Source organism: Pteronotus mesoamericanus, unplaced genomic scaffold (genome assembly GCF_021234165.1).
Source record: "Pteronotus mesoamericanus isolate MK-2021 breed Mesoamerican mustached bat unplaced genomic scaffold, CSHL_Meso_final contig_1242, whole genome shotgun sequence".
NCBI lineage: Eukaryota > Metazoa > Chordata > Mammalia > Chiroptera > Mormoopidae > Pteronotus > Pteronotus mesoamericanus.
This window is the reverse complement of record NW_026555053.1, coordinates 1,482,775-1,622,715: the sequence shown is the minus strand read 5'-3', so window position 1 is coordinate 1,622,715 and position 139,941 is coordinate 1,482,775. Positions and strand designations below refer to the sequence as shown.

At 55.1% G+C, this 139,941-nt stretch overlaps 3 protein-coding genes across 3 annotated transcripts; 2 read left to right on the top strand and 1 right to left on the bottom strand.

Annotated features, from left to right (window-relative positions):
- Positions 1-37,481: 37,481 nt before the first annotated feature.
- Positions 37,482-62,990, top strand: TMC3 (transmembrane channel like 3). Its single transcript, XM_054588436.1, has 22 exons — positions 37,482-37,560; positions 38,649-38,799; positions 41,979-42,054; positions 43,896-43,977; positions 45,503-45,609; positions 46,391-46,489; positions 46,589-46,731; positions 47,309-47,456; positions 48,086-48,129; positions 48,694-48,841; positions 50,077-50,186; positions 52,650-52,728; positions 53,777-54,022; positions 54,601-54,729; positions 54,963-55,030; positions 55,726-55,854; positions 57,358-57,468; positions 58,030-58,155; positions 58,776-58,854; positions 59,948-59,990; positions 61,164-61,419; positions 62,153-62,990. The coding sequence occupies exons 1-22, from the start codon at positions 37,482-37,484 to the stop codon at positions 62,988-62,990; spliced, it is 3,291 nt and encodes a 1,096-aa protein (XP_054444411.1).
- A 4,725-nt stretch (positions 62,991-67,715) lies between these two features.
- STARD5 (StAR related lipid transfer domain containing 5) lies at positions 67,716-75,852 on the top strand. Its single transcript, XM_054589032.1, has 7 exons — positions 67,716-67,864; positions 68,440-68,489; positions 68,836-68,968; positions 71,425-71,542; positions 72,159-72,252; positions 75,157-75,288; positions 75,467-75,852. Exons 1-7 carry the CDS (start codon positions 67,766-67,768, stop codon positions 75,516-75,518), a joined length of 678 nt encoding a protein of 225 aa, XP_054445007.1. The 5' UTR covers positions 67,716-67,765; the 3' UTR covers positions 75,519-75,852.
- Positions 75,853-75,979: 127 nt separating this feature from the next.
- Positions 75,980-139,667, bottom strand: IL16 (interleukin 16). Its single transcript, XM_054589045.1, has 19 exons — positions 139,523-139,667; positions 120,793-121,166; positions 111,102-111,210; positions 107,916-108,058; positions 106,167-106,277; positions 105,014-105,128; positions 102,607-102,680; positions 101,887-102,103; positions 100,975-101,092; positions 98,175-98,307; positions 93,222-93,309; positions 92,375-92,790; positions 82,522-82,672; positions 80,865-81,915; positions 79,766-79,925; positions 77,951-78,052; positions 76,667-76,925; positions 76,339-76,461; positions 75,980-76,232 (listed from the first exon to the last, which is right to left on the bottom strand). The coding sequence occupies exons 1-19, from the start codon at positions 139,560-139,562 to the stop codon at positions 76,039-76,041; spliced, it is 3,978 nt and encodes a 1,325-aa protein (XP_054445020.1). The 5' UTR covers positions 139,563-139,667; the 3' UTR covers positions 75,980-76,038.
- Between the last annotated feature and the right edge of the window lie 274 nt (positions 139,668-139,941).

Here is a 139,941-nt window from a genome sequence, read left to right as displayed (position 1 = left end):
TTATTCTGGTTCTCTTAGGAATTTCTCAGTCTTGTGCAGTGCCAGTGTGGCCGTCAATTATGATACCAAACTCCAGGGCTAGACATGGGAATGTGCCTTTGACAGTCATTGTACCATGTCCCAATAGATACAGTGATTCTTTCACATATGGGTATGTGACCTTTCCCAGGCCAGAGTTTTCCCTGGAATTTTCAGAGGAATTTGAAGGTCCCCCCCCCCGCCACCCCCATTACCATTATAAGCTAAAAGCATATGGGCCTAGAGCTTACGATGAATATCTTGCCAGGTACTTGAAAAGTATGACTAGAGTAAGAAAGATTGGGGCCATAGTAAATTGCAAAATAGATAACGCTGATGACATCATTTGAGCTTCAGAATGAATCCATGCCTGAAGCTCAATTTATTCCCAGGAATATCCAGTTATGTGAGCCAAACATTCTTTGGGTCAGTCTGTTCTATTGCAGGAAAGCAGGAATACTGATGGTCGCGTCTAATTTGCCTTCGCTCCCTGTTGTGGTCCTCCGCTCAGTGATGTGCTTTCCACTTCCACGCGAGCCCTGCGCCGGCCCAACCTCCTTCCTTCTCTGAGGCTCTGGCTGTAGTTTCCTAAGTGAAACGAGAGGTTTACAAGCATTTTCCATCACATTACAGTCTTTCAAAAACAGAAAATATGTCCCTGAGATATCAGATGGTTCTTTTCTCTTTCACTGAATCTGTTCAGATGTCTGTTCATAAATATGTTTTGTTGTTCATTTAAAAGTATGAGTATTGTGCATGGGGGTTAATACTGGCTTTTTTTTCTCAGAGATCATACACATTCCTGTTTTGTTCTTTTAGGCACAGATGAGAGACACAATGGGCACCATTCAATCGAATGAAACTTTTAGTTTATAGCATTAGAGATCCAGTAACTGATAGAATGAAGGAGAGTTATTACCAAAGGAATCACAGAGGGCAGATTTGGTTATTTTCTCATTTTTACTATAACGTGCTTATTATGGTAGTCCAAAGTCATCCGAGGCACTACTCTAACTTCTCAAGCTATTACAACCCCTGCATAGCAGCCGACTGTTCTGCTTTACTTAGCACGCTGTCTGTACAGAATGTCAGCTGAAATCGGGCGCTGTCAGCACATCCCGATCGCTGTGGATCTGGTGCCAGGGGTCTGCCCTGCGGCCTCTGTCCGCCCGCCCAGACGCTGTCCTCTCTGTCCACCCTGGCTGCCCCGAGAGTGGGCGGCTCTGGGCTGACGGGTGTTCACAGCTCGTCCTGTGCGACTGCAGCTGTCGCTGGTTGGTCCTTTCTGGGTCCGTTCTTGATACCACTGTATTTTGAGGAAATTTTTAGAGTTCCTGAATTGGGCATTGCATCTTTTCCTAGAATTGTATATTATTATAGGTGATTTTCTATTTAATAACAATAATGTTATATTTCAATTTCAATTTTAGAAAACTATAGTAGGTAAATATATTTGCATGATTCCTTTCTTAAGCCTGAGGTGGCATTATCAAATTTCTTTGAGTAGAGTTGCCAAAATTACAAAATACAACAACACAATTTATTTGGTAGATCACTGTGTATTACCTCCCCTTCCCATAATCATAAGGCTTGCATTAAAAAAAAAAAGTGTTCTAGCAGTTTAGATAAAATCACTTTTCTGTCTTCCTTTTTATGATCCTTTCGGAGGCAAGTATTTATGTATTTCTCGTAAGTGCCGTATCACAAAACATGACATAATTGGTGGCTCCTTGAAGACCTGGGATTTTCTCTTGTCTGCACAGTAATAGTTTCTTATAATAAGAAACATATGTGAGGGTTTTTTTTAAACTTATGTCTAGACTTGGGATCTTTCCCAAGAGAGTGTCCAGGTGTTTATCTAAGCATAACAGACCAAATTACTACATTTTAGAGCCTGGGAAATAGGGATGGCGTAACAAAAGTATAAACGTGACCGACAGCCTCATAATTCTAAAACGAATTCGGAAATCGGAGAACCTTGAATGAAATTAGTAGACTGGAACTCTGGGGTTGGATTTAATGTGAATTTCTGTCTGCTGATCTTCAAGAGATGCTGTTGCTCAGAGTTCCTTTTCCACGTTTGGCTCTACTCTGTCACTTAGAAAATATAAATTTCCCTGTCTAACTTAGTGCAAATGCTCATAGTAGGCCTCTGATCTCACATGTTGAGTCACTAGCATTGTACAGTTGCACAGATCCCATGTTAAACTCAAGTTCACAGTACTTACTTAGATCCTGATTCAGAAAAACCCAAATAGTACCCATGCTGATTCACTGTGGAAAGCTTATCCATAAACCTCTCAGTTCCTCCTCAAATCGATAAGCAACATTCTTGAAGATTTTCAAAAGCAAATCTGCTGCGGCAGTCTTGACCGATGTCTGTCACGCAGAACCGCTCCCCTAGGCCACGTCCTGGGCTTCGGGGCCGGGAGTGCGTCTTTGCAGGCGACTTCATGTTCAGTTCTGCCAGTGTGAGGGACGAGGGATAGGGGTGAGCTGCCTCTTTCTTGTCTGCGTGCTGTTCTTGCCGCGGGTGGCCTGACAGCGGCACTTCTCTCCAGCAGCAGGGGTTGTTCCACGCCCCCACCTCTCTCCGTGCTCCCAGAGCCTTGCTTGTCATGGCCTTGCGAGGCGCGGCGCGGCAGCCAGGTCCCCTGCTCACAGGCCTGGGCTCCAGCTCCCTCGGGCCCTGCCTCAAAGGCCTGTGTTCTGATAACCCCAAAGGCTTTCTTCCTTTTGTCTTCCAGTCCTGTGGGTAGTAACTGCTTCTTATATTTATATTTTTATTTTTCTGGGCTTCCTCAGTGTTCCTTTGTTTGTTTGTTTGTCTGTCTGTTTCCAATATACTGACTACTGTGTCACGAGTGCCCTGGGTTAAAGTCCCTCCGTTGAAATACCTATTCTGGTTTTTACTTTGATGACTGTTAGTCTCAGGAAACAGACCTTGCAGGTTGGGCTACTGGTTTGCATCTATTGTTTCTCTAAAATATTTTGCCTCCAGTATCAGTTTTCAAGGACCACCAGAGGTTTGCTTTCAGTTGGCGTCGTTATAGCAGTACATAGTCATGCTTGTGTCTCCCGTTGGTCTGTTGGGCTCAGTCCTCCTGATCGTCAGCATTAATGCAGCCCTCGGGCACCCCGTCCCCCAGCGCCCCACAGACGTCCCTCTGGCCCACTGCTGTCATGGCGTCACGCTGACTGCACCCAGTGAGCGAGAGTCAGCAGCGCTTTAGATGAGCCGATAACGCTGCATGCAGGTCCGGAGGTGGGAGACAAAGCCAGGAACGTGCAGGTGCCCGTCACCTCGGTGAAGTTACCTGAAGACCGCAAGCAAAAATGAGTGCCCTGCGGTGCCTGCAGCGAGCTGTGCTGCGAGGACCGCGACGAAGGCTGTTACTCAGGGACCGGGGCTCTGCGCTCCCTCCCTGGCCGGGCAGCCGGGAACTGGGGGCTGTCGTTCCTGCTCCTCTCCCCCAGAGGGGGGTTCCCCGTATCGTGTCCGTGCTTTCCCACAGCTCAGTGGGCGCGTCCCTTCTGTGCACTCGCAAGAAAGCGCTTGTCACAACTGAGGATGGACGGTCCGCCAAGTCTGCAGTTCCACAGGCTCTCCTTCCAGTGCCTAGTTTTCTTACTCCAAACTTTTCTGGTACTTTTGTAACATTTTCCCTGTTTTTAAATTTTTATGGGTAGTTTAATGGAAACTTTAGGTGAAACTAGAACTGTTTAGATTCAAACTGCCATCTTCTCCAAAGCTACTATGTGTAATTTTTTTTACTGAAATGAAAGCTATATTTTAAAATTGTGATCCATCAGATCTGCCAATGATAATTTTATTAGATTATGTAAAATCACAAGCAATAAGTTACTGAAGACAACTTAGAGAAGTAGTGTCTATTACTGTATGTACTATATATGCACATGTAATCCTATTTATATAATACATGTAATTATATACATATATAGTCATTAGACAATGAGACTACTAAATGACAATTCATAAGTTAAGTTGACTACATCATTAATAAAATTAATATATGCACAAGGATCGAAGCTAGATATGCTGTTTCAGCGGGATGTATATTGGTGCGTGGAGTCAAAATTGTGGACTTAAGAAAGATGCGGGCACACAGTGATACCAACAGGGAACATTTCCACATGTTGTATTATAAGATGACTTTGCCAGAGTTCGAAGATATTTGAAAGTTTGAATATATATCACTGCATTTTTAATTTTCATGTCAAAATGACTATAAATGAACATTTTTTGAAAAGACTTTTAAAATCCTTTTCCAGGAGATTCACTTGTTAAAAGGGACATGACAATTTGTCTTACCACTTGTGAGGTAAGCATGACTCGAGGCAGGAAATGAGACTTAACGACGTATTCAGTGCAGGGACTCCCGGGGCTGCTCAGCCTGTAGTGGCTACTGCTCGGCGAGTACGTCTCCAAGGTGAGGTTCGTGTACAGGGAGCTTCGCTGCAGAGGGTGGGTGATTGGAGCTGCACACCACGCTGCAGTGCTCGATCACGGTCACACATCCTTTTACTGTATTCAGTCGTGTGTTGGTAAATGTGTGTGAATCAGCTCCCTCACAAGAAAGTCTTGATTTGTAGAATTCGCCAGTGTCCCTGGTGTAAATTCTCTAGGTATGGTTGATTTCAAGCTACCAACCTGATGTCACTGGGAAAAGACGTGTGCAGTCAGCTTTCAGGAGCTGGGGTGCGTCAGCTCCAACACACCACTAACCCAAGGTAAACTTCCACACTCTTTAAACTTGAATCTGCCGTATTGCAAACAAAACACAGAATTTTCATGAAATAATGTTCTTGCTCCATAAGCTCAAAATATTTTAAATTAGGTTCGGGTGACATTTCATGTTTAACAAGTATGGAATATTTCTCTAGCTGCAGAAGTCAGTATATGCTTTTACAAAGTTAATATAAAAGACCTTAAACACAGGGAGGGCAACCATGTGTCAATACCACATTCTTCCTCAGCCCCTAGATGAACATCCCAGCAAGTTTGAAGACTTTTGTGCTCATGCTCAGGTAAAATCAAACAAAGAACCAGAACTCGACACTGGAACCAGAATCAGAGCTTCTTGGGCCCCACCCAGCTGCAGCTGACTTGGTGCTGGCCGGTGTGGTGAGGATTGGAGAGAGGTGTCCTCTCCGCTCTTAATTTCAGCTTTTGGCCCAGAGCTGTAGAGCGCCGACCACACCATGCATCCTGGACCCGGTGGGTGGATGGTTACAGCTCGGGGTGCATCTGTAGGTTAATCTGAGATTCTCTCCTGGGCGCCCCCAGTATCGCTCCTGAGTCCTGAGTCCCTCCAGGGGGAGCCATTCCCCCTGGACAGGACTTCAAATGGCGAGTGGCTTCTGCACCATCTGCACCCACATCTCCACAGCTAAGAGCCAGGCATCCTTTGTTCAGAGAAACCCTGGGGCACAGTGGGATCCCAGAGCAGACAGCGGTGCCTGCTGCCTTGGGCCACCTGGGGTGTTTCAGGTATGTATTTACGGTGCATCATCCCCACACCCACCCCAGGCTGCAGAAAGCTCACGATTCCTCTGTCACTGAGGTTTGAGATCAGAAGGAAAGGAGGCTGCACAGCAAGTTACGCGTCACAGGAGGCAGGAGTTCTCTCCAACCCCCCGGTGACACCGCTGTATGTCCTGCATATGGCTGAGTCATGGGGTTGTTTTTCCTACATGTTCTTTTTAGATTCTGCCTGTGGCGTGGGGAGACGGGACGTGCCTCACACTCATGGCGGGAGAAAGGATCTTATTGACGCACAGTTGCCTTACCTGTGTTTAAGGTATTCCGCATTAACTGTTTAAATGACTGTATTGACTTTTGTGTTCAGTGTGTTATGTGAATGCTGTGTTTGGCAGCCATTGCACTCACCTCTGTCAGAACAGGTGGGAGGAACCAACTTCACGCACTTACGGGGCTGGGGAGGAAAATCAGTGTGGATGGAGGAGCCAGGGTGGGGTGGGTGCTGCTTTACGTGCCGTAGTCTCTCTGAGAAGGCGAGGATTCAGTAGACTCTAATGGAAGTGAGGAGACACGTTCTGCGGATGCGTCTGGGAAGAACATTCTAGACAAAGGGAGCCGTAAGTGCGGAGGCCCCGAGGTGGGCGTGCGTGTCCGGAGGGAAGGTGGCTGGAGCCACGTGAGAGGGAGCAAGGGTGGGAGGTGAGTCATCAGCGCAGCAGGGACACAGCTCGTCTGTGGCCCCAGTGTCACGTTTATATTCCTAATTTTATTTGAGGGACAGGAGAGTCCTTACGTCTTGTCTTTAAATGGCAGGAAAACACAAGAAGGGAACTCTGCCACTCCAGTTGAGTACAAAACATAGTAAAATGCAATATTACTTGGACACCATCGGCCTGGGTGATAAAGTCTGTATTTCAGCATTCTTATCAGCACACAAAAGAGACGTACAATGCATTAGGTCTCAGGGATTTGCTCCATGGATTTACTTTTATTAAAAGAAGATCTTGAAGGGAGACTCATAATCCTGATTTTATGTGTTCTCTTCTTAAATGCGGGCTCATGCTGCTCTGTGCCTGGGCCCTCTCCCTGCCCAGAACATCGGACTCCAGGTGGGGGGGGGAGGGACCAAGGCAATTCTGAAGTGCAAATGGAAGTGGCAGAGGGGGTCCGGCGGCCGGAGGACACCTTGGTGCCGCGTGTTGTGGCGGCCTGGGGCAGTCCCAGCCTGGCGTGCGGGGGGCACAGGCCATGTGCTGCCTGGGGCCGATGCTGGTCGGTCACCCTGCCAGCTGGCCCTCCCAGCCTGGCTCTGAAACAGGCAGGCCGCACGCAGTTCAGAGAGGTCTGTCCGCCAGGGCAGCCAGGAAGGCCTGCTGCACCGCAGGGCTGGGTGCTTGTCCCGGTGGGAAGGAGGTGGATTCCAGCTGGGAAATTGCTTCCAAGGCAAGGAGGAGCCCCAGTCCTGCTGAAGTGAGAGGCAGGGAAGGGAGGAGGGTGCTGGCCAGAGTGGCGGCCGGTCACGGAGGTCCACGCATCGACATGAACGTGCACCCTCACCTCAGTCATGCGAGGCGTCAGCTGGTAGCCAAGCCCCAGTCTCTTCTGTGGCTCCTTAGGAGGCAGCTGCGGGGACCGGAGTGACCGGGACTTCCGCACAGGTGTCCCGGGAGCCCTGCCTGCTGGTGCGTGATCCCAGGGACCGGAGCCCCCGACGTCCCTGGTCTGAGGCTGGGATGTTTGGTGGTCCTGCAGCCTGTCTGAGGTGCAGTCAGGGTTGAGATGCATAGCTCTCACCTGACGGCTGATCAGGGCCGGGAGCCTGAGGACACTCGCTCAACCCTCAGGGCCGACTTCCCCCTGAGGCGCAGCATGCACATGCTTATGGCCCACAACCCTTCCAGGGGCCCACAAAAATGTTAACTTTCTCCTTAAATCAGAAGGGGGAAATGAATGTAACTCAGCCTGGTATGTATTCATCTTTATACCTACATTGTTGTAAAATGTGATTTTCAGTATTTTCTCTGTGGAGTCGCAGAAAGCTGTGACGTACCCCCGGCGAGCCTCACCCGGCCCTGTGTAGGTAGTTACTGCGGCCCCCCCACCCCCGCCCCGCTGGCACTGTGGAGACACAGAAGGGCTACTTTCCGTCTCCTTCCTTCTCCGGCAGGGGAGCTTTGCCAAAACTGACTGTACTTAATAGCTGCCCTCTTACACTATCTTCCCTATTATCACCTTGAAGCTTATGAACATCTTTTATGTGTATTTGTGGGAGACGCAGAGCAAATTGCATGTGGAAAAGGCATCCTCAGAGATGTGCGCAGTGCACATGTTCACCCAAGGGGGAGGGGGGCGCGGTTTGAACTGGGCAGGGCAGCTGGGCCTGCGCATCCAGAGATCAGGTCTTCGCAGCGAAGATTTTGTGTTGCTGCAAGTCTGTCGCATGCTGGGAGGGGAAGGTGTGTGAAAGTACATCTTTCTGTGGCCCCCGTATGCCTACGGAGATCACCAGGGAACCTCATCTGCCTGCCCGATCTCCTGAACGGGCACTCGTAAGAGAAAGGCCAGCGCGCGTGCCTGCGCGCCTGCGTGAGCACTAGTCCACAGACGTGTGGAGGAATCAGCCGGGCTGGGGACTTGCTGCTGTTGTGCTAGAAAGTAGAAAGTCTCTCTTTGCATCTTTGGGCCCATGCCTGTTCCTCTCCATGGTGCTTTGCACCCGTAGGCGGGTGCTTAGCAACGGCATCAGTGGGTGTTCTGGCCCACTGGGTGCTGGTTGGGTTTGACCCAGGCAGGCCCTGGCACAGACAGGCAGCGAGGGGGTGGAGAGGTGTCCCCTCTGTCTCAGGCCCCCTTCTACAGCTGTGACTGGAAAACCCTCCCTGCCCCTCGAGGCAGCTGAAGCCCCCGGGCGCGTCACCGTCCCTGGGTTGGTCTCCACGGCCTCCCGGCACCGTGAAAACAGGCCCTTCATTAAATTCAGCACGGTGGCCTCTTCCGGACCGTGCCCCGCTCTCCGGGGGGGCTCTGCGTGCCTCCGTCTTGCAGGGGGCCCCGCAGTCCTCCTGCGGGCATCTGGGGGGCTGCAAACTCAGGTGCAGTACCAACACTTACATTCTGTCACTGCGGTGTGGGCTTAAAAACAAGAAAAACAAAAGCTTTTTTTTCAAATATGACTGTTGTCTGCTCTGCCCCACAGCAGAGGTGGGGTCATGGTATCAGCATGGCTGTAGTTAGGGACGCAGCAGCAGAGCGGGTGGTGAGCCTGCTGGGGGTGGGGGTTGGGGGGCCACGTCCTCCAAGAGCTGGGGTCCAGCATCGTCCTGCGGCCCCGGGGGCCCTGCCCCTCCTCTCTGGGGAATCCCTCACCACCCCAGGGAGCAGGCAGCTCTGCTTTTGCACCAGAGGTTACTGGCCACCAGCTGGCTTGCCGTGGCTTCCAGGCGGACCTTGTCAAGGGCACCCGAGCCCCCTGCACCCTCTGGGGAGGGCTGCATTAACATGGATGGGCTGGTGACTCGGGGGCCGTCAGTTTTCTTCTTGCCCTAAAACAGACAGTATGACCGCATCGGAGGGTGTTTCCCAGGAAAAACTCCGGCTTCCACTTAAGTTTTATGGGGGTCCGTCTCAGTGTCTCCCTGGGAGCGCACACATAGCTTTTCTGGTAGAGTCTGTCCCAGAGAAGCCCAATAGACCAAAGGCCACATAGTGATCTCCTCCAGGTGGGGAGGGGGGCTCTTTTTTAGAGGAAATGACACACTTTTTTCTTTAACTGAGTGTAGGCAAGACCGTAGGGTGAGTGTGCAGCCCTGGAAGTAATTATATGGAATCACTTATAAGCTTGGATGTTGAGAGGAGACCTGGAAAAGAAGATCTTTTTTTATTTTGAGAGAGAAAAATTGGGTATACATCCTACCTTGCTGCCTCTCTTTTGCTATTTCTTTTCTCTGGGCCTCAGTTTCCTTGTTTGAAACCTGAGATATCGATGTCCACTTAAGGAGAAATGAGAAAGATTATGTCGGAATAGAAGATACACTACACAAATGCAAACGCTCTCATACATTTATGACCCTTTGGACCATATGATTTAAAAATACTTTGTCTTGAATTTTGTGTCTTCTATTCAGGTCACTTGTATACATTTGTCTTTTTCTCTGTAAACATGTTATCCCAGGGAACCAGCCTGAGGATGAAGTCAGCCTCTTCGCTCAGTCCAGTCCCTGGGCGGGGGCCGGGGGGGGATGTTGATGGGCAACAGAGCTCACAGATTTGCAAAAAGGCTGCTGGAGTCAGAGCTGGGTGTGAGTCCCAGCTCTGTGACAGCGCGGCACTGACCAGCTCCTTGTTCAAAATACATGAAGATTTTTACGATGATGGCAGCAGGGCATGAAGCCAAGCACAAGCAGGACGCTTCTGAACGTGGGGCCCTGTGTGCCTGCACGTGACCTCGGATGTCGCCGTAGGAGCTCATTGAGTCGCTCTGGGCCTCCCTTTCTCCCCTTTAAATGAAAGCAGAGCAGCTGTCTGTCACAGCTTATGGGCACAGAGAGGCTCAAAAAGCAGAGAACTACTCTGTCACTCAGTTCTTACCATCGTCTGCCTCGTAGATCCTCAGCAGCACCCCCCCCCCCCCCAGTGGCTTCTCCCCTGCGCGACTGACCCCCGCCAGCACCATGGCCAGCGGCTTGGGCCGGCAGAGGGAGCACCAGGTCAGGCCGGGGCAGGGGCGGGGCTGCTGTCACCCGCTGTCACCCGGTGTTGGTTATTGTGAACTGTCATGGTTAGTCCAAAATTAGTAGCAAAATAAAAATCTTTTCACAAAAGGGTGGGGGATAAGGACACTAAACTAACAGAGAAATAAGGTCTAACCCCTTGAAGCGTTCCTAGTGGTAGGCGGCGGTGGGCCAGCAGTGCTCAGGCACCGGCAAACCGGGGCCTGCAGGCGGGATGTGGCCCGCCTCCTGTCTGCAGGGATCAAGTTCCATTAGGATGCAGGCACATCCATGCATGAACGCATTGACCGGGGCTGCTTTCCCACTGCAGTGGTGGGGTTGAGTAGTTGAAACCAAGATCCTTTGACCCTCAGAGACTAAAATACTTAACATCTGGACCTTCACAGGAGTTTGCTGACCCGTCATCAGTAGTGGTTGCAGGGTCGTGGTGTGCATGGAGCAAGGGACAGACAGGAGTGAAAGTGCTGGACGACAGGACCAGTGTCGGTCAGTCCTCAGTAGTGGCCCTCTGTGCTGCTGGGCCTGAAACAGACGAAGTGACACACAGGATGTTGTCGACCCACCAGGGGACCCTTTGTCGGGTGGCAGTTTATGGGCAAAGCACCCTGGTAGCTGACACCCTAGGGATGCAGTTTGGCTTTGCCAGTGCTGCTGGGGGCGAAACAAAGGGAACAGAAAATGAAGGGAAATGTAATGCTCTCTTTGGGGGAGAAAAAATCAAACCTTCTCAGTTTCTTCTTGGAGCCCCTCAGCTATTACATAGTTAAAAATCTCAGCTGTGCTTTTTTGGGGGGATGGGAAATCTTAGTGTTTTGGGAAAGCTGCCAGTCCTCAACACTGGAACCCTGGGGTTGGGGGGTGGCGGTAAAGAGACCCATGTTCCCCTCCATCATGCAGGGTTTCATTTCCAAATAGAACTCTCAGGAGTACACATTCAGGGTTGCCCCTCAGCTGCAGAGGTGCTGGAGCCTTAATAAAGGTGTTTAACGGGGGCTTCGTCAGCCCCCCACGTGCTCCCCGCTGAGATCAGGGTGAATGCTCCTCAGTGCTCACACAAAAGCCAACTGTGCAGCCGCCTGGCTGTGCCTGGCGGGCTTCCAGCCGAGCGAGATTAGGAGGAAGGGCGGCGTGGCTGGGGCGGCCGACTCCCTGCAGGGAGCTGCCGCCCTCGCAGCCCGTGCGGCCCATTCTCCCACCGCCGCGCGCTCGGCTACTGCCCTTCCATCCAGACGCTGCCCCACACCCGTCTGCCACCCCGCCAAAGGCGGGTGACAGGCTCCCGAGCAGCACACCTTCCTCGGAGTGGGGCTTCGAGTTTCCGCTCCGGGCATGGAGCCAGCAGCTGGAACCTCCTTTCACCCTGAGACGAGCTGTGCTGACGGGTGCCCAGTGCTCTCCTCTGGGCCTCTGCCAACTCACAGAGGACACGGTTAAATTCAGTGAGAGCCCCCAACAAACGCATTTGTGAAATATCTTACTTTCTTGTCTCAAGGATGATGGTCTGTTTTATTTAAAAATACCGACCCTCTCTTTGAGACTGTAGGGCTCTGAGGCGGCGAACCCCACTGGTTCCATTTCCGGTTAGTCTACTCTCTCCTCTTGGGAGAGCGGTTCTGACCTCTGTGGACCTCCGTGGAGTCAGCTCTCCGGTAGCGGCTTCATGCCCACCTCACAAGGAGGCCGTGAGAACGTCTGAGGCCGTGTCTCTGAACGCAGCTCTGGACATGAAGCTCAGGGCCTGTGTCGCCTCCCCGTGTTCCCCACGCTCTCCTGACCTCTTTTTCTCCAGTTTTGCTCACAGAATCCCACTCCTGGTGAGGAGAAAGGCCTCTGTGGCAATCTGGGAAGGCCCACCCTCTGCTTAGCTTCCACCCCGAGTCTTTCCTCGGGCCATGTTCATTAGACACCGCAGACGCACAGAAAACGGAGTGTCGTAACCAGCACGCGCACGTTTATGCTGAAATAAGGAATTTTGTTCCTGGAGTGCAGCAAGGCCGTGCATTATTGAAATGTTATATAAGCATAAGATCGAGGCCAGTGCTTCTGCTTCTCTGCAGTCCGTCCCTCTTGTGACACCACTTCCTTTCACAGCCTCTCCAGTGCAGCCAGCTGCGCCTGTGTTCTGCCGAGCCCCGACTCCCTCCTGTGGCCACCGAGCCTCTGTTTCCCTCCTTCCCTGCCACCTCCTCTCCGGAGTCACAGCCGTCTTACCTGTTTTCTTCAGGTTGATCCGTCTGGGGTGCCCTTGATCCTAGCTGGGCCATCACCAAATAAATCCTGCCTGTGTTCCTGGAGAGTCTTGACCTGCCTCTCCCCGCTGAGTCACCCATAGAGCTACACAGGCGCACATGTGTGCAGAGCCACACCTGTGTGCACGGCCACACTGGTATTGAGATCTTCTGGAAATTCACAAAGTTGATTTAGGGAAACAAGGTGCAGATGTATTTAAAAATTGAGGAGGTACAGCGGAGGTTGATAATGCTACTAAATATAAAAATATGTTCTAAAGCTATGCTGATTAAAGTCATATTAATAAGCAACCGCTTAGGCCTCCAAAACTTTCAATAAATTGTGTTGCAGGTATAAAGGATTGAAAAAAATAGAAAAATAATAAACATCTAATGCATGATTTTAGCACTGTTGAGGCATAATCTTGAATAAAATTAGCTCCACATCTCATAGCATACATAATAATTTCCAAATTAAGGAGTTAAATTGTGATAATGAAATTAAAGGAACTGTAGAAAACAAAATATTTTCAAAACTTAAGTCAAATTGACCATCACATTTCTGGAAATGACAGAAAAGGCACAGCTAAAGTTCAATGAATTACATTTATATGAACTAAAATATTTCATGTAAGAAACAATAGAAACTAAAAGAAGATTAAAATAACTGAATAGAAAACACTTGTAACAAATACTAACAAAGAGAATGTTGTACATCTCATTTAAAACATTTCCTTTATGTTTTTCATTTGTAATCTGATTATTTGTCAATGTTATTATATAGGAGCTTTTAAGATATTATGCATATTGAATCACTGCCATATATTTTACAAGTATATTTTTTATTTTTCAGGTGTTTTAAAAATTATTTTTAAATGTTTATGAAATACAAATCTGTCAGTCATTTTGTTTATAATTTCTGGCTTTAGACCCATGATTCCAAAGGCGTCTCCTACCTCATGATTATAGCAATTCACCTGTATGTTATGTTTCTGTCTGTATTTTCTTGAATTTATTGGGGTGACATTGGTTAATAACTAAGTTTCGGGCGCACACTTCTGTAGCACATCCTCTGTGTGTTGTGCTGTGTGCTCGCCACCCCGAGTCCGGGCTCCTTCTGTCACCGTGTGTCCGACCCCCTTCCCGTTCCGTCCTTCCCCACCGCCTCCCCCTCCGGCAGCCGCCATTCTGTTGTCTGTATCTATCCATTTGTTTGTTGTTTCTTGTTTTATATGCCCTATATAAATGAAGTTCTGTTTTTTTTGTCTGCTTATTTTGCTAAGCATGATGCTATCAGGATCCCTCTATGTTGTTGTAAATGCAAGATTTTATTTTTTCTTATGGCCGAGTAGTATTCCATTATATATAATACCACATCTTTTTTATCCGATCGTCCATCAAAAGGACACTTAGATGTTTTCGTGTCATGGCCACCATGCTTTGCCAGTGTTTTCCCATTTTCTGGTAGATTCTTGGAAGAGGGGTTGCTGTGTCATATGGCAGCTCTGTTCTTAATTTTTTGAGAAACCTCCATACTGTTTTCTGTAATGGCTGTACCAGTGTACACTTCACCAGCAGTGTATGTGAGGGTTCCCTTTTCTCTACACCCTCCCTAACACTTGTTATTTCCTGTCTTATTGATAATAGCCGCTGTAACAGTTATGATGTGGTATCTCATTGCTATCGTGGTTTGTGTTCCCTTTATAGCTGTTGAACTTGATCATCTGTTTATATATCTGCTGGCCATCTGTGTGTCTTCCTGGGAACAGTGTTCAGGTCCTCTGTTCATTTTTAATTCAATTTTTGGGGGCTTTTTGTTGTTGTTGAATTGCATGAATTTTTTATATATTTTGGCTCTTAGCCCCTTAACAGAGGTATTATTTGCAAATATCTCTTCTCATTTGGTTGGTTGCATTTTTGTTTTGTTTTCAGTTCCTTTTGCTGTGCAGAAGTTTTTTAGTTTGATATAGCTCCATTTATTTATTTTTGCTTTTACTTCCCTTGCCTTTGAGGCCAAGTTCACAAAAACTTCTCTGAGACCCAGGTCAATAAGTTTAGCACTTGTGTGTTCTTCTATATGTTTTATTGCTTCAGGTCTTATAGTCAAGTCTTTCATCCATTTTGAGTGAGTTTCTATGTATGGTGTCAGATAGCAGTCTAGTTTCATGCTTTTGCATGTGGTTTTCCAATTTTCCCAGCACCCTTTATTGAAGAGGCTTCCCTTTCTCCATTGTATGTTCTTGGCTCCTTTATAAAAAATTAATTGTCCATATATATGTGGGTTTATTTCTGGGCTCTCAATTCTGTATATATTCACTGGCCTGTGCGTCTGTTTTTCTGTGAATACCATACTGTTTTAATGACTGTAGCTTTGTAGTATAATTTAAAGTCAGGGACTGTGATACCTCCAGCTTTTTTTCTTTCTTTCCTCATGATTGTTTTGGATATTCAGGGGAAGGGCTTGTTTTTTGTAGATCCATACAAGTGATTTTTCTTTCTTCTATTTTTTTGTTTTTGTTTTTTTTTGAAAAATGTCACTGGGATTTCGATGGGGATTGCATTAAATCTGTATATTGCTTTAGGTAATATGGCCATTTTAATTATGTTGATTCTTCCAATCCATGAAAACCTGAATTTCACTTTTAATTATTTAATATATTTGTTTTGTTTTAAGATTGGAGAGAGAACTTCCTTAGTTCTTCCTGTACCATTATTGTCCTGACATTAGTTTTTAATTAATCCATCTTTGCCCCACCGATAAGAAATCTTGTCTGTGGCATACGCTAGACTTAGCCAACACGTGTGTGCAGACACACATACATGCACCAGGTTGATTTTCGTTCTGATTAACTGGTTCTAGTGCTGGGGCCAGTTGTTTAAATTGTTTTAAGCCAGGTAGTAAATTTTAACATCCAGCAAAGTAAGTCCTTCCTTGTCCTGAACATTCCTTGCCCATTTACTTGCAAACTCTATGCTTCCTGTGTAAAATTTGTCCAAATATTCCTTTAGAATTTTGAGTGAGATTATGCTAAACCTATAGATTAAATTAAGGGAGAATTGAAGAGAACTGGGCGTGGTTGTATGCCGTCTGGGAATATAGAACTAGCTCCGGCATTTTGGAGGGGACTTCCCTGTCCTTGGTGGTCAGACAAGGAAGGCGGTGTGAGAATGAACTCTCGAGCCAGACTTCCGGGCAGCTCGCCCCTGCCCCCCCCTCGGCGTATGCTCCTGGGCCCCGCAGAGCCCCGCCTCCTCGCCGGCACAGCAGGCTGACCACAACGCTCACCGAAGGGCTGCTCCGCGGATGAGAGGGGCTAGTGTTTGGAAAGCTCTTAGAGTGGTGCCTGAGCACACCTTGTGTGTTGTTGTGTTTGTTAAATAAATGCTCTGTTCTTAAGACTGGCCTAGCTCTTCCTAGGGAATGGAAGTTCATGTTTGCTAGTCCCTCATAAATAACAAAGAGCTGGAGAATTATTTCCCATTAGATAGGATTAAATTAAATTTATCATGCGAAGTACGAAGGACAGACCTAGGACCAAGGGATTGAAATGTGTTCATTCATTTATTATTAAGCAGGTACTTAATAATAAATGTACCAATCTCTTGGGCTGTGATAGTGACAAGGTGCCTTGAAGACATCTTATAGTGGGGTTAGAGTTGGATAGGTAAATACGATACACGTTCTTACTGTGTTAGATGGAGGTAAGTGCAGAGAAGACAAATAAGTCGGGGGGCGAAGAGGGCTGCGAATTGAGGTCAGTGTAGCCGGCAATCAATGGCCGGCTCCAGGAGGCGGGTCTTCAAGTTCAGCTGGTCCTGCACAGCCTTCTGTACAACTCGGACAGTCAGCAATCCTGAAGTCATGTGTGCCTCCTTCCTGTGCCTCTGACCTCAGGTGATGCAAAGCAAATGAGCCTCTCGACTTTCTGCCTGTCCCCAAGCTAAACATTTAACTTGGAAATTCTTCTTAGCACATGGCTGCCAGGCCAGGAAAAGCAAAGAGAATGGACCACATCTACATTTGCTGAGTTCCGTTTTGAAAAGAGATCTGATTTAGAAGCTGCGATGACTGAAAGCTCCCTGCCCAGAGGACAGTTGGCTAAACAATTCCCGAGGAAGTAAAAAGAGAGCCCGAGGAGGTTGCCGATTCCCCATCCGCCAGCTCTCTCCAGGTGGACATCCCAGGGTGCTCAGGAAGGGCTAGCAATTCTACCAGAAGCGCCCTGCCAGAAGGAACACAAGCCTCACATTGTGTGTCTGCTTCTAATACTAACAGCAATCAACCCTGCTGCTAGGATTTGATAGCTTCTGGGTTTGTGTGTCGTTTCTTCTACAAATAACCTCTGTCATTTGTCACGAAGACTAATTGCCTGTGGGAAAGGAGCCTGGCCTCAGATGGAGGGAGTTGAGTAAAGGGCTGGCTGAGGCTGAGCCAGGCACAGAGCTGCCTTCCCAGGTTCTCCGCCTCCGTCAGCGCCCAGGCCTGGGGCGGGCGGGGAGGCGGCAGGGCTCCCTCTGGCGCTGGGCTGGGAAGGCTGGACAGCGAGACCCACGCTGAATGTCTTTCACTTGCACCCACGTTCGTGACCTAATTTTCCTGCATCAAGGCCTGAGGAGGGAAAAGAAAACATTGAGAAAGCACAAAGTTATATTTTTAATTTGAACAGAGTCTGCATTTTATAGGTTGTACCTGTAAAGCAGCCGCTAGTCATTGCTTCCAGCAAGATGTGCCGGCCTCGGGTGAGGACATGTGAGTGTGCCCGAAACAGCCACACCGTGGAAGAGACTCAGGCAGGTTTTTTGAGACCTGCCTCTGTACAGGAACACTCAAATTCTGTTTAATGGAAGAGCACTCGTATTTCTGATTTTTCAGTATAGATACTTCTTCAAACCGGTAACTCCACATTGGAGTCCAACTCTCTCTAGTGGGTCAAGTAAAACAACACCCAGTAGCCGCTGCTCAGAGCCATGACCCTCCATGCCCCCTGCACCCCATTTCCTGAGAAGCTGTTCGAATGAGTCCTTCTGAAACTCTCAGGGAACCGGCAGCCAGCCCCAACATCAGTACACCTGGGCACTGCCCAGGATGGTTACTTTCAAGTGTCAACTCAGCTGAGTCACAGTACCCAGGTATTTGGCCAGGTATCATTTTGCATGTGAAGGTGTTCTTGGGATGAGATCAGCATTTCCATCGATGGACTGCGAGTAAAGCAGATGGCCCTCCCTAAGGGGGGTGGGCCTCATCCAGTCAGTTGAAGGCCCGGATAGAACAAAGGCTGACTTTCCTGAGAAGGAAGGAATTCTGCCAGCAGACAGATGGCTGTTGGGTTTGAACTGCAACTCTTGCCTGGGTCTCCATTCGAGAGAGTTTTTGTCAAAATGACGTGCACATTTGTTGTAAACAATTAACACACTACATAAAATAAAAAGAAAAACGTTGTGCGCATTTGCTAATGGCTTGGTGAGCATCCTTTTAGACAACTTCATGTGAGCATGTATTTCTCATTTGTGCACATGCAGAAACCTTGTAAAAGGTGCCTCTGTGTATCGCTGTTCTGTAATATATCTGCTATATTGAACAATGTTTCATGAGATTCTCAAAATGATACATACTGCTTTTTACTAAATGGTTCCTGTATGCTGTTAGTTATTTGGGTTCTATTTTGAAGGACCTATAGGCTTTTTCTAATTTTTAACTATTGGAAATAATTCTGTGAGGACTGGCTTTTCACCTATGCCTATCACACTTGTGCATTTATCTGCTCAGGCGCAGTCTTTGAAGTAGGATGGCTTGTGTTTTGATGCACCGTGCCGCGCTGCCCAGAAAAAAGATGTGATGGTTCACACGTCCGCAAGCAGCACAGGACAGCGCCCCGTGGCCCCACACTGGCCTCGCTCCACCTCAGGGGCTCAGGAGAACCGAGGGAAGGGCGTGCGTTGGCCAGATGCGGCCGGCATGGGGAGGGGCCTTCTCCCGTCCCTTCCCCTCCTTCACACCTCTGTCCACCCTTGCCCTGTGCTCCAGCCACGGGGTCCTTGTTGACCTGGCCTGACCTGACCTGCTTAGCCTACTTGGTGAGTTTAGTGTCCCCTTCTCCTGCCACTGCCCTGTGGTCATCTCTGTCAAAAGCTGCACCTCTCTTCCAGGTCGAGGAAAGATGTCTCCTCAGACTTGATTTGCTGTCTCCTAGGGCCCCGAACATACTCTCTCTTCACTTACCCATATTTGCCTCCTGGGTGTAGCCTCTTCCTGGAAATGCCATGAGGGCAGAGGCCTGTCCCCCGGAGCTGTGTTCCCTGCAGCAAGTCCTCCCAGGGCCAGGGGACCAGTCACTGGGCAGGCGTCCTGCCAGCTGTCAGGCCGGGAGGCAACAGGAAGCAGGCAGTGGCAGCTTCTCCGCAGCCCTACAGGGAGGGTTTTGGGGCGGAGAGTCGGGAGGTGTAGGCTGTGGAGGATGTGTGCACTTGTTCCTTTGCCAAAGCCCATGACTTTCCACCCAGTTCAGTGCCGTTTAGGGTGGTGTGGAGGGGGAGCCCCGGAGCTTGGCAACACACACTTGGTGCAAGGCAAGAAGTCGCTGCGAGAGAACGCTCCTAACGGGTGGCCGCTCTCCGCCTGCTGTCCGTGCCTTCCGTGAAGTGGGCGCCGAGCAGCGACCTGGCGTCCAGGCCCCGGGAGACGTCCAGCTTGCCTTCCGCAGCCCCGCCGCCTCCGCCACCCCAGGCTAAGCTGCTGTGCACTGCCGGCGGCGGGGCCGCTGGCCGGCGGTCCCTCAGTAGGGCCTGGGTATGCGTGTCCTATAGATTTCACCCAAGTCCCTGGTGTACGATGGCCTTTTCCCTTTTTAAGCACTAATACTGACTTTCTCCTCCTATGTTTATGTTTCCTTGGTCATATCGGCAGAAATTCGGAAGGGAGGGGCTCGACCCAGGTGGACTCGATGGCGTCTCCTGAAATTCAGCCGGGCGTTACCTTTCCCTAATGTCGCCTTAATGTCACTGTAGCGGGGTGAGTGTTTGGAAGTTTCTGAAATTCGAGTGGTGGTACAGACCTTTGGTCATTTTAAGGGGAATGTGTGAGAAAGATACATTTATGAACACATGGCCTCAGATTGTCATTTTTTTTTCCCAGACAATTCAATAGATTTCTGTTAAATTCCAGCTCCAAGTTGTCTGAGTGCACGGAATCTCTGCTCTGGGATTACTTCTGCTGTTTTAGGCATGGCTCATAGATGCTGTTCAGAGAGTTTTGACATTGCCCAAAAGAGAGAGAGGGAGGGGGAGAAAAGACATTCTCTTGTATAATGCTAATGCATACAACTGCCTTCTTAATTTTCTCCAGTGCTGAGAAGGCAGCAAACTAGAATTGTTTTTTCCCTTTGTACTTTATTCAATTTTTAAATTTTCTTTATTGGCACTTTATGTGAAAGAAATCATAGAGCACTATGATTTCTTTTTAGGAGCTTTCAACTCTGCCAAATTTGCTTGCAGATTCTGCTCCCGCTGGACGATACAATGGAACACTCTGACAGTGCCAGTTTCCCTGACTGTAAGATCACTTAGGATATTCCTTTCTGACTCAGCCGGCCCTGAGTTGTTCTCCTTTATGATTTGATGCAGGCCTGGGCCAATTTTTGCTCTTTTCTTCACTTTTAACATACTTCCTTGCAATACACAAATGCCAATATACAGATCATCTAGAATTATTCACATCCTAAAGTAAAGTTCCTTTTCTTTTCCCACGAGGTTTCGAAAGTAACGTTTAGGGAAAGGCAACCAAGCCCAGGCTGATTGTCTGTGTAGTGCTTGGTGTTACAAGCACCGGTTCTGTAGAGGCTCCTGCTAAGTACTCTGGCGACGGGGGCCGGACTCTGTGGTGAGGCGGTGGCCCCAGGCGGGGTGGTCCGAGGAGCCGTTTCAGTGAGGGCAGCGAGAAGGGCGCGAGTGGGGCCTGAGCTGCTTTGAGCGCAGTTGTTGAGGGTGATGCTGCTCGCCCCTGCCCTCAAAAGACCAGGCCTCACAGCAGGCGGGCTCACGCCCTAGGGGGTCGGAGGGGCTGGGGAACAGAGGATCTAAGCCTGGCAGACTGCCCTGTGGGGGTGGGGCAGGCATGAGATGGGGTCCCCACCACAGAGCATTTCAAAATTCGGGGCAGACACAGGAGACTCAAACTTGGAAAAGAACAGCTGAGAGCAAGAGGTCAGAGGTTGTGACCCTCTCTAGGGTCAGCTCTTTTCCCCCCTCCCCAACCCCTTCTTTTCTCAGTCCTGCAGTTTCCAAAATTTATCATAATTTGGTTTATTTGAGAGGCCATTAACTCTTGTTGAGAGCCGACCTTATTCGACCAGTGTGCTTTGTATTTGTGGCCTCATTTGTCCTCACAGCCCCCAGGTGGGGACCAGGATTATCCCCGTTCCCGAACCAGGGAGCTGGGAGGCCATTCACAGCTCGCCAGGCCACACCCCCAGCCGCAGCCCAGCCTTGCTGTTCCCCCTCAGCCTCTTGGTTTGCTCACTGTCGACCCCTGCATTTCTTTCCAGGCGCCTTAATTCGTTCACCTCATTTTAACCTTTTAGGCTTTCAGGATTTTGTAATTCTTTCTTCACGATCACTTAAAATTTGTGTCTATTTGTGCCTTAAATATTTTATACTTTCTATTATTTACCCTTGAATAACTTACCACTGATACAATTTTTATGTCCTTTAATGTCTGAGCTTTAATTTCCGTAGTGAACACTTTTTCTGGCATGCAGAAGGATCCAAATTAATATTTGTTGATTATTGAGTGAGCTCTTATATTTTTGTTAATATGCTTTCTTTCCTTTTAATTATGTATCTTTTAATTTTTATTGTTTGTCCTTTTGTAGTTTAACTTTGATGTAATTAGGTCAGTACAAATTCTGAGCTAGTGGTTTTATCTGTTATGATCGTTTTAATTTTTCCATTGGTTGTTAACAGGTTTTAAACTTTTAATACTACCTTTCAAAGTCCTGAGTTATATATTTTGTTCTTTAATATCCCTTTGTTTAACTTCTAAATTCTTAAATTTCTGTTTTTCTTAAGCTTTTGGTTTCTTTTTCCATGTTAAAATACTGTCTCATCTTCTTATGTTACTTATTTTCTACCAGTCATTTAATTATTTTACTCAGATTATGGCCTGAAGGGTTATGACCTAGGAAAGGATGGAAGATTAAAAATAAGATGTCTTCATGTTCTTTTCCATGGAGTCTTCCATTCCATGGAATTCTATTGGTACAAATTGTCAAAAAAATTGTAAAAGGAAAATAACTAGATAACTAATGTCCATATACTGGAATTACTATTAAGCCTCTTGAACTGTCAGAATAGACTCAGCCACAGGCGCCAACCTGTCAGAGCTGATGCTCTCGGCAGCCTGTCTCCGCGTAAGGGTGGGGGAGCGCCTCTTCTTCCCTCTCCTTCTGAGGAGGATGCACTCTGGGAACTGGGGTTCCTTATTCCTTTACTTTTTCTTCATCATTAACCATGCGCATACGCACTCTCCAGCACCATACTATGTAGTTCTTACACATTAAACACAACTTCCTGTAAGTGGAGTCCTACTCTATGCCTGTCCTCTGAGTCCTTTTCATTGAGCAGGACTGAGAAGCCTCCTGACCGCTGCCTGCAACCGTGGCCTCTGCGTTTTTATTGCGCGTCCCAGTCCGCTGTTCAGATGCACTACGGTGTATTTATCCAGCCTATTCCTGATGTATATTCGGCCCCTCCTCAGTTTGGGGGGTTTGGTAAGATACATGAAAGGTCTGATTCTTGCTTCCTGGCACGCATTTACAAGGGCTTCTTTCTAGATGTCGTGTCTCAGGGGACGTGCACCTTCAACTCTACAGAGAGTGACAGAGTGTGTTCCTAGTGTGCCACACCAGCTCACCCTCCCCCAGCACGGTTGGGGGGAGTCCCTCTTTCTTCATGTCTTTGTCAGCATGTAATTTTGCACATTTGAATATTTTTGCTAATGTGGTATGTGTAAAATGAGATCTCATTGTAGTTTTGCTTGGCCTTTTCTGATTTCTAAATAATATTAGGCATGTTTTCGTAAGATTTGCTATTCATTTATTTCTTCTATATGATGTGTGATCAAGCCTTTTGCTTATTTTTCTATTGAGCCATTTTCTTTTTGCCAATGAATGGGTTAAAATTATGGATTTTGGGTATTACACATTGTCCTTTTACTTTATTTCTAGGCCTTTGTTAAAAATAAATTCTTAATTTAATGTAGTGAAATGTATTTGTCTTGTTCTCTGAAGTGTGCTTTGTGTGTCTTGCTTAAGAATTCCCCTGATATACTAAAGGCAAAAGCACATTCTCCTGTTTTTTTCCTCTAAAAGTTTAATAGATTTGTCTTACACATTGAAGGCCTCATCTATTATAGAACTAACTTTTGGCCTTGTTCATTCCCACTTTTATATGCTTTATTTCTATGTCATTAGTCTCTCCTTTTATTTGGTATAACCATTGATAATCCTAAAGATATTTAAGTAAAAATTAAAATGTACATAAATAGAAAATTTTCAAATTATACAGTACTCATTTGTTCAGAAGATGTAAGAGGGCTTGTTCCCCGTGCACGTGGTTGTTAGATGATACAGTCTCACCTAATTCTTCAGTCTTTGGAGAACTATCCAAACCTCTGAAAGCTTTTAATGGTCAGACCTGCATTACACAACTCTAATAGAGCTTGGTGCGATCATGGGACCTTGAGCTGTGTCATTGGCAGCAGCAGTTCAGGAAGAGGGGTTGGCCAGGCCTTGCTGAGTGTGAGGGATGCAGAAAATGAGTCTGGGGTCAGTGTTGAGTTCAGACTTAGTATGATATGTGGCTGGGGACTCTATTAATCAAGACAGGGATGTTTGTGTCCCTCCAAAACTTGTACTATAGCTTGCCCATCCTGTGGTTTACTGGTTAAGCACACAGTATTTGGTGTCAGAAAACCTAGGTTTGCGTTACTAATGCTTACTAACCATTGGCTGGTTATTTCATTGTATCAGGAAAAAAAGAGGAGATGAAACGCACTCAAAGACATAGGAACTAGTGAAGATCTCAATTAAAAAAGCAGGGATGGAAGGAACCAATCTCCTGGGTTAATAAACAAGCCAAGTAAATCCAAACTTACTCTTTTAAATATAGTTTTGTAAAATAGCACAAACCTTCCAAAGATACAGAGAATAATACAGTGACTTCTCTCTCATGTACCTACACTCAGAGTTGACATGTCAGTGAGTTTCCATATCCTTTTAATAAGCAAAGCATTACTGATGGAGTTGAAGTCCTAATTCTGTTGTCCATCTGTTTTTGTTCCTTGGTAGTAGGAACCTTTCTTCCTTGGTAACAAATTGCTGAATGTCTTGGCCGTCAGGTGAGGGGTAACATGCTCAGGCCCAGGCAAGTATCGATCTGTAACCCACTTAGGGAAATCGCATCGCCATTTTCCAGTAACTGGTATGGAGGCGGCCTTGTGTCCTGATGTGCCCCGTGAGAAATAAGCTGGCATTTGTGGGAGTGGACGCCTTCTGTGGAAGACACGCTGCCCCGAGGAGCCCTGGGGCGAGCGGAGCCGGGCGCGCTAGGCTGCCTGGGGAGCCGGGGCGCTCTGTCTGCGGGTGGGGCTGCCCTGGCACGGCAGTCCCACTTCCTGTCAATGTTTTCCCGGTTGTCAGTGAATTTTTATTTCCTTCGTGCCTTTTGTGGTGCAAAACATTTATGTATTTTTTATGTTTTAATAGGGCTGTATTTTTCTTTAAAGATGTTAAGTGTCCTGCATTAATCGAACGACTTTTCTGACCCCCAGATTGTAGGACGTCGCTGTTCTGTTTGCCGTGTCGTGGGGCACGTTCTCAGAGCAGAGATTGGGGAAAAGTTAAACAGAGTTTCCTCAGAGCAAATTTTCCATCACAGGTGGTTAATTCCGGCACTGTTAGACCTAGCTTTCCCTGGAACCAGCCAAGCTTCCATCCCGTTAATATGTACTTTCAACTTCATTAACTTACCAAACACAGAGTTCAGAAGCAGCACAGTCAGTGGCTTTCCTTTGCTCAGACTCCTGGAGGCTGGTGGAAACGGACCCTGATTAATTATGCTTGTAACACATGGATTTCTCGGGAGCTCAGGCCGGGCTGTGTCAGACGCATCGTGGCTGTGAGGCCGCGTGAGCGCAGGTTCTCGCCTGCACACATCATTTATGCTGGATGACAGACAGCCCCCGTGCCTGTCTGCAGAAGCAAGCAGGTTGAATGGTGTTCCTGGAATAGGTACAGTCGGCATCACGTAGGTGGCATTTTCCTCTTCTGCAGTTTTGTCGCCTGAAACAAGGCACTGCTTAACAGGGACCATAAATGCATGCTACATTGCAGAGATCATTGCTTTTACATTTCGTCTGTTGTTTGCTAGCATCCTCATCTTAATATGTGGATTTGTGCGACCAAATGACTTCCAAGTGAGTACTTAAAGTCCGCACTCACGGGTAGCTGTGAGCTCCCACTTCGGTGCCGCCGGGAGGTACTAGGACAGGGCATTTGGCACCAGCGCTTTTGAAAACTGCCGGGGCTGGGGGGAGAAGTGTTTTTTTATCACTTCAACATTGAATCATTTGGGAAATACAACAAAGGTGAGTTATTGTAAAAATGAAATTTTTAAAAATAAAAAATTTAACTCCAGGGTTTATTTTATTTTATTTTATTTTTTTAAGATTAAACAGACATAAAATGACCGCTCCTGTCAAACTGCTGCAGAAGTTAACACGCACTTTCGGTTGCAATGGTTCTCTCTGCAGACCGGTGGCAGGTACTTCAGGGGGGGCTCTTGTTCACAGACCCTATTTTGAGTAGCGCTGCCCTAGATAGCAATTGATACAGAAAAATATGCCACTTTCAAGTTCGTTCTTTGTTGGGAGATGCTTAGAAACTTAATAAAAGTGGACCCTGTCCTCATCTGAACTAAAGTGATCCTGTGCCCGAGACTCTTTCTGGGCCGAGGCCAGGAACTCATGGGTCAAGGATCTGCTCTCATCGCCTCGGACCAACCTTCTTGCAGGTGTGACCTCGTTAAAGAACCAGCATTTAGGGGGGAGTCTTCTGGGGATGGGCGCTCTCCGAGGGTCAGGAGACCGCCTCTCCGGTCTGCCCACTTCTCCCCACCTGACCGCTGTCACCGGGTCCCGGCCATCGCGCGGTCATCTGAGCCGCTCAGAATCTGCTGCGGTGCCGCTCTGGTTCCCTCCCCACCATCCCTTGCTCCGTCCATTCTGCAGCTTCCCCTCAGCCTCAGGACGGTACCCGGATGGCCGACCATGTCCCAAATGAACTGGTCTCTGTCTCCCCAACTTCTCTGTCACTCTCTCAGCACTCCAGAAACCACTTGCCTGCTCTGTGTCTTTTTGTGTCCTGGACTGTGTCCGTTAATGCCATGTCCTGTTTCTGAGTGTGCCCAGCCTTTGACCCAGGCCCCGCGTTTCCTCCTGGGTCGCTTCAGCACAGCGGGTACCGTCCCTCCGGCTCTGCAGGCCCTGTGCCCTCTGACTGGCCTGGGGGAGGAGGGGACCCGGCCGGTGGCCGCCCCGTTGTAGCCATCCGTGGGGCAGCCCCCCTCACTGCTGGCATCTGGGCCCACCTGGTGGAGCGGGCGCCCTTCTCCGTGCGGGAATAGCCCCGCTTGAGGGTGCACCTCTGGCCCCAGCTGTCGGAGGTTGCCTAAGAGAGAGTCTCCTTGAAAACCGCCCTCCAGGAGCATTGCTGTGGCTTTGGCTCGTTCTGGGATATCATTGCGCAAGCTCCTTGGACCCAGCCCACTATAACAAATGTAAACGAATTAAAGCTTTTATGTAGAAGATGAAACTCCATAGAATTTAAGTACTACACAGGTTTTAGGGGTGAAAATGTTTAAGCCTTTTACTGGAGGACATAAAAGATGTAGGGAAAAAAAGGAAAGATTTTTATATGGGCACGGAAAGACATATCATACACATATGTGAGGAAAGTGAGTGCCTTTAATCAGTTCCTGGTTTTCCTTTGAAATAATCTATCAGTTTAATGTCACTCCAGTCTGAATCCCAGGTGTTACTTTGAAGGGAGGTGGGAATGGAGAAGACTGTAGGGAGGTTGGATGGATACACAAGTTTGTTGTTTTTTTTTTAAACAAAAGAATTATAGTATTTTAACAAGGCAGCTAAAAGATTATAGAAATTAAAGTGTAAAGAACTTGAGAAAGCTGTTACAGGCTTTCTTCTGTGGTAGGGTGTGCATTGCCTTCACTAACAGCAACAGACGGGGTTCTCTTTCTCATGATTGAAACATGTACAGATGTCTGTTATTGCTGAAGTATTTTCGACAGTGGGTGAAATTTCTGCAGGAAGTATAACCCTGAATAGAAGACAGAAATAGCCATATCTAGGTTAGGTGATTATTTCATTTTCAGCACCGCACCCCCCCCGACCCTCCCCCCGCCGCCAAAATCCAGAACAGTGAAAGAATCATGCTGGCCCTTTTTTTTTTCCTTCTTTAAATCTCTGTTCGCCCTTGTGTTGGTCCGCGCATCTGTAGTTATTTCAAGCACTGTTTTCACACATTCACCAATTCTCTTTCTTTTTTTAAGCTTTCCGGAAGCAAAACCCAAGCTGTCTATTGCAGCCATGGAGATAAACAGATCTGAAAGCCATCGCTTTGTAGTCTCCTCTTTTAACTATTCTTAACGGGATGAAGCTCCTGACTACCTGGTGGTTCACCTGGGGAGCTTTTCAAAATCCCCAGCTTCTCAGGTCGCCTCCAGGACCAGTTAGACCTGAACCTTGTGCGTGGTGCACTGGGCATGGCAGAAGTACATGCATTAGCATTGTCTTGGGATCCAGGTTCAGAGATACTTTCTAGGTCATGAAATAAGGCCTTACGTTGGAATAGCTTCCATTTCTTTCACAAATATTATCTCATTTAATGCTTATCACAAGCTGTGTGGTGGGTCTTATTCTTTCTGTTTTACAAATGAGGAGATTAAGGTTCCAATAAACTTGTAGATGTCAGACCAAGTATGTAACTCAGTGACCTGAATCCAAGGAAAAACTAGATGTTCCTGCGCTGGAACCCTCCCCAGTTCCCCAGGACTTGGCTCGCATCGCGGGTCCCCACTGTCCGGGCCTGAGGGGCCCGGGCAGGCGTCCTCGCGCCTCCGACAGAGCCCAGTGGCTTGGAGTGAGGGATTAGCGGTGTGATGAGATTCGTGATTCACACAATCTGTGATCTTTGGAGGAAACACGTGACGAGAACTAATGGGGTGCTAATGACGCTTCATTTTGGGTGTGGGTGGTAATTATCTGGCTGCAAATTCTATGGTAATTCAGTAAGTTGGACATTTATGTAGTGTGCACTATGCTACTGTACACCGTAGTTCACGGTCCTTGCTCTTTTTAATTGACTAGGGGAAAAAATCCATGATTAGATACACACCAGTTTACTTAATCATTCCCAGACTGTTGACATTTCATTGCTTCCAATTTTTCATTATTATTAACAACATTGCAGTTAACATTGTTGAGCAAAAATCTCTTTCCACATTTTTGATTAGGAACTTGGGATAGATTTATGCACATAGGGCTCCAGAGTCAGGGGAGTCGAATATTTTGCAACTGATAATATGAACCATCAGTATAACCTTGTCATGTTCCCTGTGGTTTATTTCAACCCAGTGCTCCATCTTCCGTGGCTTTTCTGAATTCTGATTCTGCCCTTGGGTATGTCAGCCATGCCCTGTCCCTCCAAGGCACTGCCATCTTCCTCCCAGGCGCGTACAGTGAGCTGTATTCGGCTCCCCCGTAGTTGCAGGTGTCAGAGTGTACAGGGCCACCCTGAGACCTGACGGGAAGGAGCCCCGGGGCCCGGGGTGGAGCAGGGGGCTGCCAGGCGACCTCTGCTCTGCAGTGCGCTCTCACTCCCGGAGCGCGGCGCCATCCCACTGCCAGGTGACGTCCGCGACTCACACCCGCAGAGTGACCCTGCGCTGCATGTGTTCTTCTCCGTGATCTGTGAGGAACCAGCAGGGGGAGAATAAAACCAGCTGGTTTAAAGACTCATTCAAGGGATGCAGACTGTTGGGGTGAGTCCAAGGAATGCTGAAATGAATTTTGCCAATAGATATAAAAAGTGTAGAGTGTCCCCACAGGGTGATTTCAGTTCTCACCTGAGGATATGTTGATTGATTTTAGAGAGAGAAACATTGATGTAAGAGAGAAACATTGATTGGTTCCCTCTCATACACGTCCCAACAGGGGACCAAACCTGCAATTTAGGCCTGTGCCCTAACCGGGAATTGAACCCACAACCTTTTGGCATACAGGACAACACCCCATCTGGCCGGGGAAAGCCCCGCCCACTCATATTTAATGAGCACCCACTCTGTCCCCTGCGCTCAGGTTACTTCTTTTCCCTTTCCCCAGGCTAATGCCTTCACCCCCAGCGCCCTGCAGCACACCCGACCTGTGTAAGATTCATCACTGCAGACTCGCCTGTCTCCTTGTCCACCCACCAGCCTCATGGGGGCAGGGACTGGGTCTTGTTCATCCACATTTCCTTACCTCCTAGCACATAGGAGGGCCTCTCGAGTAGAATGAATGAATATCTTTGTGCAGGTCATTGTCCACGTCAAAATCCCCTTCCAAGTGGCTGAACGAGACGTGTCCTGCTGAGGTTGACAAGGTGCGCCTGTGTTTCTCGTGAGAAGCACCGCCCTCCAGGCATCCCCTCTCCGCGGGCAGTGGTATTAGGAAGCGTGATTGCAGCCCTGAATTTAGCCACAAGGTGGAGACTCCGTCCTAGTCCTGGCAAACCTCCCAGCTCCTGGAATTCCTGGACTTACACTTTTAGAGAGAGATACTTTAATTTATTTCAAGCCCAGCCTCTGACCCCATCTATAAAATAGAAAAACTGAGTCCCACAGAGGTCACAGAATCAGTTTTAGCAGATAGGAGGGGAAGATTCTCCTGCTGACCTTAGAGAGTCAGCAGCTGTGGTGCGACCTGACCTGCCTGTGGACAGGGCCACGTGGCAGGGGACCTGCTGGGGCCAGACCGGTTCAGGGTTTAGACTGGGCCGGGAGGAATCCAAATCAGCTGGTTCCTTATGGGACGAAGGTGACTGCACCATTCCATCTCTTTAACAAGGTGGCTCGACACCTCACGGACACCCCCCTCGATAGAATCGAGGACTCAGCAGTAAGGCAGCGCGCAGGAAAAGGCTGGGGACCATCCCTTTTCTCTCTGGCCTTTACGTCTCCAGGTGTCCCTTCTAGCTGCCCATACTCCTTGAGCAGGGCAGCGTCGGGGGCCAGCTGGTGGTCTGAGAGAAGCCCCTCTCCCAGTCGGGGACTGGAAAGGCCAAGGAGGCCGCTCCAGCTTCCGTGTTCTGAGGTCACTTTCCCCACTCGCACTTTGTCAGGGTCTAGGTCAAAGAAAGTCATCGCTTTTATCCTCATTCTGTCACACATAAACCAGAAGGACAAAGAAGTTAGTTCACTTACTCTTTGTTTCAACTTCTCCTTTGAGAGGAGTTACTGTCTTCAAGCTGTAGAATGAAGGAGTAACAAGGAGGTCACGTTGTCAGGACCAGCCCTCTGTCCCAAACCGTCTGATCGTTGAGTTTCTTATGCCGGTGACTGCGTGGCCCATACAGCCAGCCCTCCCATTTTGTGCCACCAACCTGCGACACGGAGGGGCAGGGGGTTACAAGGAGCGGTTGGCTGCGGCTTGCGGACCCACCCGGGGAGTCAGAACGCTGCTCTCTCTGGAAAGGCGCTGGGTTTGGGATGGCTGCAAGTGCACGGGCAGGGCCCTCCCGTGTGGTCGCCGTCCTCCAGGAGCCGACGCTCTCCTTGGAGCCAGGCGCTCCTGCGCGGGCCCCACACTGCAGGGGGCGGGGCGGGGCGGGGCGGGCATTCAGCGAGACGCCCAGCTATTCATCTGCATCAGGCCTGGCGGACACTGTGATTGCATTTGCCTCATTTCCTATCCAGTTTACAGGAAGATCACTGAGCTGCAGGAGAAAGCAGAGGTCATGCGAGAATGACTCTTGATAGGCTTAGGCTGACACTGGGGTTAAAAAGAACCAGCAAGGTCCACCCGAAGGACTCACAGGAGGACGTGAGATGAGGCTGTCATCCGCTCAGTGACTGTCATTCCTTGAGACAATATTCTTCAGGAGACTTTTAATGCAAAACTGACAGGGGCCCTCAGCCGTACCCACGAAGACGGCATGATCACATTGCCGTGATGCGCTCTGCGGCCTGCAGGGGTCAGCGCCGGCGGGGGCATCGGGGAGGGATGCTGTCGTGGCCCACAGGTGCAGGCAGCACACAGGCGGCGCCCGGTGAAGGCTGGCTTTTGTCCCTGTCGTTGCATCAAACATGGAGTTTGCATGAAAGGAATAGTGTAAAAGGAGATACATCTGCAGGTAGCTTAGAGCCTCTTTCCCCTGCACTTGACACTATAATATTTAATTATAAATAACCTTTAATTTTATAGTAGTTTAGCTTTAAAAATATGAAGGTAATGCAGAGTTCCCATAAGCCCCTTACCCAGGTTTCCCTATTATTAATATCTCATATCAGTATTGGTACATTTTCATAACAAATGAACCAATACTGATGAGTTATTCTTAATTAGAATCCATGCTTTATTCAGATTTCTTTCGTTTTTGTCTAATGTCCCTGTGTTCAAGGGCCCCATCGAAGATCCCACGTCACTTTTAGTCACCACTTCTCTCGAGGTCTCGTGGCTGGGAGTTTCTCAGACTTGCTTGTTCTGAGGGTCCACGCGGTTCCAGAGCGTGCCGACGCGCTGTGCTGCAGTGTCCCTCAGCGGGACGTGTCCGGAGTTTGCCCCGTGGCTGGCCTGGGGTTGTGAGTGTGGGGAAGAGACCGCAGATGTGAAGTGTCGTTCTCATCCCTGCGCACCACGGTGCATCGTGCAACGTGTCGTCATTTTTTCTCCCAAGGTCCCTGGTTCTTTCGTTGGTGAAGGGTATTAGGAGCTCAGGGCTGGGTACTAGGAATGGCCGCAGATACTGGGGTATGGTTGCCTCTTGCTCCTTCTCGATGACAGAGCAGAGAAATCCATCTGTGTTCCTTTGTCCGAAACCACTTTGTTGTGTGGATGAGCTTCTGGGCCCTGCTCTGTGTGGTTGGTCTGCGTGTCTGTCTTTTCACTCATGCCACTCTCTCTGGATTACCGTAGCTTTGTAGTTAAGTCTTGATCTTGGGGAATGAGAGGGTACCAGTTTTGTTCTTTAGTATTGTATTGGTTATTCCAGGTCTTTCGCCTCTGTATTTAAATTTGAGAATGGGTTTATTGATGTATACAAAATAGCTTGCTGGGATTTCAGTTGAGATGTTGTTGAATTAGTAGATCAATTTGGTTAGAATATACATCGCAACATTGAGTTTTCCAGTCTGTGTGTGTGTGGTTTCCTGGATTGCCCGAACCTCAGCCTTGCATTCTTGCTTTTTTGGGTCTGTGTCTTCTCAGTGCCCGGTGTCTCATGTCCATACCTCCTGTCCTTTGCTGTGTATTTGTCATTTTTCTCCCTTGAACCTTGGGAGAGACCAGCTGGGGCTGGAAGATAAGACTGTTGGGGCTCTGGTTCAGAACCTGTGTGATTGGAGTAGGGTGGCAGCTCCTACCTGTCCGCAAAGGCCATTGCCACTCACCGGCCCTCCACTGTACTATCCTAATAGTGATTTATCTTTCAGGACCCAAACTAAGCACAACTCCGTCCCTGCTCTCTACCCTCCCGCAGCCCCGCCTCCATGCAAAGGGGCAGTGGCTTCGCTGCCTGTCATTCTGGCTTTGTGTGCCTGTCCTCTCACTCTGCGTTACGTTGCTCCAAGGAGAGGATCGTTTTGTTTTTGTTTTTGATTTTATTTATTTTGTCCCTAAGAAAGTGTGTAGGACCAGGTACCGCCCAGGCCATTTGTAATGCTTGGTGAAAACACATGAAAGAGTGTGCTAATTCATTTCTTACCTCCGTGTCCTGGCCACGTCAGCTCATCCCAGAACAGGCCAGGCCTGAGGGTCCCGCTTTGGCCTTGATACGGTAGGCAAGGCCAGCAGAAAGGCCGTGGGCAGCAGTAGGGAAGGGGGAGCAATTTTTCATGAAGAGGCCAAAGGACACCTGTTACAAGCGGACAGAGGGAGAAAGGCCAAAAAAAGAGTCAACACAGCTTTTCAGAGTAAAAGAATCCTAGATCCTAACAAGCAAAGCCTGGTTTGTTTTTCCTCCCGCATCTCTGTTGACTGCCTTCTCTATTTCATGGCCATTTGGAGATCATTTAAGTCTGTTCCATGATTGTTTTCTTGCTAAGCTTCCTTTATGCAGAAAAATGATAATGCATTTAGGATGCTTTCAGAAGTCTCCAGGGGGAATTAATTTGTTTATAGGATTGTGTATCTTCTGGGTAATCCAGCAGGAAAAACACAGGCCCGCTTTGTCAGCTCTGCTGAGCGAGGCCGTAGGGGGCGCGGTCTGCAGGGCCCCAGCCAGCCCCACCCCGCGCTCCCTGTTTTGAGCTGCGATCAGTCTGGACACACATCATCAGGCCATTTTTTTCAGTGCCGGCTCTCAACTCGTCCGCACTGTGGCGCTGTTCTCAGTAACTCTAGCTCAGCTCTCTGCTCTGGAATTTCGTTACCTCGTGGTACATCTTACCATAGAATTTCTAAATGCCAGCATTCAGTTGTACATTTTGATTCCCTACCCCATAAGCCAAGACTGCATTATCACAGTTTCCAGATAAGCAAGTTAGAAATGTCCTAAGATCCTGTCGTAATTAGTGATAGTCTGTCTTCCTCTTTTAACCTCATGAAAGTGACCACTGACCAAATTCCATCCTTCCTGCAGCTGTGCCAGGGCCGTGTGCTCTGCGACGCAGAGCGGTCTCTCCAGGGTTGGGCTGCTTCCCGGGAGCTCGGGGAAGTCACCCCTGTGTCTCTGGGCCTGGCAGGCTCCTTCCCTCACCCACGGTGACTGCAGTAAACGCAGCCGCCTGGTGAGTTCTGTGTCCGTAACTGGCTGCTGTGCCGGTGTCTGTACTAGATTTCCGTGCTGTTTGGAAGGGGAAGGCACTTCAAGAGTATTTTTTGTAGCGGTGTAAACAGCACACACAGTATATGTCAGGCAGTTAAGTAGATTTGCAGTAGACAGTCTTTGCAGATTCTCTACACGAATTACGTTAGCTCTCAAGAAATAATTTCAGATCCAGCGTTCATGATGAAGTTCAAATAATGTGAATAATGGTACAGCACTGGCCATGGCAGTCGCTCTTAGGAAATCGCTGACCTTGCAGCTGTCTAAGGTGGCGACAGTGTCACGTGACCCGCAGTGGCTCTCTCAGGGTGTCTGCTCAGTTTCAGGCTTACTTGCAGCTGGTGATTTAGGGGGAATCCAACAACAACAACAAAATCATTTGTTCTCAAGTCTGTACAAATGACATTGTTGTTCACATATTTAGAAACAATCTATTCTTGAGCATCTTCCCTGAGTAACATTTTCCAGACCCAAAATGTATTTCAAAACTTCAAACAAAAGCTCTTACTTAGAGCCATTGGAACAACACAACAGACATGTAAATATATCTCAGTAATGGAAAAGTCTTGTCCTAAAAAAATCCAGGGCTAAAAACCTGATAGCTTAGAAAAGGGAGCTTGGCATTGCCGATGGGACTCAGACGGGCTCAGAAGCATCAGTGCCTCGGGACAGGATTCATTTAGTAACAGAAAAAAATTCTCTTAATTGATGACGTAGCGAATGAATGTTTTTGTTCCTGTAAGCTAAGCCATCTGATGGTTTCTGTTAAAACCTCTTGGGATTTATAACGAAATTTTACTTTTTTTTTTTAACCGAGAGGCATTTGTATATTATACAGCTAGATTTTCCCCTGTAACTCCTTTCCCTTCCTTACTGCCTTCTCCCACCACAAAGATCCTCTCAGCAGTTGGTTTAGGGAATGATAGTTTGAGCTCGTTGCGACACGAGACCCTGACTTTTTAAAAATGTCCCAATTGTCAGCATTTGAGGCATTTTTAGTCATTTTATCTATGGACACACACTGGCTTAACGTAAAATCATCCAGCATGTCTAAAGATCTTCAGTGGAATCAGATACGTGTGGTCATTTGTCCCCTTGCGCCCCGCCCCCGCTTCCTCTCTGCGTCCAGGCCCTAGGAGCCAGGAGAGCCTGAGCCAGTGAGAGGAGAGGCAGCGCGGGCAGCCGCGCCTTCACCAGGGCGCCAGGCGGGCTTCACCAACAGTCCACGGATCCGATCGCTTGAAGGGCTCATTTCAGCGAGAATCATGAAAACATGTCATGTCAATATCATGCAAAGAGAGTTGACTTTTCTTGAAAGAACATACTTAATTTTTTTTTAGTGGTAATTTATTCAGTAATTTCATTTCTGGAAAACTAATTCTAAAGAAGTAATGTTTTTTCTAAAAGGAGAAAAAACATCACTGGCAAAAACTGTAGGTCGTAGGTCAAAATGGATGTATAAAAACTGGGGCAAAATTGGCTATCTCATGTTCAGATAGACTCTTCCACTCAGCGGCCCGTTGGTAAAATATGTTTACAGGAAAATTTTTCAAAAGCATGGAGATTGCTTTAGATATAAAATTTATGGGAAAAGTAAGGGAAATGCATGTATACAGGAAAATTGCAAAATATATATGTACAAAGAAAAATAGACCTGGTAAAAAACTGAAAATGCTAACAGTTAATTTCATTAAGTAATACTGTTTGAGGTGGATTTTCCTGTTTCTAATTTTCCTACTTTTTTTAAATTTAATGACTTCACATTATTTTGATAATAAAAAAAATGTTTAGAAGATTATATTTATTTAAAGTGAGCCAAAAAAATGGGATGATCCTATCAAAAGTAGTAATTATTTATACTTAGTCATCCCAGTTAATTTATGACTTAGATATTAAAAATAGTAAAACGTCTTCAGATAAATCCATTTTATCGTACCTATACTATCAAACAGAATTACCTGAGTAATAAATATGAAAAAAAAATGGATTTGCAATAATTTGTTTTAATCACTGTAGTATCTCAGAATTTGCTCTGTCCTCTACTCCCTGAAAACACAGATATATATACAAAGAAGAGACAAAAATGTTCAAAATCATTAATTGCATAAACTTAAAATATTCCAAATTTTGAATAAATATTTCAAAATAAGGCAGGGGGGCCTTTATAAAAAGGATGAAAAAAATCTCTGCAATGTTTAGAAGCAGTCCATGTAAGTAAAGATTTCTAAAAGAATGTCTTCCCAAAGTAGGAATAGCCCTATTATATAGGCCATGTTGTCCATTTGATACGCACAGATTTTATCTAGTGTTTGTTACCAGGCAGGCCAAACGGCCTCAGGCCGATTGTGGACAGGGGCCTGGCCGCACAGGCCCTGGTCACCGGACGGAAGGCCAGCCGTGGCGCCGGGTTCCGCGTGGCCCCCGTTCCTTGAGCCCCTGATCTGAGCACCTCTCGGGCAGCCCCGGGCCCTCAGGGCTCTGCCCCGGGCCCGGCTCAGCTCTGCAGGCAGTGCGTGCGGACAGCGGAGCTGTCCGATGGTTGGTGCATGGGCCCGTGGGGGGGCGAGGGGAGGGTGGCTCCTCCTGAGCCCCACCCCTGGGGCTGCCAGGGTGTCCTCTCTGCCCTGTGGCTGGTGCCCGCCCTGTGCACTGCCTCATCGGCTTGCAGAGTCTCTCATGTGTGCAAGGCAGGTTATTCAACAGAAAAGGCCGTTTCTGTGTGTGCCGCGCCTTGCTATTCAGATACCGTACAAGTAACTTTACTGCAAAGAAACTGCTTCCTGAGTTAGTTAGGACATAAAGGTTTATACGATGAAACTGGGACGGTCCTGGCCTTGGGCATGAATCCCCAGGTGGAGAATGCAGGTGAATGGCGGGTGGTTATGAATGGCTAGAAATGGGGGCCTCTTGGTGACCAGGGCTCTGGGTGGGGAAGGGAGAGGAGCTGCTGGTCTCGCCCAAGGACCAGGACGGCCTGGGCCTCCCATTTTACAGCGGGTGGTTCATTTTCAGAATGTCTGTGTGGCCACCTAATCTCTGCCAAATTCTTAGTTTCCTTCCGTGAAACTCTCGGGGCCTCTTAAACCCTCTTAGCCTCAGCCTCCTCGGATCATTGTTCTGACCGACGTGACCACACTTAGTAAATGTAAACTATAATAAAGCGTTAATTTATTATTAATGTCTTGCTGAAGTAATGTCTTGCTTGATGGCATGTCATTTCTGAAAACTACCTCCAAATGGTGTCAGGGAGGAAGTGTATAGATGGAACCACAGCGAGCGTGGCACAGTGTGAGCAATTGGTGAACCTAGGATAAGCCTGCACGATACTGGTGGCACGGCTCTCCCTCCGTTTTTACAGGTGTGACTCTTTTAGCCAAAAAGAAAAAGCTGATAAAAATACATAAAAACAAAATGTTTTGACCCTTCCTCTCCTGAATGATGCTGTGTGAACGTGGTCAAGAATCTGACTCCTACTAAGCCTCTTTCTTGAGAGGCAAATTGGGAAAAAACGAGCTATGCTCTGCATTCTCCCTAAGTATGTTGTGAACACCAGTGCGGTCACCAGTGTAAAGTGCTTTGCAAAGCACAGGCCGCTACCTGGGCAGAGACGGCCACAGATGCGGTTGCTCAGCGATGCCTGGGCCACCTGGCCAAGCCTGCCGCCTCGGCTGTCCGGGCCCCAGCCAATCGCTGCTGCTGCCGCCACCTAAGCATTCATATTCATGATTGACATTCATATTCATGACTGGCCTTCTGGCTTCTGCCCTGCCCGCACCAGCTGCAGACACAGTCCTGCCTCTCTGAGAGCCGGGGAGGGCAGGGCAGCCTGCAGCTCCGTTCAGAAACCCCCTTCCTGCTTCTTCCCAGCGCCTTGCCCACTACTCGCAACCACTGGAACCCGCTGGCTCCCATGAAACCCTCAAAGGCTTCCCAGCGATATAGAAGCATCCGGAGAAATGCCAGCCAGCTCTACCAGGAGTCCCTGCTGCTCAGGTGAGCTGGCCCTGGCCACCCGCTGTGCAGCCAGGGCAGGCGGTGGGGAAGGGAAGCCTTGCTTGTATCTGACCAGAGGACTAAGTCCCCATCCTGCTTGGCACTCCTTTGGAGTGAACTCAGAAGCTCCTTCTTCCAGGTTCTTGCACACCTGGGGTGGCTACCTCAGCAAGTGCACAGAGGGAGACAGCTCTACCTGCTTCTTATCCAGGGGGTCCAAGTCCAAAAGCCTGCACCCAGCCTGGCTTTTTTGCTGGCCAAACCCATAGACATGCTTGATCTGTTTCTGTTAACTCAATCAGCAGTGTCCAGAGAGAGCAGAGCACGCTCTGTCCTAATAAACACAGTGCCTGCTGGGAGGGCTGCAGGCTGGTTAGAAGTGGGGGGACTCTGTAATTCACCATATATTTATAAAGGTACATTAACTCCTCCATGAATGTAGACAAATTGGACAAAATTCTCCTTTGAATAAGTGAAATAATCTAAATTAGAGAAAAGCAAAAGAACTATTTTTTCTTCTGTTTTCTTTAAAGTGTATCATTGATCAAGATAGAGCAGAATACTCATATGTCTTCCTGGAAAGTTGCATTAAGATTAGCATATTAATAGTTACCAGGAATAAATATTGCCACATGTTGAAAAATTCTCCTAGAGAGTAGCTGTTTCCCCATGTAAATCTGCTTAGTTTGTGTCTTGTTCATAGAAATCAGTCCCTGTTATGTCAGATTTCAAATAAATCAAAGTGGGAATGCAGGGAGGGGGTCTCTGGGAGGCAGAGTTCGGGTTTTAATTTTGCACCTACAGCTTCGGAGCAAGGGGGGTCCTGTGTCCTTCATGTGCCCAAAAAAGGCATTGTTTTACCACCAAAGATGCTGTTTTGAGGAATTGTTATATGCATCCTCTTGTCTCCTCATATGATGTCTTCTGAAAATATCTTTTATCCTGAAAAACTCTTTTTTTCCACGGACTCACCGCTGAAATAGAACCCAGTGATGTGTTCCCATGGGCTGTGAACACGGCCGAATCCTCTCTCCCCCTCTCCAGACCCCTCCCCTCCCGCACATTCCTGTTAATCGGATTTCCTTCTCTTCCCTGGATGACAGCTGTAATGCTGATGAAATGGGGGACAGCAGTGACCCGGAGCAGATCTTCCAGAATATACAGTTCCAGAAAGATCTCATGGCAAACATTCGCTGCCGACCCTGGACCATGGGACAGAAGCTGAGGGCACTGAGGTAAGGCCTCCACAGCGGATACTGGCAACTGCATGTTTGCGTCCACTACACCACCTGCCCCACCCCTGGAAACGGGAGGAGAGACCCATGGGCCAGGCGCTCGTGACCTCAGACACAGCACGGACATGTGGTGGCGTCCTGCTGGGCCAGGCCAGCCTCAAGGTCACTTCCTTGTTGTTTGTCTGGGTTACATGTGTGTGTTGGAGGGGCTTTTTGGTTTTCTGTCTCCTTTTCAAACACTAGATTTTAGCACTGTGTCCAGAGATGAACAAAATAATCAAACCTACTAAAGACAGGTATATAATCCAAATGAGAGTAAATGTTAATTTTACCTGCTTGGTAAAATTTCCCTCTGGCAGGAAAAATCTCCATGGGAAGCCAGATCGCCGTCACAGCAAGAGCCATATTGCGGAGGCTGGTTAGATTATAGTGAGAGCCTGAAGATCGGAAGGCAGGTTGCCTGAACCCACAGTGCTGCTTCCAATCGCTAGCTGTGTGGTATGGGCTAGTTTTCCTAATTTCTCTAAGTTCCAGTTCCTTTCTCCTTACAGTTGAAGTGGTGGGGCTTCCGAGGGCTCAGAAATCCCTGGCGGCCCTCCGATGGGCCGCGCCAGGAGCTCGGGGAGCGGGCCGGCATTCGGAAGGGGCATTCGGGCCAACAAAACCCTTTGCTCACTAAAGCTTGAGATCCCTGATGGCGGTACAGGGCCCCAGCAAGATAAACCACCAGAGCGCTCAGCCTCGTGTCTGATGTCTTGTACATGGTGTCACTCCTGCGAGCAAGTGATGACCGGGGGCTGGGGTCACAGCAAGGGTGTTAGCAGAATGGTCTAAACGACCGGTGTTGTTGCCCTGTGAAGTGGACATTTCTAGAAACAGGCGCTGCACCTGGTCACTGAGCCTGCCTAGATACCGGACAGCCCTGTCTGCCCCGTACCTGCCATGGGGCCAGCCCGTCTTTCCCGTGCAGTCACGCCTCCACCAGGTTTCCACCCCAGGCTCTGTCCTTCCAGTCTGACCGGAAGTGCAGCTGGCCCTCAGGGGGCACAGGAAGCACCCAAGGTCATGTCTATCATTTGCCCTCTCAGAAGTTCTCAGTTACCCCCTGTATTTGTTGCCAGCTCACTTCTCTCTCTCTCTCTCTCTCTCTCTCTCTCTCTCTCTCTCTCTCTCTCTCTGTCTAAGGGAGGCATTTTCAGATGAGAGCACTGAGAGATGCTCATGGTCACCCAGGACACACAGCCTCTGAGAGCTGGACTAGAGGCTCAGGCCTGGGCTTCCTGAGCCTGTCCCCGATGTTCTGTTCTACTGAACTCCACCAAAGTTAACACTTCATCTCTCAAAAAAAACTGTGCTCTATCAGAATTCTAAAAGTCATACAGGAATGCTGATGATTAATGATTATCTGAACGATGGGAGGTTAAGCCTTTTTAATGGGCGGGCAGAGTAGAGCGAACAACTTTTCTGTCAAGGCGCTTGAGAAACAAAAGAACAAAGCAGGCCTTTCCGCGACGGGGCCTGGCCGTGCGCACAGCCAGCCGTCAAGCTCTCAGAGAGCTTCTCGTCCCTGAGCGCCAGCTTTGTCATCCCTTGTCCCACACATCTCCTCTCTGTCACCTTGAGAAGCTACCGGAGCAGCACCTTCCTAATCACACTGGCCAAGGCTCTTCCGGCACCTCCAGAGGGGGACCCAGAGCCCTGACTCCTGGCTGCTGGGGACCGAGGGAGGCTGCCGGCACAGATGAAAGCGGGCGCTTCGCCTCTGAGTGTGGGGCAGCGGCCGCCTGCCTGTGTGGGTGCAGTGCATGTGTCTGCGCCCCGCAGGGAAGCCAGTGGGCAGTGCCGTAGGCGTGAGCACTGGTCTGTGGCTTGCTGGGTTGGGCCAGCCCTCCCTGCTGCCTCAGTCTGACTCACCCCTGAGTCCTAGCTCTGGCCGCACCCACACGCGAGGTTATGGTCACCTCAGGGCTCTTGCTTCCCTGTTGGCTAGTGGGCTCTTCGAGGCCTCCGTAGTCCATCGTGCTTGACCCAAGTACATGTGCAGAAAACGTCTGCAGGAAAGACCTGAGGAACGATCGGTTTACTTCTAAGGCCTCTGTCTTTTAGATGCTGTGTAGGGTAGGCCTTCTGCCTTCACCCTTGCCTGCATCTCCGGTTCTAGCCAGAATGAAGACAGTGCATGGCTGGGCTGTGAGGGCGGGGCAATGGCAGCGTGGGCTTGGTCAGGTCGTGTTTGGAAGAGACCATTCTGTTTGTGGAAAGGGCTCCAGCTCCTTGTCCCTCTCGAGGAAGGACTTGGCGCCAGTGGGCGTTGCTAGGAGGCTGCCTGAGACTCCCGGATGTGCAGGAATTACTTGGCTCGGAAGCTGGAGACTAACCACTTGAATGACTCAGAAGAGCAAACGTCTTGGACACTGAACATGATCACACAGAGGTCATCGCCTCCGATAATAAGAATCGCCTCAGCGCAGTCTCCGATGAGGTCTCCTTGGCAGTCACAGTCAGCTCTAGGGGTCTTTGGTGTCAGTCTGTCCCACGGCACAGATGTGTGTTCTGTAACCCTGTTGTTCATTTCGGTGTGGATTTAACCATCCAGCACAGTGAATTCAGCCCATTTTGAAGGGCCAGTTTGTTTACCCACTATTATTAAGAAATAATTGACATACATCACTGTGTAAGTTTAAGACGTATAATATTATGTATTAAGACATAATAGTTTGACTTACATATATTATGAAATGATTACCACAATCAATAGGTTTGGCTAACATCCATCATCCTCTAGTGATACAAAAAAATCTTTCCTTGTGATGAGAACTCTTGGGACTTACTCTGCTGATGGCTTTCTTGTGCACCATTCAGGAGGTGAACTCCAGTCATTGTGCTGGACCTTGCATCGCAAATACCGACTTTATAATGAAAAGTTTGCACCTTTTGACCACCTTCCTCCAATTCCACCCTCCACCTCTGGTGACCACAGGTCTGATCTCTCTGAAAATACTTTTTAAGGAGATTTTCCATTCTCCCAAAGACCAGGAGATGAGAGATGAGCGTGACTCTCCCTGCTCTGGCATCTGTCCTATGTTGTCAGGCTCCCATTCCTGTTGAATATTCAGACATTTTGCAAAGATTATCAGTGCAGTAAAGCCGTGCTCACTGTAACATCTGTCTTCTCTCAGACGAGCAAAGGAGATCGTGCTGAAGTTTGAAGGGAGGCTGACCAGGACCCGGGGCTACCAGGCAGCAGGGGCAGAGGTAAGGAGCACCCGCCGAGCCTCCCACCCGTGGCCTCAGCAAGTGGTACCTGCCCGTGCACCTGGGTGTGAGCACCTGCGTGTCCCCACACCTGGACTTCAGTCCCAGATGCCGTCACTTACCGGCTATGGGACCCTGGGTGAGCCTGTCCTCAGAAGTGAGTCTCTTCCATTGAGAGACTGACCTTGCCTCTCTCCTGACAATCCCGCCCACGTATGCAGATTTCACTCATCCTCTCTCTTGAGATGAGAAAGGCACAGACATATTCAAATGCTCACTTTATGATACAGTGCTGAGGTTTTTGTGTCTTATTTTTCATAAAAACTAGCTTTATGTAGCTGCATACATTGAAACTATCTGTTCATAAAGACATTCAATAATTTTCATAACTGTCTTAAAAAACAAAAAAATCATGTCTCCTTTTGTAACTGCCTACTTCTCAATTGAGTATCTTTTTAAAAATCTGTTTCAGTCATTGACTATTGAAGATATAATTTCACATCAGACTAACAGGATACAAACATTTTGGCTTCATTTCTCGCGTACCGCCATAATGAGGGTTTTTCTGTGTTGCTGTGTAGCTTTTCTCTCACCGTTGGTAATTCCCTTGCCATGGAAGCTCAGTGTCGGTCGTGAGAGAAGCGCGGTGTTTGTTCCCACTCCTTCCGCAGTCCCGGTCGTCAGCAGATCACGCTTTTCGACCCCTTTGCCTCTAGAAGCTCCGTCAGGCGCAGCCGTGGCGGGCCCTCCCTTGGGGCGCCATGCCAGAGTGGGCGTGGGGGGCGCTGCTCTTCAGACCGAGGGAGGCCCCCGCATCCTCGCACGAGCCCCGAGGCGCGGAGAGGGCCTCACGTCTCTGCCCGCACGCGCTGTGCTGCTTCAGTCTGTTCCATGGTGAAATCCCCCCGCGTTTTATAGTTAAAGCACACTTCTAGCACCACGGACTGAGCTCTGAGTTCTTTTTCTCGCAAAATGAGGAAACCAAATCCCCCCAAAAAGAAAATAACATTTTCCCAGGGGCACAGAATAAGATAGAGGTGGAGCCCAGGCGCTATCTCAGGTCTCTGACCTTCCACCTAAGTGCTTCTTACACTCAGGACTGTGCAGCGGCCCAGAGACGCCAGTGCCCCCGGCCCAGGCCTCCCCAGAGGGTGCGTGAGCACCGGCTCTGGGCGCCCAGGGATGGAAAGGGGGGAAACTCTGGTCTTCTCTCTGTGCCTCAGGAGACAGCACAGGAATGGTGTGAGGCAGTACAGGTGGGGCATGAGCGACGTATGAGAGGGGCTAGAAATGTTTGCTAGGGAGTTGGCAGGCAGCAGAATGTATCTGTGGGGGCCGAGAAGGCGTATGTGGTCGTCACAGGAGCGGCTGCACTGGACTTGGGTCTTGAATCGAGCAGAGGAAGAACTATTCCAGATTCTGATAAAACTCAGATTTTCACTCGCAGGCCCCCTGGCCTCAGCAGACACGCCCAGCTCCCGTGTGGCATCACCACGCGCGTCTGCGTCTGGGTCGGGCCCGTGTGCCATATTGTGACTACATTGTAGCCCTCCTTTCTGCAGTGACATCGTTCGCTTCCAGCACAGACCCAAGACAGTCATGTGCTGACGTGAACAAGCTGCCGGCGCTGTCGGGGGGTGGGGCGGTGTCAGGGCCCACAGGCCGCTTTAGTGTCCTTTGCGGTAACAGCAGATCTTTGGACTTTTAGCAGTTGCGTCTTCTGTGGGAAGCCCTAAGTGAAGGCACGAGACGCATATCTGGGGCCCCGCCACGTAGGGCCCCCGTGCCCAGCCACTGCCGTGATAACGGATGCAGTCACTCTCTCCTGTCCCTTCTCCCAGCTCTGGCGGAAGTTTGCTCGTGTCGCCTGTAACTTTGCAGTGATCTTCATTCCCTGGGAGATGAGGATAAAGAAAATTGAGAGTAAGCTGGCACTTCGCGGAGGGGAAGGAGGGGCTGGTGGCCCGGGCCTCACAGTGCGCAGCCAGGGCACGGGCCCCCGTGGTTGGCCTGGGCTGGGCATGGGGCCGCGGAAGTGGGAGACACGGTGTCTGTCCCTGCCCCCAGGGTGAGACGGTCCACATTCCACCCTGACGCTGCTGGTCTCTGTCAGCTCATTTATTAGTCACAAAGCCAAAACGATCGAGTAAAAATCTGTGTAGATTAATAAGGGAGTAACGTGGGCAATTTCTAAACAAAAATGAAAAAATCTGCATTTCCATAGGTTTCTGTCCCCTTCTGTAGAGGATCCCCCTTGGCCTACATTGTTCCATGTGGTCCCCCAGCCCCACCGGGGCGGCAGCTGGCTGAGGGGTGTTCAGGTCCAACCCTGTGTTCATAGTGGGACCACTTGCCCCTGTGGGTCAGGCTACACAACACTCAACGGGGAGCACCTCCCCGCTTGGTCCTCCCCGCTTCTCCCCCGCCCTCGCTGCTTCCCCCTGAGCGCCCCTCCCGGGCCTGGCGCCTCCTGACTCCCTCGAGCTCTGCTTCCAGGACACCTGCCCTTAGACAGAAGTGGCTGCTACAGAGTTACTTGCCCTGGGACCCCCCCCCCAACCCCCGTCCCGGGAAAAGCTAAACCTCTCCTCCACGCCAGGTAGTGGGGGGTGCATTAAACTTGGGAAGGTTCATTTGAGGAACAGTAAAATTCATTTTATGGAAGGATATTGTTGCATGTGAAAAACTTGTTTGTAGTATGTTGAAAACTTAAGATACCTGCTTAGAGAGATGCCAGGTGCACGAAAAGTGTACTAAAAACTAATTGCAGTAGTGGTTTTAATTTAGTGATACAGGTCATTGGCGGGGGGCGGGGGTTGCAGTGTTTTATGTTTTTCTACTTACCATGGGAAGTATAAACCAGATTTGGGAAAAATTCAAGATGGGGAAAGTCTACCTGCTCCAGAAAGTCATCAAAATATTACCCACATCTCCATAAGACTTTTTCTCTGCTCCCTTGTTTTCTTAATAGAAAGTTGTTTTTATTTTAAAATAAGTTTAGATATATAGAAAAGTTGTAAAGAGACTTTCCATAACTTCTTCATCCAGTTCCCTAATATTAACATTTAGAAAATTATTTATCGTGAAATTAAGGAAAAAGAATCCTTAGGAAAATTTCTTGAGATTCTCAAAACTATATAAAATAAAGATACATGAAATTCTCAAAAGATGCTGATACTTCTGAACATACATGAAATGTAAATTCGATAAAAAGTACTTTAGATGAATATGTCATTATGGAAATTGTGTAATTAGGGATTTTTCCTGTATAAATAACTGGTATTTATTAATGAACATCTTGATCATGTAAATGACCATTTTAGGGGACTCCTTGATTGGTACAGTTACGGCATTTTCAGTAAGAAAACCCGCCGTATTGCTTCATGGAGAACGTCTCGCCCAGTGGGGGTTTTATGTGAACTGTGCTCTTTCTCTCATCCTTCTCCAGGTCACTTTGGATCTGGGGTTGCCTCCTATTTCATCTTCTTGAGGTGGCTGTTTGGAATTAACATTGTGCTCATGGTTATGACAGGGGCCTTTATTGTCATCCCAGAGGTAAGAACTATCTGGAAAGTCATCTGACTTGAAATTAAGAAAAAGAATCCTTAGAAAAATCCTTGACATTCTCAAAAGTATGCCCCCCCCCTAAAAAAAAAAGATACAGGTCATGTATCTTTTTTAGAGAAAAAAGTGCCATTTGTTCAAAAGGCCGTTAGGGCACTACTACCATTACATGGCCGCCCTTGACATCCTGGCCGGGGAGGGTCTTCGTGTGCTGAGCCCGGCGCCCGCTCACCCTGCCAGGCCGCACGTCCCCGGGGCTGTGCAGAGCAGCCGCCGGCAGGAGGCACCTGGCAGGGAGGGTGGGGAGAGTAGGCAGGGGACTGTGTTCCAGCACAGTTTCACTTACAGATTCCGAAATCAGCTCCATGTGATGATGCGAGTCAGAAAATACTGTTCTTCTGATTTTTTTTTTCTCAACCATTTAAAAAAGCAGAACCCATTCTCAGCTCTCGGGCTGTAGATGCTGGGCTGCATTTGGCCTGTGAGCCAGTTTGTGGACACCCTGTTTAAGTAAAACCCATTTCTCAACAAACTTTATCCTCAAAAAGTAGATGGGAAAAAAAAGTGAAGGGGGCCATTTCCCAAGCCTCTGGAGAAACACAGTGACCTCAACAATCCACCATAGAAGCCACGTCCAGCCCAGAGCGGGGACACCCAGGCAGCCCCGATCAGACAAAAAGAAAACCTGGCCCCCGTGACTGATTTTCCATCAGCGAGTATCCAGCAGGGATCCGCCCGGGAGACTCACGTGCCACCCTCTTCTCTCTCCCAGCTCATCGCAGGCCAGCCCTTTGGGACCACAGCCAGCAAGAGCATCCCCAAGGCACAGGTGGCTTCAGCCCAAGACCTGGACACCGTCTGGTCCCTGGGGGTGAGACTGAGCCTGCCACATGTTTGTCTGGAGGGAGGGAAGGACCCGGCCACCGCGCCGGTCCTGGGAGTCGGACCCGACACGAGGCTGTCTCCACAGGGTTACCTCCAGTACTCAGTCCTCTTCTACGGCTACTACGGCCGCGAGCGAAGGATCGGGAGAGCGGGCTACCGGCTGCCCCTGGCGTATTTCCTTGTGGGGATGGCCGTGTTTGCTTACAGCTTCATCATCCTCTTAAAAAGGTACGGCTGGCTCAGTGTCTCAAAATATGTGCCAAGAATGATGTGTGAGATCTGGTTTAATCTTGTCAGTAAACCCATAAAGGCGCAGCTGCACCCACTGTGCAGATGAGACGGAGGCTGAGGGCCTGCGCTTGTGTTAACCAGCGCCCACTGGCTGCTGCTGCGCTGTGCCAGGCTCCAGGCTGGGTGCGGGGAGACCAGAGTCGTGCACTTAGCAGTCCGTGTAGTTGTGGACAGTGGAGGGTAGCATTACCCTCCATGGGTAGAGGCTCCACGAAGACCGACTAGCTCAAAGGAAAGCATTTTATTTCACAGACACAGCTGTACAGGGTGGGCTGTACTGGGTCCCAGGGCCCACACACCTTCAGTGACCTCCTGGCCACCACTGTGGTGGGGTCTCTTGTCAAACGACAACAATCAACAACAGGCCATTTCCGTTTCCACATCGATCAGAGGGGACACGGGCGGGGCTGAACCAGCTGGTGCTCCGATTCATGCAGAGGCTCGGCGGGTGTCCCAGCCTGTTCCTGACGCCGTCCGTCCGTCCGTGACCCTCCATGGGCCCTCTTCTTTGCAGGATGGCTAAGAACTCACGCACGAGCCTCGCCAGTGCCTCCAGTGAAAACTACACCTTCTGCTGGCGGGTGTTTTGCGCCTGGGACTACCTCATCGGGAACCCAGAGGCCGCAGAGAGCAAAGCTGCTGCCATCGTGAACAGCATCAGGGTGAGCTGGGCCTGTGCAGGCCGCCGAGGTGGTGTGGCCTGGAGTCTGGGCTCTCCAGACCATGACCTTGGCTGCAACGTTAGCTCAGACCAGGGCAGCCAAAGCGAGGAGACATGCCCCTGACCTGCCCCTCCATCCAGCCAAGTACAGGAAGAAAATATTGGACCTTCTCTGTATTTTTTAAATTTCAACTTTCTAAAGTTTCAGTTTGTGTACTTTTGAAAATGTGCATCATGGATTGCTACTATATTGCATGTAGAAAACTGGTAAATGAATAAGCACATATGTGAGGGATGTAAGCTTTGCGTGTGAACTTAAAAAGTCAGTGCAGTTAAAGCACTCAGAGCTTGGGGTCTACTGAGCAGGCAGCTAAACAGTGTCCCCTTTTAAGAAAAACATATTTTAGGTCATTTCAAATTTCTAAATAATGCACTCTTCCATCTCCTCTTCCCAATCCTCAGTTTCAGTTTTTATCCATTTATTATTTAAAGCATTGATACCAACAGACTCTTATAGTGAAGTCTAGACTTTGGAGTCGTAATGTAAAATACTGGGTAAATCATTTCTGATCATAAAACACACTTAAAGATTTGCAATTAATGATAATGCCTTATATGTCTCTCCTGAAGGAGGCCATCCTGGAAGAACACGAGAAGAAGAAAAGCAAGAACCTGTGAGTACCAAGGCTCCCTGAGCCGAGCGCGTTGCTGAGCGTTGGTGCAGAAATTGCCAGCCTCGCTCTGTCTTCCTTTCACACCGTCAGGCGTCTCTTCCAGGAGTGCGATGCGTGGGAACCCCATGATTTTCAACACCAGAACTTGGGAGTGGTTCCTCCTTCCCTAGGCCCAGCAACAGGGGAGAGGTTTGAAGCTCACCAGCTTCCTATTCTTTTACACTGATAATAAAAGAGGTATTTTTAGCACCAGGGTCTAGTTTGCTAAATTAAGCAAAGACTAGTTGTATTTAGCAACATTCCTCTAAAGTCATAGGATGCAGATAGTATCCAGTTTTCGTTGACAAGCCTTCCAAGGTGATTTCTCAGGCCTGAAGTTCTACTCTAGGTGTTGAGGGCCACCTTGGTGAGCATGGGGCTGTTCCTCTGGGGGACTGACAACTTGGAAAGACCATTCCCGAGAAGGAGCACCATCTCGCAGGGCAGACGTGTGCTCATCCGACGTCCCCATGTGTCCCTGTCCTCGGGTGCGTGTGCTGTCCTCCCATCTGCCTCTCCCCACAGAGCGGTGACCATCTGCCTGAGGGTCATCGCCAATGTCCTGGTGCTCCTCTCGCTGGCCGGGAGCATCTACCTCATCTACTTCGTGGTGGACCGGTCCCAGAAGCTGGAGCAGTCCAAGAAGGAGCTAACGCTTTGGGAGAAGAATGAGGTACCCGCACCAAGTTGCCGCCCCTCTGCTCCCTTGGCGTTTCTTGGGCGGGTGAGCTAGAGATGCTCCACAGGAAAATCCCGGTCCTTGTTCTAGAACAGGGGCCAGGGTGGCAGCGCCGGGCTTGGCTCACGATTCTGCTGGTCTCAGTCAGAGCCAATTTTAATTCAGAAAGAGCTTTGGGCATTTGCACGTTGTAACCTTTGAATTCTTCACCTATGCTCTGCTTTTCTCGTGCGGCATTTCCTTACTGACACGTTTCCAGAAGTTGACTTCACCACAGACCGGCATTACAGCCACACTGTGGTCCATCCAGTGCGAGGGTCCGCGCTGAGCCAGTTCTGGGGCACACAGGGGGCTTCCCCAGTTCTGCGCACAGACAGAGCTCCACACCAAGACTCCAAAAAAAAAAAAAAAAAAAAAATCTCTTCCTTCCATTAATGTGAAAAAAAAATCACCAAGAAGAAGGCTGTGAACAGCTTTACCCCTCTTAGTGTTTGTGGCAACACTGCTGCCCTGAGGGCGTGGTCCGGTGGGGGGCGGCAAGGCAGAAGCCGCGCGTTGCCTGCGAGGCCGAGGCCGCGGCTCTGCAGAGCGCTCGCCTGGGGGCTTCAAAACCCAGTGTGGCGGTGACGCGGTACCTACGTTCATCCTCAGTGCCTGATACCCGTTCAAAGTCTGAGACCACACTGGGCGATCTCCCTCTTCATCTTGACATTCTGGGTCATTGAAGAGGGTTATGTTGCTGTGGCCGTGTGTGTTGCTAGAGGAACATCTAAAAGAAATACTCAGGACCGTTTCTTTAGCTCACACCACTGCACCAGTGGCATCTCCTCTCTCATTTGCCATAAGCTTAGGAAAACCGGAGTCAGGCCTGATTCTCTGGTAACCAAGCTTCCTCGTACAGGACGAGTATCAGTGACCTCTCAGCTGTTCTTTTTCTCTTTTTGATAGTTGCAGGGAAGTAGGAATAGGAAAACACCGTCCTCAGGAACGGTGGCAGGGATGGTAGTGAACATGCCGTAGTGGCACGCGTGGGTGTGTCCAGGTGAAGGAGAGTCTCTTGACGGAATAAACCCACAACGAAGGGGCCATTTGCAGAAAGCTGCTTAGAGATTTGGGGGAGGGTTCACTTGTAAGAGCTGTGTGACCCAGACGTTAGGCTGAGGGCACTGGGAGCCACCTGAGGCCTGGGTGTGGCACCTGGGGCCTCATGGGTGGCCCTCTCTCGGCAGGTGAGCGTGGTGGTCTCTCTGGTGACCATGCTCGCACCGTCCGCCTTTGACCTCATCGCGGCCTTGGAGATGTACCACCCACGGACCACGCTGCGCTTCCAGCTGGCAAGGTACCGCGCACAGCCTGGGGGACCCTTCCGTGTGGGCTGCCCCGCGGTCCCATTGTGGGAAGCCAGGCTCCGCAAGAGCCAGGGTTTGCGCCATTGGCCCTGAAATTTAGCACAGAACTTCCCCTGTGGGTTCACCAGAGAGAAGCGGGGAGGAGGAAGCAGAGAGACAAAGAGGCGGGGCCATGAGGAAGGAACAGACTATGGAAACAGGCACAAGAAAGAGGACCCAGCCAGCAGAGCAGGTGTCCGGCCCCCTCATACTGAGTTCTCCATGGACTGACTGGGGGAGATAAGCAAAACCCATGTGCTTTTTCCAGGCAGGAGACGGGCATAAAGCTTTGCCGCTTATTTCTGAAGAGGTTCTTGGGGATAAGCCAGGGGTCAGCGCAGACCTGAGCCACGGTGGTCCTGGGATTCACCCCCTAGGGGTCAGAGCAGCTACCGTGGTCCATTTTTAGTGCTGGCTTCATCCTACCTGAAAAACCCCTTCCCTCTGGGGTGGTCTTTTCACCTGCACGTTAAGCCAGGAGGCTCGGGGAGGACTGTCAGGCGGGACGTGGACAGAGCTCCCTGCCAGGGCCCTGCTCACCGGCCCCCGCCCACGGGGCCTGCGTTTGTCTCGTCTTTTGTGTTCCCCCGTGACATGGGGCACGTCCTGCAGAATGAGCCGTGCATGACCACTTAGGGAAGGGCTGCTGCCCCTCAGGAAGTGGCCGGTGCTTTCCGTAGACTTGCCACCCTCCGAAACAGCCTGTGGTTTCAGAGGAAGAGCATGAGTAGAAGGCGCGAGGGCCTGCCGACGCCCCTCCACGCAGGGTTGCTCTGCGGCGATGCGCAGCCCTGCCGGGGCTCCTGGTCGTCCCACCCCGCTCAGCGCTTCCTTGACCTTCCTCGGCTCCTTCCTCAGCAGCAGGCGGTGGGAGAATCAATTCTGTTATTGCATTTGGTCTAATAGCAACCCTATTATAGAGATTGGCCTCGTTATTCATGTTCTAAACTAGAGAAACAGAGGCATAGAGGGACATGCCCCAGACGTGTAATTGTGGTAACGGGCAAGGCATATTATCTTTTTTTAAAAAAATCTTCCCCCAAAGATAAGTTTATTCAGTTTAGAGAAGAAGAGAGGGAATGAGAAAGAGGAACAGCCATGTGCAGAGAGACATTGGTCAGTTTCCTCCCATTCATACCGCGATCAGGGATCGAACCCACAACCTGGTCTGCTGCTCAGGACAGCGCTCCAACCAGCTGAGCCAGCCGGCCAGGGCAAGATGTATTTTCTTAGTGCCATGGACATGCCCGCAGGCCCTGTCACCTTTCAGCCAAGGCACAGGGACCAACGCAGTGGGATACGATACCGCGGGAGGCCCCAGCCTGCAGCTCTTCCCTGAGCCAGTGCTCAGCCGGGTTGCTGAGGGCCTTGCCCTGTGCCAGGTACCGTGACTGCAGAGATAAAGGGGTCCTGGCCTGACACTGGAAGCAGTCCTGTCACAGGGTCACAGGGGACACTGGCGCGGTCGCGGAGTGCCCACGGGCGGCCCTGCCTGCTCTCTGCTCGCCCCTGCGCGCAGGTGTCAGCTCTGCTCCCGAGGAGGGAGGGGCTGCGGCGGGTGGGCCTCCTGGAGGCTGAGTCTGGCGTCCTCTCTGCATGACGAGACGGCCTCCTTCTCTGTGCCCTGAACTGGCACCGGTTTCACGGGGCCCAGCCGCTAACTCCCATCCCTGGGAAGCTGTGTGTGAGGCTGCCGCTTTCCTTCATCGCATTTTCCCAGGCAGGCATCTGGTCAGAGTCAAGGCTGCATCCTGGGGAATTGCATGTGTTTCCCAAACTTTCCGACGTAGAGGGAGCAAGCACCAGGTCTCTGGCCATCGGCTGACGGAGGCTGGCACTGGCGGGTCCCCGGCACTCGGCGCCCACGGCCCTCACAGCCTCGGCCCCGGGGCGCCTCAGGGGCTCGGCCCGTGTCTCAGAACCAGACCGCGTAGACCCTGAGCTTGCATTCCTGCCTCTCTGTGACTGTGAGCCTGAACAGGTCACTTAGCCCTCCCCACGGCTGTTTGCTTGTCCCTAAGTAGGTTTATAACAATGTGAGCCTCACAGGGCTGGAGAATCAAACGCAGTGCCTTGAAAATCTCATTATAAACCAGAAAGCACGACACAGGCACACAGGATTGACACGGCACTTCAGAGCTGCCGTGGGTCTTGCTCTTGCTGCTGCTCTGGTGGCACCACGTGCGGAGCCAAGCACAGGCCGCAGCACAGCCACCTGGGCAGGTGGGAGCTCGGAGCCCCGGGCTCCCCCCCAGGCCGAGGAAGCAGGTGGGCACTGGAATGCGCTGCTTTTTACTGTCCCCAGCGAGGCAGCTACTGGGTTAGTGCCGCGGTGACAGTCACTCCCGCACTGCGGCAGGTCTAGGGCCACAGGCTCTGTGACCTTATCTCTCAGCGGGGCTCGTGCCTTCCAGGGTCCTTGTGCTGTACCTGGGGAACCTCTACAGTCTGATCATCGCACTCCTGGACAAAGTCAACAGCATGAGCACCGAGGTGAGTGCGCTACCTCGGGCAGCAGCCGCCAGCCACTGCCCGCACACAGGCGCACACATGCACACGCAGACACATGCAGAGACGCACACAGGACAGACGCAGAGACAGATGCACGCGCGCGCGCACCAGGGTTCGTCGTCACTGTCGTGATGGCACCCCTTGTATTTGTGCTCCTCGCATCACATCTAAGACTCAGCTCACCCATGGTCTTCTCCAGGTGAGGAGAGAAGAATGAGCCCCTGGATTCTCAAGGTAAAGACGCTGAGGCCAGGGTGCATGGCTAGGAAGTGGCAGTGCGGGCGTGGGAGCTCCCTTGGGCCTTCGACGGCAGCTCTCTTCCCGTCTGCCGTCCCGTTTCCTCGAATTCCACCGGCCGGAGCTGTCGGCAGCCCTGCTGGCGCGGCCAGGAGGGTGGCAGGCCGAGCTGCTGTGAGGGCAGGGGAGGGGCCGCGCGTTCGGTGGGGCAGTCCCTAGCAGCCTCGGTGGTGCCGCCCCGGCCTGGCGGCCTGGGAGCTCATTTTAAACCTGTCCCTCCTGTGAGGGCGCCCTACGTGGTGGGCTGGGGACAGGAAGGAGGAGGAGGTTTCTCAGGGTTGTTTGTCTGCCCGTGCCTCCCCAGCTCCGAATTCCAGGTCGTGTGAGGCAGGAGAGGCAGCAGGAACAGTTCTGTGTCCAGGCTGGGACATTGCAGAGACTGGGCTGTGACCTGCCCCTCGCCAGCCGAGGGACCTCAGAGGCGTGACTTCAGCTCGCTGAGCTTCGTCCCCAGTCATGCTTACCTGGCACTTTGTGAGGATGATGAGACATGATGTGTATTAACCGGAACAGTCCCAGGCAACTACTCAGAGTCACTAAATGCTGTGCATCCCAGCTCTGTGTTACGTGACTGGGGCTGCGTCTAGTCCGGTGGCTTTCTGCCAGGCTGGAGACAGAGGGACAGAGGTCTCAAGAGGGAATATCCCTGAGCAGGGCAGAGACGTCCTTGTACCCATGATGGGCACGAGCATGTGGACAACCTTTTTTCTTCCCTCCCTCCCTCTTTCGACAGGAAGCTGCTACCAAAAATAACACCAGTCACTGGCTGGATTCCACTACCTTCTCCACCACCAGGACAGCCCCTGAAGGAGAGAAGGTGTCCACACCTGGGCCAGGGACGGGGCTCGGGAGAAACAGCACTTGGGCCCCGGCACCGGCTGGCGTCCCGGCTTACACCTCGGCCCTCTCGGAGGCCAACCGGACTGCCGCAGGCAGCCAGGGCCTGCAGGGCCAGTGCTGGGAAACCTACGTCGGGCAGGTGCGCCCTCTCGCTCTGAAGCCTGTTCACGTCCGCGTCTTCCCTCAACCCCAGCAGCCCCCTCAAGTTGCATCGCCCCTCTTCTACAGAAAAGGGAAGTGAGGTTCACGAACAGGTTAGGGTTTTCCTGGTCTCCAAATGAATAATCACCATCAAAGATTCATGTAGTATTGCCTGTGTCCTGGGCCCTGTTCTAAGTGCTTTGTCCACATAAGAATCCTATTATTATCATCTTTATAAGCACAGATGAGGAAACTGAGGCATAAGAGGTTAAATGACTTGTCCGAGGACACAGATAGGACAGGCTCAAGCCAGGCACATGCTCCGAGCTCCGCTCCGACCCGGTCTTCCACACGCAGTCTCAGTCTGCCCTGAGCCCTGAGCCCCTGACACCGAATCGCTGGCCTCAGACCCCCCCTGCTTCCACATAGCGCAGACCGCGGATGCCAAAGTGCCAGTGAGCCCCGGCTCACTGAGCCCCGTTACGTGCCAGAAGAGACTTAGACAGCAGGGCCTCCCGCCCACGGGCAGGGAGGGGGGCGGGGCGGGGGGTGGCAGCGAGGGCGCCTGTGTTTCAGGAGATGTTGAAGCTGTCCATCATCGACATGCTCTTTACCGTGGCCAGCGTCCTGCTCATCGACTTCTTTCGGGGTCTCTTTGTTCGGTACCTGAGTGACTACTGGTGCTGGGACCTGGAGAGCAAGTTTGTGAGTGAGATACTGCGTCCATTGGGGAAGCTCGTGTGGCTGGACCCGTCCTGTCCTGGCGCCTGGGCTGGGGGGCAGACGTGAGGCACGAGGGAGAGGATGGGCAAAGCTGAGTCTCCCATGACTGCTGGCTGCGGTCGCCAGGCAGACGGGGGTCTTCACGTGTCCATCCCTAAGGGCGGGAACTCTGGGCGGGGAGGCTGCAGTGAGCTGCCGGTGTGTTTCCCTTGCAGCCTGAATATGGAGAATTCAAAATCGCAGAGAACGTGCTGCACCTCGTCTACAATCAAGGAATGATCTGGTGGGTGTCAACAGCTTCTCCGTGCCTTTGCTCACATTGCGTGTGGGCAGAGATGTTAACTTCCTTAGGCCGGATGCGACGCGACCGTAATAAATGCGGTTCCCCAGGTAGTCTAGGTCTCGCCGGTCGACCCGGCCGGTCACTCCCAAGAGTATCTCACTTTGGATGATGCAGCGTCATCCAAGGATGACCCAAAGGTCATCTGCCCCTTTATGAGCAATGTGCTTGTGTAGATGCCTTGATTTCCCCAGCCCCACCTTCCATGTGTGTAAACTTGGGGCAGTTACCTCTTCTTCCATGATTGCCAAATATTAAGTGAGCTAAAATGTGTGAGGTCCAGCCAAAGTGACTGCTCCACACATGATTAAAGCTGAAAGTCGGGAATTTATTAATCAGCGCTCACCACGGACAGACAAATGGAGAGCTTGCCCCAACTGTAGCCGTCTGTCATTCACCTCATCACCAGGAGGGGGCCTTCTGTCGCTGAGCATGAAGACAAAGACAAAGGGTATTTTAAAACAGGATCCCTACTCTCCTGCAGAAGCGATTTGCTCTGTCTGCAGAAGGTGGAAGTTCGGGTCTCCGACCTTGGGGGGCTTCCCTGGTTCTTTAAGCGCAGGGCGCACACGCCAGGGTCTCAGAGCCACAGTAGGCTGAAGAGAACGCACGCTCACTGGCTTCCCTCTCGGTTCCAGGATGGGGTCCTTCTTCTCCCCGTGTCTCCCTGCATTCAACGTCCTCAAACTGATTGGGCTCATGTACCTGAGGAGCTGGGCTGTGCTCACCTGCAACGTGCCCCACCAGCAGGTGTTCCGGGCATCCAGGTCGGTCGGACCACACCCGAGCCGCACAGAGAACCGAGCCGCGCAGGCCTGTCCAGGGCGTCCCCAGCCGGGGGCTCCCCCCTCCCTGCCTGTCTCCCAGTTCGCTTCCTCCAGGAAGCGTTTCCAGGGGCCCACCCTCGGAAGTAATCGTTACTCCTCACACGCTCACGACACGTTTTTAACAACTTGTACTGAAGTTCAGTAATCCAGTCCAAAGTGCACTTACACAGAGACCCCGTTCGATGAATATTCCGAAACTGAACACAGAAATGGAAACATTACCCAGATCAAGAAACAACAGGGACGTCCCTGGGAAGCCCCATGTACCGCATCCAGTTACTGCCGGTCCTGGAAGCGCCCTGCGTTCGGCCGGGTACTCCTTTGTGTGGGCGGAGATGCACACGCGCTGCCCCTGGCCTCTGGCCTCTCTGCCTCATGTCACGGAGAACAGGACCCCGACGTCTTTATCTGCGCTGAGGGAGGGCACGCAGGTCGTTCCTGAGCTCTTGGCTGTGGGAGTGATGCGCCCCGAGCCTCCCCCAGGCGCCTTTGCTGGGAGACGCCCAGGCGTGCGACAGCCGGGTCGTGGCCTGCATCTGTTCACCCTTGGCTGACAGCACCGAGCGTTCCCGGGCGGCCACACCCCTGGCGTTCGGCACCGTTATGGGGGGCGGGGCCCGGTTGTCCCACAGCCTAGGCAGCACTGGTTTTGTTCCTGTGTTTTTTTTTATTTTGAGGAATTTTGAACACATTAATTCAAGCTTATCGAGCTCGTTTCTTTTATTTCAATGTGATTATGTGGTTGTCCGTGACTTTTTGACTTTCTGGCCATGACCTAGTTTGATCTGGACAGTATACATATAATGTGCTACAGATAGGGAGGCACAGGGCAGGTGTGGTAGGTACGGGTATGCAGAGTAGGAGGGGAGAGAGGTCTCACACGTTAACAGTCCCCCACTCGCTACATTCTGTGTGCTCTGGTGTTTCTTTTCTGTCCAAACTGATTAAAGACAGAGACAGACAGAGCTAGTGCAGCGTCCCCGCACTGAGGGACTCTCACACCCTCTGCAGGCGTGCACACCCGCTCAGGGCCCAGGGCTTCCTCAGGCAGAGCACGTATCTGAGCAGCCAGGAGCAGGCAGGGCGGGAGGTGAGAGAGTCAAGGAGCCCAGCCACCCTCAGACAAGAGAGGAGTTCAGGCTGGGGACCCAGGCAGATGGAACAGAGGTTCTCGGGGCTTCCCATGAACGAAGCTTATTACGTCATGGCCATGGGTTTACCTCTGCCTTGGCTTGATGCGGGCAGGTGCTGAGCAGATGTGCAGGGGACAGGCCGATTGGGCTGCGTGATAGGTGGCCCTCTGTCAGACCCCTTCCTAGACATGGGGGCGGGCGCCTTTCCTGTTTGCGGAGCCGGGGCTGGTTTTCGTGTCTGTTCTCTGGGCGTAGGTCGCTGGCAACCGGCCACGAGTGGCCTCTGTGCAAGGCTGCCGGTTTCTTGCAGGTCCAACAACTTCTACCTGGCCATGCTCCTGTTCATGCTCTTCCTCTGCATGCTGCCCACCGTGTTTGCTATTGTCCGGTACAAGCCATCTCTGCACTGCGGGCCTTTCAGGCAAGTGCCTTTAGTTCCGTCACTGCCAGCACTGAGCTGGATTCCCCTCCTGCTCACAGAGCAGGTCGGCAGCAGGGACCCCAAGGCAAGCGCCCTCCTCGATAGCAGGCTGCCTGCCGGTGCGACCGTCCCTGCGCCCCTTTTGAAGAGGGGCGGCCCATTGAGAATCGGGAAGGACAGCTGCCTTGCTCGGGCGCTAGAAGGAGCTTCTGCTTGGCTCAGTCTTCCCCTTCCAGAACTCCGGGGCTTAAAGGATCGTCCTTGTCACTCTTGATTGCACGTTTTCTTGTGTCGAGGCAGAAACCCCTCAAGTTACCTCCACTGAGGACCTAATCCATTTTGATATGTTTACGGGACAGTTAGAGTTGGTGTTTGCACTATAAAAAGACACGCACTTGCCGTGATTTCTGACCCACCTTAAAGCTGCGTGTTAACTCGGTGACTCCGTAGGCGGCCACCAGAGGGGTGCTGTCATTGACATTCAGGCGTGCACTCCCGTTTCATAGCTGACTTTGAGGAGGGCACGCTAGCCAACCAGGAGTCATGGTTCTCTCTCTGCAGTGGGCAAGAGAAAATTTATGACATCGTGTCGGAAACGATCGAGAAGGACTTCCCCGCATGGTTCAGCGCTGCGGTCGGGTACGTCAGCAGCCCCGTGGTGATCCTGCCGGCAGTGCTGCTGCTCTTGTGAGTGCCACACACCCTCCCTGCCGGCTCTTGGGGACTCTGCTGGTGGGGCCAGCTAGCGAGCACTCCTCTCCAAACATCACGTAAAATCAGTGAGTTTGTGCAAGTCACTTACAGGGATGGAGGACCTAAGCAGGGACTCCGGACAGGCAGGAGGTGCAGCACGGTCGGTGCACCCGCGGCAGCGGGCACTCACCGAGGCCGCTGAGATGGGGCTGAACGGCATTGCCATCGTCCTGTTCCCGAGAAGTCCAGGCAGCCTCAGAGAGGCGTCTTGCAGTGCAGCCAGGCAGCTCCCGCTCACTGCAGCTTCACGGGTACAGCTCTTGTAGCCCAGTGGGCTGTAAGCGCCTCTCCTGTCTTCACTCCCTCCTTACCACCGTAACCTGCGCCCAATCCCAGGTGGGGGACTGGAGGGGCGGGGCGCTGTGAAAAGCAAGGCAAGGCAAGGCAAGGCAAGGCAAGCACCCCTTTCCCAGTGCTCACGGGTTGAGAACTGCTAAGGCCTTCTGTCCTCAGGAGAGGGAGCAGTGGGTGGCTTTGTTTCCTGCCGCCCAGCTGAGCAGGGAGCAAGGCGGTCGGTTGAGGTGCGCTGAGCCCCCTGTGCTGTTCTGTCCTAGCATGCTCATCTACTACCTGCAGAGCATCGCGCGGTCTCTGAAGCTCAGCAACCACCAGCTCAAAATGCAGATCCAGAATGCAAGTATTGTCTCTTCTTTGCTGTTGTGCCTGTGTGTCGGCTACATGACAGGTCCCACCAGCAGGGGACACTAGTGAGGCCTCACTTTTTCAAATCACAGGACCACTTGGCCACTTGGTGGGGTGCAAGGCCATTCCTCCTCCCTCCCAGGATCTCCCAGAGTCATTTCTAAGAGCCCCCATGGGCAGGGGTGGCTCCCACCCCGCCAGGAGCGAGTCTGCCTATGCTTTTTGGTTCCCTGAACACCTTGGCTCTGCCTGTGGCCATGCCCCGCCCTCCGAGTGTGGGCTTTTCCGTGGGCTGTGCTGGACAGAAGGCGAAGAGAAAGGGCCCCCGGACCATGTCAGCTTGGGCGTCGGAACCCAAAGGCGCTGTTTGGAACCAAAGGCCCGCCTTTCTCCTGTCTTCCATTCTGGTGGTCCTTACCTTCTCTCCCATCTGGGCCCCAGACCTCAGCGGTCAGAACGGTCAGCGGGAGCCTGGCCCTGCCCCGTCCTTCCACACTCCCCCCCCACACCCCGCTGCGCCCCCAGGGCCAGGCACCAGGTGTCCCATTTCAGGAGGCACCAGCTCTCGAGGCCGTGCTGACCCTGCACCCTCACTCCAGCAGCGCACGGCTCGCTGGCCTCAGCCCTGTCGCAGAGCCCCATGCCAGAGTTCTAGTTTTTTTTTCAAAAAACACTTCCCACGAATATCAATTCGTGTAAAGAAATACTAGTTCATTCCATAAATAAGTAAAGAAGAAGGGCATTTGGTAGGAACGGGCATGTTTGTGGAAAGACACGTCTCCCATGTTGCCACTTCACATTTTGTCTTCAGCGTCTCAGGCAAATCGCTGTTGGCAGAACCTAAATGCTCTAACCAGTGATTGAAAATAAAACTCGCTGGGCGTAAAACCCCGGCTCTCAGGGGTCAGCATGTGCGCGCTCAAGGCACAGGTCTGAGTCAGGGCCTGCCGTCCCCGGGGCGCTACCAGTTCAGGCCTGGCCCACGGCGTGAGCAGGGCTGCAGGGGTCGTTTCCCCCAAGGACAGTGTTTGTTAGTGCTGCCTGCTAAATGCAAACAGACTGGTGCTTGTCCTTTATATTTTAGGCAAGATCTGAAGATAAGCGAAAGGTTACCCAAATGATGGAAGGTGAGTGTGAAGAAAAACGTGCGATGATATCTTAGTTGTTGGGCATTTAAAAATAGAGCAGTTTAAGGTACCATCAACGATTCCGGATAGAATCTGGTTTCACCATTACCTCGGCACAGTAAGGTAAGATCTCCGGAGATAGACGTTGGCTTCAGTCTAAGATTTTTTACATTATACCCCGGCCTGTGACTAAAACGTGTCTGAAATCAGAAGGAAACTTTGAAGTAGGAGAGAAAAAAGAAGCAAAACCATCAACTTGGAGAAAACCCATAAGAACGCCTTTGTCTCGTTCACCCTTGCGTACTTCTGTCCACGTCCCGTTTCTCCCCGGCAAGGCCCCTCCTCAGGCCTCGGCCACGGAGCCCAGCCCCTCAGGGGGAGCCCTCCCTGTCCCACGGCTGCAGGGCAGTGCCAGGCAGGCGGGCAGCCCGAGACCAGAGCCCCGAATCAGAAACCCACCCCTGGGCCCGCACCTCCCCCCCTCGTCCCCAGCTGTACCTGAGGCTCAGCGGGGGAAGGAGGCCCTCCTCAGAGACGATTGATTCAGGAGCCGGCCCACTCTCGTCTGCTTTACCTCTGAGCCGGTTGGCAGGGGCTGAGTGGGAGGGGCCGTGCCCCGCGGGAGAAGGCCTAGGAGCTGTGAGGCCGTGGTCTGTGCAGGGACTTCGCTGTAGAAAGAGCCTGCAGCCCGAGCTAGGAAACCCCGCTCCGCTCTGACTGTGCAGTATTAGTTCTCAAGGCAGCATCGCCGACGTCCTTGAGGTAACGGTAGAATTGTCCAGTGTCCACTTTGCAGTCCAAGGCCACATACCTTTTTTTTTGGAATGCTCTGTGACCCGTTTCCAGAAAGTCACCACTGCCATGGAAGCTTCCTCTCCCCACTGCACAGAGGAAGAACCAGAGCCCCCGTGCTGGTGGAGCGCCGCTGTGCCTCCTCGGGCTGCCGGTGGTGTGCCTGCAACGTCCGGGGTGCGCCTGGTCCCTCCTGCACTTACCTTCAGCTCCAGCCTTCTGTGAATTAGGAGACGTTTATTGCCCGTGGGCTAGGTGTATTTGCAAGTACCCTCACTGGTTAGCTGAGCCAGCTGTTGGAAGTCATGCTCTCTTGCAGCTGAACAACCCTGAACATGCCACCCCGAGCTCACCTTCTCACAGCCCTCCCTTTTCCTGCAGCCCGAATCCAAACCCAAGAGGAAAGCACCAAGAGGCTCTCAAAGGACAGTGACCTCGGCAGCCAGCTGTCCCTGACTTGCTCAGTGACACCCCAGAACAATGGCCATGCGGTCAGTTTTGACTCATCGAGCAGCAGGAGTGGCAGGGTAGCGATGGTCACCCAGCCCACGTCCCAGAGCCCCCGGCCAGGGCCCAGCAGCCCCTGCGCGACCCTTCCTGGCATCTCGAGACGGGGGCCAGAGCGCGACGCCGACAGGTGAGCTTGTCTGCAGAGCTGGACACCTGCCTCTTGGAAAGGGCTGTGCTGTCGGCCGGATGTTGTAGGTCTGGGCTGGCCGGGTCGTCTGCAGGACCATGTCTGTTATGTGGGGTCCGTTGTTTGTCTCACTCATACCTGTGAGAGCCACGGATCCCACGTGACACTCTCACCAAACTCGGGGACCATGTAGTCTCCGTGTAACACAGTGAAAGCGTGTAGATACAACACGGGGTGGGAGTGGGGCCTGTTCAGAAACGAAGGCTGAGCCGCAAGGGCCCTGGCAATGCGCTGTGTGAGACGCCGTCTGCACGCCCCAGTGGGGCTTTGACGAGGAGGAGGGATTCCACTCGTCCAGCAGGCTCCGGGGGTGACCGTCTGCGGGGCTGGGCAGCTGTGGGGCAGGGGAGTGAGGAGCTGCTCCTAGCAGCTGCACCAGTGCCGGTCCTGCTGTGTGCTCCTGGGGCGGGTTAGCAAGGCCCTCGGCACCCCCAACCCCCCCGGAACTGCACGGGCTCCGCATCACGCTAAGGGCTCGGGGAGTTCTGGCAGAGAAGAGACCCGTTCAGGCCAGGTCCCCGTGCTCTGGGGGTGCCGTCCACGGACACCCGAGGACACTGTGGAACCAGGTTCTGCGAAAACTCCAGGAGAGCTCTGTTGTCGTCCCCAGTGCTCGGAAGGCGTGGGCTGCGAGGGTGCCAAGGCCACACGCCTGACCACCCCTGTCTTACAGGCACCCACGTGGTCCGTGTGCGGGCACAGGCAACCCTCACAGGAACAGACCCCGCACACCTGTGGCGTTTACAGAGCACCTGGAAGATGTTCGCTCAGAACCTCCTCTCCGAGAAGACTTCGAGGGCATCAGCCCTCGCCCCCATGGGCCAGGGGCCTTGGCTGTGGCGCCACGTGCTCCTAGGCCCCCCGCCCCCAGATGCTGTCTTGGTAACGAGCGTGACTCCCACAAAACCCGGCCAACACTCTGGCCTGAAGGACGCTTCAGAATAGGTGCCTATGGGGAAGCTGTGGAAACGTACCCCGGGAACGTGCGACACTGTGTATCCTGGGCCCCGCAGCGGGCTCGCCCTCCGCAGCGGAGCGAAGAGGAGGAGCCGCGGGGGGGAGAGCTGAGCCGTCGGCCTCCACACCCACACTGCCTGGCAGGCCTGCACGGGGCTCCTCACTTTTTTGTTGGCGGCGGGTCAGGGATCCACGCCCTGGCTCCTGAGCACCAGGGATGGGGGCATCCCAGGCCTTGGAAGGACAGTTTTGACGGTCGCCTTGACAGGCCCATGTACGTGCAGAGGAAGCCACGCTCCCGGCATTCCCAGCACCCACCGCACCCCGGGAGGCCCAGGGGCAAGCCCGCATGCGAGCCCACCCTCACCGAATCTGATTCCTTGTCGGCGGCGTCCAGCAGCGACCAGCAGAGCAGCAGCACAGACCAGTACCTCCAGGTCTCCCACAGACACGACAAGGCCCCGAGGGGCGTGGGCCGCAGCGGCAGGAGGAAGGCTGTGTCGAGGCAGGAGCTGCTCGTGGATCTGAACGCCCTGATCTGTTCACACGTCTAGCAGGTGTTCCTGGCGTTGGGCTCGTAGAGGGGGGCCTCCCACAGGGCCGGGGGGGTGTGACTGAGTGTGGTCCCGGACCCTTCCGCAAGAGAGATGAGTGTGCCAGTGGGTGTTTGAGATGTGGGGCCCCTCCAGGAGCCAGCCGCTCCCCAGCAGCCACACACAAGGGGGCTGCCCGCGGCGGTCTCCTCGATCTAGCGCCTCCCACAGCCCTTTGCCTCAACTCAGGTGACCAGTCACAGGCAAGCCTGACAGCCCGGGCCAGCGGCAGAGGCCCCCGAGAGGTCTGCGCCTGTCCTTAATCCTGTGCGTGCGCTGTCTTCCGGCATGCGGAGCTCGGTCCTCCAGTTAACACCCGGGAGTGAGGAGACATCTCCAGGATTCTGTCTCCTCATCCCTTGGCGCTACTTCTGTTTGCTGACTTGTTTTCTCCTACTCTCAACAGGCTTCCTGCAGGCGATAGGTGGAGCAGGAGTTCCTGGCTACAGGAAGTTCGGGAGTACAGCCCCAGCTAGCGCACCCGGAAAGGACACAGCTGCCCCTCCCGCTCCAGGTTACCTTCCCTCCCAGGGCTGGGGCCCTTTCCGGTGTTGTCATGGGGTCTCGGGCTGCAGTGCGCGATGCGTCAGCACAGCTGGGCAGACAGCAGCCCGCTCCTGTCCCCATGACAACCCATCACTCCAGATTGTGTCTTTGGAGTTCCTAGCTCTTCCTCCTGTGAGCGCCTTGGGGACAGGAATGGTGTTTATATTTGTCACTGACATGTAAAAGACGGCGGAACATCCTTTTCTGATAGAGGTGCCCCTGGGAGTTCATGGTGAGGGTCCCTTCTCCCACATGCTTGGTCAGGGGCTGTGGTGCAGGGCTCTTGGGGACACCGAAACATGCTTGGAAGCCCGGCCCTGTCCCAGCGCCTGCAGGTGCGCCGTCCCGGCCCGGGGTCGCCCTGCACGCCCGGAGTGGCAAGTGCGCATCCCCTTCCAGGGCGCAGCCCGGCTCGCGGGCTCTCAGAGGAACAGAGTGAACTAGAGGACCAGCGCCCATTCCATCAGTAGTAGTAGCAGTAGCAGTAATCGTAGTAACAAAGGAAGCGTGACAGACACAATCAGGGTCCGCTCTAATCCCCACACGTAACGCTGTCCCCTCACGCTCCTACCAAGAGTTTGGCTTGTATCCGTTCAGTCTGTCTGCACGGTTACATGTAAACGTGTGTGTGAATGTATGTGTATAGGCATTTGTAAACAGTGTCAGTGTTTCACCTAAGTGAATGCTGTCGTACTTCCATGTGCTGCACACATTTATATTCCTGGGGTCTGCTGAAGACATCCGTAGATCCAGCTCACTTATTGTAACTGCTGCATAGCATGTCATCATACAAATAAAGTGCGCAACATTGATCCACTTACCGATGGACAACGAAATCGCTCCCACTGCTGTGCCGCTAACAGGAAAGGGGCACTAAGACTTTCCCACGTGGCCTCTGCGCGTGTGCCAGGTCAGGGGAGTGGGGGCTGGTTCTCCCAGAGCAGAACCCCCTGGCTCCCAGGAGGCCACATGTGCAGGCGGCGGGAGGCCCTTCCTTCTCACAGCCTCGCCAGTACTGGATGTTGCCCCACCATGTCATTTCTGTCAGCCAGCGGGGAAAATGTGTTCCAGGGGATCTTTGTGAATTCGCGTTTCTTGGACTGGCTCTGGGCTCCGTGTCCTTTCTGTCCTCAGCAGCCACCAGCACTTGCCCTTATCTAAGTTGCAGCAATGAAAAGATGCACGTCTGGGCTTTCGCAAGGCCCTTGCGTAACTGTGGTTTCACAGCATTCCTCTGGCTTTCAGTCCCGGCAGGGAGGAGGGGGCGGGGAGGCGACTTGGAACCACGGAGGGTGGGGGCCCCACTGTGGGCACTCCTCCTAAAAATACCTGCAGAACAGCCTCATCACAGGTCTCAGCGACCGTCGGAGGTGCCCCATTAGCTATGATGGGTGCGTGCCCTGGATAAGGAGTCTGGCGACCGGCGTGGTGACCTGAGCGTGGCTCCCTTGTCAGTCCTGCTCCAGATCCCCGAATGGCAGCAAGTTCAGGGAGGAGCCTCTCTGCACCTCAGAGACAAACCTCCGGGGCGGAGTGGCAGTCTGTTGCCCGGAGCCTCTGTCTGTGTGTCCTCTGTGTGTCCTCTCTGTGTGTCCATCCTTTTTTATTTTTTTACTCTGCCCATTTCATGGTAAACGCTGTATTTCCTTGGAAGAAGTAAGAGTCAAGAGAGGACATGAGCAGACGCGTGGAATAGAAGGGGTGTGCCCCGGCTCTGCCGCTCCCTACTCCTGTGGCCTCAGCTGCCTCTGTGAGCCTCGGCGTCCTAGCCCGTGAAGTGCGGCGTGCAGTCTCTGTCTGGGAGGGGTGGATGGCACAGTACGGGTCAGGTGCTTACAGGTGACTGGCAAGGAACGTGCTGAGGAACCATTAGCTGTTGCTCAGGGAAGAGTGAGTAAATGCAGACGCGCACGGAGACCCAGCTCCTCCAGCACCTGTGGGAGCTGACTGCGCCAGGGTGCGTGCAGCATCGCCCCCGTGCCTAGGCAGGTCACAAACCCTCCGGGGCAGAGCTTTCTCGACGGGGGCGCTTGGACCCTGGGCCCACCCCCTTGGTGGCCAGACCCCTTCCCGCGTCCGCCCACTTCAGGCTCCTCGGTCTGCTCCAGGCCTCGTGGGAGGGCCCCATCAGCGGAGGCCTCACGGCCCAGGCAGCCCTCCTGGGCCTCTGAGCTGTGGCCAGGGGCAGACCGCAGGACAGAGTGCTGTGCGGCTGTGGGCAGTTCCGTCCGGCCGGCTCCAGCCTGCTGCCCTTCCTGCCCCCGGGCCGCCGGTCACCCTGGCCTCGGCAGTGACGGGTGCGCTTCCTCAGGCGCTTCCCCAGGCGCGTCCCGTGCCGAGAGCATCTCGTTTTCTGGCAAAGGCTCTTACAGTGCTGAGAAAATGTTAAATCCACGCTTAATCCTGCTAAGCATAAAAACGTGTTAAATTCTGATGTCTTCACAAAAGTGACCTTCTCTAACCTGACTTTTCCTCAGGTTCGTTGTCATAGTGTTTTCTCCCCAAATGAAATTCTCATAGGCCCCAGTCGGACAGGATCTAGAGCTGCAGCTTTATAGAAATATCCTACCTTTTTACAGAGGTTTTTTTTTTTTTTTAATTTAAAAACTCCTGCATGTTAGCAATTAAATTAATTAAATGGTACATTTTGATACAAAATGATAGAGAAATGTCCTTTGCCCTACCTTTCTATACTTTTTATTCTATACCTTTCTGGAAGTGAGTGTTCTAAAAATATATATACACACAGACACATACATAAAAACATGAGCACATCTCTAGTTATCTTTCAAGTTACATACATAATATATATGTGATACTACATGTTCATTGTGTGCTAGCAGCATTCTGGTGGCTATTGGTTGAATCCTTCGACCCGTACGCTGACCATACCAGCGAGTGCTGTGATTTGCCTCGTCTCCCACCTGAGGACACTAAGGCCTAGGGGGCAGCTGTTCCTCAGGGTCGCAGCTGGCAGGTGGTGGCGCTGAGCCTCAAGCCAGGCAGCCCGGCGGAGCACTGGCAGCTTCTCTGCATCGCAGAGCGCCTGCGGTTCACGTTTTGCACTTGAGATGGATATTGTGGATAGCGTTCCCTGCCAGCACACATGTAAACATTTGGTTTCTTCAGGAGCATTTAGAAAATGTGGTAATTTTTAAAGTGAGGTTCTGCATACCATTGATTCCATTCGTGGGGAGTAAATGGCTCTTGCTTAGATTAGCCGGCTCCTGCCTGCTGCCGCTGGGAGACGGCCCTGTACTGTGTGGAGCCGCCGCTGTGCCCCCGCTTCCCCTGGCTGCGCCTGTGCAGAGGACGCTCCGCTAAGCGGGTGCCCCGTAAGCCTGTGCAGGCCCTGGACACTCCGTGTGTCCAGGAGCAAGACCAGCCTTACATGCCTCTGTGCAGGAGTTGCTAGGTGAAAAAAACAAGTTCTAACTTTAATATATGTTATTTTTCTCTTAGCAAGTTAAAGTCCTACGCTCACCCACAGCGCGTAAAAACAACAGTTGTCTCTGTGCACCGGCTGGGCAGTAACAGGTCTCTTCCTGTTTGCTCATCAGATGGGTGTACAAAGGGCCGCCCCATTCTATCAGGGAATCGTAATGCCCCAGCCAGGAGGAAGGTGCTGTACCCTTTATTAGCCATGGATTAAGCTGTGTGCGAAGGATGTGTTCATGCCTGATGCATTCTTTTGGCCCTTTGGGTTGTTCGAAATGTCCTCATTTGTAAGAACACTTTGTACATTAAGAAAATTTACTGTTAGTTAAAATATGCCCGATTGTTCTCTGAGAGCGTTATCCGGCTTTTTATGATCTTTGATGTGTTTACTTTTTAAAATGGGGTTCACTTGCTGGCCTCTTCTTTCTTGGCCCCTAAGAATGTTTGGCTCTCTACCGAGCTCTTGCAGGGTCTCCTGCCCGCGGCCCCACTTCGCCCGTTCGGCCCCAGGGCCCCTCCCAGAGCCACGTGGGCGGAGCCCGGCTTTCCTGGACTCGCCCTGGGGTGATGTGTCCCGCGGAACCGTCCCACCTCTTGCCCTGCCAATCTCAGGACAGGGCGGGGCCCGCCTGAGGGCCTGGGCCAATCCCGGGGCAGGAGCGCAACTCGGGGCGTGGTTCCGCGCTCCGCCCAGGTCTAGGTTTCGGGCCTCCCAGCGCAGTGCCCAGCGGCCTCGCGCAGCCCTGGGTGCAATGGACCCCGCGCTGGCGGCAGAGAAGGGCGAGGCGGTGGCCCAGAAGATGCTCCAGTACCGGCGAGATGAGTCGGGCTGGAAGATCTGTCGGGAAGGCGTGAGTGCGGAGCTGGGCGGGAAGGGTCGCGGGGCCTTTGCTCCTTGGGGCCGGGTCCTCACCCCTTCCGCGCTCCGTCGTCGTGCACTCGCGTCCCAGGCGCTGGCGTGAGATGTCGGGGGCAGGGAGGGGTTCCCTGAAACACAGTACCGGGTCATTGTGCTTGAAGCTGGAGCTGAGCCTCTGCTTTCTGCCTTCATTGATTTGTCTAAGGTCACCTGACTGGAACCTGCCCTCGCAGGGTGAGCCCCGCCCTCTGCCTTCGGAGAGGGTGGCAGGGGGACAGTTTTCTTACTTGGCAGTTCTGATTTTTAACAAATGGACCTCAGTTGCTCAAGGAAGTGAAATGGTGGCTTTTAAGGTGATTGAAAACCAGCCAGAGCTCTTGGGGGCAGCCAGTTAAGACCCTTTCCCTGTCGCGTCCTGGATCAGCCCACTCTGTCCTGCGTCAGTTGGGTCTCCCTGGAGAACTGCATCCCTGGAGGCGAGACCCCTCCCGCAGAGCAGGAGTGGGCCCCGTCATGTCCCAGCGCCCTTCTTGCTCTAAAGTCCTATGGTTCTTTGCCTCTTGACAGAACGGAGTTACAGTTTCCTGGAGGCCGTCTGTGGAGTTTCCAGGGAACCTGTAAGTGCTTGCCCAGCTCTACGCTGTCGGAGGCGCCGCGCCCCTCCCGACGGCCCTGGGGTCCTTCCTGGGAGACTCCAGACGTCCCAGCACCCTGTAGTCAGCGCGCCGATTCCCTTCCAGAAAAACTTCCGTTGTTAACGAAATCATTTCCAGCAAACTCGATTCTTGTGAAAGCTTGCCATCCATTTCCGCAGGCCTGGGCAGGGGAGCGGTCAGCTGAGCCCCTTCTGCAAGGCTGCCCCACAGAGCAGTGACCGGCCTGCCGGCTGGTCACACAGGTGGTCCCAGGATACACAGGTGTGGTAGCGGACGCCCTGGGTTCAGGTTCCTTGTTGTGCTGCAGGTACCGAGGAGAAGGCATCGTGAACGGGACACAGAAAAACGTGTGGGACTTGGTGAAGCCTCTTGTTGGGAGCCTTCGAGAAAAGTGGGATGAGAATGTGACCAGTTTTGAAGTTATTGAGAGCATCACTGACGTAAGTCTTTCCAAACACTGTTAGCCCCAAGCAACTTGACCCTTCTGGAGGGGTTTTGTGGCACCTTTCTGCAAGGCGAGCCCCGGGGCCCAGCCTGGGCCCAGGCTCAGGTCGGAACAGGGCGACTCGGAGCGGGGAGCACCGAGCAGCGGCAGCAGCGCGTGCACGGTGACGGCGGGCCCTGAGGCCACGCGCGGGGGCAAGGCCTGGGGTTGACCTGGGGGCTCTAGTTTGAATCACCCCCTCGATGGGGCCGTGATAGCACCTGAGAGAGTCTGGGCCAAAGAGCCGGAATCGCCTGCCAGCTGCGTCTTTGCTGGGCCGCAGCTTCTGGGTGGGAGTCTCTCCGCTGGCGAGATATGTGTCAGGGAGGCTCGCACCGCTGGTTAGAACTTTCTGGGAATGTTCTATATTGCTGTTCAGTAGGAGCTGCGGGCGCCATGTGGCCAGAGAGCATTTGAAAAGTGCCTCCTTGAAGGAAACAAATGGCTCATCGTTTTTAATTTCTGTCACTGTCAGTGTGAGTTGAAGCAGGCACGTGGGACCGCTGGGCACCGCAGCAGAGCAGATCCAGACGGCCCCGTCCTGGGGTCCGCTGTAGCCTTCAGAATTCACCTCATTTTGTTCCCTGTGGTTAAGGGGAAAAAGTCACGGCCAAAATTAGTAAGGAGGTTGCTTCAGGGAAATACTTGCCAACCTGTCCGATTTGAAAATGCTGTCTTCATTTTGACGTTTGTAGGCTTGGCTCTTCTTGGTTATTTACACAGATGATATGAAACCTCAAGTGATGGTTCTTTACTGGTCAGCCAGTGAGACCCGGCTGTTCGTAGTAGTGACCGACAGTTCACATGTCACTCCATTTATTATCACAGGGTTTCCCGAAGAGTGGGTGCAACAGTCCAGGCTGAAATGGAATCACACAAGGAGGCCACCCCTTGCAGGTCTTTATCCATCAGACTCTCATGGAACCTGAAGGGGAGTCTCAGGTGCAGGCTGGTGTGTTTGACGTCTGTCTGACGTTTGCCACTCTTACCATCACAAAACAGCTGCCCTCGGACTCAGAACTGAAGTTAGAATCTAACAATTTCTTGTCTATGTGTGTTCCAATTTCTTTTAATTTGTGCCAGGTGACTTTTTCCCCCCATTTTCAGCAGTTAAGTAGCTTCTTTTTCACATAAATTTATCTAAGTTTTAAAAAGAGAACACATTTAGGTAAAAACGTTTAGGTGAATTAACAGGACAGAGAGACCAAAAAATTATAAAGACAGTTTGCAGATAATTATATTCAGATGCTTGAAGTCAGAACATGGGTTGATGCCCTTTAGATGCAATATAAATGTAATAACAAAATGGCTGTGTGTAGAACGTTCTTGAAGGTAAAAGTGGCTGCATGTTCTCGGCGCATTTAGAGAGGTAGGGCCTGAGAGAAGGCCAAGGACACGGGAACGAGGGTGGCTGAGGCGCCGCAGTTGTGACCACAGTAGAAAGCACTGTCCCTTACTGCGTCCTTTTACACTGGGCTCCTGCTCCCAGCAGTTCAGCGGAAGCCCTCGGGGGGCGAGGGGAGCGGCTTCCGGGAGGCGTGGAGACGCACCCGGGGTCGCAGGGCTGTAGGTGTGGAGCGGGCGCCGAAAGCTGCCTGCTCCTGGAGGCCCCCAGTTCCCTCGTTGCTCCTTGGAAACCACCCACTTCCCGAAGCCTGCGGCCTGCACACAGCTGGCCTACACGCAGCTCCACGCAGGTGCCCGCTGTCCTCGCTGCCCTGGCTGATGTGCCCGTGGGTTAGGTGGGCGGTGTGCGGGGCTTCTCTCCTTCACTGTGTGGGACCCTCGAGCCAGGCTGCCCTGGGCCCTCATCCCTGGCGGCCCCGGCCCGGCCCTGCAGTCCTGGCGGGGGGGGGGGTGGGGCCAGACTTCAGGCTTGGTGCTCGCCCAGCTCCAACGGGTTTCTGAGAGTTTATACACCATCCCCACACTTCTGCCTGGCAGCTGGCACTGAGATGGCACCTGAAGTTTTCACCATCAATTCCCAAGTCTGTCATTTTTAACATGTAACACATCTGGCAATTTGGAACGAGACAGGACATCATTCTTTCAGATGTGTCTAAAATAAAGTGAAATTTTATTACCAGTGTTCACTTTCACAACCAGCGGCAAGTTTTCCTTACTCAGAAATGCTATACCGTTTTTGTTTTGTTTTGTTTTTTTGCCTGGAACTCAAATTTTTACTCTATGTAACCTGCCAAATTTTATTCTAATACATTTATTTTTAAAATACATCACCCTGCACCGTAAGTATGTAGGTAAATTAAAACTGAATTTTTAAAACTCATGTATTTTTTGTAGCCAGTAAAACTCTTTAAGTACTGAAAAAAAGCCTAGATTGAGGTATGATTTTAATTGTATTAAGATAACATTACCAAGTTGACACAGCAGGACTTCCCTTGGCCCCGACAGACATTGTGCGTCACCAGAACGGCCACCCCCTCGGCCGCCATGAAGATCATTTCTCCCCGAGACTTCGTGGACTTGGTGCTGGTCCGGACGTACGAGGACGGGACCGTCAGCTCCAACGGTGAGTGCCGGCCGAGGGGGTGCGGGGCCTCGGCGGGCGCTGGGCTCCGTCCGCAGGGCGCCGCTCACGGCCGCCCGGCCCGGGCCCGCAGCTTGCCTTGTGCTGTTGGGGGTGCTGTGCTGTGGCGCTCGGAGACACCGTGGTCCCCAGGCTCATCGTCTCTAAGTTGCAGGGGTGGTCAGCGCCCCATTTGTTCTGCTGAGCCCGCCTTTGGCCCACACGCGGGAGCTTCCGTTTGGCTTCTCAGAACCTTGGCGTGCAGCGATCCCGAGCCCACGGGGGTGGCTTCCTGAGGGCAGGGCCAGAGGGCGGCTGCCCCCTTCTGAGTGCGGCAGGCCCGGCGCCACCTCCGAGTCTCCCCCGTGGGGCAGAGGGCAGTGCCTTCACGCCTCACACCTCTGCCGGCTGAGAACTGCGCGGTCCCTCCTCCCGGCCCCTGAGGTCATGATTCTGCAGTGTTCTCTCTGCTGTTCTTTGCTGCATGTGTACGGGCAGGGGGGACGGACACTGGGGGCTCAGGGCACAGTAACAGGGCCCCCTGGCTGGCTGCTCGGGCTCCGGGGGGCGGGTGCGGCCCTGACGTCACGGCTTTCTGAACGTTTGCCCTGTCTTCCAGCTGCTCACCTGGAGCACCCGCTGTGCCCGCCGAAGCCGGGCTACGTGAGAGGACGGAACCATCCTTGCGGCTGCTTCTGTGAGCCTGTGCCAGGGTAAGGACGGGGGGTGGGGGGCGACCTAGCGCGGACAGTGGCTCGGGTGGAATTCCGCTCGGCGGGCACAGGGCTTGCCTCGCCTCGCAGCGCCGTAGGCCCCGACACTGCCAGGCCCCGCCACATCCGCCTCAGTGAGCGATGGGAAAGGGCGCGGGCGGCGTTGCCCTCGTTGCCGCATAGGAGTCCTTCCTCCGGCCCCAGGCAAGCTGGGTACAAGTCACGGTGCCACTTAGCAGAGGAGGAAGCTGAGGCTCGGAGACAGGGAGGGATTTGTGCAGGGTTCTGTCCCCATGTTCTCACAGCTCATGGCCATGTTTTTACCAGGACGTTTCTGTATAGTGATAACCTGAGGGTCTCTAGCTTACCCAAGGTACCACCCAAGTTGATACGGAAAGCTGCTACCTGTTCCTGGCAGAGGGACGGGCAGGTCTGAAGTCACTAAGGTGGGACGAGTGTGGCGCGTTTAGGGAACGCGTGGCGGCTGTGGGGTCAGCGCGGGCTGTGGGAGAGGTAGGTTTGGTTGACGAGGCAGCAGACACCTCACCCAGGCGGTTCGTGGGCCTGTTAGGACTTGGGCACAGTGAAGAGAAGGCCCTCGGGGAGCGTTGAGCAGATACGCGTGTGGCATTCGGGCTCAGTGCTATAATGAATGCGGGCAGGAGGGGTCAGAGAGCAGGGGCCGGGTGAGGCAGGGCGGCGTGGAGAGGGGCGTGTGCTGGAGTCGGGGCGCTCCCCCGGGTGGGGAGTCTGCTGCAGAGGCAGCAGCACAGCGCCGTGGTCCAGCCCTTGCTCGGCGCCCGCGAGGGAACCCAGGTGCTCCACGTGTGCGATCTCGCTGATCTTCAGAACACATGGCGTGGGCGCTATGGTCCCGGCCCCACACCTCCTCCCAGAACCCTCTCGTGCCCCCTCTGTGCATGATGTGCACGCAGGACCCTTGGCCTGGCCTGTGTGTGACGCCCACTGCTCACCCTGGGGATAGCACGGTCACTGAGCAAAGTTTCTCCTGGCCAGAAAGGACGCTGCTGAGAGAGATGAGGGTGTGAGTGGGCCTGGGTTGAGGGAGCAGATTGCCGGGGGCCCAGCGTAGGGCAGGTGGGGGCGGAGTCTGCGTGGTGCCAAGGCTTTGCGGTGTGAGGAAGCCCCTGCCCCTGGGGTCACGCTCTGTGCAGCGCCGACAGGAGCACCACGGGGCACCCTGCCTGGTGCACCTGCCGAGCCCCGGGCCTCAGGAGGGACAGCATTCTACAGGGCCTCCCATCCAAGCTGCTGAGCCACATGATGTCAGCGAACATCTGATGGCGCAGGTGCGGTGCTACCTGGGGCTCCTGGCGATGCTCTCATGCTGGTGACGTGTTCCGGTAAAGTGCCAAATGGGCTCCACCGAGCCCACCCCTTTGTTGTTCTGGCCGTCAGGAGGGTTGTGAGAGGGAGGACCCCTTGTCCTGAGCAAGCTGTGTCCTCTCTCCCCCCAGGCATGCCCCTCGCTGAATCTGAGTTGGGCCGGTGGTTTCCCACCCTGACTGCTCTGAACATGAGGCTGTCACGTGGTGGCCTAGGGTCCCTCTGTGTGCCACCTCCACCTTCCCTGGGCATCTGGCCCTCACCCAAGCCCCTTCAGACGAGCCCACACTGTCTGTCCCATTCCTCTAAGCCAGCTGTTCTCGCTGAACAGACTGTCTTTGCACCACTGTACGTTCTTGCTTTCATTGCTAAATATTAGTTGACCATAAAGGTGTAGGTTTATTTCTGGACTCTCTATTCTATTGGTCTGTGTGTCTGTTTTTATGCCAATACCATGCTGTTTTGATGACGATGGCCTTGTAGTATAGTTTAATATCAGGTAGTGTGATACATCCAACTTGGTTCTTTTTTCTCAAGATTGCTGTGGCTTCTCCGGGTCTTTGTGGTTCTGTATAAATTTTTGGAATATTCGTTCTAGTCCTGTGAAATAGGCCATTGGTATGTTGAAAGGAATTGCGTCAAGCATATAGATTGTTTGTGGTAATATGGACATTTTAATGATTTTAATTATTTTACCCATGAGCACAGTATATGGTTCCATTTGTTTTTATCTTCTTTAGTTCCTTTTTTCAATGTATTGTAATTTTCCAAGTACATGTGTTTCATTTCTTGGGTTAAATTTGTTCAGTATTGTATTCTTGCAGTTGCAAATGTGATTGTTTTCCTAGTTTCTTTTTCTGAGAGTTTGTTATGGGTGTGTAAAAAAATGACACTTTCAAATATTTTTCAGGGCTTTAAAGAGTTTTTATCCCTCAATATTTGTTGTGCTTGAAAATAAAAATAGGAAATTTAAAAAAATTTTAAGTAACAAATTACATATTAACAGATATCTTTATGAAAAAAATAACTATTTTTCCAAACAAAGAGCAGGGGAAGGGGCGCCACTGTTCGGTGTCGCCAGGCACCGCAGCGCCAGGCTCAGGGACGCCCGCGTCCTCGTTCAGTGGGCCGTGCCCGTCGTGCGGCGTCTGGAAAACGCCCGCATACCCGCCGGAGAGGGAGAGTGAAGGAGGCAGGTTGCCTCTCCGTGCTGCTCTGAGAGGTGTTTTGCATTCGCAGACCCCCTCGCAAGGGTGTCAGGAACCCCCAGGACTCCCCAGACCTTGCAGAAGTACTGCCCTGGGAGCTCCCAGGGTCCCCCTAGAGAGACCTTGGCGGCCGAACCAGAGGCAGGGAATTCACACTCTTCCTGGGCGGGAGGCAGTGGCGGCTGCCTGCTGCCGGCCCGGCACCACCGTGGAGTCTCCAGAGGGGACCCCCGGGCGGCGACATCCCTGTGCCCCTGCCATCTCTCTTGGCTGGCTGCTCCTGGCCTGCCCCCCGCTGGGCCCCAGTTCCTCTGCAGACACATAACCCCACTCTGCTGCCACCACACAGGGAGCCCGACAAGACCAGGGTGGTGGCCTTCTTCCAGACGGACCTGAGCGGTCTCCTTCCGCAGAGCGTGGTGGACGCCTTCTTCCCGCGCAGCATGGCCGGGTTCTTTGCCAACCTCCAGAAAGCGCTGAGGTCAGTGCCGCTGCGCTCTGTGTGCCAGCCGCCCTCCGGGCTGCGTGCCCCACCGCGGGGCCCGCCTAGCCTAGGTGCATCTCTGCGGCCCACAGCAGCCGTGTGTGTGTTTTGTGTGATAGATGGTATTTTCCAGAACAGCCCGGTGATTCCTTCCCTTCCCTTCCCCCCTGGGCAGACTCATGCCAGCTCCGACCGAGGGCACAGGGGACGTGGTGCTGTTCCAGTGACGAGGCCCGCGGGACCCCCAGCTCTGACCTTTCCGGGGACACTTGTGTGGTGAGGAAGCCCAGGCCATAAGGAGAGGTCCTGTGCGTGTCAGCCACCAGCTGTGTGAGCATGTGGCCTGCCCGAGGTTCCAGCCCGAAGACTTTGAGTGGCTCCAGCCAACGCTGCCCCTCCGAGCCCTGTCGGCCACACTGCACATGCCTGACAAAACCAATGTGGCTGTTTGGGTGGCTCATCCCATGGTTCTAATGCTTGGAAAGTTTGCGGAGCAGGGCATGGATTTCACATCAGATTGCAATACATTCACTTTATTTACAGCACCACAGTGTTAGCATTGCGCTCTGTCTGTACATAGTCCATGGTTTGTATCGGCCACCCCACTGTGACTCCGCCCTCGCCACTGGGACAACCCTCTGGCTGGGTGCTGTCCCAGAAGGTCCAGACCTGGGCAGCAGCCACGGAGTGGGGCTGGCAGTGACCCTGAGAATTCGTGTGCCGTTGGCTCTGGTGTCTGCGCTCTGCCTAGGGGTTCCCTCCGGCGGGGGCCCCCTCAGACTGCGGGCTTTTCCTCCTGATGAGAACCGCGACTGGTCCATCGGGTAGCGCTTTGATGACATTCCAGGCTTCGAAGCGCGTGAGGCCCTGCACGGCCGTGCCGGCCAGCTGGAGGATCTCGTCTCCCGGCTGGACTGTCTCAGGCTGTCCTGAGGCTGCCCCTGGAGGAGGGACAAGGAGATACGGTGTATGCAGGTGACAGGAGAACAAGGAGAGCGCCCCCTGCCTGCTACTGGGAGAAGGGAAAGACCCAGGCCCACGGCGTACCTTTGAAAATCCGGTTAACGGTGAGGGGCTTGTCCCCGTGCAGGGAGCCCTTCCCTCCTTCCAGGCTGAAGCCCAGCCCTGCCGAGGTCTTCTCCAGTGTCACCGTGTGGACGGTGGCCTCTGCTGCGGAGGAGGAGATGGGCTTTGTTCGGGAGGCGCCCCTCCTCAGGCCCCGCACCCTGGGCTCAGAGAGCCGCGCAGCTGCCGCTGCTGAGCTCGCGCACGTCCCAGTGCAGACGTGCGCCTCGGACAACACGCACGGCTGAGCCGCCCCGTGGGGGCACGGGCGACGTGGTCCCTGGGCTTCGGCGGCGCAGGGAGAACTTACTGGATTCCGTGGCGGCATCGCTGGCCCCAGTGGCTGAGGCCGCAGAGTCCGCGGAGGAGCTCAGGTCAGGCGTGGCCTCCAGCGTTGGCTTCCTGGTGACGATCACTGCTTGCCTGGGGTCCCGAGCTTGGCGGAGGATGGCCAGTGCATCGTTGTGGGTGGCCCCTTTGAGGGATTTGCCGTTGATGGAAAGAACCTCGTTGCCCTTCTGAATAGTCCCCTCTTGGGAGGCCAGGCCGTTGGGGAACACTCTGTGAACCTGAGAAGCCGAGGGAGTCAGGGCCCAGGAACCGCCCGCGTCGGATCGAGGGCCTCGCTGGAGGGTCTGACCTGGTTAGTCCAACAGGCAGGGCTCTCAGGCCAAAGAAACTGAGACCACTGTGTCCCAAGCAGGGGCCAGCGCTCCGTCTGCCTCCACGTGCGCAGAGGCCGCGACGGCTGTGGGCAGGCGGCCCCCAGGGCTGCCCAGCCCCCGTGGCTTAGACTCTGTGACTGCAACCCAGAGTGAGCACCCAGCTGCAGCCGTCACCGTCCCTCCGCGGTCCCCGCGCTCCCTGGGCAGCGTCCTCCCCGGCGGGGCCCTCTCCACCGGCCCCGAGATGCTCCACACCGGCCCCGGTCAGCGCCCCGCCCCCGCCACGGGCAGACCCAGGATGCAGCCGCCGGTCTGGGGCTGGCCACCCCCCTGTGACGCGCCTCGCGGCCACAGCCACAGGCCCGGCTGCCCTGCCCTCCCCAAGGCCCCGGGGTCGCCCGTCGCCCGTCTGTCTGGTCGGTGCTCCCAGAGGACGGGACGCCGAGTGAGCAGCTTCAGGGCGAGGCCGAGACACCTGTGACTTCTCGACCTCACACGGGACTCGGATTCCCTGGGGTGTCGTGTGTGGCTGCAGTCCCCCGCCTTCCTGGCACCGGGGCCAGTTTCGTGGAAGACAGTCTTCCCAGGGACTGGGGTGTGGGGGGCGGTTTCGGGATATTCAGGCGCAGCATATTCAAGCTCACCTCCTGCCGTGCGGCCCGGTCCGCGACAGGCCCGGAGGTCGCGGCCCCTGGTGCGCAGGCCCAGAGGCCGTTTTGGTTGATGAAGGATCGGGATGAGGGGTGAACACTGTCACGGAAGCGACGTTCATGCGCTGCTGGGCAGGGGTGGGCTCCGCCCGCTCCCCTTGAGGAGCCCGCCCTGAGCACCCGCCAGTGGCCTGGTGTCCCACGCTCCTCTCGTCCCACACAAGGCTCCTCCCTGGCTAGTGGGTGCCCCCCCCCGGGCCCCGTCCCCGGGCCACTCACCGTGATCACCTTGTTCTCTAGATCGGAGCCCCCGGCCAAGCTGAAGCCAAGGCCAGCTCCCTCCTCCTTGTGCAAGACGGTGACGTGGATACTGTCCAGTTGCTGCAGAAGGACATAAACAGTGAAAACCACTTTCGTGCAGCAGCGCGAACAATTTAACAAGTGTTAACGTCAGCCCGACCCAGTGTCAAGCCCAGCTTGTCTGTGCCCTCGTTCACGTCACCTCCTCGAGCCAGCGTTACTGTCTGTGAAGGAAGGGCCACACACTCTGGAGTTGTGAGAAGCTCAGGAGAAAGAACCACATGTGTAAAGCCACACGTGTAGCCTTCCCTGCATCCCCCACCCACACGTGCTCGCGTAGGGTGGGCGTCACGAAGTCACCTGGAAACCCCAGCACGTTGGGCACTGCAGCTCTGCCGTTGCAGCCTGGGACTTGGCATCAGCAGGCCCAGGGGGCAGAGTTGTTCTATGGAAGCTGGCTGTCCCTTCTTGCCCCTGCGCACATGTGCCCAGGCCTGCCCACTGACACGCGGCCTGCTGAGACGCGCACGCGCCCCCAGCCCCACGCCGCGGCGCCGGGACAGCCCCTCAGCGGTAAGTCAGAGGTCTGTCTACCCTCTGCCGGGGGCTGCATGTGCATGCGGGGCCGGGCAGGCCACGTCAGCAAGCAAGAGGGGCAGAGGCGAGACGGGAGCCACAGAGACTGTGGACACACAGGGCCTGCGGCCCGAGAGGACCGGCCGCTGCGCACAAAGGCAGATCCGGTGCCGGCAGGTGGTTTCCGTTCAAAAAGAAAAACCCAGAATCCATGTTTGTCATGGAACACTGTCCTTAAAGATCACCACGTGACCCAGGTGAAACACCCTGGCAGGTCCAGGTGGGGCTTGGCTGCTTGTGTGCACCTTGGTGCCCAGAGATCGTCTCACCTGCATGCCCCGGCTCTGGGACCCTCTGATGGGAACTCCCCAGGTCGCAGGCTGCTGAGGGTCAGTGGGCCTCACCGCCTGTCCCTCCGCCGCCGGGCCCGGGCCCACGGCTCCCAGCTTTCCCCGAGGAGCAGCCCGCTGCCCTGCGAGAGGCCCGTCAGGACAGCCTTGGCAGTTCACGCAGCCTCTGTGGGGCGTGCCCGGGGGCAGCGGAGGGGTCGCCCCCCCAGGGCGCCCTGCGTTCCGGCTCACCAGGCTCTTGACCTGGGAGTAGAGCTCCCGTCCCAGCCTGGTCGGTGTCCCCGCGAGTGCAGACCCAGGCAGCTGGGAGGCGCGCGGCCCCCACAGCCTGTGCTCATCGGAGCCCAGCGGCCTGGCTCCACACGGCCACTTCCTCTCACGCCTCCGCGCTGTGTTCAGAGTGTGGGAAGTGGGACTTTCAGAATGACTGGGGCCCTGGGATCAGTCACCTCTCTGCAGGGTAAGTCCCAGGTGAGGGCTCAGGCTGAGGCTCAGGCTCTGGCTGACAAAGCAGCGCCTCCCTGCAGACACTCAGAAAGGTGGCCTGCGGGACAGGAAACGGTGGCACCGGCGGCAGCGGGGGAGGGGTTTGCAGCTCAGGCTCTGCAGCACAGGCCTCACCTTTTCTCATTGATAAAACCAAAGGCTGCAATGAGCCAGTGACTGAAAGCTTTTATAAGCTACAAAGCTCCTTCCCCGTGGGAGATCTCACTGCGGTCCCGTGACGCTGTTCCCTCCACCCCAGGCAGCACCACCAGCCACCAGGAGCCTGGGGCAACTCAAGCTGCTTCCCCTGTGGCCTAACAAGGTGACCACATTGCTGTTAGCAAGGCCTTGGTCCCGGTAAATGTTTATGAAAGAAACCCACCTTTAACGTCGCTTCATCCAGAACCTTCACTTCCTCAATGAGCTGCTTCAACTCCTCCGAGCTCAGCAGGGAGATGACCGACTGGCTGGACGTGGGGGCTCCGCCGGTGGCTTCTGTGGGCTCGCCGAGACCCTCCGTGTATTCTCTCAGCTCCGAGAGGCTGTCGTGGGAGGAGCAGGACAGGCCTGAGTCACAGCGTCGCTCTGTCGTGCCTGCGCGTCACTCCAGTCCAGGCAGGGCACTGCGCACGCCCCTGCCTCCTGGGCGGCGCCCCCCGCCCCCGCCCCGCCCGCGACGGCGCGGAAACAGGGCAGGGCTCGGGGGGCCTTGTCTGTGGGCCTGTGGCGGTGCAGCTTGAGGTCTTGGCGTGTCTGCCCGCAAGTCCCCACACATCCCCCTGCTCCTCCCCGGGTGCTGTCAGCACCCACTGGCTACGCAGGGTGCCCACCTAGCCAGCAAATGGCCCTCCTCTCCCTGTTGAACTTGCTTTGGCACCTGGCGGTTTCTGTAGGTTCACTGCATGTTTTGTGTGAAACGGTGCTCTCGGTGATGGGGCCCCCACTCTGACCGGCAGAACATGCTGGGACGGGGCCCCCCCGGTGCGTCTGCAGGAGCCCCGTGCTCAGCCCACAGCCGTGCGCTGCCGGCCGGACGTGCCCACTCGGGCCTCGACGGTGCGCCTCCCTCCCGGGACCTGTCCCCGCCCGGGACCTGTCCCCTCCCGCTCCGCGGTCGGCAGGGGCTGGGACCTAACAAGACGGGATGGGTGAAGGGGCCACGGCGGGGCTCCTGGTTCCGGGGGTCAGCTCTTGCCACCTCCCAGAATGAGCAGGAGAGGCGATGGGGGCGAGTCCAGAAGGCGCCCGTGCGTGGCCAGGGAGGCCATGCCGAGGCCCGGACCCAGCCGTCCCCGCGCAGGGGGCAGCGAGAGGCGCCGAGGCCCCCTCAGCACAGTGCGGCTCCCGAGCCCGGCCGGCATGCGCGTGAGGGGCCGCCCGGGCTTCCCCACGCTGTCAGCGGGAGAGCTGAGCGCGCTCTCCACACACGGGTGAGAGGGAGGCTGTCCCGCCCTCCAGGAAATGTGGGCGCAGACCCTTACTTGAGCGAGAACCCTGTGTCGGCGCTGCCGGCAGCGGGGTCTTGGCCGGGCAGGGGCCCTGTGGGCGGCCCTTCCTCGGGGCTGCAGGGGGTCTGGCCGGCGGAGACCGAGGAGGGCAGGCACAGCAGGGACTTCATGACGGCTGAGGACACCTGGCTGCTGATGTCGTAGAGCCTGCAGGTCCTGTCGTCCAGCAGCTGCACCTCGCAGGACCGCGTCCTGGTCAGCGGGAAGCTGCGTGCCCGCTGGCTTGGCACCTTGACCACAGTGCCCTGGGGCTCTGCAGGCTGCGCGGGCAGCAGGCTCAGGAGAGGGTCGGGGCCCAGGGCTTGCTCAGCGGGCGGGGTCCCCGACACACCCAGGTCACTGGCGTCTGAGGCCACTAGGGAGCCGGGGGACAGCGGCCCTTGCCGAGGCTGCAGCTGCTCACCAGTGGGAGAAGCTCCCCACTCCAGGAGGCCAGGCCCCCGGCCTCCCGCCTGCTTCCCTGGAGGCCTCGCTGCCTCTGCGGAGGGGCTGGGCGACTGGAGGCTCGGTCTCTGAGCTCCTCTGTCCGGCAGCTGAGAGGAGCTAAAGGTCTCGAAGGAGCTAATTCGCTGCCTGATGGAGCTGGCGGCCCGCGCATGTGGCCCCAGGCGCTCCCTGGGGGCCGGCGTGGGCTTTGTGGAGGCAGCGGCAGGCAGCTGCCTGGGGTCTGGACCGAGATGCCTCAACTCTTTCAAGCTTTGGCGAAACCAGGCAGGCTTGGGGGCCACGGGAGGCCCCTTCTTCACAATGCTGTTGTCTGCTGACTTATAACCTTTGGGAATAGCGTTGCTGGGGTCTAGCTTTGGGGAGATCCCGTCTGGGGGGCCCTGCCCCGCGTCCTCAGCAAGGCTGGCGGTGGGCTGGAGTGGCGTGTGGTCGTGGCTCTCGCTCATGATGGGGCTGAACAGGCTCTTGATGCAGTCGGAGATCCTGACCCAGGGGTCCTCGGCCGGGCCGTCGAGGCCGCAGTCCACCCGCGCCTGCCTCTTCAGCACGGGGTGCCTGGCTGCAGGCGGCTCGGTCCCTGGGGAGCAGAAACAGGCCTGCGGTTTGCGCTGCGCCTGGTGGGGCTTTCTCCCTCAATTCTGTGGGGGCGGGGGGAGCAGGATGGCAGGGGCAGAGTGGGAGTCACCATCACAGCGCCCTGGTGTCTTAGAGCGAGCAGCCCGCTAGGCCTGAGGGGCCCGGCATTCGTAAGGGGAAGGGGCCATCTTTACGCCTTGACCCGTTAAGGGCGAGACCCCCTGTATGGCCTTGGTCCTGTTCGTTCTCTCTCCCCATCACCACTTCCAAGGCACCAAGTCTTCAGCTGGTGTCAGCAGGACCAGGTGCCTCTTCACGGGGGGGGGGGGGGGGAAACCACTGTCCATGCTTCTGCTCCGCCTTTTCCGACGTGGCCACGCTGACCCCCCCCTCGGCGCGGCCCACAGCGGCCGGCGGCGTGTGTCCGTGCCCCTCCCTGAGGGCCCTGGGCTCCGGTTGACCGTCGGCCTGCCTTCCTCCCGCAGCGCCATGGGCTCCTGACCCTTGGGCAGCCCGCCTTCCGCCTCCACGTGATGCAGAGCCCGGCCCCCAGGCCAGGCCCCCTCTTACCTGCCCCCCGACTCTGCGGAAGAGCTGCCGGTCCTACCTGGACTGCCTTCTGTCCTCCCCGGCTCAGCCTCTGCGGGGGACGCTGTCTGCAGGCCGGCGGCGGGTTCTGGGCCGCAGGCAGTGGCACAGGGGATTCCTGCTTCTGTGACTTCCTGCGCTGGCAGTGGTGGCAGCAGCTCTCTGGCTTCCTGTGGTGTAAACAGGAAGCGAGACTGTGTCAAAACGGTGGCCTCCGGCTGTGAGAAGAGAAGGCAAGTGCTCAGCTTGGAACTGTGGGTGATGTGGAGGCTTCCGTGACCGGTTCCTCAGCGGCCCTGTTCACGGGGTCCCTCCTGCCGCCTGTGCCGCTCATTTGTGTAATAACTGTACATAAGGGCTTTGGTTACATTGGGGTTTTTTTTTTTTTTTTTTTAAACAGAAAACAAAGGTGGTATTTTTAAATTAGGGAAAAGTCTTAATACAGGACCCCATGTGTAAGAATGCATACCCAGGTGGTCTTAGGAACAAACATCACAACAACAGAAATGACAGTTGACAACTTACACCCTTGAGGAGCCTGCAACTGATTGGAAATAAACATGCATCTCCCACACAAATACGTACAGGCTGTAGAAGCAAAAGGAGAGAGGGCACATCTGTACGAGAAGGGTGAACACATTCCTATGTGTGCGCGTGTGATCGTTAACACAGATCGGTGGCCCTCTTGGCCGGGGGTTTTCCTGCACCCAGAAGGTCGTAGGTGCGGGTCCTGGTCAGGGCACAGGCCTGGGTTGCAGGTCCGATCCCTGGTCAGGGTGCTTGTCGTAGGCAAGCAATTGTTGTTTCTCACATCGATATTTCTCTCCCTCTCTTTCCCCTCTTTATAAAATAAATGAGCAAGTCCCCAGGTGAGGATAAAAAAAATATAAAACGTAGAGTTTTGGTAGTTGAGGAGGGTGGCGGGCAGTGTGGGTGGGCGTGGCCCGTTCCGGTTATAGGCCCTGCATCCTTTACTGCTAAATTCTCGTTTGGTTCCAGTTTCTCAAAAACCGTCATGTTGTAAGAAATAATGTTCTTGAAATCCAAATGTATCCCTCCCTAGACACTATACCGTGACCTAATGTTTTCATGCTTAATATTTATGTTAGCTGAAGGGCGCTGGGTTTATCGATTGTAGAACAGGCTCTTCTGGAGGGGTACAAAGCACCACCAAGCCTTTTGAGTTCTAACGTATTGCTTAGTCCTCAGGAGAGTAATTTTATTACAGTCAGTCAGTGTTTGGGTTTAGGGCTAAGCATAGTGGGGCATCTAATCCCAGTTTGGGTTTTGACTATTGTGTAGTCAGGGTCTCTAAAGTCATTCTCAGTGTACTTTTTGCTTTAGATAAAGCTTTTAATTTTATTATTGAAAACCCTTTAACACATGTGGTGCTGGATTCTGTTACTTAGGGTTCATCGTTATGACTGCAGCCTTGGCACGGAATTTTGTACAGGCACATAGGAAGTCCCACGGAGCTGTCACGTGCGCCCCAGACAGCCACTGGGGCGGCGGCGAGAGGGCGAGGTCGTGCTCAGGATTTAAGCATCAGATAGTCGAGTTTGATGATTGGAGTACAGTCCTGAGAGAAAGGGGTGTGTGTCAGGGCCTGGGCCTCGGACAGCAGAGCCAGGACGGGGGGCGCGGCTTTCAGGAACGCACGCGGACGGGTGCAGAGGACACCCCTTCGGGCTGGTCCGTGCCAGTGCTCACTGTTAGGCCCAATGGGCTGGAGTCATGTGCTCATACCTTTTTCTTAATGTTTCGGGTGAGAGCACAGAGTGCTGTGGATAGGGCGCTGGTGGCTGCTCGTGTAGCAGTGCCGCCTGGATAACCCCACTTTATGTAAGTGGCTAAAACCTGAGCCGTAGGAAGGTGTCTGCTCTGACTGCCCTGCTTGAGTGTGGTCCGGCCGAGACAGCGTGGGGCCTTCCTGAGCCACAGGCGGTCACAGGCGGGCGAGTCGGGGCAGAGTCTCCGGCGGTAGCTGGCAGGAACCTGGCCCCAGGAGCTGGGTATTGCCAAGGTGGAGTAAAACGCTCTGTTGAAGACCTTCCCCAGTGTCTCGCGGCGATTGTTTAAGATCTCTCAGAGCTGCGGCGTTTGCGTCGGTCTGACCGTGTTGTGACCCGGTCAGTGGAAAGGATAGAGTTCCTGTTCCTCCTCACCCGGGGACGAATTGAAAAAGAATGATAAGGTGGCAGGAGATCATGACTGGAATGAGAGATGTAAGGAGCTATGTAAAAATGGGTTCACATTAGGGTCCGAGTGCACATAACACGTTGGGAGTTCTGTGATCAACGATCGCTTGAGTAATAGCAGTAATCTTGCTAGGACAGTGATTTTCAACTTTGTTCATCTCATGGCACATAAATTAATGACTTAAATTCCGTGGCACACCAAAAAATACATTTTTTTTGCCCACCTGAAAAAAATAGGTATAATTTTCATTCATTCATACCAGACAGCTATTGTTCTGTTGGCTGTTGTCTTTTATTTATTAATATTTTTACAATCTAAGGGGAAAGAGCTTAGTGTGTCTGACTAAATACTCAGGTATTGTATGTTTTAAAAATTGTGGCACACCGGGTGAAAATCACTGCACTAGAATCCCAGTGTTATTTTTAGAGTTTGAATAGTTCTGTGTCGATGGTAGATTATTGTTCCTTGTCCCAGTTGAATGAATGTTGTTGTTGGCTGGTGACAGACATACATCATGTGGGCGCATCTGCCTTTTGTAGATTTTAGACATGGTTTGTTTGACTGTTAGGATTAGTGCAAGTAGAGATATTACTGAGGAAGCAATAGATATATTACTTTTATTTGTAGTTTCAGAAGTCTCAGGTTCTTCACACCAATGAATAACTCCTATCCTTTATAGGTTTGAGAACGTCAGTCACGTTCTTGGTCCCATAGTGTAAGGGTTAGCACTCTAGACTGTGCAAAAGTCATGTTTTTATATATGGAGGCATGAATTAGCAGTTTGTGCATATACTTTTTCTTTCTGTTTTTGTAAATTAGAATTTTTAGTCTGTGCATGGTTAGATTGACAATGCAATGCTTTCATTGAACAGTATTTACACTGCAAGGCTCCTGAAATGATCTCGTGTGTGGACAGGAGCAGGAGGGCCGTGAACGCATCGGTGTCGGTGGGCGCTCTCGCGTAAGGTGCGGGTCTGCTGTCGGGGTGCGGTGTGTGCAGGCCTCGTGTGCTCCTGGGACTGTGGAGGCAGCGAGAGAAATGTCAGATCTGGGTGTGTGTACGAATGTCTCTCCATCCAGATCAGTTGTTGGAGGTGAAGGCGGGGTGGCCAGAATTCCCGTGGTCTGCGCGGCAGGACCTCTGGCAGAGCGCAGAGGACGCGAGGCGGGGTGCGGTGACCAGGGCGGTGGCGGCGGGCGCTCTGTGGTGTCCGCGAGCACCAGGGCCGCGGGAGGCAGGGCCCCCGCGGATGCGAGGTGAGGCAGATGGAACGGGCGTCAGCTGTATTGCGTAAGGAGGCCGTCAGCAGGGCGTACACTGTGAAGTGTGTTAGAGGGTTCGGCGCTGCTGTGTGTCATAGTGCGCCTTCGCCACGTAGCTTTAGTTTTATAGCTGCAAGAACTTCAGAACCAGCGAGGAGCTCTGAGTTTTTGGAAGTCGTAACTGAAGGCCAAAGAGAGGCGCTTTCGGTGTAAGTGCTGTCGTGCTTGGGTGGGAATAGTAAAGGGTTTCACGGGTAGGCAGGGGTCGAGGTCAGCACTGAACGAGCACAAAGTGTAAAGAAACGAGGAGCGGAGCTGATGCTCCCCGGGTGCAACGCAGGAGTAAACTGCTGAGCTCAGTCCTTCCGTTCAGCTTCCTCGTTCTGTTTGGCAGGAGGGGTGATTTGAATGGGACGTTAAAATACAATGAGTTTTGTGGTAGTAAATGATAGAAAAATGAAAATTTGTAATAGTATTTGTGTAGTGATAATGCAGTTTTTAAGATAGGGACTCTGCTCAGCTGAAATACGCTAGCAGTATTAATGGGCCACGTCACATCATTAACATTAATGGGGGGTTGGCTAGGATTTCAGAGAAGAACGTGAGGGTGAGTTAAAGCTGCTGTTGGGTTGATTTTGTATCTGTAAGCTGAAGCTAATTATAATAGTTGATTGTGGGACTGATTCAGATTACGCTGTTTGATAAATCACGTAAGTGGTAGCAATGCCATGTCAGTCGGAGCTGGAATCATTTTTACAGCCTGATGATTCCGTGGTTTGTCATCCTCTCGATCACCCGCGGGGTAGACTGGCGGCTGACAGAGACAGGAGGCGGGAGCCGTGGAAGGGCGGGGTGGTTGTCGGGTCCTGAGGCGCCCGGGGAGGAGGGCGGTGTGTGGGCCAGACAACGGGGCTGTAGCAGGTTCCAGGGAGAAAGGGGCTTACGCTGTGGGGTCAAACCCACACGCGTATGTGCCTGATTTCTTAGTGTGCACATTTAATCAGGGATTCAAAAAGCAGTAATTAGAGGTAATGAGGCCAGGAGGGTAGTTAATAAATACAGGGATTTACTGCGTTGGGGTGACGGGGGTTCCCCAAACCACACGTGTTTCAAGTGCACAGCCCAATAAAGCATTGTCTGCGCCCCGCGCCCCGAGCAGTCTCATTCGCCCATTTTCGTAATTTCAAGGTTATTTTTTAGCATTATACCGGAAATAATGGATTAGAAGTCACTAGTCCTGGTCAGTAGTAAACTAATAGCTTAATTAATGAAAGGACACACACAGTAAACAGCAAACTATGTCAGGGAAATGCCAGTATCCAGCAGCAGGTCCCAACCTGGGGGGGGGGTTGGGTGCAGAACGCGCATGGCTCCCTTTCACGGGGTGTTGGTGGGCACAGGGCGCGCAGGCTGACGCCAGGGGAGGCCGTGTGCAGGATGGGGCCCCGAGGCGGTGAGCACTGGCGAGCTCTGTCACCTCCTCCCCCTGCCTCCTCTCCCCTCCTCCCGTCTCCCTCTTCTCCTGGCGCTCCCTCCCCTCCCCGTTCCTGGCTCCGTCTTGCTCCTGTCTCCCCCCCAGGTTATCTCCTTCTGTCTCTTCCTCCCCTTCTCTCTCTCCCCTCTCCCCTTTATCCCCTCCTCCTCCTCCCTCCCCGCCTCTTCTCTGCCTCCATCTCTATCCTCTTCTCTCCCCTCGCCCATCTCCTCTCTCTCCTCTTGTGCCATCTCTTCCTCTCTCATCCTCCTCTTCTCCTCTCTCCCCATCTTTCCTGTATTCTCTCTCTCGCTCCTTTTTCTCTGCCTACTCAGATCTCCTCTCTCACCTCCTATGTGCTACATCTCCCAGACTCCTCCTCTGCCTCTCTCTGCCAGACTCCTCCTCTGCTCCTTTCTGCTCGCTCTCCTCCTCAAGGTCTGTCTCTTCCTAATCCCCACAGGGCTCTCCAGATCTCGCCGCCTCTGTCTCCCATCTCTCCGTATTTTCCTCCTCCCCTTTCCCTTCCTCCTCTCTCCCCCCTCTCCCCCTCTCCTGCTGTTTCTCTGTTCCTCCTCCTCCCAGCCCCCATCAGTCTCTCCGCTCACTCTCCTCCGTGTCACTGTTTCCTATCCTGAGTGTCTCCTTGTCTCTCTTCTCTGCTCCTTTCTCTGCGTGTCCGTCTCCTCATCTGCCCGTTTGTCCTCCTGCGAACTCTCTTCTCTCCCCAATCTCCCTTCCTCCTTTTCACTCTTTCGCTCTTTTCTCTCCTCCCTCCCATTTCCAGCCCCTCTCTCTCCTCTCTTCCTTCCCTGACTCCTCAAATCTCTTTCACCCCCGTCTTCCTCCTCTCTCACCCCCTTTTCTCATGTGTCTCAACTCATACTCACCCCTCCATCTCATTCTCCTACCACCTCCTCTCCCCCCCCCACCTGACTCCTTCTCGACCTTCCTGCCTGAATGACCTCTACTCTCCCGTCTTTCCTGTCTCTCTTCCCTCGATCACGTCTCATCTTTGTCCCTCCTCTATTTCTTAGTATCGCCCATCTGTCTGTCCTGTTTCCCTCCCCTGTCTCTCTGCCTCCCTCTCCTGTCTCTCTTCCCTTCTCCTCTCTCAACTTCTCATCTCTCTCTCCTCTCATCTCTCTCTCCTGATTTCTCCTCTTTTCCATCTGTCTGTCATCTGCACTCTGTCTCCTGTTGCGCCCTCCTCTACACCTGTCCCTCTCCTCCGTGTCTGTCCTCTGTCTCCTCCCCATCTCTGTTCTCTCCCTCCTCTATCTTCTCTCCCCCCTTCCCACTCTCCTCTCCTGTCTCCCCTCTGTCTCTTCTTCCTTTCTCTACCCTCATCTCCCCTGTCTCTTACCTCTCGGCTCCTCTCTCTCCTGTCTGTCCTGTGTGTCTCCTGTCTCTCATCCCTTGTATCTGCTCTGAGTCCCCGGTCTCTCTCCCTGCACTCGTCTCCCCTCTTACTCTCCCCCCTCCTGTCTCTCCATCCCTACTCTTCTCTGTCTCTCTGGTCACCTCTGTCTGCTCTGACTTGTCGTTGTCTCTCCTGTCTTCTGTCTCTACTCTGTGTCTCTTCTCTCTCTCTCTCTCCCAGTCACTGTCTGTCTGCTGGGTCTCACTCCTGTCTCTCTCACCTCCGTGTCTGCTGTTTCTCCTCACCTGGCCCCCTCTCTCATCTCTCACCTTTTCTCTCTGTCTCTCCTCCCCTACACGTGTCTCCTCTCTGCTGTCTCTCCCGTCGTCTCAGTCTCTCCCCTGCCTCTCATCTCTCCTGTTTCTAGTCTCTGTCTCTCTCCTGTCTCCTTTCTGCCTCTCTCTTCCAGCTCCTCATTGCTCCAGGCTCTCTGTCTCCCTTCTCTTTACTCCTCGCTCTCCTCCCTGCCCCCTCCCTTCCCTTCCCGTCTCTCTCCCCTCAATCTCCTCCTCTCTCTCCCCTGCCTGTCTCCCCTCCTCAATGTCTCCTGCTGTTCTTCTCGTCTCTCTCCTCTCTCTACTCTTGGCCCATCTCCACCTCTCCTCCCATCGCACTCTCTCTTCTCCCAGTCACTGGCATCCGTCTGTCTCCTCCAGCCCTTCACTGTGTGTCTCTCCGGGGTCTCCCTCCTCTCTCTCGTCTCCGTGTCTGCTGTTTCTCCTCACCTGGCTCTCCCCCCTCTGTTGTCTCTGTATTCTCTCTCCCCCCTCCCCGTCCCCTTGGTCTGTCTCACCTGTTCCGCTGTTCTCACCTCTCCTTTTTCTGTTTCTCATGTGTCTCCTGTATGCTTCTACCCCTCTGGGTCTCCTCCTGTGTCTGTCCTGTGGCCTCTATCTCCTTTTCACGCCTCTGTCTCCTCTCCCCCCATGTTTCTCTTCTGTGTGTCTTCTCTCTCTTCCCCTCCTGTTTCTCTGTCACTCTCCTGTATTATCTTCTCTTGCTCCTTTCCTCTCACTCCTCGGCCTGTATTACACCCTCTCCTGTCCTTCCCTATTCTCTCCATTCCTCTCTGCTCAATCTCTCATCACCCCTTCTCTCTCCCGTTTCTCCTCACCTGTCTCCCTGGTCCGCGCCCCTCGGGTTCTTCTCGTCTCTTTATCCCATTGTCTCTCACCATTCCTCTCCCCTCTGTTTCTGCTCTCCCCTGTCCCTCTTCCCTTCCCTGTCTGCATCACCTCGCTGCTCCTTGATCTGTCTCCCCTGTCCCCTAGCTGCCCTCTTGTGTCCCTCTCTCTGCTCGTCTCTTTTCTCCATCTGTCCCCCCTCAAGGAGAGAGACAGAAGTGGACAGGGACAAGGAGATGACAGGGCAGCCCGAGGTGAGGCGATACAGGAGGGAGAGGCGAGAGACACAAGGAGCCAAGAGGAAGAGACGAGCTACTGGAGAAAGACTGAGGTGAGCGGAGACGAGGAACAGAAGAAAGTAGAGACGAGTAGAAAGACTGGAGAGAGAAGACGTCAGGAATAAGCGGGGGCGGGGGGATGAGAGTAGAAATGGAGAGGTGATAGAGACGGGAGGGGGAGGCGGCGAGATCAGGAAAAGATACCGAGCAGGGACAGGAGTAGGTGAGGAAGCAACAGGCGACAGAGGACACGGGGAGCGAGGCATCAGAGGGGAACGTGGGGAGAGGAGAGGAGAGAAGATACACAGGAGAGACGCGAGGAGAGGACTGGAGTGAAAGACGAGACAAGGGGGAGAATAAACACGGTAGGGAGGAGGAGGAGGAGGAGGGAATACGTCAGGAAAGGCGGGAGGAAAGAGAAGATGTCAGGGGCTACAGGCGAGGAGAAAGGGAGGACGAGAAGAGAGACGTCGGGACGGGTGTGAGACTGAGGCGATGGAGAGAGAGTGAGGCGATGGGGAAGGAGGGTCAGAGCAGAGCGAAGAGACGGACAACAGGAGAGGGGAGTTGGGGGCGTGTAGGAAGGGGCGCGAGAGAAGAAATGCTGGCGAGGGAGACAGAGGAGTGAGAGGAGACAGTAGGGAAAGGCTGGAGGGAAGAAACAGTAGAGACAAGGAGAGCGAGTAGGTGGGTGAGGTAATGTCAGGAGAGACAGGAGGTGGAAGAAAGACGAGACAGGAGGAGAGAGAGAAAGGGAGGACAGAAAAGTGAGAGAGGAGGGGGGGACACAGGAGACTGAGACAGTAGGTGGGAGAGAGCTGCAGAGAGTGGGGCGATGGAGGAGGGGGAGGGAAGGAGTAGAAAGGGAGTCAGGAGAGGAGAGGAAGAGACGTGAGAGACAGGAAAGGAGGCGGAGGTGAGAGATGCAAGAGAGGCATCAGAGGAGATACTGGAGAAAGAGGAGCAAGAGAAGCGTGACAGGAGAAACGAGCGGGAGGGGACAGAGGGGAGAGTGGGAAAAGACTGGGGAGATGAGAAAGCAGAGATGAAAGGCGTAGAGATGGGAGCGAGATGAGGGGACAGGAGACGGAGGAGAGACAGGAGTAGGGACACGAGGGGGCAGTGAGACACGAGGAGAAAAGGAGAGGTGACAGGCAGGAGTAGATGAAGAGACAGGAGACAGAAGAAACACGAGAGATGGAAGAGGCATCAGAGGAGAAAGTGGAACGAGATGAGAGGAGCGACGAGAGTCTAAAGAGACCGGAGAGAGGACGCAGGAGAGGGGGCGAGAGGGGCAGGAGGGAGACTGGGGTAGAGGAAAGAGACTTGGAGTAGAAACAGAGACAAGAAAGCCACCAACAGGAGGAGAGAGGTGACAGAGACTAAGGAGATGGGAAACGGGAGAGAGGTGGAGGGGAGAGAGACGTGAGACGGAAAAGAGACGTTAGCAGAGGCGTGACAGCGAAAGGAAAAGGTGGAGAGTGTGGATACAGGGGAGCAGGTGACAGAGACAAGGGCAGAGAGTGGAACACTGAGGGACTGAGGGGAGGGTAGAGACGCGCAGGAGACGGAGCGAGAGGAGGGGGGCTGGAGTGAGTGGAAGGGAAGGGGACACACACAACCACTCACTGACACAGACTCAGCTCTTTATTGGGCGGCTCGCTGACAGCTGTTGCTGCAGCGCAGCAACTTCTCGAAGTGCCCTGGTAACAAAGCACAGCTAAGGCAGCGACACACCCGCCCGGCCCCGTGTGCACCCCGGGACCGCCCACGCCCAAGACATCCAACGGCATGTGTGGCCCGCCTTACCCGGCACGTCCGCCAGCTGCAGTCCGCCGCCGCGCTGCCCCCTCCCCATGAAAGGCAGTGGGGGCGCTGGCCTCCCTGAGAAACGGGCCGTTTCTCCCCACCGCTGACCCCTTATTCCAGAGGGTAACCAGCCCTCTGCCACGCTTAGCTGTGGGGCGCGCGTCCCAGCCGGCACAAAGCCTGGACGCTCCCGGGACCTGCTGCTGCTCGGAGATGGCGCTCCGTCCTCAGGAGTCCAAAACGTGGCGCACCCTGAAGCCCCCGCAGCCCCTGTGGTGCAGACGGACCCCAAAGCCACTCACCAGGAACGGGCCCTCGGCGCCGTCCTCCAGACGCTTCTGCGGGTCGCTGTCACTTTTGAAGTATTTTCTGGGTGGGGGTTTGGGCTTGGAGGAGGATGGCTTTCTCACGAAAATCTCAAACGATTTCTTCAGTCTCAGGGGCGGGTGGTTATCCTGTTTCTCAGGGAGCGGCGGGCTGTCCTGGGGGGACCTGGCTTCTGGCCTCAGGGACACAGTGGGGCTGCCTGTGCCGCCTTCCAGGTCCCGGGGCGGCTGCTCTCCCCCGCGGCCGGGACTCCCCGCGGGGGACCCAGAGGCGTGGCTGCTGTCACTGCTGGAGCGGATCACGACCTTCTGCGCCCTGCGCTGTGGGGGCGCCGAGCTCTCCTTCTCGCCGGCGGGCCGCCCGTGCCAGCTGCTCTCCAGCCTTTTGGCTCCTGCGAGGGAAGCGCCAGGGACGCCGCGGCGCTGAGCAACCCGCACCCCGGCCCGTGCTCTGCGGTTGGCTGTGCAGGGAGCTCCGGGACTCTAGTCTGGAGAAGTCACCCCCCACCCTCCACGTGCTCGCGATGGGAACCGAGCCGCACGCCCCAGCCGGACCCCTCAGCGGCCCGGTGTCCCAGCTGTGCGCAGGCGCCAGGGATGGCGGCGCCAGGGATGGCCTCGCCACAGGCGGCCACTTCTCCCGCGAGGCTGCCCAGGGGCGATAACTGAGGGGACTTGGGCTGTTCGTTACATGGCCCGTTTGCACGCCTTGTCTGTGATGACTGTTCCTATGTTCGTGGGGTACATGGTGAGTGAGTTCCCAAATTCACAGCTTTTTCAGAAGACGAAGATGTTTCAAATAAAAGTTCACAGTGCCCCTTACCTTCCAGACTCCATTGATGCCTCTCCTTTCCAAACCTGAGGGTCTCCACCGCCTGGGCCACAGCCTCTTTGAGCTGCTGTTCAGACACCTAAAACACGTCAAGTGTCTCAAATTAACCGCGGGAGCTCTGGTCCTGGACCCGCTCCCCAGGGGGGGCCCCGGGCCCCATTTCTTTCCTCCCAACCCACGTTGGCAACGGCTGACACACCGCACTTGCAGACACGGCCTGGGCGTCAGTGGTTCCCGAGCAGGTTCTAGGTCAAGTCCAAATTCACAGTAAATAGGCTCCCCACCCGGCGGCCTCCTCGCCACTGCCGGCGACCACGCCACAGGCGGAGGCGCCACCCCAGCGCTCTGCCCTGGGGGCTGCCTTGGCCCTGCAGTTCCAGCACCGCCGCGCTCCTGAGAGCCACACTTGTGAATGTGTGTTCAAGTCCCACTTTCCCACTGTTCGCTTAGACAAGGCCCTTACGCCAGCCCTCGGTTCCTGCCTCTGTAAAGGACGACCTGCTCCAGGGTGGGGACAGGCGTTTTAATATAGACTGCCACCAAAACTATAAGCACCAAAATACACACAAACTAGACTATGTCAAAATTAAGCCTGTGTCAGTCAACGAAGGACACGAAACAGGGAGAGAGAAAACGAAACAACACCCCCCCCCCACCCCCCGCCAAATGGGCAAAGGACTGGAATAGACATTTTTCCAAAGAAGGTAAACAGCCAGTAAGCACATGAAAAGGTAACATAAAAGCATCAGGGAAATGCAAATTGAAACCACAATGAGGCAGCCCGCACCCACGAGGATGGCCACTCCCAAAACGAGAGAACAAGTGGTACAGGCGCGGAGAGGCGGGGCCCGTGCGCTCCTGGTGAGGCGGTAAACTGGCGTGGCCGCTGTGGAAACTACTACGGAGCCTCCCTGAAAAGTTAAACACATAACCCCCCTGCGCCCCAGCAATGCCACTTCTGGATACACACGCCGGGAGAGGTCAAAGCGGGATCCCAACCGAACGTCCGCATGCCCTGCTCGCAGCAGGGCCACCCACAACGAGCAAAACGTGGCGACCGTCCACGTGGCCATCCGCTGGTGCCTGGGTAAGATGGTGTACGCAGAATGATTGTTTTATTTTGATCTTAACGGAAATAATGACACATTACAACATGGATGACCCTTAAGGACACGATGTCAAATAAAAACGCAGTCACAAAAGCACAAATACCGCATGGTTCCGGTCACAGGGACGACATCAAGCGCCCCACGGCCCGGGACAGAAAGCAGAACGCTGGTTTCCCGGGCCGGGGGAGGGGAGCGTGTGCTTCCACACGATGAGCGTCTCTGCAGATGGTGGTGATGGGAGGCCTGTGCAACAAGTGAATGCACTTAATGCCACCGAACTATGCACTTAAAAGTGGCTGCAGCGCCGGACACCACGCTCGCCAGGGTAACCAATCAGAACAAGAGACACACCCTCAGCCCCAGACCTGGAGGGTAAACACCACTCACCCTTCCCCAGCGGAGCAGCCAGACCTCAGAGCTTCAAGGAATTGTCCAAAGTCACCAAAAGTAAGTAGTGATGCAGGACCTGGGCCAGGACCCGTCAGCTACACTCTGGGGCCTGCTATCCCTGCCCTGCTACCCGGGCCGGGCCCGTCCTTTAGGGCCCGATGCCCTCGTCTGAGCTGCGGGAGCCGTCGCCTGCCCTGGCCTGTGCGTCCGCCCCATTCCCCGCAGCCAGCGCTCAGCTGCGCCTTGGCCCGGGGTCCGAGCATCAGCCCCACGCCCTGCGTCCCGCCCCGCCGTTGCCTCATGGCCGGGCCCGGAGCTGGGACAGGCCCCGAGAAGCAGAGACTCCTTTCTTTCCTTCTCTTGCCACACACTTGGAAAAACCATTTGCCTTAAGAAGTCGTTTGCTTTTCTCTGGTGCGCTTATCCTCATGCCCCGTGATCGGACGGGTTTGAGTGGGCTGTGCGTCAGCTCCGCTCGCCGGGCCGCCCCGCTCAGCAGCTCCGCCGCGGAGCCAGTCCCTCTCCTCTCTAAGCCTCGGTGCCCTCGCCTGCGAACTGGGAGGGAACGTTGCACCGACTACAGAGGGGACGGCACAGCTACACATGTAAGGGCACGGGGTGCGTCTGCAGCAAATGTGCCAGGCGCACGCTCAATGGATTGGGACGCTGCGTCTCGGCAGATTCCCCACAGTGATCCCACCCACGCCCACTGCTGTAACCGCCAAGCCCACCTCCAACCTGGGTCACTTCCCACCCAGGATCAGCTCCAGATCTAATCGTCCACAGACCCCGACCACTGGACAGCGCACAGGCCGCGGAATGTCACGGGGCCCCGCCCTGAGACCCTTCTCTGCTCCCCTGGGCCCACCGGCTTTTCACTGCTAGGTTGGGGCTGGTGTCGCCGCCGCTCAGCCTTCTCGAGCATCGATGCTAAAATCCTCCAAAATATTAGCAAACCAGATGCTGCAATACATTAAAAAGATCCTACACCATGATCAACTGGGATTTCAGGCATGTGAAGTTGGTGTAGTATCTGCCAATAAATGTGATACATCACAGAAACAAAATAAAGGATAAAAATTATATCATCATATCAACAGATGCAGAAAAAGCATTCGACAAATCCCAGCACCCATTTATGGTAAAAACTCTCAGCAAAAGCAATAGAGGGAGCACATCCCAACATAATAAAGGCCACACATGACAAACCTTTAGCCGACATCATACTTGCTGGGCAAAAACTGAAAGTGTGTCCTTTAAGATTGAGAACAAGACAGGGATGTCTGCTTTCACCTCTCTTGTTCAACATAGTACCAGAAGTCCTAGCCACAGCAATCAAACAAGAAAAAAAATGAAAGGCATCTGAATTGGAAAGGAAGAAAAACTGTCATTATTTGCAGATGACGTGATATATACATGATATTATGTACAGAGAACCCTAAAGATTCCACCAAAAAACTACCAGGACTAATAAAAGAATTCAGTAAAGAAGATTCAAAATAAATATCCAGGTGTCAGTTGCATTTTTATACACTGATAATCAACTACCAGGAAGAGAAACTAAGAAAACAATCCCATTTACAACTGCATCAGAAAAGTAAAATACCTAGGAGTAAATTTAATCAAGGATGTAGAAGACCTGTACTTGGAGAATTATAAGAAACTGTGGAAAGAAATGGAAGAAGATACAAATAAGTAGAAGCATGTACCATGTTCATGGATAAGAAGAATAAACATCATTAAAATGTCCATACTACCCATGTCTATATGAAAAAATGCTCAACACCACTGATCATCAGAGAAATGCCAACTGAAACCACAATGAGATACCACCTCGCGCCTGTCAGAATGGCCCCATCAGTGCATCAGCAAACAACAAGCGCTGGCGAGGACGTGAGAAAAGGGAACCCTCGTGCAGTTGGTGGGACTGCAGACAGGTGCAGCCGCTGGGGAAAACAGAATGCGTTGCCTCAAAAAATTAAAAATGGAACGGGCATATGATCCAGCGATTCCACCTCTGGGAATATACGCGAAGAAACCCCAAACGGTAATGTGAAAGAACAGATGCACCCCTACGGCCACTGCGGCGTTCCTTACGGTCGCCGAGAGCTGGAAGCAGCCCAGGGGCCGTCAGCAGACGAGTGGATTAAAAGCTGTGGCGCGTTCACACAACGGGGTTCTGCTTGGCCATGAGAAAGGGAAGCTCACCTTCTCCAACAGCATGATGGACCTGGAGAGCGTGGTGCTAAGTGAAATAAGCCAGTCAGAGAAAGACAACTACTACCTGACCGCACTTACAGGTAGAATCTAATGAACAAGATAAACAAAACAGGAACACAGATGTAGTTACAGAGAACAGCAGTCAGAGGCAAGGGGTGCTGGGGGGCTGGGTGGTAAAGGTGCGTGGCGCTGGCGGGTGCGGCTCCGTGGACTGAGCGCCGGCCTGCAGACAGAAAGGCCGCCGGTTCGGTTCCCAGCCAGGGCACAGGCCTGGGTTGCGGGCCGGGCCCCCAGTTGGGGGCATGCGAGAGGCAACCAATGGCTGTATCTCTCGCACATTAATGTTTCCCTCCCTCTCCTTCTCCCTCCCCCTCTCTCTAAAAGTAAATAAAATGTTTTAAAAAGAAAAAAGGTACATGAATTAAACAAAGGAAAAAACCTTGCAGACACAGACAACCGTGTGGTGATAACCGGAGGGAAAGGGGGCGGGAGAAGGCAGGAGAGGGTGACGCGGGGACGCGTGGGGCTGGAAGGAGGCCGGACTCCGGACGGCGAGCACGCGGCACAACATGCAGCTGACATACCACAGGCCGCTACAGGAAACCGGTATAGTTTTAATAATCACTGTCACTCCAGTAAATTCAATAAATACCTGTTGCCTTAGACTTCGGCTTCACTACGCACAGCGGGCGAGGGCCACACCGATTCTGTCAGTGACATCGTGAGTCCCTAACATCGAACTTCGCCTTCACGCTGCAGCCAAGGACCATCCTCACATTCTACGCCTAGAAAACTGACTGATAGTCCCGGCTTCCGTCCCCATTATCCCCAGAGCAGTCACCACCCCGGTGGCGGCTGGTGTCACGCCGGCCTCTCTGGGGGGACCCTGAGCGCCGGGGCACGGCCGTGCGCCTCCCTTGAGCTCGGCCGCGCCGCAGGCGCCCGCTGGGTGCGCGGGGCGGGGGGCGGGGGCGGGAATCTCTCGCCTCCACTCAGGGCCCTGGGCCTACATCTGCCTTCCCTGGAGCTTGTCACCCAGCTGCAAGCGCCGTGGCCTCGCCCCGCTTGCCCGCGGTGGCCAGGAACCTCCACCACAGACCTTTGTTACCACCGACACGTGGGACACGTCTACGAGACCGAGGTCGAAACCCAGCCATTTCTTCTTCCGATTTCAGAGCGAACAGAGCGAGCCTTGGGGAGGACGGGACACCCCAAGTGGCGTTACCTGTGGGTCTGGATGCCGGCTGACAATGATGGGGACGGGCCCGGGGCTACAGTGGCTCAGGACCGCGTAGACGTCGTTGAGTGTCATGCAGTGCACGGGGGAGTCGTTGATTTCCACAATCTCATCGCCACACCTGCGAAAGCATGAGCAGGGAGCCGTGGGCAGAAGCTCATCAGCGGGGCGTAGGGACAGGCCCTTCCGGGGGCGGGAAGGGCACTCCGGCTGCAGCCGTTGGATGAGACCTAAAAGCCACATTACTAAGCAGACGTCCTTGGTCACCTGACGGACTCCGACCAGGGCAGCCCTGGGCCACACACCGCTCGCCCTTCGCTGCGTGAGCAGAGCGAGGCAGCGCCGCGCAAGTTTGCTGCGACCCGCCTCCTCCCTCTCCTGTCCTCGCTGCCGCGAGTCACCCGGTCACGCCCCGTCTTTGGGCCTCGGTGTTCCCGCTGTGTAAGTGTCAGGAGGCGGGAGGACAGGACATGCTGAAGGTAGACAGGAAACCAGGGGCTGGGGGACACTGAGGCTCTCGCAAACCAACAGAAGGGAAGGCGGCGGCGGCGTTCGCCGCTGTCGTACATGCGGCCTGGCCGAGCCAACGATGGAGCTCGACAGTGATGGCGGCATCGATACGAGAGGGTCGTACAACCCGGCCCCGCTGCACAGGTCAGGAAACTGAGGCACAAAGGGGGGCGTTTTCTCCCCAGAAAGGGAAGGGATTAGGCTTTGCTTAGGAACAACATTTTCCTGGAGAGGCCGAGGAGGGGCCCCCGAGGAGGGGCCCCCGAGGCTCTGTGGGCAGCGCGCGTGCAGGCTCCTGTGGCTTTGCTCCAATGCACCTACATTCAAAAAGCCGCAGGCGGCAGCCGGCCCCCCGCCCCCCCCGTGCCGCCCCCGCCTCGCTGGTGATCAGCAGGGACAGGGCTGGGCTCGGGTGACCCGCGGCCACCTGCAGGTCCTCCAACTGCGGCGGCTGCGCCCCCTTTCCACGCTGTGCCGACCGGGAGGCGAGCAGGCGCTTCCCTGGGGGCGTGACTGACGACCAGCCCCGCGCGTGCGCCAGCTGCCGGGGACGGAAAGGCTCCAGCCGTGGCCCGGAGGGGGCTCACGCCGGCAGCCGGCCCCAGGGCTGCGGTCGGCCCACGGCGACCGCCGGCACAGAGGACAGCAAACCCTCTCTCCCGCAGAGGCTCCACCACGAGGCCATCCTGACCAGGGCATGTCTTTGCAAAGGGCGCGACCACAGGGTCACCTTAAAACGCAGGGCAAAGCCCGGCTGGTTTAGCAAAACCCCAACCCTGCGAGAGAAGGTAGACGTGCGAGGGAGACGATGTGCGGCGAGGTCTGTATGCAAACGCTGTGGCAGGTGAGCGTAGAGGACAAAATGTCGTACCACGTCCAGATCACTTACAGAAGAGAAATTTTACATTTCTGCTTTCCTGACAAGTTATTTATAAATAAATCTATCAGGTTGCCTGCCAATATACATCTGATAATGGGTTAATATCCAATGTCTAAAGAACGTAGGCAACTCAACACCAGAAAGACAAACAATGCAATTAAAAAATGGGCAAAGGACCTGAATAGACACTTCTCCAAAGAGGACGCACAGGTGGCCCATAGACATATGGAAAGACACTCAATGTCACTGATCATCAGAGAAATGCAAATTCAAACCACAATGAGAACGAGCTTACACTTGTCAGAATGGCCACGGCCAATAACTCTAAAAATGCCAAGTGCTGGCGAGGCTGTGGAGAAAAGGGAACCCCCATGCCCTGCTGGTGGGAACGCAGACTGTGCAGCTGCCGTGGAAAACAGCATGCGGTTACCTCAAAAAACTAACAACGGAACCGCCTTCTGAGCCTGTGATTCCACTGCTGGGAATATATCTGAAGGAACCCGAAACACTCATCCGAAAGAACGTAAGCGCCCCTAGTTCACTGCAGCGTTCCTGACGACCGCCACGCTGCAGACACAGCCCAAGGCCCGTCCGCGGACGGGGGGTGAAAAGCGCGGGACTGGCAGGGCGGGGGAGTGCTCAGCGGGGGGGGGGGGGGAACGTGCCCCCTGGCGGCAGCGTGGATGGGCCTGGGGAGAGTTGTGCTAAATGAAGTCAGCCAGTCAGGGAAAGACAACCACCACAGGCTCTGACTTACACGTAGAATCCAATGAACAAAATGGACAAACCAACGCAACCACAGATACGGAGAACAGATGAACAGGTGCCACCGGGGACGGGGCGGGGGCTGGGGGCAAAGGCGAAGGGATTAAGCCAAAAATAACAACAACAACAACAACCACCACCGCCGCCTCATAGACACAGACAACAGTGTGGTGACGACCAGAGGGAAGAGGGGGCTGGGGAGGCGGGAGAGGGTGGAGGGGCTAAACGGAGACCGGACTTGGGGTGACGAACACCCAGGACAGCACACAGATGCTGTGTTATGGAATTGGACCCCTGAGACCTATATGATTACGTTAACCCACGTAACCCCGATCAACTCAACAAAAACTGTAACAAGAGGGGTGCCCTGAAAACGTCCCCTTCCGGCCCGCGGTTCCGCCGGCACCACCGACCTGCGCGCCGAGCCGCCTTCCGCCGGGGCCGGACGAGCCCCGCCACACGCCTGCCGGCGGCGCCCGCACCTGTGCGACCCCGCGTCTCTGCCCCGCTCCCCGGTGAGTCCCACGCTGCCGGCCGGGGAGTCTCTTGCCGCCACGGCAGCCTCCGCACAGCCTGAGGGGCCCCTTCTGTTATAAATCAGGGATCCTTCCAGAATCAGAAAAAGGGACATACCGGAGGCGTCCGTCCAGATGCGCCACGGATCCCGGCGAGAGCGTGTGGACGAAGATGCCCGAGATGCACTGGACGCAGGGCACGCTGCACAGGCCGATGCCCAGCCCGACGCCGGCCTCTGGGGGCAGACGGGGGGGTGGCTGAGGTCCCCAGGGCACGCTCGTCTGCCCGGCACCCACACACGGTCATGCCGGTCACCGCCCCCTCCGCCTCATGGCCTGGATTCCTCCCGCACTGACGCAGCGTCCGCTGCGCCGGGTGCCGCTAGAGAGGCGGCCGCAGGGGCCTAGGGGTGGGGACGCGCGTGCACGTGGGGCACGACGGCGCGGAGGGAGGGCAGGCGCAGGGACGGCTGCGTGTCATGGGCGATGTGCTAGAAAGGGCAGGCGGCCACTGCAGGCCTCAGGGGGACAGCGTGAGACTAAAATACAAAGGACGGGGCTGGACCGGGGCCGTGGCAACGGGGCAGGGCCCACAGGGAGAGGCTGACGCCCGGCCCGGGCGGCGGCCCCAGGCTGCGAGGGTGCGCGGGCGCGTGTGGCCTGATGTCTGCTTTGCAAATGCCACTGGATGCTCTACAGAGAAAGGAGTAGGAACAGTCAAGAAGGGAGACCAGGAGGCCAGCTAAGAGGCCACACAGTGGTGGCCTCGACTTTTAGGGGATGTTAAGTTCAAGTGGAAAAGATGGGAGGGAAGGGGCTCTGTGGGCCGTGGCCCCCTGCTGCTGTGCCGGCCCCGCCCCCGGACGCCGGCCGGGACCAGACAGGGCCCCCTGCGAGCCCTCGGCACCCAGAGCGCTGGGTCCCCCGGCTCAGCATGGGCCACGAAGCTGCTCCCAGACACCCTGCCCTGCCTCTGGAGCGGCTCCAGGCGAGGCAAGCCCGGGGCACAGCCCCCGGGGGCGCACCCTACCTTTCGTCAGGGACACCTCCACCAGGACCCTGTAGCTGGGCCTGGGGCTGCCGGCGGGGGCCTCGGCGCCGTCCGCGAGGAACGAGCTGCTGTCCGCGGCGGCGCAGGCGCTGGAGCTCAGGGAGCAGCACAGCGGGGGCGACAGGTGGCCGCTCAGGGAGTGCGGGGCCGTCAGGCGGGTCCTGACCGTGAGGGTGAGCAGCCCCTTCTTGGCTTGCTGGAAGGAGAGAGCGGCGCCGCGGCCGTCAGGGCCGACGCCGGGCGAGGCGCAGAAAGGACGCCCGAGCAGGCGCGCGTGTGCGTGTGCGTGTGAGCGTGCGTGTCGCATCCATCATTGTGTGCGTACCCAGAGAGCACGCGTTATACGTAGGGCATGTGCGTGGTGCGTACAAAGATGCGAGTCTTGAACCACTGAGCTCGGCGGAGACTCACAATCGCCTTTTAGGAATTGCCTTTAAAACCTGAGGCAGGTTTGTAGGCACAGCAATAGAAATACACAGCAAGTTGTCAAACCAACCCGTAAGCCCTTAGGAGTCGAAACGCTCCCTCCTCCCCCGGAACGATCCTGATCACAGGATTATTTTCTGGGCCAGACCCTTCCACGCTGGGCCCGCCCCAGCAGCCGTGGCGGCCCATGGACGGACCCCACACTCTGGACGTGTAGGTCTGACCGAGGGGGGCAAGGCCCAGAGCTGGGGTGTCCTGACAACAAACGATCACCTTGAACTTCTGCAAAGCATCCTGATGGGTCAGCCCCGCCATCGAGTCCCCGTTGAGTTCCAGAATTTCGTCACCTGGCGGCACAGGGAGAAGCTGTGGCTGATGAGCGGGCCCCGGGGGGCGTCCTCCCGGCCCTGACTGCGGGCCTCGCCCACCCGCTCGGCGTTTGCACGGAGCGCCGCGCGCCGCAAGGACATGTCTCGTTTGGTAGCCCCCCCGCCCCCCCGGGGGAGCTGCAGGCGCAGCGTGGCGGGCCCCCTCCGGCGCCTCTTCCAGGGGATCAGCGCTCTGTCTTCTTAAGGTTTTATTTATTTTTAGAGAGAGAAAGGGAGGGAGAGGAGAGGAAAACATCTCGCACATCGCTGCCGCCCTCCCCCCCATACTCGGGACCTGACCCACAACCCAGACATGTGCCCAGCCTGGGAATCGAACCGGCGACCCTTCGGTTCACAGGCCAGCACTCAATCCACTGAGCTGCACCCGCCAGGGCGGGGTTAGCGTTCTGAGCTGGGCGCATGTGGCCTGGCCTGACCTGGTCCTTGTCCACCTCTGGGTTCCACCCCCTTCCCTGCAGCCCCATCGATCAATAGTCCATCCTGCCCACAGCGACCCCCAGAGTCCGTGCAATCCCTGTCAGAACATCAGTGGCACTTTTCACAGAACGACAATAGGCCTAAAATTTACATGGAACCACAAAAGACCCTGAATAGCCAAAGAAATCTTGGAAAGAAGAACAAAGTTGAAGTTATCACACTACCTGATGTCAAACTATACTACAAAGCTAGAGTGATCAAAACAACATGGCACAGATGTAAAAGCAGACACACAGATAAACAGAACGGAACAGAAAGCCCAGAAATAAACTCAAAGGGAACTGCCCTATGATGCAGCAATTCCACCTTTGGGAATTTACCTGAAGAAATCCAAACACTAATTAGAAAAGATAAATGCACCTCTACGTTCACTGCAACATTATTTATAATAACCAAGGTATGGCGATAACTGAAGTGTCCATCAATAAGTGAGTACATAAAAAAGTTGTAATACATATACACAATGGAGCATTATTCAGCTGTAAAAAAAAAAAAAAAGAATGAAATCTTGCTGTTTGCAACCACATGGATGGGCCTAGAGGGTATTATTATGGTAAGTGAAGTAAGTCAGAGAAAGACAAATACCCTATGATGTCACTCATATATGGAATCTAAACAAAATAAATGAACAAACAAAACAGAAGCAAATTCAAGATACAGAGAACAGCCCTGGCTGCTGCGGCTCAGTGGATTGAGCGCCGGCCTGTGAACCAAAGGGTCGCCCGTTTGATTCCCAGGAAGGGCACAGGCCTGGGTTGCGGGCCAGGTCCCCAGTTGGGGGCACACGAGAGGCAACCGCACACTGATGTTTCTCTCCCTCTCTTTCTCCCTTCCTTCCCCTCTCTCTAGTTTTTTAAAAAGTCTTTATTATTAAAAAAGAGGACAGACACTTTATCATTTATATAAATGTTTAACCGTAATGCTGCACATGTGAAAATGACAAAATACTGCATGCCAACAATTTTAAAAAAATGGAAAATACACCCACGTGACCTCACTCCCCTTGCTTTTACTGTTCCTCCTCTCCTCTTACTCCACACGACACGACATCTCTCTCCACTAAGACCAGAAACCTGCGTGTTTTCTCTGACCTGCCCCTCATCTGCCACCTTCATACACACCTACGCAATTTACAGCTCGGTCACCAGGCAGATCCGCCCGCCTGGACTCCCAGCCTTGGCCTGAGGGCTGGGCACCGCCTCTCTACCCCCCGCGGGTGAGCCACCGGCCTGCGGGGCTGCCCTGCGCTCCGTGAACACCGACCCTGAGCCCCGCCTCCCGGGCTGAAACCCACTGCCCAGTGAGCCGAACGGGCCTTCGGGGTGGGGCTGGGGCTGGAAGAACACCCTGTCCCTCCAGGACAAGAGGACAGGGCAGGACGCTCAGGAGGCACCTATGTCCCCAGGCCCCTTAATGTCAGGACGACCAACGCGTCCCTCCCCGGGGGAGCCCGGAGGAGGAGAATGGGCAGGAGGGCAGCCGGGCAGCCGGGCAGCCGGGCCGACCATGAACCCCTCTCAGGAGGGATCCTGCCTGGAAATTCTACATCCCTAGAGCCCGGAACGCTGTGGGCTTGCGGGCGGCATTTACCCAGCCATGGGGTGCGCGGCAGCTGGTCTCCTGCAGCTGGGAGGGAGGGAGGGAGAGAGGGTGGGCACAGTGAAGGAAAGCGATGCCCGTGGACACCAGGACCCGCGGGGGATGGGGCCGTGGTGAGCACAGCTGGGACCTGCAGGCCGCACTCTGAGGGCTGGGGCAGCCCCGCCTCCCGGGACCTGCAGCCCAGCGGCTGGCGGGCCGGCTGGGAACCACACCTTCTTGTAGCCGCCCGTCGGCAGCTGCAGCTCCCCCCGCGAAGATGGTTTTGACGTAAATGCCGATGGGGCCGTAAATGCTGTCCTTTCCCCCCACGATGCTGAAGCCCAGGCCCTGGGGGAGGAACAGGAGACGTCAGGCTGCGGCCGCGCCGCCTCGCGTTCTTGTCATCGCACCACATGGCCCGAGGGCCCGGCCCCGGACCGAGGACTCGGGGGGCAGCAGGTGGCTCCGGTCTCACGCGTCTCGGGAATCAGCGAAGGGATGGGAAGAGCTGTGTGCGCCTTGGAGGCCCGACAGGGCTGTGTGGCATCCGGAGGTCTCGCACAGGCTGGTGTGGCTCCCGCGTCCACGGGCAGTTCTGGGCGGGTCACCCCTGTCTCTGAGCTCACCTGTCCTTCCTGGAAGATGCTGCTGACCTCACTCGCCTCACTCACTCGTAAACCACCTGACAGCAGTGGCCACAGGGCCACCTACCGGGCACAGCGCAGCTCCCGGGAGAAGCTGCCCCGCCCTCCCCCGCCGCGGCCGGGGCCGCTGCCCCTCCGCACCGGCTCTCCTGCCCCCTCCCTCGGCGGGGCCCTGCGCCGGCCGCCCTCCCGCTGGCCCTCCCGTTCGGGACCGGCCAGGGCATGCAGGCCGTGCCGGGGGCAGCGCTGCGGGCGCCCTGGGGGCCCCGTGGCACAGGAGCGGACAGGCCGACGTCAGTTCTCCCGTCCTCGGCCGTCGCTGCAAGAGTCTTGGTGCCCTTTTCCACTGCGCGTTCACTCGACCACGGCACACGGTCTGAAAGTCAACTATTTTTAAATCCTTCTCCCTCAGCTCTAGGGGGACACAAGCGTGTGACCGACCGGCCAGAAAGCGGGCTGTGTGGACACAGCTCGGGAGAGGGGGCGGTCCCTCCAGTGACCAGCAGCCTCAGCCTCCCCACCTGTGTCCCCTCGGCCTTACCTGAGCTCCCCAGACACGGACGGAAGGCTGAAGGGGACCGGCGGCGGGGGGGGGGCCGAGGACTCGCATGTGCCCTCCCCCCCCACGAACGGGCACCAGTGTCCACATGTGGCGCCAGAGCCACCGCTGCTTCCTCTGACACAGCCGCCCCTCAGAGCCTGCGGCCGTGGCCGACGTCCCCGCCGCGACAGGCGCGCTTACCTTGGCCTGGCCCTTCATCAGCACGACGTTGGAGATGACTGAGGCGTGGAGGCCCCCCGACGGCTGCAGGAGCTGGGCTGTGCTCAGGGACCGCGTGGGCCCGGGGGCGCCCTGCACGGGGAGTGGGTGGGGAGTCGGTGGCGGCAGCACCCGCCTCCTCGGGGCGGGGCGGCCGACAACGCCCGCCCTCCCGAGGGCCCACTCTAGTGGCCGTGGCTGCCCGGTGGGGCGTGGCGGCTCCCCCCTGCCCCGCCCCCGGCAGGCCCTGCTGGCCGCGACCCCCTGTGGGCCAGCAGCCAGCGCTCGGCAGGGGCGGCCAGGCGGCAGGGCGGGGCGCGGGCACAGCCACATGGACCCAGGGTGGCGAGGGCGGGAGAGCCGGCTGCCAGGCATGGCCCCCGGTGGAATGCGAGACACGTCCGCGGAGACCTCCTGTGTGCCAGGCAAGGGGGTGGGCAGGGGCCAGGAACCCGAGGACGTGAACACTCAGGACAGAAAGCCGGGGGCGGGGGGCGCACAGGGAGGAGCTCCCCGCCCAGGAGAAGCGGGGCGCGGCCACGCCCTGCGCAGGGGCTGCTGCTGAGGGACGGCGAGCCCGGGGGTCAGAGCCCACTCTCGAAGCCCCACCGACTGCGCTTCTCCTGGCTCGGTCACTGTCGCCTGGTGACCTGGGGGTAGTGACGTAACCCCTCCGTGCCTCAGTTTCCCCGCCTGTAAAGTTGTCTGTACTGGGAAGCCGACTTTTCCCACTTGTGACCAGGAAACACGGTAACGGAAGGAAGGAAGGAAGGAAGGAAGGAAGGAAGGAAGGAAGGAAGGGAGGGAGGAAGGGAGGGAGGGAGGGAGGGGGGAGGCATGAAATTCTCAAGCCCCTGCTGTGTGCCGCGCGGCGACAAGCGCCGCGTGACCGCGTGACCGCGTGACCGGCAGCCCACCCTGGAGAGCCCACAGTGCGCCGGGCACACAGGCCCGAGCAGCAGGGTGGGGTGGGGTTTCCACAGACGAGGGTGAGGAGGGCAAGGCTGCAGCCAGAGGGCGCCGTGTGACCAGCAGTGGCGACGGGAGCCCCGTGGGAGCCGCACGGGCTGGGCTTGGGGGACAGGGAGGTGCGGGCAGGCTGCCGCGGCCCGTGGGGGGCGCTGTGCTTCCCGCCTGCTTGTGCCCGTCTGCTTAGCGCCCCCCCCGCCACCCCGCACGGTGATGGCCGCAGTGGGAGGGGCTGGGGCGCGGACTGGGCAGCCGCCAGGGGCCGGTTCGAATTCCAGCGCCCGGGGTCTCGTAGGGAGGGACTCGGCCGTGCCAGCTTCCGGGTCCCGCCCCCCGCCCCCCGTAAAATGCGGCCCATACGCTGCCTTCCTCGGCTGGTCTCCAGAACGAGGGGCAGCACGTGTAAGTCAAGTCACGTGCTGCAGGGGTTAAAAATCAGGTTCTGGAGCCCAGAGGACCCCACGTCGAGCGCCCGCTGTCTGACAAGCCACGGGACCCGGCCCGGCCCCCGTCCTCCTCTTGGGGTCCCTGGGCGGACGCACACGGGCTGCGGGGCTGCGGGGCGGCTGCGGTCGCTCACAGGCAGCCGCACTTGCCGGTCTCTGCCGCACGGGGGCGCCCAGCCGGCGACTCTCCCGTGCGGCCCTCGGCCCGGAGGTGGCCACGCCCGCTCGGCGGGCCGCTCTCCCCTGCAGGTCTGTGGACAGGACGCCACCCCGAGTCCTACCGCGCCCCCGCTGGGTCGGGCCCCCGGAGCCTTACCCCCGCCTTCCCCGCGGGACAGTCCAGCTGCTGGGACAGGGACTTCCTGCTGCTGCAGAGCGAGTACGGCGGCCTGTCCGTGGCACTGGCCGTCTTCCCGGCCCCCGGGAAGTCCGCCCCGGCCGTGCAGTAGGGGTTGACACCTGGGCCGGCAGAGGAAGGAGGGAGAACGCGTTTGCGCCCTGCGGACAGCACAGCACGGCAGCCCCCACGGGCCGGCCTCCGGCCTCAGACGGAGCTGCCGCGCGCGCCTCCCCCCGGCCCCCCCCCCGCGCTGCGTCCAGTGCGGTCCCCGCTGTCAGTCCCCACGGAGCGGAGACGGGGGAGGCGCAGAGGGCGCCCAGGACGGGCAGAGCCGGCAGAGGAGCCTGGGGGCCTCCTGCGGACGCAGGTGACCCCCCAGGGGCCCTACGGCCTCCCGCGGGCTGCGCGCACACGCACAGGCGCGCGCACCCCTGACACGGCCGAGGAGCCAGCCCCGGGTTCCCCGGGGAGCTAAGTAGAGGCAGGGCGGCGGCCTCCTCTCCCGGGAACCCGGGGTCGCCTCCCCCAACCAGGGGCTCCGCCGCGCGCGGCTGCAGGCCGCAGCCCTCACGTGCGCAGCAGTGCGTCCCCACGGAAACCCTGAGGCCACGCACCTTCCATCTTTCTAGGAGCCACCTTACAAAAACCAAAGGAAACAGGGAAGATGAACCATATTGCATACGGTCCAGAACACCTACACGGCTGCCACGATAGATAACACGTAACGGCATCTGGGAGATGCCTTCCGACCCCCACGCCCCGTGCCGTCAGGCCCGGGCGTCTGCGGCCCCTCCTGCACTTCCCCATCCACGCGAGCCAGGCGGGCGAGTAATACCATCCCTCTGAAGAGGGACGATCTGGAAAACAGTCTAAAGTATCAATTCATTAATTAGACCTAACTTATTAACTGAAAGGAAACCAGCAGTGAAAATACAAATCGAATAAACGTTTCACATTACTGCAAAAATTAAACACACACACACACACACACACACACACACGCACAGCGAGAAGCAGAAAACAAATGACAAATAACCAAAAAAAAAAATTTAAAAAATCAAAATAAAGGCAAATGTGATTGATAACACTAACACCAACAGCTTGAGCTTGTCTGTAAAAGGATCGCCAGATTTGCTTTCAAGACCTAACTGAATGTTATTTGCAAGAGACAAACAAAATAACAACAAGCATGAAATAAAAAGATGGGCAGCAACCGATCATCGTAGGTGATGCTGGAGCCAGCTACGCACTTAGGGAAAAATCCTGTCTAGGTTCTTGCTTCATAGCAAACACCCAAAGTAAGTTACAGATATATAATGTTTGCAAAAAATCATTTAAAAACCAGAAGAAAATACAGCCAAATATTTAATAGTTCTCTGGATGCGGAAGAAATTTTAACATTAGAAAGAAAAAAAATATCAATAGATTTGACCAGCATACAAAGAGAAAAACATCTTCGTGTAAAAAACTTGAGAGAAAACCAATGAACCGAGGAAAGTACGTTCAACAAACATGACGGCCAAATATCACTTTAACCAGGAGGCTTTTTTATAAGTTAACAGCAAAACAATGATCACCTAGCGGAAACGGGTGCCCCGCGCCAAGGGCACTGATGAAGGCGGGTGCGTGTAGCCCCCGCTGCGTGGCGGTTCTGTCTCACCGCTGTACCGGCAAGGGCACTGGGCAGGGTCACAAAGGCACGTCGGGGAGGACTCAGCAAGGGCGCGGGGAGGGCCGTTGCCAGGGGGCCCTGGGCAAGCGAGGGGGCTTTCTGAGGGGCCCGGGGGCTGGCAAGAGCTGCAGGCCGTGCCGTCCCGGCTGAGGGCCAGGGCGGAAGGGGCACACCAGAGCCCACGAGCCGAGCCAGGCTGGGCCCAGGCCCGCCAGGACTGCACCAGGGCCGGGAGCACGCACCCCGGGGCCGCGGCTTCCACCCCGCAGCCTCCCGCGGGCCCCGCCCCCCCCACCTCCCCAGCCCCCCCACCCCCCACCCCCCGCCGCCCCCGTGAGTTGGCCGACGGTGCTGGCCTCACGGCCGTGCGGGCTGCAACGCCACGGCTTGGAGACTCGATGCTCTGCTGTGGCCATTTTAAAATCCTTAATTTTTGAACAGGAGTCTCCTATTTTCATTTTACAGCGATGCCTACAAACTGCGTAGCTAGTCCTGAGTGCAGAATGAGGCAGAGAAAAGCCACGGGTGCGAGGGAAGTGGGAAACAGAGAAACCGGCAGAGCAAATACTTTTCAAAATTCTAATCCAGTCTGGGCGGCGACTGAAGAACTAGATAGTCGTACACACTGAGTGGTAGTGACCGACACGTCACAGCACAGCTCAGAGTCTAAGGCATGTTCACATTTTTAAACTCTGTGCCTAGGAATTTGGGCTAAGGGGGAAAAAAGGAAAAATTTTTGATTAAAAAAAAGCAAGTGGGGGCCCAAACACAGCCGATGACTAACTGGCAGCGGTGCACCCTACGCGGAGCACGGCTGGGGGAGGCCAAGGGCCCCAGGGCGAGCTGGCAGCTGTGCCCCGTCCCCTGCCTCTCCCGTCTCCCCTCGGAACCAGCCCAGGCTCGGACCAAGCTCCACGTGCGTCGCCGTCGTTGGCGATGTGAGTGAGACACTGAGAAGACCTAAACTATCTAATACTAGGGAGGGGGTTAACTACCTCTCGCAGAATGAGATGCCGTGTACCCACCAATGACTCTGAGGTAAAGGCGTGTGTTTTCTACAGACACATGGAACCGAAGGAAGGAAATGAGCGACAACGTTAACATCGAGCATCTCTAGTACAAGCACGCGGTGCGGTCTCACGTCTTCATGGTTCTCCGCGTGCCTCTCAGTTTCCTGACTTTGCATCCTCCCTGCCACCACCGAGAATCACAGCCTCTTCCAGCCTCACCTCCCGCCCCGTAACAGGGTGCCAGAGGCCCTCGGGGAGAGTGGTCTTGCTAAGACCAAGGGGACGTCACGTGACAGAGCAGGAGTAAAGCCCTGACTTCTGTGTCACACCCTCCCAACGCGTAGAGTCTAGACAGAGGCGCAGACTAGACCCCAGACTGTGGCGCGCCCCGAAGGGCCCGGCAGAGGCCTGCCCTCCCCGCGACGGCCCACGGCACCGGCGCCCCTGCCGGGCACCAGAAGCCGGTGACGAGGCACTTACTGGTGGAGTTGCTGCGCGTCCTTTGGTGACAGACCCTGGGGAGCAGGAAGTTACTACTCTGTGCTTCGAGTTTTCCGGGCTTCTCTCGAGAGGAAGTTGTAGAAGCTTCCTGCAAAACAATCCCAGTCTTTTAGTCACCAGGTTGGTTAACACCGAAAAACGATCTTGGGAAACAGAGATTTTGACACTGATCTTGGAAGTACTTGTCAGATTGTGTTTCCTCCACTAAATTACAGGCTCCACGGGGGCAAGGAGTTAGGAGGACGGCCACCCACTAACTCACAGTCACATTAATTCGGCCAGTAAAGGGGAAGGAAGGAAGGGAGGCTGCGTAAATGTCGCGTGAACACAGCAAGTGCCGAGTGACTGTGTCCGCACACACGCGCGGGGATCTCGGCCGGGCGCAGGGTGCAGCTGAGAACAAGCGCACGGATCTTGGAGGAGTGCTGTCTTAGCGAAACGTAAACAGGAAAACAATAAACCCCGAGCCCCTCAGTGTCTTCACCAGAGACGCCCCGGGGGACAGAGGATCATGGGACCCGCGGCGTTAACTACCCCTGCCCCGGGCCTGTCCCTGACTGGGGGCTCAGCTTCCCCTCGGGTGAGCTGCGGGGCGGGCCGGGCGAGGCCCGCAGTCCCTGCCGGCTGAGCCGCTTCCCGCGTAACTGGCGGCCGTGGTTACGGAGCTCACGAGCCTCGTCCTCTCTGCAGCGCTCGCGAGTCCGCAGACCCTTGCCTGTGGAATGCAAGTCCACGGGGGCTGGCACTCTTCTCACGTCCAACCGTGCGAGGGACTGGGCCACTCCTCCCTGCTGCTCACAGCTAAACGCCTGGAGTGAGTCGGCGGACAACACAAGAAGGATCCTCAAAGGCTGAGGGCACGTGGCCAACGGCCAGGAACCTCTCAGGACTTGGGGACCGGCCGTGCGGGTCCCTGGGCTTTCCGTTGCTATGTGCCAGGCCAGGTGCCGGGAGACCCGCAAGGAGGACTGGCAACAGCCAAAGGCAGCGCGCAGACTTGGAACGGCGCTCCCTTGGCCTGGGCAAGCACCAGGAAGGGGCGGGCGGGCCAGCCAAGGCCGCTGGGAGCCCCAGCCCCAGCCCCTGCCCCGCAAGGGGGGCGCACGTGGGGCGGCGCCGCCTGCAGGGGACCCTCGGCCCAGCGCTCTGTGTCCCTGCCCCTCTCCGGTGACAGAAGCGCCTGGGGCTGGGCAGCCTCTGCCTGCACCCCCGCCCCCACCAAGCGGCAGATGGTCACCCCATGACACCGGCCGGCCAGAGCAGCTCTTCCCACCCCAGCGCACAGAAGGACTGGACCGAGCAAAGCCTCCAGCCGAGCCAGGAAATCGCAGCCGAGCAGAGTGGCACCGTCCGGGCTCGGAGAGCCCAGCGCCCTGTCTCCCCCGTCGCCCCGCGTCCTTCCTCCATGCCCTTTCCTGCGCGAGCCTGGGAGCTCCGGGCACACACTGCTCCAAACATCTTCTGACCGTGGGGACAGCACCCGGGGGCCGTGTGGAGCTTGGGAGACGTCGGCAAGCGTGCTCCCTCGCCCTGCGTGGACACGCCCCCCGGCTCCACTCCCCTACGCAGCCCCATGGGAGCCCCGCGGCCCCCAGCTTCCCCCCCGCGGCCCTCGGCACCCCCGAGGTGCTCCTCTGTGGCAGGAAGAGGCAAGTGGCCAAAGGATTGGGTTTCCCAGTTGCCAAGGAAGCCAGGGCCCCAAAGCCACAGGCTGAGCTGCTCCCAGGCGCCGAATGAAAGGCCGTGTGTGTGCGCGCGCAGAGGGCCTGGCCACCCTGTCCCCACCCACAGACACCCACAGAGCAGACAGCCGATCGGACCTCATCGCAGCCTGCGTCCCGCTGCAGGAGTGGGGACTCTGCCTACCCCGTATTTTTAATTTGTGGGGTGAGGGGGGAAGAATTTCCCCAACTACTGAGGCCATTCCCACATGGATCAAAGTATTTAGAAGCCTTGTAGGAGGGCGGCCGAGGGGAGGACCCCCGCGCGGGCCTGGCCTCGCCAGCGGAACTGCCCCAGGCCGTGCCCGGTGCACACCTATGCCAGCCGGGCCGTGTGCACAGGCTGCCAGCCTCCCGGACGGCCTCACATGCATGGAGCCACCGCCCTGACCTGCTCCTCAGCGTGAAGCAGAAGGAGAGCTGAGACGCCGGACGATGGTGCCAGAAAGCAGGCCGGGGCGCGGGACTCGGGGCTCTTAGGTCTCGGTGCTGAGAACGGAGAGAAGTGCTCATTTATATGAGACTCTGATACGTTAAGAACAGATACTACACTCTGGCTGGAGTGGCCGAGTGGACTGAGTGCCAGCCTGTGAACCAAAGGGTCACTGGTTCGATTCCCAGTCAGGACACCTGCCAGGGCAGCGGACCAGGTCCCCAGCAGGGGGCGCGCGAGAGGCAACTCTGCATTGATGCTTCTCGCCCCGTTCCTCCCTTCCCATACCCCCTGTCAAAAACATAAATAAATCTTTTAAACAATAAAATGAATTTAAAAAATATACTCTATATACTGATGAAAAGAACAGCAAAGATGTATAACAAGCTCACTAAAGAAGAAAAGGAGTAGTATAAATAATAAAAATATATTAATCCAAAAGAGGGCAAGGTGAAGGAGAATTCCAAGTGTAAAACTTACGGGACAACAATGGACCAACTACTGAGGAATCGACAGACGCAGACCCAAACCAACCTGAAATCACAGTAGATGTTAAGTTGTGCCCTTACCCACTGTTACAACACGGACATTGGAAGACGGATAAAAAGCTATGGAAGACATTCTCGAACTTGACCTGACAGACCTACATGACGATCCAGGCACTGCATCCAGCAACAATAATGTATGTTCGCGTCCTATCTCAACCAGCTCCCACCGATTAAAGTCACGTACAATGTGTCCTCTTATCTCACTACAGAAAAACAAATGCAGAAATTAACAGAGAGAAGGAGAGACAAAGAGAGCCCAGAAAGTCCTCACATGCCTAAAAAGTATTTCTAAATAAACCATGAGTCACAAAGAAATCACAATAAAAACAGTACACACCCATAGCTCTCTACGGAGGTAGCCAGCTAAAACCGTGAAAACAGGGAATATGAAAGTTGGTAGAGGACATTACTAAGAGTGAAATTTATAGCCTCAAATTAGAAAAATTAGCTAAAAATCAACTATCCAAACTTTCATCTCAAAAACTAGAAAAGAGAACAAAACTTTGGCCTCAATAAAAATAATGAAGAGCTAAGATTCATTAAATAGAAAACCTCGGACAGAGAAAATGCAACAAAACCCAAGGCTAGTTGAGGGAAAAAATATTTCATAAAAGTCGAAAAACCCACAAAAAGTTGGAGTCGCCAACTTAACACCAGACAAAATAGGTTTTAAAACAAAAGCTACACAAAGAGACAAATACCAGCAATTTAACTTCTGGGTACTTATCCAAAGAAACCCAAAACGCTAATTCGAAAAGTTATAACCACCGCTCTGTTCACGGCAGCGTTACTGACAAACAGCCGAGACAGGGAAGCCGTCTCAGTGGCCTCAAAAGACACGCGGGTGAGAAGGCGCGGCACATACAGAACAACAGAACACGGCTCCGCCATGAAAATGAACGAAATGCTGCCATTTGCAACCACGTGGGTGGACCTAGAGGGTATTGTGCCCAGTGAGGTCAGACAGAGAAGGACAAATATCATATGATTTCACTTACATGTGGAATCTCAAAAACAAAATGGACAGACAAAACAGAAACAGACTCATAGACACGGAGAACAAACTGATGGTCGCCAGATGCGGGGGAGGGGGCTGGGGGACGGGGGAGAAAGGGAAGGGAGGAAGCGGCACTAACGGGCGATGCCACCGTCGCAGGGGTTGACGCACACACTGGGCGCACCACCGACGACAGGGCGGGGGCCGCGTGCGGGGCGGTGCCGATGTCCACGCCTGAAATCGACACGATACTGTAGGTCAACTGTAATTCAAGCAATAAAATTTAAAAAATCAAATCCGACGATCGTGACTGAAAAAAAGAAAGTATGACTTTAGTTTTTAAAAAGCTTGCTCTTTGAGAAGACATAATTAATACACTCCTAGAATAACAGATTTAAAAAAAAAAAAAGAGCCAAGGCAACGTATCAACACCAGGAATGAAAAACAGTCATCACCGCAGTTCCTACCAACGTCTTTCGGACACACACACACACACTCACTCACTCACTCACTCACTCGAGTACTCAGGTCACCGGGGAAGTCTGAGTGAGGCGAGCGGGTTGTATCAGTGTCAATATGCTCGTCGTGATATTGGACTAGAGTTTTGCAAAATGTTACTTTGGGTCGGGGGACTGGGAGGATCTCTGCATTAGTCTCTAAAATGTCATGGAAATCTACAATTAATCACAATAAAAATTTCAATGAAAAGGTACTAAGATTTTATGAACAACTTTATGCTAATAAATTCAGATGAAAAATGTTCTAGAACAAAAATGCATCTCCCCAAAACTGATAATGGGAGAAATAAAAAAAGTCTGAATATTTCCCTATCTATTCAAACAGATTCAATGGTAATTTAAAACTTTTGCACAAAGACATCTTCAGGCCCGGATGGCTCACAGGTGAGTTCTCCCAACCACTGAAAAAGTATAAACTATTTCAGAGGATGAAAAAGAGAAAATTATTTCCCAGCTCGTTTCACGAGGCCAACATACCTGCAATATGAAACCAGAGAAGGGCCTCACAAGGCTCTCTCAGCACACAAATGGCCAAAGTCATGCACAAGATGTTAACATATCAACCCCACAGTTATAACGACAGGATAATGCGTCATAACCAAGTTGAGGTTATTCCAGGAATGCACCATTGCTTTAACATTCAAAAAGATCAATCAATGTAATTTACCACATTAACAAGAATACAGTAGAGAAATCCATATGATTTTCTCAGTAAGTGCAGAGAAATTCAACAGTTCATGAGGGGAAAAATAAAATTTATTTTCGAACTGCATAGGCAGAGAAATGTCCTCAATCCGGTAAAGAGCATTTATTTAAAAACCCACAGCGAACATCGCACTGGTCTGCGGTGCGCTGATACTCCCCACGCCCGGGAGCGGGGCGAGGCGGGCGCGGCGGCGGCAGCTGCCGTGCGGTGCTGCGCCGAAGGCCCAGCCGGTGAAACAGGGTGGGGGGAGCATAAAAATGGGAGGAAACAGAGGCATAATTGTTTAAGAATGGCCAAAGTATAAACAGACCAATGACTACCAAAGAAACCGATCCAGGATTACAAAAACTCCAGACAGACAGAAGTCCTGGACCAAGTGGCTTCACAGGTGAATTTTACCAAACAGTCAAAGAAGAATTGATGTCTATCCTCAAACGATCCAAAAATTGAAAAGGGCAAAAGGCTCCCACACCCTGTTTGCGAGGCCAGCATTACCCTGATTCCATAACCGGACAAATGCGCTACAAAGGAAGAAAATTATAGGCCAATCTTCCTGATGAACGTAAGTGCAAAAATCCTCAACAAAATATTAGCAGACCAAATTCAGAAATGCGTTACGAAGATCATACGCCAACATCAAGTGGGGGTTCTTCTAGGGATGCAAGTTTGTTCAATATCCACAAATCAATTAACTTGGTACACATCACATAAATGAAATGAAGAATAAAAAGTATTTGATCAATAGATGCAAAAAAAGCATTTGACAAAATCCAGCACCCATTTGTGCTTAAAAACTCAGCAACGTGGGAATAGAGGGAACACATCTCAACATAATAAAGACCATGTATGACATGCCCGTAGCCAACAACGTACTCGATACTGAATAGCTGAGAGTGTTTTCCTAAGAACCAGAACAAAACAAGGATGTCGACTTTCACCACTTTTATCCACTGCAGCATTTGAAGTCCCAACAATGAGGCAAGGGAAATAAATAAAAGACATTCAAAGTATAAAGGAAGAAGTAAAATTGTCATTATTTGCAGATAATATACTATAGAGAGAGAACTATTAGAACTGATAAATTCAATAAAGTAGCAGATAACAAAATATTCAGAAGTCAGTTGCATTGTTATACACCAACAATGAACTGTCAGAAAGAGAAATTAAGAAAGCAACCCCACTTGCAACTGCATCAAAAACAAAACAAAACAAAAAACAAAACCCACAAGAATAAATTTAACCGAGGAGGTGAAAGACCTGGACACGGAAAATCATACGGCACTTAGGAAAGAAACTGAAGAGTAAGTGGAAGCATATACCATTCTCATGGATAGGAAGAATGAATATCATTAAAATGTCCACGCTACCCAAAGCAATCTACAGATTCAGGGGACTCCCTATCAAAATACCAAAGGCATTTTTCACAGGACTAGAACAAACAGTCCAGAAATTTATAGGGAACCACAAATCCAAGGGGCCACAGCAATGTGGAAAAAAAACAACAACAAAAAAACACACAGTTGGACACACCACACTACCTGATGTCCAACTATACTGCAAAGCTATAGTAATCAAAACACCATGGCGTGGCCATAAAAACAGACACATGGCTAAGCAGAACAGATCGGAGAGCCAGAAATAAACTCATGCGCAAGGAGGCAAGAACATACAGTAAGATGAAGAGAGTCTCTTTAACGAACGACGTGGGGAAAACTGGACCGACATACATAAAAAAATAAAACTAGCGCAGCTTCTTACACCATACATGAGAATAAACTCAAAATGGATCAAGACTTAAGTGTAAGCCCCCTAACCACAGAACTCCCGGGAGAGCACACGGGCAGTAAACTCTTTGACGTCACTCTGAGGATTAGTCTTTGAACGTCTCTCCTTGGGCCAGGCGCCAGCACCCTTGGGAAGCTATGTCGGCGCTGAAGCTGTGTGACGGCAGCGCGAGGAAAACAACAGACTGCGGGTGGGCAGGGCCAGGGCAGGGACAGACCGACCCAGACGCATCGCTGGTTCATAAAAGAGGTGACACTGTGTCAGGGGGGCAAGGACAGGCTTTTCACAAGACAGCGTGGGGCCCGCTGGCTCTCCACACGGGGAAAACGCTTTTATCGTTCACCTCACCATGTAGACAAAAATTGGCTTCCTGTGAATTAAGGTCCAAATGTGAAAGATGAAAAACAAAGCTCCCAGAAGCAGCGTGGGAAGTGCCCTGACACCGCGTGGAAGGCAGCAATTTCTTTAAAAGGACCCCCCCGCCAACACCGACACGCGACCAGCTTGGTCGTGGGAACGGGCCTTGCCTCACCGCAGCCTCCGCCCAGCCGCCCGCTCCCTCCCCGCGGCCCTCTGCCCCCCCCCCCCCCCCGCCCCCTGCCGCGCCCCAGCCCTGGCTCCCCGCTGGCGCTCCAGGGAAGCACGGCCTACGGCTCCGTCCTCAGGACGGACCTGAGCTCGACCCGGGCGCCCCCCTTATTCTGGGGTTGCGCAGACTTCACAGCAGTGTGGCCGCACCCGCTCACCTCTGGGGATGACCTCCAGGGAAGAGCATAAATCCTATTACTAGTGACAAAGGTGTTTCTTTACACCCAGAAGACAGCTCCCAGCAGGCGCTGTGCCAGTGACTGAGGAAAAGGAGGAGGAGGAGGAGGAGACGCAGAGAGGAAAGCGCGAGCTCAGGTAACCCTCCTCCCCGGCGGCCGCGACACCTTATGTTCTAAAATACTCCTTCCATTTAAACAAGGCAGTGGGTCTGGGGTCCATGCGTTCCCTCCTCGCGAAGATCCGACAGAACGCTTCTTCCTTTGTTCCGCGAGGGGTCTGGGAGGCCCCCCTGAAGGAGGTGCCCATGGCCCTGCGCCACAGCCTGAGCGAGGCGTGTCCCGGGGCGCACGTCCCTGGCCGGCTTACTTGGTCTCCAGAGGAGCGGCTGCTGTCCCAGGGCTGCCTTCCAGATGCTGTGTGGGGATCGGTGTAGCCACGGCACCGCTGGAGGCTGAGGAGCCTGACCAGGCCAACCGAGTCACGCCTGGGCGCCGGCACAGACAGGCAGGCGCCGGGGCGGAGCAGGGGACACGGGGACCGGCCGGCACCCTGGACCTCTCTGCCCTGGCACTTTCAATAAGGGGCCTGCTCAGACCGCTGAAGCCCTCACCTGCTTAGAACCATTAACAGGCCAGAGGTGGTCCCCGTGCCCCTTACGAAGGGGAAATAAGCACCGCAGGCCCTGAGTGGGTCCCTCCTGCGCCGCCCTGGAACTGAACGAGCGTCGCCCCTGCCCCACCCTCAGGGAAAGAGCTCCTCGAGCCGCTTGACCTGCAGGCTCCTCCCCTGCCTTGGAGCCCCTGTCACACCCCTGCGCCCCTTGCACCCCTGATGCGGCCCAGCACCCCGCCCTCGGCGGCGGGACCCCCTCCCCAAACAGCGCACGCCCCCCATCCACGCTCCCACGCCCCTCCCACCCCTGCGCCTGAGCCCTGGAAGGGCAGCGACCTCTCAGGAGCCTGTGAGCCTTGCAAAACCTACAGCTCCTGCCCTCGGTCTGCCTCCTTGGCTACTGGACTCCGCAGGCACCTAGTTACTCCCGTCAGCCACTGTTCCCATCTTAAAACAGAAGTAGTACCATTCACGAAGCAACCGCTGGGTGCGCGGGGCTGTTCGGGGCACATTTGCTCAGGCAGGCGACCACAACTGTGCCCTGGCGAAGGCCGGGGAGGGAGCGCTCGCGTCACCCGCGCCGGCTCGCTTCCGGGGGCGCAGAGCACGGGGAAGCGAGTTGTGCAGAGGGGACCTGGGACCGAGGCCCGCCCCCAGCCCCACCCCCGCAACACGCAACACTCGTGCGGCTGCGGCCGCCAACCCCTAGGGTTTGGGGAGGAGGAGACTGGAGCTGTGAACGTGTATTTTAAGGCAAAGTACGGCGCACGTGAAAGCAAACAGATGACAGGGGTCCACCTGGCCTCGGCCCCTTGCCCGTCTGCCCCATGCCTGGTCGCCTGGCCCGCCCCGGGCACCCGGCCCCTGACGTAGCTCCGGACTCTGTGCCCACCGCGCGGTGGCCCGGGCTGGGAGCGGCTGGGACGCCCCCCCCCCCACCTGCCTGCTCCTGCCACCCTGGGCCAGTGGCGGCACCCGACCGCCTCCTCGTTGCTCACTCCCCTCTGCGGGCAGGAGGCTCCGGCCCCTCCCCCCAGTGCTCCGGCCAAGACAGGCGGGCAAACCTGCCGCCTCTCCCTCTGTGCCACGCCGGTCCTTCCACCCACTGACCCCGTGGACTTTGTCCTGAAAATAAACCCGACCCCGGCCGTGTCCGGTGCCTCACGCTGCAGGCCCCCCGGGTCCCCACCCGGCTGGACATGAGGCCTCCTGCTCGCCCGGGCCCTCTGCCGGGTGTGCCACGCCGTAGTGGCCGGCCTGCGGGTGACAGCTGCCCAGGGGGCCGATGCCGGCGCCTGCACCTGGCACCTTCCGGCAGGAGCCCAGGCTCAGCCGACTTTGGGCTGACAAACAGCCTCCCCGAGTCTCCCGGGCAAGACCCACTGAGCCGGACTCCCTGCCGCGCCCACGGCGGGCGTTCTGGGGGCCCTGACCCCACCCTTCCTCGCTTTGGTCCCGAGTTAGAACCGGTGCGGTCCCCTAGGGAAGGGAAGGGCTCGAGGACTCCGCCTGCAGCCCCAGCCACCAGCGCTGCCCACCCCTCGCACCCCCCACCCGCCAGCCCGCAGTCCCTGCGGCCTACCTTGAGGAAGAACGTCTTCCTGCAGGGCTTGCTGCGCTCGCTGCCGGCCACCTGCGGAGCCCCGGCCCCGGGGGGCGTGTCCGCCAGCGGCGGGGGCGTGTGGAACAGCCCCTCCTTGCCCTGGCCCAGCGACATCTCAAAGGGGTCCGGGTGCCGCTCGTCGGGGCTGGAGCCGTCGTCACTGGTCTTCGCGTGGCAGAGGATCAGGGACCGGGAGATGGACCGGAATTTTGTGGACTTTCTGCTCCGAGCAGAACGGCTGTGCAGCTCCATCCTCAGGGAGGACGTGAAGCTGGCCTTCTTCCTCTCCTGATCTCGGGCCCGTGGCGGACGGGCGGCGACAGGACTGGGCTTAGCCGCCCCTTCGCGAGTCCCTGGAGGAGAGAGGCAACAGGAAGGAGCGGTGTGGCCGCCACTGCCAACGGAGCTCGCGAGAGCCCTGGGGAGACCGTCCCTCAGCGTCCCTGGCCCTTGCACGTAGCCGTCGGCCAAAGGAGGCTCAGTGACCACAGGCGGTTACCACCCTCGCCCCTCCCAGGCTATGGAGGCCGGAGCTTTCCCAGAGGGAAACCGAGGCACAGAGAGACGTGCACGCCCAGAGCCACAAGGAGCCGGAAGAGGGGCGCGTCGTCCGCCACGGGAGGGGTTTACAGACCAGACAGGCCAGTGCTTGTAACACGTTTAAACTCCAACGCCATTTTTCAGACAAAAGTCTACGGGGGATCCAGTCTACAGGGCAGGTCAGAGGGCGAAAGGGAGACTAAGGCCCCCCTGCCCGCCTACTTGTTCTGCCCTTGGTGACCCCCGCAGCATCTCCAGAGACCCCCAGGACTCGCAGGCCCATGTGAAGTCCCCCGCCCTCTGCGCCCTCGGTTCCCAGGTGAGGAACCTCGACCAGCAAGGCCGGGAGCCTCGTGCACGCGGGGCTGCAGGCTGGTCCAGCGCGGCGCCGGCGGGCACCGAGCAGCCCTGCTGCCCACACAGCAGGTGGCGGGGCACGCGGCCCGCCGGTCCTGGTGCTTGTGTGCCTGCAGCACCGACTAAGGGAAAGCAGGGTCTCCCAGCCCCCGTCAAACAGAAACCCTCCCGCAGAGCTGCCCCCTCAAAGAGATTTTCTTCTTCCTAGAAGCCTGTGTTTCAGTACCCGAGTTACCCAAATTTATTATGTTCTGTGTTAGCCTTTTATGTTTATCTGGGGTTTATTCACCCACGACCTGCAGCCACAAATAGCGATGAATGAACGAATATTAGCGCGCCTGCTCTCCGCCAGGCAGCGTTCCTGGTGCTTCGTTCGGCAAGTTAAGTCACCGCTGGTCCACTTCATCGAGGACCCTCTGGCCAACATCCCGACTTCCGGTCCTGGGTGTCCTTCCACCTTGGAGGAGAGTAACCCCGCCACAGGAGCCCACGCCTGCCTGACCACAGGGCTCCGGGCCCCGCAGGGACGCCCACACCTGAGACACAGCTACCGCGGGGGCCTCCAGCCCTGACCCTGTACGGAAACGGTTCAGCCAACATCCTCAGCAATGGCTGTCTCAAAACTCCGCTTCCTTAACCGCGAGATGCCCCTCCTCCTTCGTAGAAACATACAACTTGTCAGGCAGCGGTGCCCCCAACATGCCAGCCCTGGATCCAGCCACCACCCACCCCCACACACGTGCGCAGCCCGTTCATAACGAAAGGCTCGCCCGCCTGTCGCCCCCCCACACCGACCTGTTCCCTGCAGCCTTGGAAGGCACAGCGACAGTAACAGCAGCTGCGACGGTCGCTCGCTGGGTGCGTATGAGGAACCAAGCGCTGTTGTAGCGGTTCACCCATTCGGTCCCCGTACGATCTATTGCAGGTTCCAGCGATAGCCTCGTTTCACCAAAAACACACGGAGGCGCAGAGAGGCGGAGTACTGTTCTCGAGGTCACACAGCCGGACGCAGCAGAGCGGGACTCAGCCATGCAGTGCCGCTCAGCAGCCGGCACCGCAGCCAGGGCGTGACCCTGCTGCTGAGGTCTCTCCCACCTTGACCTTCGCCCTCTCCCTCTGTGCTGGGTCTTTATTATCAGCATGAAAACATACTCGAGCCACTTCTGTGTTTTAAAAACTGTGGACTCCACAGCTGCCTTTTCTTACCTGCCTCTTCTACCCCCTTCCCACCTTTTTACTCTTCCATTATGGTAAGAATGCTTCCTCACGTGACGTCTACCGCCTTCACGGATGTGAAGAGTGCAACAAAGTGTTCTCTGCGGGCAAATGGTGGACGTGGAGCAGCAGCCAGCCCTTTCTGTCCTCCCGAACGAGGGGGCTGCGCGCTCCTCACGCCCTCTCCTTTTCGAGCCAAGGCCCGCAGGTCTGTTCCATCCCTAAAACCACCAAAACTCTGCCTCTGACGGGCACCAGAGCTGGGAGCCCGCGCCCGCGGCGGGGCGGCGGGGAGGGGGGGGCCTACAACCCGCCGCACTCTGAGGGGGTGTGTTAACCCGCCGAGCAGCTCTACTGCCGCAGGGACGCCGCGAGGTCAAGGCAGAGCCATTTTTCCTTCTCACTGACGCCCTTTACTTCCCAGCCCCACCTTTCACAGCACCTCCCATGTGCTCTCCGCCCCTCAGTACAGGGGTCCCCGGCACCACTGGATGAGCGTTTGCAAACCTCAGCCCTGGGTGCCCCGCCCACCAGGCCTGTCCGGAGCCTGCGGGGCACTTGTGCGTGCGCGTACCTGCGTGTGCACAACGGGTAGGCCCGGAGAGCCGAGAAACAGAGAGCCCTTTCCCACCGCCAGAGGAGCGCGCACGGCCCCCCGCGGCGTCCTGGGGAACAGGGTCCCTCGGTCGGCCACCCGCCTTCCTGCTTCTGGCCCTTTCGCTCGCCCCACTCAGCGAGGAGCACGTGTGGAGCCACCGCCCACGCCGCCCACTCCGGTGGGGGCAGCGCTGGCCCATGCCTGCGGGAGCAGAGGTACCGCGTGTCCACGCGGATGAAAGGCCCTCAGCTCCCAGAGGACTCTCAGAGGGGCGCGGCCGCGTGGCGAAGGGTTGGTGAAATGTGTTTTACATTTCTGAATTCTCTGACAGGGTCCAATATCAAAGGCGATTTTTTGAAGGGCGGCCACCCCAGCCCAGGGGGTAACTCTGGCTTGAACTTAAGAGTGACTCAGAGATAGGAAACGAAGGGAGGAAATTCATAATTCCTTCAATCAAATTTTATATTCTTCTTCACAGAGGTTCTAAAGATCTCTAATTACATATTTCTCAGCACTTGTGTTTCTGCTTTGAATAGAACCACTTTAACATAAGCTTTCTAGCTGGTTATTGCTTTCGTCTGTTATGACTCTTGCATATACATTCACGACTGGCAGCCTATGGCTCCACGCTTATTAATTCTCGCAACCATTCAACAGCTTCTCGTGGGCTTCCAGCCACGTGATCGCAGCGTGCTAATAAACTTGCTTTACTCTTAAAACACTTATACTGCTTACTACATTTTATTGTCTAATTTTACTGATACAAGTCTCCAGAACATTAGTAAATAATGGCTCTCATAAAGGTGTTCCTGGTCTTTCCCTAGACATTAATGGACATTCCGCTAGTGTTTTCTGGCAATGAGGACATTGACTGCTATACTCTGAGATAAAAGTATTTTTTATGGCATTAAAGAAATGCTCCGCTAACGGTAATTTGGGAAGAATTTTCACCAAGCACGGATGTTGTTTGTTAAGTGCCTTTCAGCTCCTTGGCACCGTCACGGATCGGCCTGTTTTGATTTCTCCATGTGAAGTTATGCGTGGGTTTCTTAAGACTGAACGACCTACATCTTGTTGTTGCGAGTCTCGTGAGATCTCAGTGTGCAATTCTTTTAAGAGTGGCGTTTTCCGGAGGACCTCCGTGCCCACACCTGCAGGTACCCCTAGCCTGTCATCTCCCTTCGTGCTGTCTAAGGTCTCGCGGGCGCCGTAAAAGGAGCCGGGAGGCCACGCGCCTCCCCCGACTCCCCGACACAGCGTGACAGGGTAGAGACATCTAATCCTCAAGAGCTGGAAGTAATTTTTCCATAAAGTCTTTCGGCCCTGGCGTCACTTTTGAGATGGTGATCTGAAACTTTCCATTGCTTCCTCGATTTTTAAAAATATTTCCCTTTGTCAATTCTGATCAACTTACTGTGTCGTGAAACTACCCTTTCACCCAGATTTTCCTGCGTGTGCGTCCCAGACTGTCTCTTAGAGGCTCAGAGTGTCCAACTTTTTCTATGACGCCCTGTGCACACGGCCCCCCCTTCCTCGCTCTGCGGTGCTTGGGCTGCAGGCTGGACGGCTGCTCCGTCGGTCCTTTCGAAGGTCTTGTCCCCAAGGTCAGTGAAAACCTCTGCCCTCTTGGCTTGCCTTGTGATGTGCTTATTCCTGCTTGAGCCTGATTCCTGCCTTTCCCACCCTGTTTTTCTTACATTTGCTTCTACCTTCTAGAATTTAACATAGTAGTTACCTTCTCTGGCTTTGAATCCCCCCAGACTTGGGTTCAAATCCCAGCCCGATCGTTTACTAAGCGTCTGACCTTCAAAATCTCTTTGACCTTCTGTGACTCAGTTTTTTTTTAAGCCCAGATAATGGAGGTGACTGTAGTTGCCACCTCACAGCGACTCTGTGTGGATAAACAAATACTGGAGATAAGTTCTTCTGCACAGATTGTTGGCTGGTGGCTAGCACCACTTTGTCATCGTCATCAAAGCCAGAAATGCCCCTCTGAACACCCTTTGTGCCACAACCCACGAGTTTTGAAACATGATGCTCTGATTGGTATTTTAGAAATGGTCTATAAGGGCAGTTTTAATTTCCCGTCTGAACTCAGCTCTCTAAGACGGCGTGTTGCCATTGTGCATTTCTTGTGGTTGAATTTCCAAGGTTTACCCTCGTTGCCCTAACGTTTTTATTAGAAAATAAAGTGTAAATCCAGTGTAATTGCATCCTGGCCCAGGATGCGTCCCGGGCCCTTGTTAAGTAAGCGCTGGACTTCACGGAGGCTCACTCTGTAAGGCGGCACGTTCTCCTGTGTGCGTTTTCCACGTCCTGTGCACGTCTGAAAGGGATGACTCCTCTCTGGAGTTTCAAGTACGTGTGCACTCAAATATGATACTAATAAACACACACAGAAGTACATACTGGGTCTTTTAAGTCACAGAATTAAAAACCTCACGTTCCTTGTTTACGCTGATCTAATGATCCTGCAAAGGCAGAGAGCGGGGTGCGCGGAAGCCGGCCGCCGCGTTTGTCCTACCGTTCCGGAATGTCGTCTCCCACGATCCGGTGCCTGCACTGGGCGCAGGACGCGACCTGAGTTCCCTCTCCCCGTCGTGCATTCCTCTCTCTATCCCTCTGTAAAAAGTGCCTCTTGATCTACTTAATAGTTGCCTCGATTTTTATTTTGTTGGTCAGGATTAACATTGCCACCCGCCTTCTTTTAAGGTGCATTTTCACAATATCGGCCCCTCGCTTTAATTTTAACTTCTTGTGATTTAGTTTTAAATGTGCCTCTTGAAAGTGGGATGGAATCGGATTGGGAGGGAGACGTTGTTTCTCTAGGGCTTTTTTATTCCCCTTTTTAGGCTGAATCTGGGAGAGGTTTTTCTTGACATCTATACACCTTACATCTTTCCTCTTGTACATATTCGCTGTGTAGCCTCATATCCCATCGCTTCGCCGAGACAGCTTCCCTCCGCCACGTTTTGTTCTGCACTCTCTGCATGGCTCCTTAGTGTTGTTTTCTTGCTTTCCTCCTTAAAGAAGCACCGCTCGTACATATGCATCCTGTTTTTATGTTACTGGCTGCTCTGTCAAAACGTTTGAAAGCAATATTTGAGCCCACATTTCTCTCCTTCATCCATTCACTCCAAGGACGACCCCTCCCTGGACGCCTCTCCCCTACGCGAGGCGAGGGGCTGGGATGCCCTCCGGTCCTGCCCGGCCCCAGCCCCTCGTCCTCTGGCTGCGAAGGAATGACCGTGGGGAGCATTCCGTATCCTCTCTCTCAGTTATTACTTTGATCATTTGTGTTATTTCAAAACCCTGCTAAGAATGACTGAGAGTCAACTTGCAGGTCATCAGCCCCTGTGCCCGGGGGTCAGCCCGGCCGCCGCAGGCGCGCCTGCCCCCCTCCCCAGGGCCGCGCTCAGTTCCTTCCTGGGACCCTTCCCGCTGCGCAGCCACCGCCTCGGCCCCCCAGCGCCACGCTGTCTCTGCCGCTGGGCCCGCTGCTCTCCCTACCCTCTGCTGCTAACGCTTCACCCTCTTCAGACCCCCTTCGGAGATAACATTTCTGTAAAACCAGGCCACGGCCCTGCCCAGGCCCCAGCTGCCTCAGGGGCCCTGCGTGCTCCACACCGGGCCCCGCCCCGGCACGGCCGGGCCTGCCTCACTGCCCCCCCTTCCTGGCCCCTGAGCCCCAGGAAGGAGGACAGGCCCCTGTCTGCTGCGTTCAGAACTGAGCCACAGGCCTGGCGCAGGGAGCGACCACCATCAGCCCCTCAGCAGATGCACCGAGTGACCAAGGACGCCCGCATGGGCAGCGTGAGGGTGGTTCCCTGCCCACTGACGCTACGGAGTAGAAGGAGGCCTCTTACTCGGCGCCCGCCTCCGCCTGGCCGGCCCCTCTTGGAACGAATGTCCGGGCTGTCCAGCTCACAGGCGTCACACCTGGGTGACCACAAAGAGGCGTGGGACGCCCCGCAGGCGTGGAGGAGGAGGAGGAGGAGGAAATGCTTTGTGCTATGTGAGCAGAGATGAAACAAGTGTATGTAAGAGGATGGTTCTGGTTTGCATTTTGGGAAGAAATTCTACACCATCTCTTTCAAGATTATTTCTGTCTTTCTCTTTACACACACACACACGCACACACACACACACACACACACACTTTTATCACCTGCTTTTGCACCTGTGAGGGTGCAGCCTGAGCTGGGAGGGCTTCGCTCGGGGAGAGGAGGAGGAGCGGGTAGCGCCCTGCTCCGCACGAAGCCAGGAACCTGCTGGGTGACCGAGCGCTGCCGAGAGCAGGCCTGTTCATCGGCCAGAAGGACACCGAGCCTGGGACGGAACCAACGGGGGAAACAGTCACGGGGCCTCCTCTGAAGCACGCGGGGTGCCTGGCCGGCAGAGAGCCAGGCTCCCGTGGTCGGCATCCGGGGCGTCCGGGGCGCCCGGGGCGCCCCGCGCAGCGCCCACCCGAGCAGCAGCCAAGGCCGCGGGAGGCCTCTGCTGAGCGCTGCCTCTCCCCCACGCCACCCTCCTCCCGTCCCCTCCTCCCACATCCCCGGACCCAGGATGAGGTCGAGGCGCAAATGCCAGACACCCCAGGGCTGCCGAGCACGGACGGACAGACGGACGGGTGCCCCCGCCCCCCCCACGCCCACAGCGCGCCCCTGCGGGCGACGCGCAGGCGACCCCTGCCCTGGGGACCCTGGCTCCTGCTGCCGCCTGGCCCCAGCCAGCGTCCCAACGGGGGGCGGAGTTCCAGCCTCCATGACCCCCCCCCACACACACACACAGCTCAGAGAGGCCCGCCTCCGTCTCAGCTGGCGGCCAGGGGGCCTTCGCTCACCTGGCTCGCCTGTGTCCCTGTTCAGAGCCCCCGGGGCGGCCCCTCCCGGCCTTCTCTCGCCCCTGCCCAGGGGGGATCACAGCGCCAGTTACTCCAAGATGGCCCGGAGCCCGGCCTGGGGCCAAGCCGGCAGAGAAAGGGCCCTGGGTGCGCCCTGCTCCTGTCGCGGGGCCGGTGCCGGGCTGGGTCCCGGGCTCGGGCGGCCGACGCGCTGCGAGTCAGGCCCTGCCTTCACCACCTGCTCCAGAGAGGGGACTCAGGGCCGGCGTGCGCGACCTGGCGCGGGTTCGCAGGGACTCCCGACCGCAGCCATCTGACGTCTCTGCAGGAGCAGGCCCGCGCCAGAGGAGGGGCCGCTGGGGCGGGGAGCGCCACCTCGGAACGCAGGCCACCATCTGCTGGGCTGGCAGAGGACGGCCGGCTGCCTTCCCTGGGCAGCGCGGCGGCCACTGGGGAAGGGGACACGCGTCACTCTGTGCTCACAACGCGCCTGGCTCACTGTGGGCGCCTTACACAAACGTCAGCTCCCGCGACCCTGCCGTCGACCCCGGAAATGTCACCAGATCCGTTTTACAGGTGACAAAGTCACCGCACAGACATGCACCGAGCAGGTCCCTGCTGTCCTCAAGGCCCGGTGACCCTGGGTCCCAGCCCAACACCGGTGCAGCCGTTCCCCAGCGAGCACGCCATCAGCCAGGAGCCTGACCCAGAGCCACGCGATGCAAAGACCAGGCACTTCCCCGGGCTTCACGTGGCCCGCCCGTGCCGGCTGTGCCTAAACACCACACTGGCCCCGGGAGCTGGTGCAGCTCCGTGGTTCTCCTGGTCGGGTCTCCGGGCCAGCAGACTCGGCACCACTTGCGCATCCTCCTGAACGAGAAGCTCGGAGGATGGGCCCGCAAGGCCTTCCCGGCCCCTGCAGGAGGCGCTGTGGTAGGCTCAAGTTTGAGAACCAGGGACAGGACTTCCACGGAGCACGTGGGCAACCACACAGCCCGAAGGGACAAGGCGCCCTCTGTTTGTCCTGTCCGGTGCATCACCATGTGACCAGGGCGCTGTCCCCCGCAGGTCCTCTTGGAGAGCCTGGCCCATGGGTGATCTTTAAACCATCTGCCCCTGCCCATCGTCCCACGCGGCACTCCCGAGCACAGCCTGCGGGAGCCGTTTGTGTGGCTTCTCTCCTAGGGAATGGAATGCCTTCCCACGCTCACCCCCCGAGTGCCTCAGGGGGTATCGGGGGCTTTAATGAGAGAGTAGGTGTCACCGTACAAGCCCTTGGAATTCCACACGAGGCTGCAGTGACCCAGCAAATGGAAATGAAAAGAAAAATGCTGTGGTGGCAATACTGGTGTCAGACAAAACAGACTTTAAAACAAAGGCCATCACAAGAGACACAGAAGGACATTCCATAATGGTAAAGGGATCTACCCAACAAGAGGATGTGACTCTTGTAAACAAGTATGCACCCAACACAGGAGCACCGAAGTGTGTGAGGCAAATCTCCACGGACGTAAAAGGAGAAACGGACAGAAAAAGCAGGGGGTTTTAACACCCTGTTGACTCACTGGATAGATCGTCCAGACAGAAAATCAGCAAGGAAACAGTGGCCTTCAATGACTCATCAGACCAGATGGAGTTAATTGATCACTTCTAGAGCATTTCACCCAAAAGCAGAATATACATTCTTTTCAAGTTCCCATGGAACGTTTTCCAGGAAAGACCACATATGAGGACTCAAAAACGAGTCTCCATATACTTAAGATTGAAGTCATATCAAGCATCTTCTCTGACCCCAATGGTATGAAACTAGAAATCAGTTACAAGAAGAAAACTGAAAACCACACGAACATGGGGGTGGAGGGGGTGGCGGTAAATAATATGTTATAAAACGATGGCTGGGTTGACAGCGAGATCAAGGAGGAAATCAAAATATATCGTGAGGCCTTGAAAAGTGGAAACACAACCAGCCCAAATCTATGGGGTCCCAGAGCAAAAGCAGCTCCAGGGGAGAGAGTCACAGCAAATAAGGGAAACTGCGAATAAACGATCTAACCGTACACCTAAAGGAACTAGGAAAAAAACAACCAACAAAGCCCACAGTGTGTAGAAGGAAGCCTATAATAAACAGAAGTTACAACTGACACCATAGAAATGCATACGAAGGATTACGAGAAAATACTATGAGCAATTATATGCCAACAGGTTGCACAATCTGGAAGAAATGGATTGATACCAAGAAACATACAGTATTCCAAGGCTGAATCAAGAAGAAACAGAAAGTCTGAAGAGACCAAGAACTAGTAAGACAATCAAATCAGTAATCCAAAAACTCCCAACAAACAAAAGTCCTGGACCAGATGCCTTCACAGGTAACTTTCCCAAACATTCAAAGAACTAACATCTGTCTTTCACAAACTATTCCCAAAAATTCAAGAGGAGGGAAGGCTTCCAAACTCACTTTATGAGGCTGGTACTAACTCTGATTCCAAAACTAGATAGAGAGAGAGAAAGAGAAGAAAGAAAGAAAGAAAGAAAATTATAAGCCAGTCTCCCTGGTGAACCTAGATGCAAAAATTCTCAACAAAATATTAGCAAAACAAATTCAGCAATACATTAAAAACATCATACACCATGATCAAGTGAGAATTACTCCTGGGATGCAAGGTCGGTATAACAGCCGCATATCCATTATCATCCAACACCACGTGCAGAAAATGGAGGGGAAAAAAAATCGCACGATCATATAAATACGGGGGTGGGGCAAAAACAGGTTTACACCTGTTTGTATGGAAAATACAATAATTAATAAATAATACAAGAACAAACTCTGTTTTATGTACTCACAACTGTAAACCTACAGTTGCCAACCTCTATATATACAAAAAAGGCATTTGACAACATTCAAAATCCATTTATGATAAAAACTCGCAGCAAACTGGGAATAGAGGGAACTGACCTCAACATAGGAAAGGCCATATATGACAAACCCCCAGCTGACACCATACTCATGAAATTTCCTTAAGATCAGGAATGCCCAGACAACCTACTGAATGGAGAAGATATTCACCAACGATACGTATAAGAGGTTAATATGCAGAATATATAAAGAACTCATACAACTTAACACACACACACACACACACACACACAAATCTGGTTTCAAAAACAATGGGCAAAGGACCTGAATAGTCATTTCTCCAAAGAGGACAAACAGACGTTCAGCAGACAGGAAAAAATGCGCAACATCACTAATCAGCAGAGAAATGCAAATTAAAACCACAACCGGACACCACCTCCCCCCTGTCCGAAGGGCCACCGTCACTGCGTCGGCAAACAGGTGGCGGCGAGGATACGGAGGAAACGGAGCCTTCGCGAACGGTCGGTGGGACTGTGAACGGGCGGGCGCGGCCGCTTACGGAAACAGTATGGAGGCTCCTCGGAAAATGAAAAATGGAACCGCCTTATGACCCAGCGATCCCACCGCTGGGTGTTTATCCGAAAGAAACCTGAAACCCTCATTCGAGAAGATATACGCACCCCTGTGCGCACCGCAGTGTTACGACGACAGCCGAGCGTCCGTCGATAGGCGAGGGGAGAGAGACGACACGGCGCATCTATGCAACGGAGCGCGGCGCAGGCGTGAGAAAGGACGGACGCGGTCTCACCATTTGCGACAACCTGGAGGGACCTACGGTGACTCCGTATCACCACACGGTATTACGGTGACTGAGATAAGTCGGACAGAGAAGGACAGCTGTCATATGATTCCATTCACATGGGGAACCTAAAGGACGCTCTAAGGGAACAACAAAAACAGAAACGAACTCATAGAGAGGACAGAGTGATGGCTGCCGGGGGGAGGGGGCGGATAAGGGACGGGGTAAGACAGGTGACAGGGTACGACGTACAAACTGGCGGCTGCAGAATAGTCAGGGGATGTAAAGCGCAGCACAGGGCAGCGGTCCCCAACCCCTTCGGCACCAGGGACCAGGTTCAGGGAAGACAGTGTTTCCAGAGCCCGGGGCGGGGCGGGGCGGGGGACGGGTTCGGGATGATTCGAGCGCAGTACATTCAGGCTCACGTCCTGCCGTGCGGCCCGGTGCCTGACAGGCCCGACCGGTACCGGCCCGTGGACCGGAGGTTGGGGATCGACAGCATAGGGAATACAGTCAGTAACGCTGTACTAACTGTGTACGGCGCCAGGCGGGCACTAGACGTATTGGGGGTTCATTTCGTAAGGAACACAAATGTCTAAACAGTATGCTGCACGCCTGAAACTAATATAATACTGAATGTCAACTGTAATTAAAAATAAACGAATAAATAAATAAGTTCCTGGCTGACTCTCATGTACACCAAGCTGCCCTCCCTTCTTTCACTGAGCCCATTCTGGGCTTTGCCAACTTTCAACGTGATGCTTCATCCCCAATCCACGGGGCAGTTATTTCAAGGTGTGCAGGCCACCCACGGGCCCACGGCTCCCAAATGCACATGTCCGGCCCTGGGCTTTCCTCGGGGTCCGGAACTCTTTTTTCCTACCACCTGCTTACCACGTCCACCTGGGAGTCTAACAGGCATTTCAAAATTAATACCATCAAACCACAACACCTATTCCTCCCCGGGCGTCTACCCTGGAGTGGTTTCCCCATCGTGCGCTCCACGGCAAACGCCAGAAAGGCCCGCCCACAGGGAGGCCTTCCTCCCGGCCTGCGTGTCTCTCGGGGCGGCCCTGGCGGGGGCGGGGCAGGGGGCGTGCTAGGGAGGGCCTCTCGGTGCTTGGCTTTGTCACCGCAGGATGCTGCTCTACGAGGACTCGCCTCGCCACCTGTCAAATCCCTAGAAAAGAGCCTGCCCCATTACGCACCCTGATCCCACCCCGCCCCGCTCTGACTCCCCGGCCACACCCCTGTGGGCAGCCACAGTCCCGCCGGCTTTCCGGAGTCGGAAATGGCTCACAGTGCTCACCAACGTAAGCCCTCCAAGAACTTCATATTGCTCTAACAAACTCTTTTTTTTTTTTAAATTTTTAAAAAGCAGCTCTGTTTTTTAGAGGGGTCTTAAGTCTATAGAGAAATTGCGTGGGACGTACAGATTTCCCAATACTGCGTCCAGAGCTTCTCCCGTGATCACGTCGTGCCTCCGTGTGGAACGTCCTGACAACTGCTAAGTTGGTGCCGAGACGTCACAGTTCACGCTCTGTGCGGCTCCATCTACGGGCTTCAACGGACGCCTGATGTCCCGTGTCCACCAGCACACGAAGGTGCAGAGACGTGAGCCTGTGCCCTGCACGGTCACCAGCCCCGAGATGGCCTCGTTCTGAAAATAAAATCCAAATTCCTTGCCGCGCCTCAGAGATTTACGTGACCTCGCCCATTCGCCTTTCCTTTTCCAAGAAGCCACATCCACATCACCCGAAGGCTCCGGTCCACGCCGCTCCCCGCTCTGGAAAGGGCCCCCCCCACATCGCCCGGCGGCTGAGCCGGCCTGCCTCGGTGGCCCGCGTGGGCCTCTCCTGTCCACGCCCGGCGTCTGTCTGACATCTGCCTGCCCCCGCGGCCCTGGTCGCCATCTGAAGGTGTCCTGCTAGCCTATGCAGGCCCTTGTGTCCTATCTGCGGGTCCCCTGAGATCGTGAGCACCCCAGCCAGGGACGCATCCGCCTGCTCCCGGCAGGGCCACCAGCCCCGGGGCGAGCCTGGCCCTTAAGGGCCCAAGAAACAGTTACTGAGTGAACCAACCCAAACTGAACGCATAAATAAATGACGCTTCTCCATTTGTTTACTGTAGAGTTGACAAAGAGCTCTTGCAAGTTCTTAATCTAATGCATGTGATTAGGCTCCGATCTAGATGAAACTTGAGACCATATTCACACTCTCCTAGCGCCAGCGGCCAGGGATGAGGGAGCAGCGAGATCATTCTCTCCCCGGGGAGGAGGTTTGCTCCCAGAGCGCCCGTGGCCCTCTGGGCAGGACTTGTGCATCGCTGGGTTGGTTTTCAGCGACAGGACGCAAGGACAACGCTCGGAGACACAGAACCCGGATGCTCCCGTAGCGGAGGCCCAGACCCCGAGGTGGCGCGCAGAGGCTGGCGGGGGGCACCCCAGCTCGCCCAGGGCCCCGCGGGGCTGCCCCTCCCTCTCCCGATGCCCCGGCCGGGGAGAAACGAGGCACGGGCGGAGAAACAGCTGTCCAGGGCACGGAGCCAGGGGACGGTCCGCACTGCAGGCCTCCCTTGCGCTGACCGTGGGGAAAGGCCAGGTACTGACAGGGACGCGCCAGGGGAGGAAGCGACTCCTCGGCAGCGCTTTGGCAGGAACGCCGTGTTCCCCTTGGGGTCTCTCCTTTTATGAGGCTGTGGAGACAGTGGAGTCCACATCTCACATCTTTTCTGCTTTTCCAGGGATGTGAGCTGCCCCGCCGGGGCCGGCGCCTCCTGAGCCTCTCTAGTGGGGGGGCGGCAAGTGAGGGGGCAGCGTGGGGCCCTGGGCCCTGCTGGGCAGTTATTCCCGCCCCCACACAGCCTTTCGGCCCACACAGTTATCTGGGGCATGCCGCTTCCTGTCTTGCATCAGAAAAGATTTTTACAGATGAAGAAATCCCTGCTTTCTTTTCTTAATTTGTTATTGTCATGACACCACTGAGTCAGCCACTAAAAATGCAAAGCCCCTGCCCGAGGTCGCGCCCGGGCCCCGGGCCCGGGGCCCCAAGCAGCGCCTGGCGCTCCTGCCTTCTCCCTCCTCCACACTCCGCTGGCACCTGCACTGCCCTTCCAGCTCCGACCTGCTGCTTGCGGGCCAGCGCGCCTACGTTATCAGGGCTGGCCCGCAGTCACCGCCTCCAGGAAGTCTCCCCGACACCCCCCCACCCCCTCAGCTCACTGGTTGAAGGGCAGCCCCTCTGTCCTCTGAAGGCCTCCACGCTGGCCTCCCTCATCTGTGTTCTGTCTGTGTAGCCTCACCTAGTCCCTGGCATAAAGCGGGTGCTAAACAACGGTTCGAGAACAAGCAAGGGGAGGAGGGGTGGTCTTTGTGGTCACACGCAGACACAGTGTGACAGAGACACACGGATGGATGGAGTGGCTGTGGGCGCGGGTGTGCCCGCACGGGCACAGGAGGCGGGCAGGGGGCAGCCGGAGAGAGCACCGCCCCCGAGCCCCTGCCCCGCGAGGTCCCCTCCCAGGTCTGCGGGCTGGGTGCCCCGGGGTAAGCCACACTTCTCCCTGAGTGTCAGAGGCCTCACTTGTGAAAGGCGCTGCATGAGACTTAAACGAGAGCACCCCCGCTGCCGGACGCACGGTCGTGGTTCGGCGGGTACCAGCTGTGCGTTCCCCGGCCGCGCTCCGCCTGCGGCGGCGCCGGAGCCAGAAGGCCAGGACCCTCGCCCTGCACCACCCACATCCCAGCTCCCTGCCACTGTGCCCCTCCTCCCGGGGAAGGAGGCACCCACCGCCTCCCACCCCTGGCCGGCCGGCTGCACACGGGCGGCCCTCGTGGGAGCGGCTTGGCTCCCGTGGCCCTGCTCCGGGTGCCCAGCCCTAGGACGCACACAGACACAGAGCCCCAACGGAGCCCTGGCCACCGCCGAGGGTCCCGGCCTCAGGACAGGGCACCCGCTCGTTCCCCTCGGTCCTGAGCTGCCTTCACCTGCTGCCAGGCCCGGAGATCCAGCCCCACCGCACGCCCAGGCCCCCGCACCCCCCTCCTGGGCTCCGACCACCAGGAGGCCCGCCTGGGGGCCTTCCGCGCGAGGGGTCTGCCCCGCAGCCGAGGCGGGACAAAGCCGGCACTGTGCTCTCACCTGGCCTTGACATTGAGGGGCACCTCATGCGTTGTTAGGAAAGCTGGAAGGCCCTCGAGAAGGGCCGTGGCAGGGCTTTCTGGGGTGAAGGCAACCAGCCCCAGGGCGGTAAGAGTTCGTCTTGCACCGGGGTGCCCCTTTGTCTAAGTTAACTGAAGGGTGCACTCATGACATGTGCGTTTCCCTGTACATAAATTTTACCTAAAAGTCTCCTGACAAACGCTGAGCTCAAGCTCAAGTTAATTATAGACCTGCCGAAGTGCTTAGAAATAAACTTCAGTGATGCCTGAAATTTACATGGAAATGCATCAAAAAAATAAGAGGGAGGGGAAGATGGACAGAGGGCTGGAGACGCAGGTGGACGTGTGAGGAGACAAATGGACTAGCGCGCCGCTGGTGGCATCTGGACGGTGGGTGTCTGCCCACTGACTGCGATTCTTTCCCCTCTCCTGTCGAAGACATTGCTACAGTAACATTTTGGAAAACACAATGGAAAGCGAGGTAAAGCCGGTCGTGTGGGGACGGGGAAGTCAGCGGCGGCACAGGCGGCCGCCGGGGTTCTCTGAGGCCAGCGTGGCGGCCTGACGCTTTCGCGGGAGCGGAGACGTGATCCACAGCCCAGCTCGTAGGCACGGGGGCCACGGTGGCTCCTCGGCTCTGGGAAAGCGTGAGCAGAGCAGAGGTTGTGGGGAAGGTCCTACGTCAGTGCCTGGGCTGGAGACCACTCAGGAGGGAGGAGGGGCTGGGCGGCGGGGTTTCTGGGGTGCCCACCTGGCGGCCAGCCAGCAGCTGTGAGGAACAGAGGCAGGGGCTCCTGATGTCTGGTCCCACTGGCTAACGCTCTTAGTCCCTGAGCCAACAAGCCGCCAGGATTATTTTTAAAAGCTGCCGCCAGACGATATGGAGGAACACTCACAAAGCTCCCAGGGGCCGGCTTCGGCTGGCAGGACTTGAAACGGGTCTTTTCCACCCTGCGCTATGACATGCTGCTCACTTTCCCTGGGGCTTGCTCCTCCACCCCGTCCTGCCTAACTCCCGCACACCCTCCAGGAAACAGCGCAGGCAGCACCTCCTCAGGGAAGCCCTCCCAGATCCCCCCGCCCCGGTCCGTGGCCCCGTTCCAGCGCCTGGCCCCTCGCCTCTCTGGCATTTCAGTGTTTGTGTGTGACATTGTTTAATGTGCCCCACCGGCTCCCTGGAGCCCAGCCCTGGGGCACAGAGTGCTCTCCTCTCTAACCGACTAACGTGTTGGGAATCCGTTCCAAGTGTGCGAGAAAGTGACTTCACTCTCAGCTGGAAAATAAACAGAAAGTGGGCAGAGGGGCCGGGAGGGCCATCCAGCGCACCCAGCTGCGTCTGCGTGGCGCGGGCCGCAGGACACAGCCTCCATTATCCGGGATGCACGGCAGCATCCTGGGGTTTCCCTTTCTCCCGGGAGGACATGCTGGGGCGGGGGACAGGGTGGGCAGCAGAGCTGCCCTCGGGCCCCCGTCGCAGCAGGGGGCGGGGCGGCGCCGGTGCAGCAGGGCTGGGGCCCGAGCACGAGCCACGGCCGGCACGACGCCACGTGCTTACGCCCGGCGCCGCTGAGACGGCGGTGCAGGGAGGCCCTCAGAGGCCACCCGCGCCCCCACAGCGTCCGTCCACGCCCTGGGCAGCACAGCGAGCCCCGCGGCGGAGGGGGCACGTCCACGGGAGCTGCCCTGTCAGGACCTGACCAGACAGGTGCCCGTGCCTTCGCTCCCCAAGCCCCCAACAGCAGAAAGCAGAGAAAAGGGGCGCCGCAAGCACACGACCGAGTGACAGGGAGGGGCGCTGCCAGCGAGGTCCCGCCTGAGCCCCGAGGCCGCGTCCCCACGGCGGAGGTGGGCCCTGTGCCAGCTGCCGTCCAGCCCCCTGCCCCCAGGGACTGCCCTGGGCTGCAGCCACTGCCCCCGCCAGGCCGTGCCCTGCTCAGGGGCAGCCCACACACAGTGCCGGCCACCGCAGGGCACAAAGCCTGTGGGGTCGACCGGTCAGACACCCCCCCCCCCCCACTGCCCAGCTCGGCCTCCCTCGCCCCTCGCAGGTGTGTGCCCGGGAATACTCTCCAGCGCCCCTCCTAACGGATGTCTGTCCGTGGTTACCAGGGAAACCGCCCAAAGACAGTGATTCAGCCAGGGACAGGAAGTGGCAAGGCCTCCCATGAACACAGCCGCCTAGGGAGCAGGGAGCACCAGGCAAACGCCAGGTCCCCTCCATGTAAGGAAACGCACCGGGTCATCCACCCCCCCAGGGGGACGCTCCGAACGCTTAGCCGGCTCTCTACAGGAGAGGGACGGGGCGCCACAGCCGCCCGGGTGCCCTGGGAGGGCCTCTGCCCCCACCCAGGGGTGCCAGCCAGGGCTCCCGTCACACACGGGCGGCTCGGGCCCCCGCACAAGCCCGCTCGCGCGGACCGCGCCCACTGTCCTGCGAGGTGCGGCTGCAGGGCCCCCTCCGCAGAGGAGGGAGCCGAGCCCCAGCCACGTCTGACCCCCCTCCCTCCTGAAAGCAGGGAGCCCTTCGCTCCCAGAGCCGGAACCCTCCGCGGGGCCACGCCCACAGCCAGGTCTGCCTCTCCGTGCTCCCCGGCCGGCCTTCCAGTTCAGGGGTGCTATCGGGGAACCTCAGCGGGCGGGTCCCCAGCGTTCTAGCTGGTTCTTCCCTATCTTCCCGGAGCCGGAAAAGCCAGAATGTGCCTTTGCCTTGCCTTGTTCTCCTCTTTAAAGAAAACCATGTGTTGACTCTCTTATGCCAAAGTTACAACAGCTGACGTTCTGCCAGTGTTGACTTTAAAAGCGGGGCGCAGGGGTTAAAACGCTTCTCCCCGATGCCTGTTTGTTTCTGCAGTAAGAGGGGGCGGCTGTTCTGAGAAACCGCCTGATGTGGGCTGCACCTGCCGGGCACAGGAGCCTGCTGCAGGTACCTGCTGCGCCCCCCGCCCCGGAGCCCAGCAGCAGCGTCTGTCCGCCCTGCTTCCCTCCGGACCCCGAGCCCAGCTGGCGAGGGGCCTGCCTCCACCGCATTTACCCCACGATGCCCCTGAACTTTGCCACCGACACAGACAGGAAGTGAACGGGTGGGAGCGGCTGCCCGGGCCAAGGCCCCCCCCCCCCCCCGCAAGTGGCCGGCCTCTGCCAGGACATCGCCGACAGACGGGCACGGGTCCTGCCGCTCTGCACACTCATGCACGTGTGAGCGCACATATGCACACGTGAGCCTCGCGCCGCACACTTCGCAACCGAACCCAAACTGTGCCGCCTGCCCCCGCCCCGGCCGGCACTTCCCACCCTCCACCCCCCCTCCCCGCCAGCCCCCGAGGAGGGGCAGCTGCACTCACCGGTCCCCCTTCGAGGGAAGATTCTCTTCTGCAAACTCATCCTGTGTGGCTCGGAAGGCGGGGGGGAGCCGGCAGAAGCCCCTGTGGGCCTGGTCCGGACGCCGGGGGATCCACGGCAGCGCCTGGTGCGGACAGTATTTGAAAATGAGTTAAAACTACCAAGAAAGTCTTCGTTAGAACTGTTTTTCCTGGGCAGGCAGGGAGGGAGGGAAGGAGGGAGGGGAAAAAAATCCCTTCCCTGCTGCCAGCAAGTCTTCAACGTCTCTGAGCAGCGGCTTCCAGCTCCTGCCCTTCTCGCAGAGCAGCGCGCATGAAAGCGATGGTATTGCACTGAATCGAGCCCTCGGAGCCTAAGCCTTTTCCTGCACCGCACACAGAAATGTAAAACCTCAAACTTTCCTTTGGACGCGGAGTCCGGC

Coding starts and splice junctions, on each gene's coding strand:
- STARD5 (XM_054589032.1), top strand. CDS start 67,766: ATGGACCCCGCGCTGGCGGCAGAGAAGGGCGAGGCGGTGGCCCAGAAG. Junction 67,865..68,439: donor GGAAGATCTGTCGGGAAGGC/GTGAGTGCGGAG, acceptor GCCTCTTGACAG/AACGGAGTTACAGTTTCCTG. Junction 68,969..71,424: donor TTATTGAGAGCATCACTGAC/GTAAGTCTTTCC, acceptor TGGCCCCGACAG/ACATTGTGCGTCACCAGAAC.
- IL16 (XM_054589045.1), bottom strand. CDS start 139,562: ATGAGTTTGCAGAAGAGAATCTTCCCTCGAAGGGGGACCG. Junction 106,278..107,915: donor GTCCCGCGGGGAAGGCGGGG/GTAAGGCTCCGG, acceptor CTCCCCGTGCAG/GGCGCCCCCGGGCCCACGCG. Junction 76,926..77,950: donor TAGAGAACAAGGTGATCACG/GTGAGTGGCCCG, acceptor TCGGCTTCTCAG/GTTCACAGAGTGTTCCCCAA.
- TMC3 (XM_054588436.1), top strand. CDS start 37,482: ATGAAACCCTCAAAGGCTTCCCAGCGATATAGAAGCATCCGGAGAAAT. Junction 47,457..48,085: donor CCATCGTGAACAGCATCAGG/GTGAGCTGGGCC, acceptor TCTCTCCTGAAG/GAGGCCATCCTGGAAGAACA. Junction 57,469..58,029: donor CTGCACTGCGGGCCTTTCAG/GCAAGTGCCTTT, acceptor CTCTCTCTGCAG/TGGGCAAGAGAAAATTTATG.